This window comes from Amphiprion ocellaris, chromosome 19 (genome assembly GCF_022539595.1).
Source record: "Amphiprion ocellaris isolate individual 3 ecotype Okinawa chromosome 19, ASM2253959v1, whole genome shotgun sequence".
Taxonomy (NCBI): Eukaryota; Metazoa; Chordata; class Actinopteri; family Pomacentridae; genus Amphiprion; species Amphiprion ocellaris.
In genome coordinates this window covers 7,932,481-8,070,304 of record NC_072784.1, presented here as the reverse complement: position 1 = coordinate 8,070,304, position 137,824 = coordinate 7,932,481, and the positions used below count along the sequence as shown (strand labels likewise).

The 137,824-nt window shown below is 41.2% G+C and overlaps 3 protein-coding genes and 1 long non-coding RNA gene across 5 annotated transcripts; 3 read left to right on the top strand and 1 right to left on the bottom strand.

The window, feature by feature from the left end:
- Nucleotides 1-1,623: 1,623 nt before the first annotated feature.
- Nucleotides 1,624-21,876, bottom strand: fscn1a (fascin actin-bundling protein 1a). The gene is made up of 5 exons (XM_023294530.3): nt 20,860-21,876; nt 6,336-6,492; nt 5,134-5,255; nt 2,711-2,878; nt 1,624-1,976 (listed from the first exon to the last, which is right to left on the bottom strand). The coding sequence occupies exons 1-5, from the start codon at nt 21,698-21,700 to the stop codon at nt 1,768-1,770; spliced, it is 1,497 nt and encodes a 498-aa protein (XP_023150298.1). The 5' UTR covers nt 21,701-21,876; the 3' UTR covers nt 1,624-1,767.
- A 29,912-nt stretch (nt 21,877-51,788) lies between these two features.
- actb2 (actin, beta 2) lies at nt 51,789-56,055 on the top strand. Its single transcript, XM_023294531.2, has 6 exons — nt 51,789-51,823; nt 53,284-53,413; nt 53,741-53,980; nt 54,418-54,856; nt 54,967-55,148; nt 55,255-56,055. The coding sequence occupies exons 2-6, from the start codon at nt 53,291-53,293 to the stop codon at nt 55,396-55,398; spliced, it is 1,128 nt and encodes a 375-aa protein (XP_023150299.1). The 5' UTR covers nt 51,789-51,823; nt 53,284-53,290; the 3' UTR covers nt 55,399-56,055.
- Nucleotides 56,056-63,054: 6,999 nt separating this feature from the next.
- tnrc18 (trinucleotide repeat containing 18) lies at nt 63,055-124,051 on the top strand. Of its 2 annotated transcripts, none has more exons than XM_023294533.3 (30): nt 63,055-63,231; nt 64,846-65,189; nt 83,428-83,568; nt 88,409-88,513; nt 88,920-90,752; nt 95,486-95,573; nt 95,732-95,961; nt 97,491-97,637; nt 98,029-98,213; nt 99,393-99,807; nt 100,121-101,116; nt 101,201-101,346; nt 101,454-101,587; nt 101,737-101,850; nt 101,961-102,144; nt 102,235-102,550; nt 104,343-104,555; nt 106,983-107,159; nt 107,622-108,085; nt 108,550-108,684; nt 109,845-109,986; nt 110,076-110,193; nt 111,554-111,629; nt 113,514-113,622; nt 113,865-113,981; nt 114,629-114,781; nt 116,336-118,086; nt 118,202-118,438; nt 119,370-119,444; nt 120,155-124,051. In XM_023294533.3, the coding sequence occupies exons 2-30, from the start codon at nt 64,982-64,984 to the stop codon at nt 120,359-120,361; spliced, it is 9,216 nt and encodes a 3,071-aa protein (XP_023150301.2). In that variant the 5' UTR covers nt 63,055-63,231; nt 64,846-64,981; the 3' UTR covers nt 120,362-124,051. The 2 variants fall into 2 exon arrangements, with proteins under 2 accessions (XP_023150301.2, XP_023150302.2); XM_023294534.3 differs by lacking the exon at nt 63,055-63,231 and adding an exon at nt 63,280-63,576.
- Nucleotides 124,052-125,742: 1,691 nt separating this feature from the next.
- LOC129347543 (uncharacterized) lies at nt 125,743-129,253 on the top strand. Its single transcript, XR_008599685.1, has 3 exons — nt 125,743-126,044; nt 126,607-126,765; nt 127,697-129,253. It is a non-coding gene; the product is annotated as an uncharacterized LOC129347543 (long non-coding RNA).
- The last annotated feature ends 8,571 nt before the right edge of the window (nt 129,254-137,824 follow it).

Genomic DNA, 137,824 nt, shown 5'->3' with positions numbered 1-137,824 from the left:
AAAAAGTCGGACAGTTGGTGAGGAGCTCGGTACAATCATTGATCATGTTATAGAACAACGGTGATTGGTTTACTACAGGAGAGGAATGCTTAATGATGGGGTGGAAGGGCCCAATAACTCGGGAACAAGAACATCTTTTGCTGTTGTAAAAATCAGTATATGGAGACCATCTCTGCTTGAGTTATGGAGAAAAAGCTGGCTGCTGAAAGGTAGAGTCAAAGAACCGCTGGGTGCAACATGCTACATGACTGCATTACAGAATATCTTAATTAAATAAATGACGATTTAGCTCAGATTTCTCTTCAACATACCTCTTCACAGGCAAATCCGGAACAGAAAAATCCAACAAAAACAAATAAAAATTGGTCATATATCACCGTAAATGCCGTCAGTAGACTGCTCAGGGTTTAGATTGAAATGGAAACCAAAGCAGGAGCAGGTTTAGCTAGTCGGGGGTCACTAGGCTCAAACCATGTCCAGACGGTGTGTGAGATGCTTGATAGGACAGTACCGTCTGTTAACATGCTGTGAGTCTGTTAGTAGCACCAGGTTCCAGTTGTGTCCGTTGGGTTTGAGATGAACGTTTCTTGAATCCAGTATCAAAGGTTTGGTCGGAGTAAAGGCTGAGGTGTACGTTTGGTGGAGGGAATCGAAAAGCAGCTTCCAAAAGCATCTATAAATCATTTATCTCCAGTTACTATGACGACCTACTGTACACTTAACCATGATAATGTCTGTGCCTTGGACATAGAAAAAGAAATGAATCTAACTGTGCGTCAGCGAGTGGGGTCTTTTTTTTTTTCCTTCCGATAAGACATGTGAGTACAGTAAACATACAGTATGTGGCTGCACACTTTTTTTGTGTTCTCCTGACGATAGCTTCATCTTGTGGAGGGTAAACGGACAAGGGTTTTAACTTCCTACATCCTGGCCGACATAGGGACTCCACAGAAAACTGGTTTGAATATTTCAACACATGACATAAAAAGGGGTTGAACCCATCACTTACAGGATCTACATGATCTTTCTCATCATCAGATCCACTCCAGTTATCTCACAGTCATCACAGGCAACAAGATCTGCTCATGAACACTAACACTCAGCCTGGTCTGACAGAAGCACGCCATCACTACCTACAAGATCCACAAATTACACACATGTTGGATGTTTTACAGCCAGCTAGCATGAAGCTGCTGAGTAGAATTCATCCAGTCTGTTGTAATAGATCAGACAGAGCATGAAAGGCTTCTACCAGACCAGCTCAGACACCATCAATACTGCCATCGTATGCTGCTCACACAGACGGTCGAGACAAAGAAAGACGAGACGAAGGGGTTAACTCAGAGAGGAGGGGCTCTGTTCTGGGGTAGCCCGATCGTAAGGCGAGGATGGAGTGAGTGGCGAGTCAAGCAGCGAAACCGGATCGGAGCGGAAAAAAGTGCACGGCCCCGTCGTCGTAACTATGGCAGCAAATAAAGGTCAGCATTGCAGAGCAGAGCTGGAAAAAAGGGAGGAAGGGAGGATAGAAGGAAGGAAAGGGAAGCTTCCTTCGTCTTCTATCCTTCCTGTTCTCTCTGTGCAGTTTATCCACATATAAAGATAAGTAGAGCATATAATAATATAGGGAGGGGATGGGGGGTGGGGTTGTGGACAGGTAGATGTATGGATGGGTAGTGCTGTCGTGCTGCATCGCCGCACTTCATTTCATTCTCCAGCATCGCAGCAGTGGGCGGCCGCATCCCCCGCTGGCGTCGCCGCATTCCCCCCTCAGTACTCCCAGAGCGTGGCGGTCTCCAGGTCGTCGGCGTTGGCCTTCAGCACGCCGGCGTGGTCGCCGCGGAGGTATTTGTTGTCGGCGGCGTGGCGGACGGCTAGCTTGTTGTAGTCGCAGAACTCGAAGAGGAAGTCGACGGGCGTGTCGCTGCTGCTCACCACCGACTGCTCGTTGCCCACCATCCAGTATTTACCAGTAGAGTCTGCAGGAGGGGAGCAGGAGGGAGACATTACAGGACACTTAGAGCCACAACCAACAGGCTCAAAAACAGCTTTTACCCCCAAGCCGTCAAACGTCTGCTCCCCTCCCCCCTGAATGTCACATGTCAATATCACATGTCAACAAAATAATATGTTTAAGTGCAATAAACTGTTTCTACACTGTACATTTTCCTGTGATATTTCAATTGTATATATTTTGTGTGTGTTAATATTATCTTACATAGTTTATTTTTAATGCTGCTATACAGAGTGCTAAACTGATTTTCATTGTTTTTTTTAACAGTGACAAAAAAGACTTATTCTGTTCTATTCTATGAGGAGAGGAAGATAGATAGATGATAGATGGATAGATACTGTATTAATGATAGAGGCGGAGCAAAGGGGACTTCGGCAATTTACAATTCCATTTCATTTAGCAGACGCTTTTATCCAAAGCGACGTACATCTGAGCGTAGATACAACACAAGCAGTAGTCGATGTGTTTATGAGTGTGTAGAGGTGGTATCATGAGTCACAAAAGACTGAACAAAAGATTCCACTCAAATTTTCTGAATCTAATCCCTCTTTTTGGCACAAATGCCTCCCGAGTAATTCCATAACAAAAAAATCACTTAAAGAATTAATCCTCCACATGTTCTGACACAATCTTGTGCAACACTGCTGCAAATGGTTTACAATAAACTGCAGCCGTTTGAGACGCTGCACCTACACTGACCTTGCAGGCTGTACGCTCCATCTCTGAACTCCAGAGTGAAGTAGTCGTAGGAGGAGCGGTTGGAGTCCAGCGTCCCCGTCACCTTCCTGCAGCCGATGAAGCCGTGTTCCCCACGTAGCACGATGATCGGACGGTTGATCAGTTTCATGATGAACTCCTCAGACTCACCTGCAGACAAAGGAAGCATGAGTGTATAAATGACCTTTAATCACACGATTACTTGGTTCTGTGGGAACTCAGTGTCTCAACTCTTAGTGCGGAATCTTAACAGGCCTCATTAAGAAGCCGTCTGTCATGCAGTTTGTCAAAAATATGTGCAAATGGAAGCGATGTTGCTGCCAATGGCTTCCACAGCACAAAACAAAAAGCTTCAGCACTGATCTTCTAATGCCGGAGCCCAACACCCCGTCTATAACTGGAGCTGTTTCAGATCTGCTTGCTGACTTAGTGTTTCTGTGTTGCAGCAGTAAAAGTAGCTTCTCTTCAAAAGTCTGTAAAGCGCCTTCATATTGTGTTTCCCTAGTATCTGCATGCTACAAATGAAAAGACTGAATAAGAGGATGTTATTAAACAAACAGTTTTGGGAAGTCTTCCTGCTGAAATGCAAATAATACTGACAACACTTTGATATCTGTCCATTAAATGAGGCTACAGTCAGTTAGCTTAGCACAAAGACCCGACACATGGAAACAGTGAGTCGGTAAAGTTAATCAAAAAGTGGTGAGACCACATTATGGTCACGCATCTTCAACATATATGAGCATAACTGTCATCGGTCAGGACACTGCTACACCTCTGATCATGTGATTTCTCAGTGAAGTAGAGAAACAGCAACAACATCTGAGACTCTGTGTGACAATAATCTACAAAATGAATTAATGAAGATGCCGCTGTTGCTCTGTGCATAAAAATCGCAGCTCTTTCTCTTTGGAGACACTCGTGGATCCTGCCACTATCCAATGCTGCAGGTTTGTAATAACCTACGAAGAAACAGTCTTGAACAGCTGGAAGCTAAACTTTTATTCTGTGTCACAGCTCCCCTGTCTGATGTGAAGACATGTAGGTTTACACAGTGTGACCTGCCATCAGGTCCTGGCTCAGACCGATCCACTCTTCATGCTCTCTCAGAGATACATTTTTATTTGTAAGAATTTAATGACGCCACTCTCTCTCTTTGGAGAGGCTCACATGGTCCTACTGCTGCCTTAAACAAACTCAGCCAGTAGTTCTAAACAGCTGGAAGAAACAAACTTCAGCTCCTCGTAAACACTTGTAGGAAAAGCATTCAGAATGCATTCATGACTGCAGTTGAGTATCATTTTTCTTTTTCTTTTAATATCCGTTTTCATCGCAGTATGGTTTTGTTGCCTAATAGATTTGAAATAGTAGCGCCAAGTGCTTGAAAAAAGTATGCTGTGATTTTGACACCAATTGTGTTTAACGCGTCTCAGTGATGTTTTCGAACAAATATTGTTGCTAAAATGCGGATAAATCCTTTCTTAAAACACTTCTTACAACTCTGTACCGCTGTGTTGAAAGTGATATGGAAATGTTACCTCCTCTTACAGATGAGCGACCAGGGTGGCTGCTCACACATGCAGAAGACCCATTTAGTTGTCTGCAGACTACCAGAACAGAGTGCAGTCTGAAAGGGGTGGAAAATTGCTCCTGGTGTTCCTGCAACACTTGGAAAGCCTCTTGGAAGTCCTGTTATGTACATACATTGTCCAGGTTCAGAGACTGCAGGCTCTTCCCCTGTGAAAACTATTGTTTCTCCTCTCTATGGTAGCTGAAGACCTACTTTTCATTGATGATTCTCGGGGGTCACTAACTAGCCCGAGAGGAAATAGCCCTGAACATGCTGACCATGCTTGGCTCAACACACAGCTGTGAGGCAGCTTCTCAACTATGAATATAATCAAAACTAAATATCGTTCCAGATTCACCAATGAGCTCCAAATGTGTTTGAGAACGACCCTGACACCATTCAGGCCACGATTGTCTAGTCTAGCATCAATGACAAACATCACTTCCATGTCATGGCACAAACCAAATAACTAAAAAGTGACCTATGACTCAGCAATGTTCCATGTCCTGGTCTGAAAGGGGCTTTAGTGTCACAGTGCTCCACAGTAACTCAGGAGTTTTTACATCATTTGTTTATTCAACAGGATTAACTAAGCAGCAATTTGTCAAACAAATCAACCAAAACCACTGCAACAAAGCTTAAACCCTCAAGCATCTTTCAGCTGCATTAAGAAACAAAACCTCAGAAGTGCTGAGACCTTAAAGCCCAGAAACAACTGCAGCATCCAGCCAGGATTTAATTACTTTTACTGTGCTGAATCTCCATCACAGCTGAAAAGCCAGTCAGTTAGATACATGTCCATCTGCGGGGCTGGATCAACAAAAATCCCACTGACCTGCAGAGTCGATGGTGGCTGCTAGCTGGCCGTTTTTCTTGGCGGCAACATATTTCCCGTTAGCAGCCCGGAGAGTCAGCCTCTTCCCACGCCACTCGATGTCAAAGTAGCAATTAGCTGACCTGTGGAGAGAGAACAGGAGGGTGAGAGAGTGAAAGTACGAGAGATAAGACGGATAATTAAATTTACATGGCAGTTAAATATCTAGGAGCACACAAGCGTGAGTGTCAGGTGTAAACACGTGTTCATGTTTAGCTCCTCTGCTCTCAGACATCACCCAGGTGTTTTACTACAGGTTAAGTAACTGTTGGGTAACTGGAGAGGTAGAGTCTTGGCAGGAGGATAAACTGGGTTAAGTCAAAACAAGTGGTTTGTGAGTATTTTCAAAGTTGGATTTAATTCTGGGATCAGTTTTATCTTTAATTAAAGCTGCTCTGAATCAGTCTCCAACATGTTTCCCTGAAGCCACAGCTGGAGAAGATTTTTGTGGTCTAGTTTCGTAAGGAGTAAACTGACTCAAATCTCAAGAATGTGATGGAGAAATCTGATGACCTCGCTGCAGAATGCTGAGCAGCATGAACCCCCACAGCGTCGTGGACTATCTCTCCTGTCCGAGCTTAAAAATGGAGGGTTGTCTGGCCGGGAGTTAACTCAGAACACATGCGGCTTTGACCAATCTGTCACTGGATTAGATTGTTGTTGTGCATCGTATCACTCCTGTGAACACACATCTGCAGCTTTACACCTCTGCATTAAAAAAGGGTCATTTTAAACACAAAATAATGGATGTAAATACTCTGTCTAGTACTCAAGGATGACAAGGAAAGTGTAAGCTTCTACTCCTGAATCTGTCTAAGGGCCTCTCAGAGAAATGGTCCAGGAGCACAGGGTCAAATGTGGAAGGTTAGGGGTTAACAGCTTAAACAGAACTACTGCACATAAAAGAAAATCACTCTCTACAGGTTGGGAAAAAATGCACTTCATGACACGAGGTCACTCACTCTTCACCCCACACACACACACAGACACACTCAAATTACCAGACAAGACTAAACACTAAGAACTGAGACGAACCAGCTTCAAGTTCTCCGTGATCCACACACACACCTCCCCTGATAGATGAGAGAATGGACAGACTGGAGCAGGTGAGGCTGTGGCGGATGTTAAACTTAAAGATGGTTATCAGACGTGATGGTTCTTACTTGGTGGAGGCGGTGCACTGCAGGCCGCCGTTAGCAGTGAGGGTCCAGTATTTCCCAGCAGCCGTCCGAAACGCGCACTTCCTGTTTTCGCGGCAAATCTCCACCTGGAACACCTCCTGGTCGCCTTCCTCGTCCTGATTGGCTGACAGGTCCATGCCTGGACGGAGCGAGAGAGTTGAAGGGGCGGGGTTTAGCGTGAATTCAGGCTAGTGGGTCAGTCTGGCGGCCAGCAGCCACAGAGGATGACCATCAATGCAGACACACACACAGAGCGAGGTATAAACGTCCCACACACATCCTTTGGTCAGGATCAGACGTACGAAATGAGCAACATCAGATGGTACAGATTAGTGGAGGGTTTCACACAGCTGCACACACACCCACACACATCTGTCGTGGTCCAGACCCACCCCTCAGTGCTGCGGTGGATTAGTCGTGAAGATAAATGGTCACAAAGCACATCAAAGGCCACAAAGGCTGAAATACGTAACCAACCAATGTGATAAATTGAATCATAATCTGCAAACATGGAATGCTCATTGGTCAGTATTGTTTCCATAAGGTGAATTCCAATGATTAATTCGTTATTTTGGCAGCAGGACAAACAGAGGACCTGTAAACACCCTGACACTTCCAGAATTTTCCCTGGTTCAAATTAATGGAGACCGTTGGGTCTAATTATTTAACTTTTAGTCTCAAAACTAACTGGGTCAATATATAATTGAGGGACTTTGGAAGTCCATGGGATATATCTTGCATACATTTTTATTTAAAGTAAAAAAACTATTTTTTTTAGTTTTTTTATCTTCATTATCATGATCATGTCTCTACAAATCCCATAATTATTTATTACAGAAACAATCACTTATTAATAAAAAATTACTGGATATCACTGAAATGTCAACTAAATAACGGTCCCAATTTAATAACAACCACGCTCTAAGTAGCTAAACAATAAGAAAATGAACTTATTCAAAAATTGTTTTGTGTTCTTTTTATTAAGTTGAGATAATCATGACAGATATTTCTTTTTTGGCAAAATATCAAATTTTATATGGAAAATAACAAATTGTATCTGTGTCCCAGAAATCACTTTCAACTAAGTTCCCCATTACAAAAACACCTCTCAAGGAAGTGTGTTAATTCCAGATCACATGACCTGCTCCACATGATGTCATTTCCTCCTGAAGAAAAGACTGGCAAGACTCCAAGGCTTTCTGAGTTATTTAATATAAAGTAGTGTGTGAGTCAAGTGTGGATTTATGGCGTGTCAACAGGTTTACTACAATATCTTTATAAATAACTTTCAATTTTACTCAATTGTAAATCTAATATTTAGAAGAATCTTTCTGTAAAAATGTCGTGGTGTTTGGTTATAGGCGGCCATTTTGATTTTAGGCCTGAAAATAACAAAAATGTCAACTATGATACAAAAAGTCCCGCAATTTTACATTGACCCAATTAATGCCATGTCAAGGAAGTTATTGCATTTTATTCAAACATCTGGCCAACAAATTAAGAGTAAACTAGCAGCTCAACAACCAACATGCAGGATAATCTAAAAACAGTAGGAGTATTATTACATAAACATGTTTATGTAATGATACTCAACAGTTCTTTAAGTCCTTTAAATCCATGTGTGTCCATTCACTCCATCGTTTGATAAACATCAAACCTCATTAAAAATAACACCAGCCTCACTCTGGGCCTTTAGAGGAACAAAGACGTAAACAAATATGAGTCCACTGTAGGATGAACACACAAAAACGTTCACTTCATGCAGCACAATGCCTGCTATTGTGTGTGATGAAGTTATGGCGTGGATCGACCTATAGCCAGAGGGCTTGGAGACAGAGACAGAGCTGGACTGTCTGGTGGAGCGCTGTGTAAATGTGTGCAGAACGAGAAAGGGAACCACACAGAGACGGAAAGAAAGACGTGTTTGAGAAAACAAACCAGTACACTCATGTTTTCTCTATCCGTCTTTACACTTTACATGGGTGACACCCTCCCCTCCGTTGCATTTTTTCCCCATTGTTTTTCTCTGCAGTCTCACAGCAGGGGTTGACCGATATGTTTTTTTAGGTCCGATACTGATTATTAGCAATCAAGGAGACTGAAAAGTAATATCTGGACTTGATACACATTTGCAGTTAAAATGAAAACATAGTATTGAATCTTATAAGTCAAAACTTTGTTCAAATTTTTTATTTGTTTTAGATACTGCTGGCAGCTGCATCAGAACCAAAGCAGCCAGTTTCAAAATCGATTTGTTTCACCACGAATCACACTTAAAATGAAAAAGGGTACAGATAATCGCAAAAATGCAGACGATTTGATAATCGGCCAGGCTGAAAATCGACTAATCCTAAGTAAGTCAGTCAATCAGTCAATAAGAAAGTCACTAAGTTAGCAAGCCAGTAAGTAAGTTAGTAAGTCAGTAAATAAATAAGTCAGTAAGTAAGTCAGTAAATAAGTCAGTAAGACAGTAAATAAGTCAGTCAGTAAGTCTGCAATTAAGTCAGTAAGTAAGTCAGTGAGTCAGTAAGTAAATCAGTAAGTCAGTAACCAAGTCAGTAAATAAGTCAGACAGTAATTAAATCAGTAAGTCAGTGAGTCAGTAAGTAAATCAGTAAGTCAGTAAATAAGTCAGTAAGTAAGTAAATAAGTCCGTAATTAAGTCAGGAAGTAAATCAGTCAGTAAGTCAGTCAGTCAGTCAGTCAGTATGTGTGTATCTATAATATCAGCTTATTTTATTCACATCTAGGCATCTGCTCTGAAAAAATCCAGTATCAGAAAACTTTTAATTAAAAGACACTTTGATTCTAGTGAGTTACCACAGAGCTGGTATAAAATAAGGTAATAGTTGTCACTGTTCACATTTACTGCAAGTAAAAAAAAAAAAAACACACACACATTCATCCTCTCCTCTACAATGCTTGCAAAAGTCGGCCTGGAATGGGATTGAGTTTCCACAGAAATACGTGTGGATGAACGTCACACACACAGACACACACACGATTGGAAGGAAAATATAACTGACTATAATGGGAACCACATGGTGAAGAGGAGGGGGGTACAAAGAAGATGAAATGTAAGTTCAGCTGCAACAGAGGAGGACAAGGCAAGCTGCTTGCCTTCAGGATCATCAGTCACATCATAGGGTTCTCCTGTAATCCTCACTGCTTCCTGTTCAGTCAACGCAAACAAAATACAGTAGCACAGAGGAGCGTATTTATTACTGCAGCTGTGTGAAGCAGAACAAACCATCTGCTGGACGCTTCCACTCATAAGGAAACCTACAATGGGATAACTGACTCACCTACAGCACATAAAATACTGCAGAAAGTGTGATGAAGTGTGATCTATTTTTAATAGACTAAAAGATCTGATAATCAACAGTGCAAAGTTATATTTGTAAGAATTCTGCTGCTGAAAGGTGCTTTGTTCAACCCTAGAATGAGGCTCCTCATGATGTTTGCAGAGAAGAAACAATTCTCCAAAATGTGGAACTGTTTACATTTGAATCCGTTACCTTTTTAGATACTATCAATGATTAAAATTAAAGCAATAACAATAGTTCTACTGAAAAAACATTGCATTGTTAGATGCTGAATATGAGAAAGCTACGTCAAGTTAAGTCTAAAAATATCCAGGAAGCTCGATAACATTTAGTTTATGGTCTTCATTTATCTGCGTGAAGAAACAGACTTGGTTTCATCTCAAATGTTTACACTACCGTTCAAAAGTTTGAGGTCACCCAGGCCAATTCATGTTTTCCATGAAAACTCACACTTTTATCCATGTGCTAACATAACTGCACAAGGGTTTTCTAATCATCAATTAGCCTTTCAATGCCATTAGCTAACACAATGTAGCATTAGAACACAGGAGTGATGGTTGCTGGAAATGTTCCTCTGTACCCCTATGGAGATACTCCAGCTAGAATAGTCATTTCCCACATTAACAATTTCTAGACTGTGTTTCTGATTAATTTAATGTTATCTTCATTGGGAAAAAAAAGCCTTTCTCTCAAAAATAAGGACATTTCTAAGTGACCCCAAACTTTAAAACGGTAGTGTAGGTACATTTTTTTAAAGAGTCACACTGAAAAACGCAACCTTTGTTAGTTTCTCCCACAGGAAACAGGAAAAAACCCCAATATGAATTTCACTAAATGAAAACAAAGCAGGAAACTGACAAAAGGGACATTTTGTTCGCTGCCACTTTCTGGCATTTGAATAAATGCTTCAACACGAACCATTTCATTTGAATTAATGTCAGCAAAGCTTTTTAGATGCTGCCCCAAAAACAGTTTCACTCAGTCAACATGCATGTTTTCAAGGAAACAACATGTTTGGGCAGTCAGTCTGTTGTAGGAGGACTGCTTCCTACAGTTAGTGCCTCATCTTTACACACACACACACACACACACACACACACACACACACACACACACACACATCAAACTGGTCAGAAAAATATCACTAGGTGAACACAGAGCATGAAAATATAAGACTGGCTGAGAGAAAAGAATCACCCCGAGGCCTGTGGAGCCTCAGCCATGAGGCAGAAAGAGGCTGAGGCTTTTCTCTGCCTCATGGGTGTGTGTGAGTTCATTATATGACCAGATACATCTATAGAGGCATCAAACTCATTGTAGTTCAGGGGCCACATTTGATTTCAAGTGGGCCGGACCAGTAAAATCGTAACATAAAAACCAAAAAATAACCACAACTCAAAATGTTTCCCTTTGTTTCACTGCAAAAAAGTGTGTTCTGACAACATACACATTTAATGAACTATCTTTTTACACTACATTATGGACAACCTAAGCAAAAGAAATTAAATTTCAACGGTATTAAGCCTCAGTTTATCATTTATGCATCATAACTCACAGACCAGTGTGTCTACAAAGGCACAAAACATTTAGTCACAGGTATCTGGAACTGAACAATATAGTATTTTACAACTTGTCAAGATCTAGAAATTATTTTAAATTCCAATTTATTTCCACATTCCACAAATTACAATTTATCTAGAAGAAAATTTTCAACTATATATTGCATATGTAATTTTAACCCTTCATGCACGGCTTAAACTACGGTTTGCCGGTATTCAAACATCAATTAAAACCACATTATTCACAATAAATACTCCAAACCAACAGTGGAAGTTCTCCCAAGTCTTTACTGTATTTACCCTGAAATATTGCAACATAAATCCAAAAAGACAGATGGAGGTAGAAATGTTACTGTCACTCATGCAATATCTGTTAAAACTTCTTATTCTATGAGAAACATAGGCAAAAATATAGAGACTAAGAATATTTTCGCTTTTGTCATGTTTTTTTCAGAGTGAAATTGTGGGAACTATTAAGGACGAAGGTTAAGTTATCCCCCTGCCTTGTAAATGTACAAAATTTATACAGAAAAATGTAGAAAAGCTGTGGCAAAGCATCAACAATAGGTTTTCAGCCAAACTCAAGCTGCTGACTCACATTACATTGCAAAAGTAACAGGAAGTATCCATTTTCACCTCTGTAATTTTTACACTTTGCAAAGTCATCCCAAGGGCCGGTTTTGGCCCTCGGGCCTCATATTTGACACCCCTGATCTACACTGTTCAGCTTGTGAAGCTCATAAGGCTCATATGAAAGGAGGCAAGAGGGTCTGCAATCACGCTCACACAACAACCACAACAAAAAGAAGCCAGCACACACGCAGAATCCTCCCAAACCACAGCAAACACACAGTCATGCCCTTGAAAACGAGCCCTCTGTCTTTCTGTCCACTCCACCCACCCACCGCTATCGGCCTGATGGCAGCAGGCATCTCAGTGGCTGTGAGCCGGCATTGAGGCCTGCTGTGAACGCACGCGATTGTTTCGAGAGCGATTCCGTGTGCGTGCGTTTGCGTGTATCCTATTGTTCGGCGGGTCCGACTGAGGAGGCAACCAGCTGGGGCACAAACAGGGAGCCACATCACCGGCTTTTGTTCTGAGCCAAACAGAAACGCACAGTAAAACGGGGCCGACACACTGAGCACAGCACTGACGGAAACACAGCTGCTCTTGATGCACTTGCTGTAAAAATGCAACGACAAGAAAAAGAGGTCAAACATGCGGGATACAGTACTAGACCAGGGGATGTCCCAAATCTTTTGCTAAATCGATTTAAACTCCAATGAGCGCAGCTGAAGTACTGTGAGCTAATATAATGACACGACATAATGTGAAGGAAGAGACACTGGAGACCAGCTCAAGTCTAACCTATAATAAAATAGACAACATTAAAGGAGGAGAGGTTCCTGAGGGGATGCAGCTCATCTGGCATGCTCCCAACACAAACACACACAATCTGAAAACCTACAAACAAACACAAGGTCTTACAAACACACTGATGCATCAACATGAACGCTCAGTCAGGATCATCAAGGATGCATGAACGTATTGCGCCTTTCCTCTCTTGCTATTGGCCGATCGTGTTGATTCGCTGCAGATGGCGGGAGAGAATCATCACCCTTCACCCTACAGGTATTTTCACACCAGTCAAGGTCGGGGTTGTGTGCCTCATGTCTCATTTCCTGCTCACAGAGGGGTGAAGGATACAGAAAGGGTGTCAAGGTTGACTCATGGCCACACGCAACACAGAGCCACAGTTCGTCTCCAACCTTTACCGCACACTAGACCTCTGATTTAAAATTATTTTCAGTATTTTGTTCGCACACGAGTTTGTGAAAATTGCTACTGCTAGTACAATTCAACAAGCCTTAGCCCAGCAACCAATCCAGTCTCCAATCCACATTTAAATGCAACTAAACTGCATTCTTAATTACATTTTGAGGTAAATATACTTACTGCCAAACCACATTTATTCCACAAAAGTGCTTATTTCATTGCTCCACTTTCGCTCCTTTTCATCCAACCCATCATATACTAGATGGGGTTGGACTCATCATCTTAGCAACCCAGAAAATGGAGGCAAAGCTTCAAAAATGTAGGGTAAAGGTCGGATTTTAACCCAAACCATGCCATTTGCCTAAAGCTAACCAAACAGTGACAGAAAAGTATATACTATGGATCTCACATGACCATAAGTCTCTTGAGTTAAATTCCTGTTGCCAACTTATGCCTTCATTCTCTTCTCCTACTTATGTGGACTTCACAGCTGAGAAAAAAAGTTTGTTGTAAAGCAAAACTATATTCCTCTCAAAACCTAATTGGGAAAGCAGTTTAATTATGTAGAAATTGAATATTTTTGGAGACGCGGTTGCCGTAACTTTCCACATCTGCACCGTAGATATGAAGCTTCAGCCAGAAAGTTAGCTCAGCTTACCATCTAGTCTGGCTCAGTGCAAAAGGTAGCAACATTTGTGTGCCAGCATGTTAAAGCTCTCTAGTTCACATGTTGTTTAAGCTAACTATAGTCATGTTTCAAACTAAATTTTGAAATGTCACAAAAAAAATTACAACTGGAAGGACACAACACTGCTTAGTTTTTTTGTTTCCAATCAACGAAACAAGTCCTTTCGGTTATAAATTTTTTTGTGACATTTCAAAATTTACTTTGAAGCATGATTATAGTTAGCTTAGCTTAAATAGCATGTGAATTAGGGAACTTGAACATGCTAGAACACAAATTTTATTACTTTTCGCACAGAGCCAGCTAGACGGTAAGTTAACATTCTGGCTGAAGCTTAAACTGGTGTTGGTCCTGATTCCTGCTGTCCAGAGACAAAGACAACAAAAAGCCGATCACTTATATGTTTACTACGTCAGAACTTAGTCAAAAAAGGCCTTTCCAACTCCCATTATGCTCATTAACTCTTTGCCGAAAAATAAAACCACCTCAAATGAGCATAAAATGTTTTGCGCTACTGCTGCCGTTTCCATTCACTTTTTCTAATGCAATACTTCAAAATGTGCATCAAAATGCTTCATGGAAACAACTTATGTCTGTTAAAAGCCTTCATTATACTCTCTTGCGGACACACGTGGAGAGCTGCCGACTGCATGGACACATAATTGTTACTATTATACGACTTCTCCAGTCTGCTTGGAAGATTGTCCTTGGAGCGTAGTCGCCATGAAGACACATATTTTGGGTTGCCTATAGATATGTGAGGAGAGGTCCATATTAGCTTTCATGGACTTGGGAAGATGACAAAGTTTACCCCATGTGGATGCTAGCGGTTGCTCATCGCCACGGAATGTGAATGTTAAGTGAAAACGTTTTTCTTCCAAAAATCTGAGTGTGTTCAGAGTGGCTTCGGATTTTTAAATCTTTTCATGTGGTTTTAGTCATGTTTGTTTTTTTTATAGAGCTTGCAGGGGGTTCATACATTCATACCAGGTCTTGTAAGTGGAATTTTCAGTGAACAGATTGTAGCTTAGTCACAGGATGTAGCCACAAACATGACATCAGAAGAACTTAATGACTATTAGCTTGACTGCCAGGCATGAATTCAGTCGAGTCCCATTAGGGATCACAGCTCCAAATATACAATTGGAGCCAAAAACTAATGACCTCCCTTCTTACAAAGCATGGTCAGCCCTCAGTGATCACACCAGCAGCCAACAGGATACGATGTCCTCTCAATTCATTAAGCTGACAAACCGATGCTCAGTCTTCACTCCCAGTTGTGCTTCAGTTCAATGGTAGAAAAGGCCACTTAACCTTTTGAAGCGCAGTGTAAGTCAGGAGATGCCCATTTTCCATGAGACTGGACCCATTTGGGTCACTTTTGACCCATGTAGCGCATCAAAGGGTTAACAGCCAGTGGCTAACTGACTGATAATTGCATCTTGGTCCATGTTAGGGTCGTTAAACAGTCTCTCAGGGAAGTTGTGAGTGTATGTTATGAGCCGGAAACAGCACAGGGTCTGTTTAATGGCAACTATGAGTGGCTTGAGCTCAAACTGGCCGACAGCAGAAGCAAAAGCACTGATGTAATGTGCACCTAATATCTGTCAGAATGTAGTTTAGACTCGTTTCTTCTTTTCGTACATGGCGATGATAAACCTGCATCTTTTAGTAAGTCTAAATGTGATGGATGTAAGTTTTGACATTAATTCAGAAAATGACAAATGTACAAGAGAATCCCATTCCATGCGAAGTAATGTGAACTAGTTAGCTTCATTAGAAGTCTTCTCTCCAGTTATAATACAATAAGAGACACTGAATAGTTCCTCAAAATGAATTCTTGTGATTTCTTTGCAACGTTTTGGATTCACACGAATAATCGTATAACAACCAGCAATAAGCTCAGACTGTTTGGCTCGATGCTTTTAATATTTTCCAATCTTTAATCTCATTTAGGTCAGATGAACTGTAATCTGACTAACCAGATAAAAGCCAATAAACTCAGTCAGAATTCTCCCCCTTTTATCTCTCTTTGTGTTACAGTTTTGCTCACCATCTGAAACAACAACAAGCTCCGGAGTGCATCCTACCGCACCAAAAATGGCATTTTTGAATCATGCTTTCAGGTAGCTTTGCATCTTTTTGCAATGGATTATCTATTTTTGTGACAGTGCTCATCTCCCTGCATGCAAACGTTACATCACAACAGCTCAACCAGTCAGCATTTTGAGGGAACACCAAAGCCGAATCCTTTACTTAACCCCAACCACGATTGGTTTAAAGAAATATAAATGAGCTAGATTGCCCTTTCCCCATATAGCGATGTGCTAAGTCTATGACGCTGTAAATATTGAACTGAATCTTAACTTTTATTATCCATCAGAATAATCCAAGTTAAATACTTTCCCCAGATTGTTCATCTCTACACTAAACCAAAGTCTATACATTAGTTAAAATTGTCATTAGCTGCCACTTGCATGGAAATTCTGAAGTTTAATTGAAATAAGAATCCAAAAATGTTGAAAAAAAGTGTTATAACTGAAAGTCTAAACATTTTATTTTACTTTAAGGAAATACTCTATGTAAATATAAATGGGAACATCTTGAGTCAACAACCACGGCTCCAACTAATGAAGGGATGTCTGAGCTAGATTTACTGCATCCAAGTGTGTGAACTCGATAAACAGTTGAATGTGAGTCAAAAAACAATCATCTGTTTTGACTGGACTAAAGCAGCTTTTGGATGGAGCCACTTGAAGCTTTACTCGAGTCAAACAAGCTTCAGCTGCTAATGGAAGCCAGCCCACTTGAACCGCCATCTTGGCTCAGGCCTGCCAGACAAATAGCTGCTGCAGAGCAGGACTTGAGCAGCTGTCAGTTTGAAAAACATCTGGAGCCAGTTTAATTCCACTCAGCATTTAATCCACGTAACAATCATCCAGTTGTTGGTGGAACACGGTCCTCCCCTAAAGATTCAGGTCTTCTCCTCATTATGAGCAAACTGTGGCAGACGGAGCAGGGAGGATATGGGTTCAACTCCCCATGAGCAAGGTTCGGATTACTAGCTGACCTCACACCTAATGCAGCATTTCAAATTACCCAGTGATAGAGCACTGATCGGATACTGGTGCTTTCTCTTCTCCAAAATTAAAATCTATGTAACTGCCTTATTTTTTATTACGTGGGACTAGAAAATGAGTCGTCAGCCTGCCAAGACAGAATCATTCCCACCTTTGTCAACATTTCTGCTCAAAGTGTTGGTGCTACTCTACTGATCAGCTGGTGAAGGTAGGGTTGTGGAGTCCAGGTCAACCATCCAGCCATCCAGGATTCATTAATAATTCTTGATGGGAGGGAAAAACTATCTGCCAACACCCCTATGTTTTCACAGCTTTGATGGGTCCAACTTATTAACTGAACATGTGCTCGGAGTCAACTCCAAACTAACCGACAGTGTCAGAGATGTCGTTGCTGGATTATGTTCAAACGGATGCACAAAAAGTGGAAACAGCAGCTCAACAACCAACATGGCAGATCATCTACAGCAGCTATTTTGGCTGAATTATTCTGCAGCAGTTCTTGTGCTGGAATGACCAGCTGATGTAGTTCTATTTTCAGATGTCAAATGAATTTTATCAGCTGGTCTGCTCCAAGATTGTTCTTATCATTTCAGTTCAAAACACCCAGGTTTAAAACACTGATTCAATATGGTGCAAATGTTAACTTTACATGTTGAGTTAGAATGAATTTAGGCCGTCTCCTCCCCCTCTCCACACAATGATTTAAATTCATTAAGACCAAACATAACCCTGTGAGAAAGCTGTGTAGCAAAAATGGATTTAAACAAGGCATTATCTTAAAATTCTTAAATAATGTGACATTTCTGAGGAAGAAAAGGTGCCAAATACATTTGTTTGCTTGTTTATGACAAATATGAATTGTAAAAAATGTTGGTTTGGTCATAGTAAAGCTCCAAGCAGTGCCTTAAATGCTTATCAGATGGGTGCATTTTGCATGTGGAGGCAACACACCAAATGAGCACTGATAATTCAACTAGAGCTGCAAGTACAACTGAACAATTAGGACATGATTTTTCTTTTTATAAATGTCAAATGTGTCGCAACATTCCATTTTATATTAAGAACTGTGGTGCAGATCATATTCTCATGGCAGGGAATATCACTGTTTGGTACAGGTCGCATCTTTTATTTAGTAGAAAAAACCTTTAAAAATTTACTGTTCTCACTAAACTTGTCACTGATATTGCACTATCTGTCAAAATAAATGCACTATGACGGTGCATATTGTTGAGAACTAGCTACAAATGATGATTTTTACTCCGCCAAGAAACGCGGTGGAGGTATGTAACCATCAGTGTACATTTGTCCTTCCATCTGTCTGTCTGTTAGCAACATTACTCAAAAACAGACCAACGGATTTGGATGAAATTTTCAGGGAAGGTCAGAAATAACACAATAATGAAATGATTAGATTTTGGCAGTGATGTGGCTTATAGTCTGGATCCAAGGATTTGTTCAAGATTCCTGTATCATTGCGAGATAGCGGCACGGCGTCACTGTAACTATGACAACAAGTGAATGCTATGGCAGCATGATTGCAATCCTCCTACAAATCCACCACTGTCGACTTATTGGGACTTATCCATCTGAATTATATGACGACTGAGCAGCCTTGGAGGAGGACTGCGCTCTCGCTTTTCTTGTTTATTATTTTGACTAAATGCTGTTTAACTTAGCAGAGCTGGGCAACTATAACCAACAATTAAATGGCATTATTACTTAAATATCAATTATGTCAGTAACGATAAAATTTCAGTGTGACTGTTTGATACTGTTGTTTGCTATCCTCTCATGCCAGCAACTGCTTTAATTCAACTTCTACTTTTAAACCCAGCCTCCATTTTGTGCCCAAGACTAGACTGCCGATGAAGACAAAAAGTGGATAAATATTCCCGTGACGAGTAAACAAAAGCGGTGAGACAGAACAAACATGTCCAGGGTGTGACAATGAAATGATAGACACATCATTCTTTCTGAAAAGAAGAAGCAAAATCACTAAAGCACAAATTACTCTCACCGCCGTGCTCCTCTGACCAAACATAGACTTAGAGAGCATCATTTATACATTCCTGTCATTCAGTATGGTCAGCGCTGCAGTCGCTCTGCTTTCAGGTGCTTTTTTTTGTCTCTATGCAAACACCATCCATGGGTTTATTCTCCTGATCCAAAGTGATATTTAGAGAATGATTCACAGCCTCACTCTGACCTCCAATTTCTGCTAGGTTCCAATATATTTTTAGTACAATTGAAGGATTTTTTTTCAACAAAAATCAATGTTGTCAACTGTTCAGAATGAGGGATGCCACTGATAATGACTGCAGACGATCAGCAGTCGAGCCTGAAGGCTGGAGGATGGCTGGGAGGAGTGGGGGAGGGGGTGAGGAGGCAGGGGAGATGTGGTGAAGTGGTAGAGGAATTAAAGAGCAGAGATGTGGAATTAAAAAAAGAGAGGAACAATGAGAAGTGGAAAAAGAAAGGAGGGGGTTGAGGAAGGAAGGAAGGAAGAAAGAGGTGGAGGGACAAGCCTGCATGCTTCCCAAGAGAAACAGCTGAAAACCAGACACTCATGGACACACTCGGCTTATCTGAGCAGAAAAAACAAAGCTCAAGTGAGGACAGTGACACTGCAAGCAGATATATAGCTGAAAATTACCAACACAGCAGTGAGGGTTCAGCCAGATGCATGATTTCTGTGTAGTTATATGAAGAACCATGAGCTGCTTTCAAACATACAAAGGCTCTAATTTCAGCTTCTCTCTCCCTCTTCATTAGACAGCTGAAGCCGTTCTGGTCAACAGATGGTGGCATGTTTTTGCCTTTTATAATGCTTCAGTTCTGACTAACGTGAGCATGAGATTATCTCGTAGGTGAAGTGAAACACTGCAGCACAGATCGAGGAGCATAAACTCTGCATTGCTGGACAAATCAAGGCCTGTCAATCTTCAAGGCCAAATATTTGCTCACTAAACATATGGAATGATTGATTTCAGCTTAGGACTCTGGCATCATTTTCCATCTTGTCTCCTCTCCGACTGTGGAGCTGCTCTGCTTTGTACCAGCTCAGCCTTCCAGTTTAAGGCTGTTTTACATTTGAATGATGCCACACGTGCCCATGCTGCTGTATGTGAGCCGGGCCGAGGCCTCCATGCACTCTGTTCTACTGTTTTCACATCAGCTGTCTGGAAAATTCATTGGAAACCCAGCTACTGTGGACATTTTATCAGCTCTGACTGAAGAAGCGTACAATCATGAAGGGTTTGGGAACAAAAGAAGTCAAAGTTGCTGTGTAGAAACCTGTGATGTGAGCTGCAGAGTTCAGGCCTTTAGTGTTTGGGGTGAGGAGCTGGACTGTGGCCAAACAGGCTGTTGTTAACCCTCGTGTCGTACTGCGGGTCAAAACTGTCGCATTTTAAAGTGTGAAAATGTGGGGGAAAAAAATATATTTTCACAGTGAAACTTCTGATGTCCACATTTTCAACATTTTTTGGTGGAAAAAAACAAATGTTAAAAATGTTTCTTTAAGAACATTCACATAAAAATCAACCAAAATCCAGCGAATTTTGATTTTTATGTTAATGTTCTTAAAGAAAATATTAGAAGTTTTACTGACATATATGTAATCACTTTAGATATTTTTAGGATATTTTTGGAAGATTTTTACTCATTTTTTGAAAATATTTACAAGAATTTTCTTGCCAAATTTGGATTTTTTTTTAAAAGGGAAAACTTTAAAGAATTATTGGAATTTTCTTGCTGAAGGTTTTGCAAATTTTCAGAAATTTGGGGAATTTTTTTTTGCTGAATTTTTGGATTTTTTTTCAGACAAGGAAACAAGATTTTTTGGTGCCAGTAAATGATGACACAGGAGGGTTAAACATGTAAATACACACAGGCCCTGCTGTGTTTGCCTATATGTAGACAATGTAACATCACTTAGGAGGTGCGTGTGCGTGCGTGCGTGCGCGCTGCAGTCACACATTCCATCACTTGAACCCTTCCTCCCCCACACCAGGTAACACTCACACACCCTCCATCCCCCCAGGGCGCCCGGACCGGACCGGACCGGACCCCCACACCCACCTTGCCGGGTGGAGACGTTCCTCTCGTTGGCCGCGGTGAGCACGACCTGCGGGTGGCTCTGCTCCAGCACGAACAGCTCGTCTTTGCCCACGCGCGCGCTCTTGCCGGACTTCATGGTACCGGAGGGCCCGGAGGGCGCCAGGTACCGGCCGCTGCAGTCCCTGAAGGCCACCTTACCGGAGCGGAACTCCAGCGTGTAGCCCGTGCTCTTGTCCGTGGTGGCGACCAGCGCGCCGTCGTTCCTCAAGAAGCGGTTGTCGGACGTCTGCAGGTGGTAGCGCTGCTCGCGGAACACCAGCGTGATCATGGAGTCCACACCCCACGGGACGTCCCGGTCGATGGCAATCTCGTCCACCTTGGAGCTCAGGTGCGCGTACCTCTTACGCGTCAGGCTGAAGATGTTCACCTGCGGGTGCATGGCGATGTGCACGCTCCACTTCTCCGCCACAGAGGCGGTCTGAGCGAAGCAGATGATCCGGTCCTCGGTGCCGCCCAGGTAGCGGCCGTGCGGTTCGGACTGCAGAGACCAGCGGCCGTCATCATGCGCGGTGATGATGAACCGGCACTCCGGCCCCGGGGTCTCGCTGTCTCCGGTGACGTTCCCGTCCTTGTCGGCGGCGATGTACCGGCCCAGATGTGACTTGAGCAGGAACACGTTCCCGCTGGACTCGTCCCCGCTCTGCTCCAGAGTCCAGATCTGCTTCTTCTTCATGCTCGTGGCGGAGGCGTTGATCTTGAAGCCGAAGGTCTCCGCCGTGAGGTATTTGTTCCCGCAGTTGATGAGACCGAACTGGATCTGCAGCATGTCGCTGGTTCCGTTAGTCGCGCCGTTGGTCGTCATGGTGTCTTCGGTCCGGGCCGGTTCTGCTGAGAGGGGTAGGGGGGGCGGTTCTGCTACTGAGCTCGCGGCTGAAAGGGTGGGATGCTCTGCTGCCTCGCGTGCTTCTCTTTGTTTGGGAGTGTGTGTGAGCGCGCGCCGCCGGTCCTCGATGCTGTGCTTGTCTCAGCAGCGCGACCCCGCTACACAGCTGCAGCTATATAACCATCAGTGACGTTTCAGCGCAGGCCACGCCCCCCCAAAAACATGACAACCGAGCACCGAGATGTCTGATCTGATCCTGTCCTCTTTCTGCTCCTCACTTCATTATCTTCTCTTCTTCTGTTCTCTTCTTCTCTTTTTCTCTCTACTTCCTTCTTTTTTCCTATTTTCCTCTTCTTTTTCTCCTGTCTCTTCTTTTCACCTCTTTTTCTCATCCCTTTTTTAATCTTGACTTCTTTTCTTCTCTTGTCTACTTCTGTCATCTTCTCTCTACTTCTTTCTCTTCTTTTTCTTCTCTCTCTTCTCTACAACTCCTCTTTTTCTCATCCCTTTTTAAATCTTCACCTCTTTTCTTTTTTCTCTTGTCTACTTCTCATTTTCTCTCTTCGTCTTTCTCTCCTCTTTTCCTCTTCTTTTTCTCCTGTCTTCTCTTCATTTCGTCTCTTTTTCTCATCTCTCTTTTTTACTCTTCGAAATATAGTTTCCTTGACTGAAAAAACGTAAAAATTCAGCAAAAAAAATTCCCTAAATTTCTGAAAATTTGCAAAACCTTCAGGAAGGAAATTCCAATAATTCCTTACAAGTTTCCCTGAAAATCTTTATTTGAAAAAATCCCCCAAATTTGGCAAGAAAATTCTTGTAAATATTTTTTTTTAAAAATTAGTAAAAATCTTCCAAAAAAAATCCTTAAAATATCTAAAGTGATTACATATATATCAGTAAAACTTCTAATATTTTCTTTAAGAACATTCACATAAAAATCAACCAAAATCCAGCGAGTTTCGCTGGATTTTGGTTGATTTTTTTGTGAATGTTCTTAAAGAAACATTTTTTTTTTACATTTCCTTTTTTCCACCAAAAAATGTTCAAAAACTTCCCAAAAATGTTGAAAATGTGGACATCGGACATCGGACAGTTTCACTGTGAAAATATTTTTTTCCTCCACATTTTCAAACTTTAAAACGGGTCAATTTTACATGCAGGACAACATGAGGGTTAAATCAAATGTCTGTGAAGGTTCTCAGTCATCCAAATCATGGTAATCGTAGGAGCTTCAGTCATTAATGGGAAAATGCACACCGGGAGTGGACAAAACGATCACCCTGATTCAAAGCCTATACATGGGGAATTTGTTTTCCAGCAGACGATAAAATCATGTCATTTTCTCTCTCTCTCGGACAAACTGATCAGATGGACTCAGCATTCAAATCATGAGGACTGGGTGTGTGTGTCCACTTACAAAGCTCTATTCATGGCCTGAGCGTGCACATCAGAGGGCAGGAAAGGCCCGGCTCCAAAAACAAAGAGGCCAAACAGATCTCACTGGCAGCATCTCAGTGCATGAGTGTGCAGTCAAACACGCATATCTACAAAGTGTAAGGGTCACATCAGCAGCAGCTGTGGGCTTGTTTTTATCAAAACACGCACACAAAGGTCAAATCAGAAGTAGTGTATACCTCAGTGAGGTTTTAAAGTTTCTGTGTTCTTGGCACAGAGAGATGAGAGTGATAGTGGTTGAGTTTTCCACCTCTTCCAGAATCGGAAGACCAATCATCTGGCATACCGGGCACATTCCTGGTGGGCCGGTGTCTAGTGGGGGCTGGTCGAATCAACTAGCCATGAAAACAGATGACACCGGAGCGTCAGGCCCATACGCGGCCGTTGCCGTGGACAACAGGAGCCGCGAGGGCTAGGCCGCGATGAGTAGGAGGGCTGCCACGGTGAGCACGGAAGCCTAGGGCATGAGCCTGGGTGGAGATGCCGTGGGTGCAGATCTTCAGATTCAGTCAGCTGGTAATGTTGCCAGGGCTGATTTTTTGCTCCAGTCCACCCCCTGGATAGCAACACAGCGTCACTGTAACTATGACAAGTGAACGCTACGTCAGCTGCCTGCTGCAATCCTACTACAAATCCACCGCTGCAGAATTATCGGGACTTATCCGTTGGAAATCATACAATGAACAATTGATTAAATTGTAAGGATGTTTCCAAGTCCCATCAATTCTCACCGCCTGCTACATACTTAGGTCACATGATTCGGTATCTGTACATAACGTACAAATGCATAACACACGCCTGTGCTCAGTGCAAGGCCATTTTGTTTGTGGGTACATCTATATTAAATGGCCACATTCTATGTTGCCTTGATTTCTGATCATCAATAACTAATAAAAAATGTTGCATTTGTAAAAAAAAAAAAAAAAAAAATGCTGCATTTCTGACAATGACATATGGGGGAATGAGCAGCCTTGGCGGAGTACTGTGCTCTCTGAGTGCTTTTCTTGTTGTTATTTAGCATCATTTTAGCTGTCACAGTGGACCAAGAATAATAGAAAAGATTGAAAACAGACATAAATAACCACTCTCATTAGACACTGTGATCTAGATCCAGAGTGTCGGTTATACATGTTCAAACAAAGCAATAAAGATCATCCAGTTCACGCAACTCACTAAATCTTCCTTTTTCCCTTGAATGTTTGTGAATCTACTGACCTCAGTTGGCCATAAGAAGAGCACAGTTTTGTTTTTCATTAAGAATATCCACAAATCATCATAACTGTTCCAGCCAGTGATGGGATAATATGAAGCTCCAGTGCATGCTATTCACCTCTCTGCATGCGGCTGGGTTTGAAAAAGTAACCTAATTTGACCCTAAAATGTAATTTAATCACTCATAATCTCCTCCTGTCTCTCTCCCATTGCTGCAGTCTGGATAAATCCAATCGTCAGACAGAACATCTTCAAACAAATCAAATCTCAGCTCCAGAATCCCACTTTAATAAAATAACCAGGCTTGATGTATGTTTGCTTGACCGTATTGCACATGGTGTTTATTTCTAACAACTTCAGTTACAAACTCAATTTAAACCCAGTATGAAAAGATCTCTGAGTTATCTTTGTCTTTGTGGTTTAAACTGAACACCAAGCGTTCAGTGTTCTGGTCACCTAATTTCAATCAGGGGATCCTTCAGAGAAATATCACCCATTTCAGTACACACACACATCATTTGCATATGTGATATTTTGGTCGTTTGGTTGCTGATTTTTTTTAGAAATAGATGTTTTGTTGCACTGTTGGCAGAGCCAGTGCAGTGCTGCCTTCAGGTACTGTCAGAAATATCCAAACCAAACTGATATTTATGGAATCTATGGAACAAAATCTTGTAGAATGGGAACTGTATTAACATAGTGATATATACATATCAAAAAATACTCAAGTACAGTTTGATATTAGTTGCCACAACCAGTGGTTTACCCTGAATTTGCTAAAACTAAACATGAAAGTTCAATTTTCTTACAGATGCCTGAAAGTAGCATGTAAAAATATGAATCGAATATTGTATTTTAATTCTTATTCTGAGAACTGAACTGGCTCTGAAACTGTCATTTTCCTGTTTAAAGTAACTATTTCAGTTTTAATATGATGCATCAAAAAGACAATTTAACAATCAATGAAATTTTTTAGAATAAATTCCACAGTTAACCTCCCATATCACAACATTTACTTTTCACACTGTGGTTTTAGTTTGGATTAAACAGAGACAAGTGAGCTGCTTCTGCCTGTTTTCACTGTTAACTCTAAGCTGAGTGAACTATTCCTTTAAAGGTCACATTCTGAGCATCCATCTTAAAGATAGTCACCAAAAGCCTCTATAGAATTACCACTAACCATCGTCAAGTGGAAAGAATCAACTGTTTGGGACTGATTGCCACAGTAGCGTCAATAAGCTTTCTCTCCAAAGTGCAAGATCCCCCACAACATCCTGTGGCAGCAGCAGCTCAAATTTACCGAGAGAATAATATGCATAATTGATTCAGGTTTGTTGTGGGACAAACAGACTCACTCATGGCCCTCTGTGAGTTTCTCTGCTGGTCAGGAAATCCAACCATCATTACCAAAATCCTAATCAGAGTTAACCTATAAATCCTTGCTCTGAAAGGGTTATTTAAAATGCTCGACTGTCATTGTTTTTAATACTTTGATAAACTGTTTCTATGAGCCTGAGCAGAAACCACAGAGGTGTTTAGTACATGTACAATAACTAGAATTCGATCAAGCAGCTGCAGCTGATCTAGAATTATGCTGCCAGAGTCCTAAGCAACACCGGGAAACGTATCTAAAGGTTAATATAGTAGTTTAGCGTGTTTGCTGCTCATTTAATCAGTTTAGCACCGTTAAAGGTTAATAGACAACCCTTGGATGGTTATTACACAACAGTCATCATTGTGTTCTAAGTACTTTCAGTTCAATTTGATAATTCAGTGTTAAAAGATTTATTTGCTCATGTTGTGAACACCAAAAAGGAGACTTTCCACTGCAGAAACTGAGGATATACTCAGGATATACACAGGACAGAAACTGCCCTGTTATCGGCCCTTTCAGTCATCCTGGAGCAAACTGACAAGAAGTCGTTATTGGACATAACTCCAGTTCTGACAATTAACAATGGAGGTTTGTTATGTTAGCCTATAGGGTGAATTTCACATTACTGATGCCGATGAAAGGACAAGACTCCACGAGGGCGTCGAGACAGCTGAAAAAGACTCTCATTGTCCTCTCTAAATGTAGCCAATCAGCATCGAGACCCGTACAGCACTTTTTCAGGTCTGTATTTATTGTTTCTCTCCCTAAAACAGCCCTGAAAGTTCTGCAGGGGTGGACCTTGTGGCCAGGACATGCACAAATGTTCAGGCCACCCTTAAACAACCTGCAAGTTCCTGTAGTGCAAAATGACCTATGGAAATACAGCTGTACTATTAGGGATTGTGCAATAACTGTTGAATTTTTGTGTATATTTTAAATTATGTGAGATTTATTACCTTTTTTTAAAAATTTCTTTTTTAAAATTTTCACTATTTCTCTTAACCCTCCTGTTGCCCTCATTTACCAAAAAATATTGTTTCCTTGTCTGAAAAAAATCCCAAAATTCAGAAAAAAATTCTGAAAATTTGCAAAACCTTCAGGAAGAAAATTCCAATAATTCCTTAAAAGTTTCCCTTAAAAGTTTTATTTTAAAAAAAATCCTTCTAATATTTTCTTTAAGAACATTCACATGAAAATCAACCAAAATCCAGCAGAATTTGCTGTATTTTGGTTGATTTTTTTCTGAATGTTCTTAAAGAAACATTTTTAACATTTCTTTTTTTCCACCAAAAAATGTTCAAAGATTTCCCAAAAATGTTGAAAACGTGGACATCAGAAGTTTCACTGTGAAAATATTTTTTTTTCCACATTTTCAAGCTTTAAAACGGGTCAATTTTGACCCGCAGGACGACACGAGGGTTAAGATTGCACTTAATTTCATTGCACAAGTTGCAACGACAATAGAGATATTTAATTGTTTTTCACTGGTTTAAGGCTTTTTGACAACATCTCTGAACTGTTACCCTGAACAGTTGCTTGTCTAGTTCAATATAACAGCCTGAACCAGCGAAAGACTAAACAATAATGCATTCATGTATTAATATAAGTGTGTGGAGAGGTGATGTGACCCATTTTACGGTGTGTATGAATGTGTGTGTGAGTCCAGGCTTCGATTGTAGACATAGCACGTGTGATTAGATTGATGAGATTTGTAGTGATTTAGGATTACACCGCACCTCATCCAAACACACACATGGCCACAACAGGCCTCTGCAGAGACCTCACCACGGGAGACACACACAGCTGGAGGAGGGGAGACAGGGAGGGAAGCTATCTTTGTTCAGAAGCTGAGCCCTGAGCAGGGGTTGCCATGGAGACCGGCCTCAAATCTATTCGTTGATGAAGGGCAGACAGCCGGCTGAAGCGAGACTCACGGACACAAAGGAGAAGACACTAAATGACCAATCAGGACGCTTCTACAGCACACACCTCTGAGCTTGGAGCCAACCAGAATGTCTTTTTAACAGCTGCATTACAACAATAGCCAATCAGGAGCCAGCTCTCTACATGTCTCGGAACAATACAGCCAACCAAGGACCTGTATGGGAGAAATGGGTTTTTTGGTTGCAGCTGTGCAGATTTTGTCATTGGTTTCAGAAAAGACAATGACGTGGAAAGCTGTGAAAGGACGGATGTGAACAGAAAGAGTGAATGGTGTGAATATGAGATAGGAAGTGTTGGGGGAAATCCGTCTGTCCCTTGACCTATATTCACTCTGTCATTTCTCTTATGACCCCAGCTTGAAGATACTATTGAATGATGTATGTGCACATGAGTGTGTCTACAGTGTCTTTGTTTAAATGTATTTCATACTGGGTCAGCTGGGATTGTATTAGATTTAACCCTCCTGTTGTCCTCATTTACGGGCACCAAAAAATATTGTTGCCTTGTCTGAAAAAAATCCAAAAATTCAGCAAAAAATTTCCCAAATTTCTGAAAATTTGCAAAACCTTCAGGAAGAAAATTCCAATAATTCCTTAAAAGTTTCCCTTAAAAGATTTATAAAAAAAAAATAATAATAATTGGCAAGAAAATTCTTATGAATATTTTCAAAAAATGAGTAAAAATCTTCCCAAAAAATCCAAAAAATATCTAAAGTGATTCCGTATATATCAGTAAAACTTCTAATATTTTCTTTAAGAACATTCACAGAAAAATCAACCAAAATTCACATTTTTTGGTGGAAAAAAATGTTAAAAACATTTCTTAAGAACATTCGCAAAAAAAATCAACCAAAATCCAGCAAATTTCGCTGGATTTTGGTTGATTTTTCTGTGAATGTTCTTAAGAAACATTTTTAACATTTCTTTTTTCCACCAAAAAATGTTCAAAGATTTCCCAAAAATGTTGAAAATGTGGACATCAGAAGTTTCACTGTGAAAATATTTTTTTTTCTCCACATTTTCAAATTTCAAAATGGGTCAATTTTGACCCGCAGGACAACACGAGGGTTAAGCAGGCATGTACAAAGAGAGCCCACTAGAGATTTGGCTCTGTGTCACCTCTAATGCATTAACCTACATTTTATTGTGGCCATCGACCTGCTACATGGATGCAGTCCAGTGTGCTGCAGGTGGGGTTAGAGTGTGTTTCTGTGGAGGCGTCTCTGTATGTGAGTGAAGATTTCATGGCACAATGTGACCCACTTTGCTGCTGCAGCCTCACAGTACATCATGTGACACCGTGTGAACTATCTCAGCGTTTTAAGCCTGAAATTCTAATTATTCAGTGAGTCTTCACTCCTCAGTCCCTCATGTGTTTTACTGTGGCGGGAGGGAAGAGATGATCAGACAGTTTTTGTATTTATTCCCCACCACAGCCAGTCATCTCATTGATGATTCCTCCTTAGATTTCCCACTATTACAAATGATGAGCTTGGCAGGAAATATGTGCGATCCAACCTGAGTTCTTTAAAGCTGACAGTATATTGAAAAAAAAAATCTTGGGTAGCTGCTTACATTTTCTAAAGTGGGTTCCTGAAAGATTTGTCATTTTGGACAGGTCTGTTGAGATTAGCTATAGCATGTTAGAGTCACTGGGTCAATATATAATTGAGGGACTTTTGAAGTACATGGGATATATCTTGCATACATTTTTATTAAAAGTGAAAATCTAATGTTTTTTATGTTCATTATGATCATGTCTTTACAAATTCCATAATTATTTATTATGGTAACAATCACTTATTAATAAAAAATGACTGGATATCACTAAAATGTCAACTAAATAACCGTCCAAATGTAATAACAACCACCTTCTAATTAGCTAAACAATAATAAAATGAGCTCATTCAAAAAATGTTTTGATTGTGTTGGTTTTATTAGGTTGAGATAATCATGACAGATATTTCTTTTTTGGCAATATATCAAATTTTATACGGAAAGTAACAAATGAGAAATCACTTTCAACTAAGTTCCCCATTACAAAAACACCTCTCAAGGAAGGGTGTTGATTCCAGATCACATGACCTGCTCCACATGATGTCATTTCCTCCTGAAGAGAAGACTGGCAAGACTCCAAGGCTTTTATTATTATTCTATTAGCTAGATTAGCATGCATATCAAAGAAAGCAACTAGGCAGTTTAAAAATTAAAGAATCAGATTGAAGGTGAAAAATTAGAAATTAAAAATCAAAAAATTTGAGAATTAAACAATTAAAGGTGGCATCACACCAAAGAACCAGGCATCTAAAATTAATAATAAAACAAGAGAGAACATATAACATAAAGGGAACATTATACAGAATAGAGCAATAAAACTAGTTAAACCTAAAAGTAAACTTCACACAAAAGCAAGGTTATAAAAGTGGGTTTTCAGAAGTGTTTTAAAAGAAGTTATTGACTGGCAAAATCTGTGAAGTTCTGTATTATGTTGATGTGACTGCAGCTTCAAGGTGCTTACTTCCCCCTTTTTATGTTTTCCAGTATATAAACACACCATATGGACAAGTTAACAACATTTTCATAGCAGATGATCCTTGAAAAAGGGAGCATGATGAATCGGACATTTGTGATCTTGAGTGAAATATGTTGCAATCTATTGGATTAACCGCCATAAGGTCATTTGTTACAGCAACTAAGTGTGCCAGACAGAAAACATTACGTAAAGATCGTTCTGGAGATGCTGCGGAACACATACTGAAAGTTTGAGCGCTGATGTGTCTCGAAATCACTGAGGAATTTGTGTGTGTTTGCTTGTGAGTGTGTGCGCGCACAGCTGCTGCCTTAGCAAGGGCCTCCTCTCCACCAACAAAGAGCTGGAGGCTGGAGCCACTGGGGAACACCACACACACTCCCCTCCTCGCCTTCACTTCCATTCTCAGTCAGGTCAAAGGTCAGCATGTGTGTGTGTGTGTGTGTGTGTGTGTGTGTGTGTGTGTGTGTGTGTGTGTGTGTGTGTGTGTGTGTGCGTGTGTGTGCGTGTGTGCGTGTGCTCGTGTGTGTGTGTGTGTGTGTGTGTGTACTCATGTGTGTGTGCTTTGGGGTGCCTCCAGCTCCTGCAGCCTCTTATTGTCATGGCGACAGCAAAATAGTCGGGCCAAGATCAGCAAAGCAACTTCATAGCTTCTCCCTCTGTTTAACACATTATGAAGTGTGTGTGTGTGTAGCTGTGTGTGTGTGTGTGTGTGTGTGTGTCGTGTGTGTGTCGTGCCTGTAGTCGACAGAAAGATATAGGTCAGTCAAGAAAAACAGAGCAATGAGGCATGAGTGGGGCACCGCGGGGTGTGTTTGTGTGTCTGTATGTTGATGTCATGTATATATCTGTGTGTGTGTGTTGTTGCATGCCAGTGTGTCTAACACCGTGACGGTCAGCTTTAGCCGTCACATCATCTGATTTTCAGCTCCCCCATCCCCCCACAGCAGACACCCTGCCTTTGTGGAAGATGAAACGAGCTGATGATTTTCTCCTCAAGGTCACAAGGAGCCGTCGCATCGGCTGTCTGTGCCCGAATTGATTCTGAGGACTAATGCTGCTGCATTCGGCTCTGACTGCAGGGAAACTTGATCAGCGCCCCACTAAAAATACCTCTTCCTGTGTCTGAATGAGAGCCTGTGACTTCACATCCCGTCCTCATGAATGAACAGTGCTACTGTGGTCAGTATCATTCCTTCCTGGCTAATTTCCTTCCTTTTCCGAACACCTTGTGTACATTCTTTGATCTCTGAGGCAGTAAACAGGACAGTAACCTATTGCTTTAACCCTCCTGTTGTCTTCACTTACGGGCACCAAAAAATATTGTTTCCTTCTCTCAAAAAAATCCAAAAATTCAGCAAAAAAATTCCCCAAATTTCTGAAAATTTTCAGGAAGGAAATTCCAACAATTCTTTAAAAGTTTCCCTTAAAAGTATTTTTTTTTTTTTTTAAATCCCCCAAATTTGGCAAGAAAATTTGGCAAAATTCGCTGGATTTTGGTAGATTTTTATGTGAATGTTCTTAAGAAACATTTTTAACATTTCTTTTTTCCACCAAAAAATGTTGAAAGATTTCCCAAAAATATTGAAAATGTGGACATCAGAAGTTTCACTGTGAAAATATTTCTTTTGCCCACATTTTCAAACTTTAAAACGGCTCAATTTTGACCCGGAGGACGACACAAGGGTTAACCTCTCTCCATTCTAAAAGTGTAATGGAACAACTATCATGTGAAGATCTTTAGGGAAAGGACTTGTTACATCTTATAATATATATAATCTAATAACATATCATCAACCTATGAAATTAATGTTCAAACTTATTGGTAAGGAGTTAGCTAATTAGACAGACACATGGTTGCCTGAAGGTGAAAGTCACCCCTAAAGCATTACATTCCCACCATGTTTAACCATAGTGATGCTGTTCCTGGTGATGAGTGTTTGTCTTTTCTTTCTTCTGGTGAAGAACACATTCCTATGTCCAAACAACTCCTTTGTCCTCTCGTTCAATCACAGAACTGATGAAAAAAGCTTTCTTTTTTTGTCCAGGTGAGCTATGTGTGTTGGATACGTGTTCATCCATGGAGACCAGTTTTGTTCAGTGTCTGCTGGAGGGACTGTCTTCAGACGTTGGTACCAAGACTGTTTAGATCAGTACAGTCTTGGTCATAAGTCTTGGATCTTTCTAAGCCTTGCACGTTACCATTCCTGCCAGTACAGGGGTCACTTTGAAACGTCTATCATAACCACTGAGGTTTGTTTTTAAGCCTTTTGTTGGCTTTATTTGATGGATTAGTCAAGAGGCAGACAGGAAAGTAGGGAGAAGAATGGGGGGAAGACCTGCAGCAAAGGGCCGAGAGCTGGAATCGAACCTTGGCCGCTACGTCAACCAGTTGAGCTACCTGGGTGCCCAACCATTGAGACTTTTACCAGTGTGGAATTCCATGTACTTTTTGAATATGTTCTCCACTGTGGCTACTTCCATTGGCACTTGAAAACACTTGGATATAACTTTATAGCCATATCCAATAGAATATATAGTTATATAACCTTTTCTCTCTAATAGTACATCACTAAGCTCTTTGGTTTCAGTCAGGACTTCCAGCTAACTATTAATCGACTATCGAACTACTGCTCTATCTCCCATGGCTATTTGGAATGGAAAAGAAGCTGCATTTGTCACTTTTTTATGTCATTTTCAGCCAGAAGAAACCTATTTTTCAAATAAATATTCACTGTAGATCAAAACTTGGCATGGGGATGAATATTTTAGGGCTCACATGTCATTTTTTTTATTAATTAATTAATAATTAAATAATTAATAATTAATTTATTGAAATATTTTGATGTCTGTCATTTTACTTATTTGAACTTGAATGTGAATTTCACCCTAGAACTAAAATTGCGGTCTTAATTTAGGTGATACATACATTTTATTGACTTACCTGCCACCAGTAGGCTGCTTTTCTCACTTATGGAGTCTAAAAGGAGCTCTGTAGCACCACCAACTGGCAGCAGCAGCACACTACAGTCACACCGACTTCGATGGTCACATTTCCACAGATCTGACAGTAACGTGTGTGCATTCAATGGACGGATGGACACACACACACACACACACACACACACACACACACACACACACACACACACACACACACACACAGCTCACATTTGGTCAGACTTGCAGGTGTTGCCAGCTCTTGCCACCACTTCCCTGCTGTATCCCCTGTGTCCCCCTCTTCTTTTCTTTTTTCTTTTGTCACTCTACCTCTCTCCCCCAGCCTCTCTCTCTCTCTCCCCCCTCTCTCCCCCCTCTCTCTCCGACCTTCTCACCTAAGCCTTCCATCTCCCTTTCTTTCTCTTTATGAACCATGAGGAGTTGCTATGAGGAGATGCTAATCATATCCCCTTTTGCAACAAAGGGCTAGAAGCCTCTTTAGAGGGCCTCTTTGAGCACACACACCAGTCACACACACACAAACACACCCCAATCACACACACAAACACAGACACACACACACCAGCTGTTCTCGGTTGGCCTCTTATTACACTGACCCCCTGAAAGCTATTTTGGAGCTTCTTTGCACACAGATGCATTTACTTCACCAACTCATATACAAAACAAATGCACTTTTTTTCCAATAAGCATGAACACAACACCGCCTTGAAGTGTCTCAAGTTAGGTCAGCTCAAAATATTTATAGTTACAGAGTTATGGATGATAATATAATGTAATTTATCTGTCAGACTTTACAGTAAATGTGTATTTTTTTTATCGGTTTCACTGTCTTGGTGTGAATCATTAATGACTGAAGTGATAATAAAAGACAGCATGTGTGTGACGGACACACACCATCTGCTGACACACACATGCACCATGCTAGCACACAGTCACACACACAGGGGGATCATTAACATCTGGTACAGATGGTCCTCTTAAACCCATTGATCAGCCAGCCTTGTTGACCAAACCAGAGGGTCCACTGGTTCCAGACCAGTAAAAACTCAGACACAGCACACCATAGAGAGTGGAATACAACTTCATTAAAGCTTGGGGAGCATTAAACTCTCTGTCAAAAATATGGGTATCTCCATTTAAAAGAACAACCAAAATGAGAGTATTCAAGGCATCAGTGAAATGCATCTTACTCTATGGATCTGACTCCTGATCACTATCGAAGACTCTCTCAAAAAGAATTGATGAGACTTAGACCAGAATGCTAGGGATGGTACAAAACATCTCCTGGAAATCACATCTCACCAACTAGTTGCTATATGGTCCACATCCACGCTTGCCAACCATCATTAGGCAACGTAGACTAGCCCTGGATGGACATGTGGTGAGACACAAAGAAGCAGCTGGTCGAGGACTGTTATGGAAACCTGATGCTGTCAGAAGGGTTGGCAGGCCTAGCACAACATTAAAGAAGGTGCTAGAAGAAGACACTGGTCTGGAAGGCAAAGAGCTTTTGACTGCAATGCTGGACAGAGGGAGCTGGATGAAGAACTTTATTCATGTCACCGATTCCATCGGATGCACTTGAGTGACTGACTGACTTATAGCAGACTGCACTCAGGACTGAAATGCCAGTAATGCCAGCGTTGGAAAGGCCCGAGCAAATTAACCTAGACCCTGCTATATTTTTCAAACTGCAATAACAGTCACAACTTAATCCACATGTCAGTAATCCTCACTTCTGCCCCACATGTGTGTGTAGATTCTCACTTATCCAGGTCATGGTAATGCTGAATGCTTTAATAGAAGACAACCTCGCAACCAAGAGGCATTCTCACTCCTAAATGACTGGTGTGGACTTCCAGGTATTTATCCTCACCCCCAAATCACATGGTTCCCAACCCAAGACTGACAGGCTCCATGCTGTAAATGACTGTAAAATGGAGTGCACCTAATTTGTGCATATATGGGGACACCGTGAGCACATTCTGGGTTATTTTTGAAACATTTTAAAGCTAGCACACCAGGATTTTCCATCTGGTCACTAAAGAGTTGAATTTCTCTCCATTTTATGAGTCATTTAACCCTCCTGTTGTCTTCACTTACAAGCACCAAAAAATATTCTTTCTTTATCTGAAAAAAATCCAAAAATTCAGCAAAAAAATTCCCAAATTTCTGAAAATTTGCAAAACCATCAGGAAGAAAATTCCAATAATTCCTTAAAGGTTTCTCTTAAAAGTTTTATTTTTTTATTTAAAAAAAAATAATAATAATTTGGCAAGAAAATTCTTGTAAATATTTTCAAAAAAATTAGTGAAAACCTTCCAAAAAATCCTAAAAGTAACTACAGTGATTACATATATATATCAGCAAAACTTCTAATATTTTCTTTAAGAGCATTCACAAAAAATCAACCATAATCCAGCGAATTTTGCTGGATTTTGGTTGATTTTTATGTGAATGTTCTTAAACTTTTTTTGACATTTTTTTTCCACCAAAAAATGTTCAAAAATTTCTCAAAAATGTTGAAAATGTGGACATCAAAAGTTTCACTGTGAAAATCTATTTTTTCTCCACATTTTCAAATTTTAAAATGGGTCAATTTTGACTCGCAGGACAACACAAGGGTTAACCAAATGAAGTACAAGCTATCATATTGTTTCCGATGATGAGACTCAGTCCCCTTTTTACAGTAAGAAACCTTCATGTTTATCCTTGATTATTCAGGACAGTAGAAGCTACAGTCAGAATTAAAGTCTACATACTGTTCCCCGTTTACACAGAAAGAGACAGTGAAGGGGATTACAGTGCCTATAGGGAAATTCCCTTATACAAGTTTTACTTTACATAATGCATGCAACCAACACAATTCCCCCATCAAACTGCCCCTTCACTCCCTGCATTACTTCTGAAATGATACAACAAGAGTGTTTAACAAGACCTCCTACTGAATGACTTTATTTTTTTGACTGAATGGTCCTTACATGTATCTCGGCTAGAACAATCGACTGGCTTGCACATGGTGATCTATTGTGAAATTAGGTCAGGATAAGGAAAATGAATTACGGCCAGAACCCACACACATTCAACATGTTCCATTTCCTCTCTCAACTACAATGTGGTCTCTTCACACAGACACACACACACAGACACACACACAAATGAAGCACAGTTGCAAGCAAATTCCTTTACATAAAAAAAATGGCATTGTGAGTAACCCAGTTATCTGTTACCAAAGAAACAGGAGGAAAACAAGACAGAAACGGGACTGCTGCTTACTGTGTCATACACTTTCTGTTCACACACACACACACACACACACACACACACACACACACACACACACACACACACACACACACACACACACACACACACACACACACACACACACACACACACAGTCTCTCAGGGTGCTTCCTATCCCTTATGTAACAGCTTGGTAGTACATTCCAGGTCACCAGCTTACAATCAGATGAGCCAAGAAAGGTGCAACTCCCCCTCTCTCAATCCTCCATCCCTCTTTCACTTCCTCCTCTTTCTACTGTCCCGTTGTGACACAAAGGGCAACAGCGAGATGAACTGAAACAACAGACTCGCAAGAGATTTTTGCAGAGGTGAAAGAAATGTGGATGAAAGGGAACAGAGAAAGAGAGAGGAAGCTAACGTGTGATTGAGGGATTTACAGGTTTGTCACCAGAGCTTCCTTTAAAGGCAATCCAGTTCAGGTGATTACCTGCAGCCTCCGACCAATGACTGCGCAGGGAGTAACCTAGCTATAAAAACCTAATCTCTCTGTTCTGTGTCTGCTGAGGCCATATCTGGACACAAAGCACACACCCAGTTACCCACACAGAATATTTTCATATCAGCAGTGTAGCAAAAGAAAAAAAAACAGCTTAAATGTATTTTTCACAAGACGCTTTAACGGTTGCTTACATTGGAATTCTTCCCTGCACATCAGCACTCGTAGCTAATGCCGTGTATCCTGGCTGTGCAGGATCCAGCTACACAATTATGTACATATGTCTGTGTGTGTTCATGGTTATGCAACAGCGCAAGGAAAACTCTGTGCCTCTTGACCTACATTTCAGGGTTTGACAAAATGTAGGTCCCCTCTACTCAGGGAATACCAAGTGTTCAGCTGTACACACACAGATGTAGTTATGCAGGCATGTACAATACACACTCGTGCACATAGCTTCTCGTCCTTCGCTCCTTTTCCCTCCTGATTCTCCTCCTCTTCCATTAAACATACTATGAGACAGTTCTTGAAGCGTTTACCACTTTAACCCCTTGACACAAAGTGAATGAAGACACAAAAAAGCAAGTAGGCCACAGCTTTGTGTAAGTCTCTTGCTCAATGCAATGATCCAGAAGGTGAAGAGAAGGTCTGAACAGAGACATGGAGGAAGGGAAAAAGGGAGGAGTGTTTTTTGTAATTTGGAAATCCTGCCAAACAGGCTTGTTTAACCTCCACACACAGGCAGTGCAGTTAATCATGCTGCCTGAGCGACATACGACAGTCTTGGATCCAAAGAGAAAATAAGAGAGTGAAATAAGGGATAGAAAGTTGGTAAAATGACAGAAAAGAGTAGAAATCTAGCTTTGTCTGGATGCTCCGACCTTACATCTTCTGTTTCCTCTGTGATGTGTGTGTGTATGGGGTTGGTAATGCAGGAGGGGTGAGGGCACTAAGGGTTGTGGGTGAGGGAAAGACAAGGTGGGAAGAAGAGGTGGGGATGGGAAAGAGGAATGTCTGAATCAGAGCAGGATCGTGAATGTATCAGACTGTTTAAACCAGGGGTGTCAAACTCATTTTAGTTCAGGGCCCAGTTTGATCTCACAGGGGCCGGACCAGTTTTCGCTATATGATCAAGACGACAAAAGTCAGATAAAAAAAAAAGACAAAAAAACAACAAAAACAAGACAAAATATTTTAAAAATGAGACAAAATTACAAAAGAACAATGAACAATCTAGTATTTTACTTTATGATCAAAACAACTTGTCATGGTCTAGAAATTATTTGAAATTTATAGTTTTACTAATTTACAATCTGCAGTTAATGTCTTCTCTGGAATTTTTACACTTTGAGGGCCGGATTGGACCCTCCAGAGAGCCGCTTCTGGCCCACACGCCACATGTTTGACACCACTGGTTTATACCTTACTACGCTCTTCTTTCTCATTCTCAGCACCAAACAATTTCTAAAATGTTCTCCTTCACTCTTCCACACTGTCACCTTTCCTCCACTTTCTGTGTCAGCTTCTCTTAGACTCTTAGCCTGGGGGTGGCAGTGGAGTGGTGGGAATGATCTGTGGAGCTGAGACGGTGGCGCTAGAGCTCGGAGGTCATGCACAGAGAAACAAACTGCCAGGAGATGAAACAAGCTTAAATTAGAATCTGTTTATTAACTTCCTGCCGCACAGTGATGCGCAGCACATTCCTCAGATGATAAGGGACATCACTTCCGAGAAGAAACACACTGACTTCATTCAGACTTTGTTTGTACTTCGTGCCTCAAAATAATTTTGAATGTAACACACATAGCACACTGTTATTCTAATATTTATTTTGTGAATTTATAGGGACGGCAGGGTGCATCCGCCGCTCAGCTCCAGAATGAAATGTTTGGAATATTTGATGGATTACTTCGGGGTGTCAAACTCATTTTAGTTCATGGGCCACATTCAGCCCAATTTGATCTCACCAGACCAGTAAAATCACAGCATAATAACTTGCAATACTTTATGATGCTGAGGGTCACTGGGGCTGGAGCCTATACATGTATATGCTATGTGTATTATTATGTAGCAGCCTTAATGTCCAAAAAAAATCATATCTTGAATCTTGAATATGCCCAAAAACACATATTCAAGATTAGATTTTTTTGCAATATAAATGACTTGTCAGCTAGCCTCAGCTATATGTAGTGCTGTGTTTAGTGGTAACTGGCTAATGACACCATGCTAACACACTTACTTATGATGTAAACATTACACCTCCTTACTATCAGTATTGTCTTTGTGAGCATGTTAGCATGTTGATAACACCCCATAGATTAAAGTATTAGGTGTATCCTCAAAGCGCCACTGTGGCTGTAGAGTCTTGTTAAAATACAAAAAAAGAGGATCTCAAGTCTAAACTTACTGCTTTTGTGCAATTTCCTGCCCATATTTATTCAATTTTATTGGTTTTCATTTGATTTCTTTACCTTCTCACTGTACTGTATGTACCTTGCCTCTTTTGCATACGTTGTAATTCTTAATATAGTTTTGTTTATTTGTACTTTCAATTTTCTTATGTATTGTTGTTAACTTAGCTTGTTTCAATGCACCGTCCAGTGGCAGCTACTTATATTTTCGTCATCCCCCCATGTATGATGACAACAAAGCTATTCTATTCTATTCTATTCTATTCTATTCTATTCTATTCTATTCTATTCTATTCTATTCTATTCTAAACCCTTGACAGCTTAAACCGAGACAATGACTACAGGGGTTACAGAATTGCAAATCCAGTAAAATGGCATCAGACAGGGCTGTCCAGCTTTACAGACTAGATATGAAAATTCTAAACTCAGGAAAATTCAGATAAACTCCCTTATGTTTTAGTCCAGTTTGGAAAAACACAATGCTGATGTCAGCTGAACAGCATCAGCACAGTTGCCTAATGATGACTAACATGCATGTGTAGGGCAAAAGATACAAGATAGCTCATACAGCCTTCATTTGACTCCCACTACTGCATCGGTGCCAGCAGCTGAATTTGGCTGGTGGTGGCGTCTGAGTGTACCTGTCAAATGTTTACCTTATATGGTGCCCTGTAGTGAAAAAATGAGGAAGTCCCTTTCTGTCTGCAGCACAAAAAAAAAAAAAAAAAAAAAGTGACAACCTTGTAGTTTAAGTGGAGGCTCGGTAGCTGCAGGAGGCACTACAGAGCAGCAGTAGCTGCAGCTCACACAGCAGCTACAGCTCTAGGAAGTGGTGTGAGTGCTGACTTTCATTTCTGCATAAACACAGTTACACACAATTAACTGATCGGCCATGATATTTAAACCACTGACATGTGAAAATAATGACACTGATCATGTCTTTATGATGTAATGTTTTGCTGGGGAACCTGGCATTCATGTAGCTGAAGCATACATGAGGCATTCATCTGAACATATGCATTGGAAAAGGCCCAATCCATGCAGGCCCCACCCCACAGCCTGCAGAACCTAAAGGCTTTGGTGCCAATATCCTTGTGCCAAACACCACAGGACACTGTCAGAGGTCCTGTGTCCATGACCTGATGGGTCAGAGCTGTTTTGGCAGCACCAGAGAGGCCTACACAGCATTAGGCAGGTGTTTTCTTTTTTATATGGTGGCTGATTGGTGTATAAATTGTAGTTCCAGTCTTCATCGACACTGGGCTATGATTCAGTAGAGAAGAAGCAGAGGCTTTTATTATGATGTTTTCTTAATGATTCAAAGACACACCTCTGATTTGATTCTGATGTATAATCGAGTTTGAACTCCTCCACCTTTGTATTTTGGTGACCGACAAACGCTCACGGGCTTACATTTACAAGCTTGTTCTTTTTGACAGAGAAGGAAATCAGAACGTCCTCCGCTGCAGTTTCCAGTCACTGAAACATAACTGAAAGAGAAGTGAAATCTCTCGAGCTGTGAATTCCCCTGTAATAGCAAAATCATACACACACACAGACACACAAACAGAGCTTCAACGGAATGGACAAAAAGGCACAAAGTCACATTGTTCATCACAGACACATGATAAATGATCAGTGTTGCCAAACAAATAAAAACACACACCTAATAAGACACACACACACACACACACACACACACACACACACACACACACACACACACACACAATTTCATAGTCCTTAGGGGGTGAAGCTGATTTCCTTAAGATGGTATCCCATGTGACCGATGTTGCATTCCTCAGATTGTTGTCATGTGACAAACTTAAAGATCTCCTTTTATGGATCGCAGTGTTAACAAGAGGGTGTGGCCTCACTAATACACAGATCTACAAACACACACACACACACACACACACATGCACACACACACACACGCACACACACACACACACATGCACACACACACACGCACACACACACACACAAATAAAGCATCCACATAACAGCAACACCTCACACACTCCTGCCATGTCAAACACAAACAACCCCACAGAAAGATTGGCTGAAAGAGTTATAAAATAAGACTGTCATCCTATGCCATTGCCACTTTGCAGGTACAAGAAGCAGCCTCACAATATCGTATCTGCTATAACTGGAAAAAAAAACAACAACTTCTAAATAAAGAGAGGAACTGAAATATGAATAAATGTTCTATTACAACACCAAGAGATACAAGTTTTTCTTACCTTTCGTTACTTTCTCTCAGCCAATCAGGCGGTGCTTCAGTTGTTAGTGCAGTTTATTAGTTTATGACCATAGACAGGCTTCAGTGTGCTTTCATTACGTAAAAGACAAGCCAGAACAAGACCTAGTATTTTTCTGCTGGTGGCAGTGATGTAGACAGTAGTAGAAGATTTATCTGAATACAATTTAACATACCACAGCTCATTAAAACCCCAGTATTTTTTAAAAAATTGATTGTAAACTCCCAAAACGTCATTAAATTGCAGGACTTGACCTTTGCATCCCATATAGTTTCTATAGTCCTAGGAGGCCATTCCAGATTTTTAATTTGCTTTCATTATGATGCATCAAGAGAAAGAGTAGATCACCACACTTTTCTGTCTTTATCGATGCTCATATCCTACAATCTTGCTGCCAGCCTCTACATTCACCTCTCCTTTTGGATTTGTTGGATCTGATAGCTCTCTGCCCGTGTGTCACACTCACACATTACATCACTCCGTTCTCATATAACAATTTGCTGCACAACACCACCATGTACCGCTGCTGCAAAGCTGCCAGTGGACTTTGCTCGACTCTCAGCTGTAAACTAAAGCTACTACGCTGCACTAAGCTGTGGGATCGCTGCAACGACTGATTAGGAGGCTTCTAGTCACGCATTTCAAACCATACCGTCAGGAACAGCAGGTACGACCAATTCCTGACACATGTCTGAATGTGCTAATCAGAAAAGGATGCCAAGTCAGCAGGGAGAGAAAAGGAGGAAAAACTGAGGAGAAAAGAGAGGATGACTAATGGAAATCATAAAGGCAGAAGGAAGAGAAGGAGAGGAGATAACTGTGTCATAAATGAAGAGCTGCTATGTTGTAAACGGGAATAAAACGATGGAGAAGGATCGAAGGAAAGGTGTGGCAGTTTCTTATAAATCCTCTATGGGCTGCACATTTCTGCTGCCGGTGTCTGACAGCCGGCTCTCCACTTCCTCCTTCCCCTACTTCCTGCCTCTGCTGCTGGCCTATGCCCTTATATGGCAGCCGATGACAGCCAATCAGAGCGTGGCAGGCAGCTCATTCAAACAGAGCATGGGAGAGGAGAAGGGTGGGAACTGCAAACAGAAATGAACAGCATCGCCCTATACAAAACAATAGAGCCCCACTAGCACGGCCATACATATACACACAGACCTGCCTGCTGGCTCAAAACAAACACAAAAAAGAGAGGTGTTACAATGCAACAAAACAAAGCAATGCATGCAAACTTTACTCAGTATTTCAGGGGCACTGGGCGCACGCTGCAGTGCTGCACGGAAGTTGTTTTTTTGGTTGCAAATGGAGAAGGTGTTGTTGGTTACTATGCAGAGGAGTGGAGAGGGTAAAATTCCTCTTTTAGTGCTCATTTTTTAATGCTGCAATTAGTGGTTGACTCCTGATGGACACACAAGAAGTATATGACAGAGAATTACACAGCGAAATGAAGAGATATGAGAAGAATGAAGAAATACTGAAATAAAAAAAAGACAAGAGACAGGCTCTAATGTTACATAAGAAACGTGCAAACAGAGAACTGCGGACCAAAGAGCATGGGTGTGTGTAGGTGGCTGACCTCTCTCACTGGCTGAGGGGGCAGCAAAAATGCAATAAGGAAGATCAGGAAGTAAAGGCCAGTCAGAGGCTCATAATTCCCGAATGAGCCAATCGGAGGGCTCGTAGCTTTCGAATGAGCCAATCTGAGAAGAAGAGCCCTCCCACCAGACAGAGACAGATGGCAGAGGACAGATAAGCCTCCCTGGGTCCACCACTATGCAGGGGGTGAATAAGGAGTGTGTGTGTGTGTGTGAGTGGAAGATAGAATTAGATACAGGGATAGATAAGTCTGTCAGTCTTCTTTGCTTGAGCAGTAGAGGTGAAGATTTATTTGATATGTTACTCCTGTTTTGCACAAATGATGCACAAAAACATTATTTCTGCAATGTTCTCTTTCATATTTAAGACGGTGTGATTAATTTATGTCTTAAGTCTAAAAAAAGATCACAGAAATGACATCAGCATGTAGGGCTCGGTCTGGGCGCTGACATTTCTCCATTAAAGGTTGAAGTGATGCTGTCAGCTTTTTTTTCATCAGACCCTGGTTTGCACAACACCTGAATAAAATCTCACACCCTTAAAAGGCACCTCAGCCGTGACTTTGGGCCAATAAGAGGGCAGAATGACAGGAAGAAGTGTGGTGGGTGCAAAGGAAACGGAAATTTTAAAAAGAGGGGACAAAGAGCGTGTTGAGGAGGAATAGAAAAAAAAGATTCAAAGACAAAGCACAGCTGAAAGCGCTGCATGCGGTTATTACATTAGTTCAGCCATTATAGAGAGGCTTCCTCTGTCTCACAAATAAGTCTGAAAACTGGGTTAGACACCTCAAGCTCTTCCCTTGATCAGATTGAGTCATTCTAAGTATAAGCTTTTTCAAAGAGCAGGGAGATACTTCTATGAAGCTTCATATTAGATTATTAGCTTAAGACATTGTGCATCAGTCTGCAGCCAGTATCGACAAATCACATTTGTTGTCGAGTTTCTTGCCAGTAGCTCAAGCAAGATGAACAAAGCTGTGACAAAGGTTTGAAAGAGGAAGTGCCTCACCAATGAGTCAACTAATGTGTTGAGATCTTCACAACAATACGTACTTTATAATGTGAACGACCTCCATATGCCTGTAGCGGAGCCTAACTTGTCTGGAGACGAAACACAAAAGAGAATCACAAGGAGTTTCATACAATGATCATACATAAGGTTTGATAAATATCATAAGATACTATTTAGGATGTCATAGTGGGGTGTGGTCAAGAAACTGCATGTGAGAGTGTGTGTATTTAAGAAGTGGGGGGGATGGAGTTAAGAATCCATTTGGGACGCAAAATGGAAGCTAATCCAATAGTAGCACGAACTGGCCAGCTGGCAGGCACAAAAAACACACACACACACACACACACACACACACACACAGCTGGTAACTGGCCCATGCCTTGAAGTCAGACCGTCACCACGGTGACCCACGGATCAATGACGCTGCAGACGACCAACCTATTGGCTGTATCACGGTGGGAGGAGGGTGGGTGCAGAGGAAGGGGGACTACGGCAGGAAGGGGGTGAGGGGAGAGCAGTGAATAGGGCTTCCCTCTCTGAAACTATGACCAGTCACAGATGGCAAACAATTGGTTTGCTAGTCTCTTTTCAATAGGCTGCAAAGGCCAGAGAGAAAGAAAGGGTGTGAGAAGAGAGGATGGAAATGCCTGCTAAGCAAGATGGAGAATGGATTAAAGAAGAAAGATGATAAAGATAACTACAAGCTGTTTAGATAGACAACACTCTCACGTGTTCATTATATGTATGATACTCACCGTGGCCCCTGTATGCAAGGGGACATGCGATGTAAATTTTGTTATCTCTCTGCAAGTCTGCAAGTGTCTGCAACTGTGCAGCAAGGGCAACAGTGTGCATGCTGGATATGGAACAATCTTGCAAGTGACTCCCACAGGCTAGAAAAGTCATATAAAGCCTTGATTATACTCCCTTGCGGCCGCAAAAACAGACAGCTGTGGACATCTGCGGACACCCACGGACACATAGTTGTTGTTATTATAGTATTTTCTAATCTGTGGGAGCCTGTTCAGAGGTCTCTGTCCCTTACATGCGCAGTAGTTCATATCTACATATTCTGCGCATAAACACTACTGCCGAGCATGTGTACTGTTGCCCCTGTAGTGTAGTCACTGTGTGGACACAAATTCTGGACTGCACCCAGACTGTGCAGAGGAGCTTGTGCAGACTCTTGCTGACTTACTGAGATGATAAAGTTTACATCACACGGACACCAGCAAAATCTTGTATATTTGAAGATGCAGAAAGTGTAACACTGGCCTAATAACAACAACTTTGCATCTGTGGGTGATGGCAGCTGTCCACGTGCACATCTGCAAGGCAGTATAATCAGGGCTATAGACTACAGCCAACTACCAGTTAGCTTAGTTTAGGAAAAAGATTGTATAATGGGGGACAGGTAGCCTATCTCTGCAGATATACCAAAATCCACCTACCAACAACATTTAGCACATTATATATTGTCTATTTAACCCTCATCAGTACTCATGGCAAAACCTACTAATCCCTACACTTGGGGTCCAGCTGGACCCCAGTAGCATTTCATGGACAGGTACATTTCTGTACCTGTCCATATCCTCTCAATATATATTTTCCTAAAACGTGTGTCATCTATAGATACAAATATGAAAGAAACAATGAAATTACTATAAATGATTACAAATGTGTGTTGCTTAAAATATTAGTGTAAGAACCCCTGAACTGAAATGAAACGCAATGCAACTTAAGCAGTCATCACAAGAACAACATAACACAAACATACATAAATAAAAGACGCACAGTCCGGTTGGGTCCACATGGACCACAAACGATTTTTTTTATATATACACCACAAACCTGGTTGGAATGAAATAAGCTTTGGTTTATGTGACGACAACTATGCGGGTGACAACTACCTAAAGGGACTGAAAAATCCAACTTGTAAATAAAAAAATATGACAAGTTATATACCCTTGGGGTCCACGTGGACCCTAGGTGTACCGATGAGGGTTAATTTGACAAAAAACGAAGTGGAACTATTAATCAGTTCTGAGAGGAGGCCAAGCATACAGCCAAGCCTCCAGGAAGTTAGCAGTATTCACCCAGGAAGAAGTTTGGAACAAATCCACATTGACATTTTCAGAATTTTATTGTTTCAATGGATTGACCTAACAGTATATAACAATAATTTTGTTACCTTTGTAAAGAGCTTGTTTCCAGCTATTTCTGATCTTTGTGCTGAATGACTGCTGGCTGTAGTGTGATATCTTTATTTAATTTGATAGGTGTGAGATTGGTATCAGTCTTCAGTCTCTGTATCAGCGCCAGAAATTTAAAGGTGATTTTGTATATTTTCTCAAAAATCAAACTGTTTAGACTTCTTTACAGTTAAACTACAGGAGAAAATCTCGACATTGCTGCATTGACCTTTAGCTTGATATTCAGCTTGATGTCGACCTGTGATACACACTATTACATAACACACATACCCAACCATGCAGTGATGCAAGAATGAAATTCCTGTAGGCGACTAAAATGATGCATTTTCAAGATGACATTAACTATTTCTCATCATTGTCTCCTCCATTTCCATCTTTGCTTCACTCAGATCTCTGGCTCACCCTCATCGCTGGACGTCCCTCTTCTGACATCCACATTTGCTTTCAGCGTCAATCAAGGCTAATTGCAACTAATGTTTTTTGTATTGAGCTGCAATCTAGTAGCAGTCAGACTCAGATGTTTAACAGTGTTTGTGTGTGTGTGTGTGTGTGTGTGTGTGTGTGTGTGTGTGTGTGTGTGTGTGTGTGTGTGTGTGTGTGTGTGTGTGTGTGTGATAATAGAGATGATATTTATGTCCACTCACTATAGCCAACTTCACCCATTAGCAGCAGACCTTTCATAGTTCCTCTACCCTCCCCCGCAAACATACACTCATATACACACCAAAATGCCCCTGTTTTAACCTCACTAATACGAATACAAATTATGCAATTTTCCTAATAATAAGAATGACCGAAAAAGGAAGAAGCGGAGACACCATAAATGTAGACAGAGAAGAGAGAAGGGGGGTAGTGGGAGTGAATTAGCTGATGATGGCCTTCTTAGGTTGAGAGCAAAGACAAACTTGTGGTGTCTTTACACATTAGCGGAACAGGAAGCCATGGGGGAATGTGTTTAGTAATTCAGGGAGTGGCAGCGCTGTAGAACAGAGGGTTTCTTCTGTGTTTCTGCTCCTGGCTGGTTGGTTACCTTATTTGAAGAAAAAAACCTGAGCTGGTGACGTCACACGAGGGTGTCACAGCGGCTTCAATTCACTGGTAAACACTGACACTAAACAGACACACATGTACGCTCAAAGACACACATACAGAAGGGCCTTGTAAGCCTGTGTATGTTTGTGCCATTAAAATGGAAGCAAAGAGTCGCACACTCACTTGAGACACTCATGTATTCACTCGCTCAGATCAAATATCTATGTAAAGCTTACCAATGAGGTCTGAATTGCTCATACACGGTACTGCACTGTCATCAAAGATAGCATTGGTTATGATTAGCTGTTGTCACTTAAAGTTCTTTGACCGTTGAGTCAAACACACACACACACACACATAAACACACGTGCTAAAGTCGCCATTGGGTTACTGACTGACTTGTCACATGGCCATGGTGTTTCCTGACTTCAGCAGTCCAAAGGCAAAATAGTGAGCAAGATCAAAGGTTGTTTTACTTAAATAATATAAATCAAGGCTGCTGCAGGTGTTAAACACACAATAACCAAACAGTAAACAATTGTACTATATATACACAACTGGACAGCAGCCATCTGGTGCTTCTAAGAAAAGTGTCATTTGTGGTCATTCATGAGCAATTATTTAAAGGAATCGGTCACTTTTTTGGGAAATAAACTTATTCATACCAAGAGTTCGACGAAAAGATCAACACCACTTACCGACCCGTCACGACGTACAAGTCACTCACATTTAGTATAATTTGCCTTTCTATGTAGTCCTCAGTTGATTAAGAAATGATTTTTAAACAGCTGGTAATATAATTACAATTTCAATCACCGAAGATAAATACACGTAAGACTCTTAATTCTAAAGCATCCCTGTTCTGCTCAGGACATCCACCTAGTTAAGGCATCATATTGTGTCCTTCCAGCATTTTGTTTCTTTTGGGTGTATTATCTGGGTAAGTCTTGCATTGTTCAGCAGTTTATACAAATCATTCTGACAGTCTTTAAGAATCTGTCCACCATATCCACCATAAAACCCAAATCATATATACTTAAACTACTAAAAACATGTATACATTCCTTAATTACACAGAAAAAACAGACGCATTTTGGGAGGTTTATGCTGTTAAAATGCATCTGTATGGGAACAACAACAGAAAGGCTCTGCAAAATGTTTCTGCCAGACTCCAGTTCTATGAGTGCATGTGTATCCCTTTAAATAGCTTCACCATTGGCTGTGTGGAGTGACCAGACTTTAGTCCGTGATGGTCGTGGCCACCCCAGGGCAGCCCCTCGGTACCGCCCCTGATTCCAGGTGGAACCCCTTGGCCTCTTGCATGCCACAGAGTAAAAAGAAAAGTGGTAGCAACAAGCATTGAAAGGTATACAGCTAAACAACTCATGTGGATGAAAACCTTTGCACCAAATAACTGTGGCCACATGTGAGCTTCCAACAGTAGCTACTTGATCAACCTGCTGAATATCCATTTTTCAGGAACAGACAAGGAGTTTTTACCACAATTTTTACAGCTGCCTTCCTGACTCTTCCTGACTCCAAATGGCAGGCCTAAGTCTGTAGCTTCCACTTGTTTCTCTCATTAAAGAGTCACTTGGTGAGACAAATGGTCTATTTTGATGACCACTAATCACAGTAATGGTAATTATATACAACGCCTCAAGGGACGGAGTAAACTCCTGTCTGGATGACAAATTCTCAAAAAATTCATTAGGTGAGTTTATAGCAGTTCGGGTCTTGGCCACAGGTTTAGAGAACCAGCATTTAGCTGACACTCGGTGTATAAGTAACTACAACACAGACACACACATACACTGTTATGATACATGAGAGGAGGAGTCTTTCCAGGACAGTATTCCAAGCACTTGGCAAGTAGAAATTCCCACTGAAGAGTGTTGACAACATACCACTTAACCTGAGACCTCTCACTTACAACTAGAAAACTGTACACACACATACATAAATACATGCACACTCAAAGACCTGCTTACCTAACTCATTCACCAAAGCACTACAGACACAAACCTGTATTCTAGTGTCTTCTTTATTCAGGAATAAATGAAGAATTCATCATGCCTTTAAATGTTTTTCAAATGAATCAACTTAGGCTTGGCCAGAACAATGAACAAGCACATATGTATATAAAAATAAACAGACACAGAAAATCTAGAGGCACTCCCTTCAGGCCGGATTTAGTATTTCCCAACCAATCCTTGTTTATGGCATCAAATATGTTAACAGCACAACTTAACACAAATAAGATAAATAGAAATGAACATGTTTGTAGGCTGACTGAACCAGGGAGGGATAAACTAAGTTCGATATTTGATCCTTAATGATGACATTTAAGGCTGTAGATCAGTAAATGGACCCAGCAGACCTTTGATCACCAAAAACACTCATCCTTCCATTCGTAAAGCCTCTAACAGCATGAGTGTGTACAACAAGTCTCTCAAAAGAGTCAAAACACTGACTCAACGCAAGTGAATTGTCAGGTCCTGCTCTGATTGTTACCTTTTGCTGAAAGTTTTCACCACTAAATTACCTTTTTAGTCCTGGAGCTGGGCTAGATTTAAAATTACCTCTAAGAATGAAAAAATGTCCTGATTAACAGATCACAATCTGCAGGTTTAGTGAGAAGCTACATAGTGGTATTTCACACGGCAGAATCGGTAAGCTGTGGTTAATTCAAGGAGAGTCATATGAGCCATGCAGAGATTAAAGTATTGTCCATTTAAAGTCGAGTTAACACAATGAATGAGGACAAAGAAGAGAAGACAAGAGCAAAAAAAAAAAACATACAGAGGAGTTGATGCAACTGAGAAAGAGGAAGGGGAAGTGGTACAGGAGGAAGAGAAGAGTTGCTGTGTGTCTCAGTGACCACAGTTACAGCTTTAAAGGGCACTGAGGCCCCTCAGCCATTTTTCTAACATCAAATGAATAAATGTGCCAGATGTTACAGCCTGAGGACAAGACAGATGAGAGAACCATAGGGCGCAGCAGCGAAGGAGTAGAGTTAAAGAAAAATGACAATGTCCTGGTGGAGTTGACTCTGGAAATGAAAGTTTGCTGGCCTGCAGGCCTCAGGTTATCCCTGGTTTATAAATCTGAGATAGCATCACAAGGCCCTGATTAATCAGGATGTGGATTAGACAGAGCCTGGTGAGGCCACATATTTTTAAAGTGCACCCTCATGGTAATATGAAGGGAAAGGAAGTGGAAATAGGAGTGGTGTGAATGTGTTTAATTAGAGATGAAAAAACAGATAGGTAAACCAAAGGAGTTTGATTAAGCAAAAGGCCAGGGTGTACTAACAGACTGCTTGCTCTTTTGGCTTTCCTGATCAAAATGACATTCAGTAGAGGTTTAACCTAAATGACTGAAAGTGCACTCCAAGCACCATAATAATGTAAGAAGGCCCCATTCTTCCCCAAAAGGACACACCTTTGTGATACTATGAGAAGCAGAGAGAAAGATGTAGCTAGCAAGCAGTGGCAGGATATTAAGGAGGAGCGCAAGATTATGTAGCCACAAAGCACATGTACTTTATCAATAAATTAACTTCATAACCAAGAGCTGGGAGAATAGGGTAGGGGTGGCCTACATACTGTAAGTGGTCATTCCCTAGCCTGTGGCAGTGCAGCTCCACTACCCTGTATGTGGTATGTGAGTCATGTGTTTGACCTGGTGATGCAGTGGCTGTGACTCCCACTGAGCCTACCGCTGGTTTTCAAAGTGGACAGCAACATCAGCATCACATCCACTCTCTATTTACTCTAATATCAAATTATGTCACGTTATTCTAGAGAGAATAACTGGGAGGGAGAACAGCTTTTGGATAAAAGTCTTGGGCCTTTGCAGCCTTCGCAGGGAGGAGTCTTGGGTGTTAGGTTCTCTCAATTGTCAGAAATGTATGTGTAACTTGTATGAGCAGGTGCAGGAAAGACACATTTCACACTTACTGAAGTGTATACATCACTTAACCTGTATATAAAACAGTATAACAAGAGATTAGACTTACTAGGCCTCGCAACATCAATCCCTTCCCTTTTATTTTCTCCAATCCTTTCCTACTATCGCCTCCCTCTCTCTCCTTCTCTCTTAAATCGCGAGCGCTCAGTGCACCATAGTGTGCACGCGACGTGCCCCAGTGCATGACGCTGGACCAATCAGAAGCCGCCATTCCGAAAGTTTACCTTTTATGGCTAGAGCCGGGCAACTGACCCAGTATAAAACACATGCGCCCCGAGCCAACGGATTCACTCTGAGCGTCGTCATACTCAGCTTGTGCGGGATATCATTTGCCTGAAACCGGTTCCCTTAAAGCGAAAAGCCCCCCCACCCAAAGGTAAGGAGAAAGAAACCATAATTTACATATTACCAAATTTAGATTTGTTTGTCAAGTAAATGATGGATTGAATGTTTTTTTTTTTTAACGCAATTGTCTGAAATATCTTAATTTGTATGTAATAGTTGGTAGGAACCACGAGGTTCTTTGTCCTGTCATACTCAACTATAACAGCAATTAAACTCATGTTTTTGAATTATGTTATTAAATAGGCACCTGTATCTGTATTTTTGCTTGTTTTTTTTAAAAAAAATGTGTCGTGGTTTTGGTTTCAAGTGAATTTGGTGATACTGCGATTCACAGGTGCTTTGGGGTCTAACCGGCATATGCTTAATCTACCGTCGTAAGATGATTGTCCGACCTGAGCTGGTTTTGTCCCTGTGTAGCCGTGCAGAATCTCAGTGCTGGCTTGTGTCTCGTCCACAGCGGGGTAGTTTGAAAGAGGCTTTTGAGTTGAGGTTGTCTGGATCCCGGCTGCTCCCTTTGTGCGCCCGATGCGGCGGGGTGTGACCTACTTTAGCACATTAGCTTAGCCACATTATGCTAACACGCCCTTCAAATTTGCACCAGTGGCAGTTTTAAATCAAGACTGCTCGACGTGGACACCGGTGTGCACTTTAATGTGTTAAATATCTTTTTCTTAACAGTAGTGACTTATAAGATTTACTCTAAATAAGAGGGAGGAGAATATGAGGCCTACAAAAAGCATAAACTGATAAAGGACTTAAAGGGAGGAGGGGAACTGTCTTCTCTTTAATCGTGTCTTCCTAACTTGAACATGAAGAAAGGAGGAAATTGCAAAGATAATCTGCTCTTGGAAAAGGCGTGGCTTTCAGGAAATCGATCAAGGACTTGTGACCCATTCATGAGTCAGCGTGAGTGCATTGTGCAACTGTCTTTTTTTTTTTTTTTTTTAAATACACCTTCCCAGACTCATTCATATTCGTATAGTTAAATTAGACGTTGAATCGCTATAAAGATGTCGTGTCGTATGGCCCGCGTGCAATGAATGGCTCGGCCGCCGTAATGACGCAGTGATATTGAAGATTTTTTTTCTAACGGGTGTTGGTACCGGTACGATGGGGCAACAATGGGAGGGGGCAGCGGGGGCAGTTAAACTGTAGTGAACCGAAGGGAGGGAGTGGTCTGGTGGCTCTGGGTCTGATAATGTCGAATGTTCCTTTTTTCTCGCGGTGCTCCCGCCGCTCGCCGGTAGCCGCAAAGCTGCTCCGAACCATGTCCTTATATGGTAATAACCGAATGCAGCGCCACTTCCTTTTGTCTGACTTGGTCGGAATGCGGGACGCGAGCCCCACCCAGCGGCAGCTCTGACAATTGCTGCTAGTGAACAGACAGTGGCGCTCTGGCTGCTAAAGTGGATGTGAGACTCGAGTGGTTTTTTTTTTTGTTTGTTTGTTTGGTTTTTTTAACGCATTTTCCGACCCTGTCTCTTTCAACAGTTCAGCCATGGAAGATGAAATCGCCGCACTGGTTGTTGACAACGGATCCGGTATGTGCAAAGCCGGATTCGCCGGAGATGACGCCCCACGTGCTGTCTTCCCCTCCATCGTCGGTCGCCCCAGACATCAGGTTAGCATCCACACACCTCTATTCTAGTAGAAGCATTTAATACATGACTAGGAATGGTAGTAAAAAGTAAAATTATTATAATTTATTTTCCTTTAGAGTAAAATTTAAAGCTTCATTTAACTCTAATCTTGTATTTCTACTGTACAGCAGTTTAGGCTGTTGCAGTAAATGTGCTATTTTGACTTTCATCCCTCACACTGTGTAATCTAGAGTACATGTATTGGCAGTGCTGGCCTAAAACTTTATTAGAAAACCCTGCATAGTTCTGTTTTCTTGCAAAAGTCTGCTTGCTAGTGTTTTGTTAACCTTGTCTGATCTCTTGTTCAGGGCGTGATGGTGGGTATGGGCCAAAAGGACAGCTACGTTGGTGATGAAGCCCAGAGCAAGAGGGGTATCCTGACCCTGAAGTACCCCATTGAGCACGGTATTGTGACCAACTGGGATGACATGGAGAAGATCTGGCATCACACCTTCTACAATGAGCTGAGAGTTGCCCCTGAGGAGCACCCCGTCCTGCTCACAGAGGCCCCTCTGAACCCCAAAGCCAACAGGGAGAAGATGACCCAGGTACACCCCATGTCAAATGCACACACGTGTAGTTCAGCAATGCAGTTTAGCCAGGCAGATAACAGGAACTGTTGCATCATCTCTCTGGGTTCCTTCTCCATTCCATTCTCATTTGCTCCTTCCTCCTCCTCCTCTCCTCCAGGACTTCTCTACTATAAGATGATCTATCATCAACAGGTCTCTCTTGACTGTGTGCCTTTATCTGCACTTGTGTCCATAATGTTTAGCAGCCATTAGATCAGCACTTAATAGACATCTGACTTGCACAAGTGTGAAGGAATGTTTTACTTTCTGCACATTTTTTTCTACTAACTTCAGTCTGAGTCTCACTGTAATGCATGTAGTGGTTGCAGTGGCCACAAAAGCTAAAGACTTTGTTGTGATTTTTAAAATACTAAAATGTTTTTTTTTTTTTTTTTTTTTTTTTAATTAAACAGATCATGTTCGAGACCTTCAACACCCCCGCCATGTACGTTGCCATCCAGGCTGTGCTGTCCCTGTATGCCTCTGGTCGTACCACAGGTATCGTCATGGACTCCGGTGATGGTGTGACCCACACAGTGCCCATCTACGAGGGCTACGCTCTGCCCCACGCCATCCTGCGTCTGGATCTGGCCGGCCGCGACCTCACAGACTACCTCATGAAGATCCTGACAGAGCGTGGCTATTCCTTCACCACCACAGCTGAGAGGGAAATCGTGCGTGACATCAAGGAGAAGCTCTGCTATGTTGCCCTGGACTTCGAGCAGGAGATGGGCACTGCTGCCTCCTCCTCTTCCCTGGAGAAGAGCTACGAGCTGCCCGACGGACAGGTTATCACCATCGGCAATGAGAGGTTCCGTTGCCCAGAGGCCCTCTTCCAGCCTTCCTTCCTTGGTAGGTTTCCTCAACTTTAAGCCCAACATGCATTACACACTATATACAAGACACCTCATGGTTATCTTGTGCTACATTTGCTGATGAGTCTTTTCTGTGTCTGCTCACAGGTATGGAGTCCTGCGGAATCCACGAGACTACCTACAACAGCATCATGAAGTGTGATGTCGACATCCGTAAGGACCTGTACGCCAACACCGTGCTGTCTGGAGGTACCACCATGTACCCCGGCATTGCTGACAGGATGCAGAAGGAGATCACAGCCCTGGCCCCATCCACCATGAAGATCAAAGTGAGTTGACTTGCCACAGAGTAGTTTTGTTGCTGCTTGCATTATTTCAATTAGGTAGATTTGAACAACAGGCTTTGGTATCCTAACAATTCTTGTCTTCCTGCAGATCATCGCCCCACCAGAGCGTAAATACTCTGTCTGGATCGGAGGCTCCATCCTGGCCTCTCTGTCCACCTTCCAGCAGATGTGGATCAGCAAGCAGGAGTACGATGAGTCCGGCCCCTCCATCGTCCACCGCAAATGCTTCTAAACAGACTGTTCCTCCTCCCCCTCCCCAACCAAACGCCCAACAACTTCCGCTCTGTGCAAAACAACCACACACCACATTTCTCATACACACTCAGGCGCAGAGCCTAGATGACCAACTCATTGGCATGGCTTCAGTTATTTTTGGCGCTTGACTCAGGATTTTAAAACTGGAACAATGAAGGAGACAGTAATGTTTTGGCTAGGTTAAATAAACGCCCCAGGGTTCTGCAGTTGCATCTGGGGACTTAAAAAATGTACATTTTGTTTTTTTCTTTGAGTCATTCCAAATGTTTGTTAACAGCATTGTTCGACACATGATTCCAGATGTTAACTGCATTGTTCAGACACGTATTTGCCTCTGTGAAGGCTGCCCAGTGGTTGGCGCATACTTAAACATGGTTGTAGTATCGCTTGTATGTAAATTATGTCTGGGTTTTTTGTACTTTCAGCCTTAAAAAATATCTTGGTCCTGTTAATTTTTTTTTTTGTTATGCAAAACCCAATCGTGACCTCTTCTTCCCCCATTGGAGGTTTCATCCCTGGGGTGGTGGGGCAAGGGGTCTCGGAATGAAGGAGTGACATGGGGTGCCAGACCGGTGGGGCCAACCTGTACACTGACTAAACAATCCCAATAAAGTGCACATGTGTTCCGACGTGATGTTTGACTCTTGTCTTCGTTCTTGAAATTTCAGTTTTTGAGGTTTCCTTTAGTATTTCAGCTGTAAGAATATCAGAAGAAAATGCTGCTTGTAGTGACATCTGGATCATTGCCAGATTTGTGCTTTCTGAAGTTTAAACTCTGCTAAATGTATTAGACTACACTTTATTGGCGTCAATAGACAGGCTACCGTTTAGAAAACCAATCTAAATCTTACATCTTTAATAAAAATGTAGTTGGAATACTGAAATACTCTAAAGATCCTGTGACAACTAATATGTACATTAAAAGATTTTCACTTAAGATTTTAAAATTCTCCAGTGACATTTTCCCTTCTGTAAGCTGTATTTCCTTAAGTTCTGAAACAACCAAAGGAAATGGTTTCCTGTTGGAGTTCAGAAGTACAAATCCCCAATTGAAGATGTGCTTCCAAATGTGAGATAATCCAAACATGCTTTATAACCAGCAATGCATCTGTCAGGAACTGCTTCTGTGTTGCATTAGCAGCTGTTCATTTTTTTCAAAATAGCACTATAATACTACAAGCTTGTATTAAATGTGCAACAAGAAGCAAAAGTTTAAAGATGGACAAATGACTGAGCAATATGTTGTCAGTTTGTCCAGCAGTGTGATCATACCACATAAGGGAGTGTTAGTATTTGTTTTATTTTACAGTGTGTCATGTCTTCCTAGCTTTTCCATGAAAACATTCTTGGATCACCATGACTAATTACAGCTACAGAGAATGAATGCAACTTTTTACATCACTTTATTACAAGTATTAAAATAATGCTTTTAAAGGAATGATTTTTAAAATATAACGCACTGCACTTATATGTAGCCTGTCACTCAATGTAGCCTAAATACAAGCTTTAAAAGCACAGTTTGTGCTGCTTGTCCAAAGACTTCTGCTGCATTTCTACTGACATAGAAGAACTATCACTACGTCTATGTTTGAACGCATCTCTATGTTTCTTTTCTGTTTTATGCTCAAATGTTTATGGTATTTTTAAAAATCTATTTACAATCAGTTTTGTCTCTTTGTGGTCATTTAGTCCCTCTGCAGTTGTTCTTTCTTGTCATTTTGTGTCTGTTTGGTCACTTTATATCTCTAGTTATAGTTTTCTCTTTGCAGTTTTCTTTGCAGTCTTGCTGTTTGTTTTGTGTTTCTGTACTCATTTTATGTCTGTATAGTCATTTCATGTCTCTTTGTAATAGTTTTGTGTCTAATCATTTTGTCTCTATCACTGTTTTGTTTCTATTTGTAATTACTTCGGGTCTCTTTGCAGTCATTTTAAGTCTCTGTATGTCTCTGGGGTCATTTTCATTTTTACTGTCATTTTATACCTATAGTTACTTTGTGTCTCATTGGAGTAGTTTTCTGTCTCTTTTGTAGTAATTTCAAGTCTCTTTGCGGTCATTTTGTGTCTCTTTGCTGTCAAATTATGTCTCATTGCAGTTATTTCATGTATTTTTCTTTCATTTCCTGTTGTTCCTCTTGCACTCCCCTGTCTCAGCTGACTGGGTGTAGAAACAGGACCTTAAAGATCAGGAAAGTACCCAATGAGGTCAGTCAGTCAGGAGGACAGATCCTACGTAAACCACTAAATGCCACATAAAAACATTCCTTTTACACCTGTGAGGCATCTCACCACACCATTTGTAATCACACTCTCCTTATTGCATCATGAGATCACTGATTGTTTATTACACATATATGGCTGCAGGGACTTCGACTTTCCGTAAATGGTCTTTGGCTTAAAGTTTATGGTGAAATTACTCCATAGAAATTCTCCCATTCTAAAAAGAGTTTACAGCTTTACAGTTGCGCAGTCTGGACAGCAGATGGCAGTGAAGCCTCATTTATTTACATATCATAAATAAGGCGTGAATGTCTTGCCTTCCTTTCCCTGCTTTTTAATACACACACATATTAAAGCTTATGTAGAAAACTAGACATCAACCAGTGCTTTTTATACGATATGCAATGTGTGTGTGTGTGTGTGTGTGTGTGTGTGTGTGTATGTGTGTGTGTGTGTGTGTGTGTGTGTGAAGTTACATTTGATTAAATGGGCATTGTTGGGCTGGTGTAATGGACAAACAGTGAATTATGACCCAGAAAAGATCCTCTGCTGATGCGCACCCATTTCCTGTGCTCTTCTAAAAGCAGATCTCCACGTTTGTACATTACAGAGATGAAAGAGGATAAGATATATGTGGATGGTGAATGGTGCAGCCCCACCCTCATACTCTACGCATTATATCCTGTTTCTGTGTGTGACACCACACATCCAGCACCATCCAAAGTCATGCCGCCTCCATTAATCAGGCTGTCCCAGTTTCACGCAGTATTCTGGGCCGCATGGAGGTGACACGGTGTCCTGTGCACACCCATACACAAGGGTGTGCTCGCATTGACACACAGCATTCATATACGCGTGCATCAAGTTAGGCTGCATTCACACACAGCCTGAAGATCAAATGTGTATGGCATTGGAAATTTATTCCATCTCACTGCAGTCGCCACCTCCACCCCACCGCACCCTCTGTGATTCTGCTGAGACTGCTTCCCTCTGATATCCTTTTACTGCCATGCCAGCAAAACACTCACTGCCAGAGAAGCAGCGTTGGGTGTGTGTGTGTGTGTGTGTGTGTGTGTGTGTGTGTGTGAGGGAGTGCAACCATGCACCTTTATATTGCACTTGTCTCGGCTATTGTGCACATGGAGGTGTGTGTGAGAGAGAGATGTGGAGTACCGCAGGTGTTTGTGAATGAGGCGCTCCAGCGACTCGGTTCAAAAGTGTTTGTTGCAGCACAATGTCTTACCTTTGAGAAACAGCGCACAGGGGGATCAATTTGTCAGAAAATGAGGCTTACTGTGTTCCTCCATTCACTTACAGCTGTACAGCTTTAGAGCGGCTCCATTGGTCACGTCACTGATCCACCCCAGCATGCATTTCTTTTGTCAACCCAACAGATGGGGCCACTGCACTACACGAGTCTGTTTGGCATATTAACTGGGTGAAAGGCAAATAGAAGACTAGCACTGCTGACAGAAGGAGGCCAGCACAGAATAATAGATCATATTGAAATACGGTAGAGCCTCATTTTGCAGGCTTCAGTAACTTTCATGCTACAGGGGGTGACATTTTCACTGAGGGTAACGTGTCTCATCTGCATTGATATTACTCTGCTTGATTTCCTAACAGCAGATGTAAAGTGTTGTTTCTGTCAGCAGACTTTTTACAACTAATCTGCACCCACAAATGACACCCGAAGCGTATCGAACCTTCGACGGTGCTGAATAAGAAGGATTAGTAAGGGCATGTACAACAGCGAGACACAGACTTCTCAAGGATTCAGTGGCCCTGACACATCACCATGCATGTACTTATACTCAGGAGAATATGTGTCAGTGCTTCCTTATGGTTGTGGCTAGGCGAGATGGTTCTTTCTCAAGAAAAACCTCAGAGCTCTAACCACACGAGTCAGGAACAGGCATGAAAAATAGACACTGTGCATTTTAAGCTTGCACCAGCACTCTGCGTGCACAGCCGACACACCCACCTACCCTCAATCCCTCATGTTGGTTTGAAGCAGTGTTATTTAGCGTTTCCTTACAGATGGTTTGAATTGTTTTGCTTTATTTTTTGGTACTCTATCTGTAATGTGTGTGTGTGTGTGTGTGTGATGGATCAATACTGCTGTAGCAATAGTAACTCCATAATGCATGAGAGCGCTCATATAACCACATGCCTGTAGCCAGCTGTTTGTCCTCCAGCAGAAACCAACCCTAAACCCCCCACCCTATCCCCTAACAAGTGGCCCGTCATAAAACCCTGCAAGGCACCGTCTGATGATTGACAGCTACCCCACGGGGGTTTGGTGCGTGTGCGGTGATGTCAGTCATTTCAGACGCAGTTGGCGTGTTTATTGTATGTTTGCTTTTCGTATGCAGGCTCGCTCGGTTTATCACCCAACATGACACTGCTATTTCTTCACAGACATATTTGTGCATTTATCTTGGTGCAGTGCAGTAGCTTCAGTAACAATATAGTACTTGTGTAGACATGGCATGATGAATGATTTAGCCCCGGGGGCTTGCAGGCGCTCTCTACTGTGAGGGTGTGAAAGAGGGAGCACTTTGGGAGGGAGGGGTCACATGAAATATGCCTTTTTTAATTATTATTGTTATTCATTGCTGATTCTCATTTATTGTACAGAACACATTTCATTGGGAAGATCAGTTCTTGTGTGTTTGTTTTGCACCAAATGAATGAAAGCTGGATGCATCTTTGTGTATTCATGTGTTTATTTTCCTTTGTTTGCATCTCTTCTCCAGAGAGGAGTGAATCCCCGGCTGAATTAATGACTGCTGTCTGTGCTCTCTGTCCCTCGTGGGTTACTGGCAGAAAATCAGATAGTCTGTCTGTCAAATCAAATCTGATCTTTGAACTGATAGGACAGAATTAACCCACATCCCAGAGATGATGTTGGGACTGCCACACGGCTAGATCTAGTCTGAACCGGAGTCAAAGATAACAAATAATCTCTTGTTAGAGGAATGCATGACAGGAGCTGTGGAATCATTTTCACTCTGCGGCTATAAATCACTGTTTCCAGTACTTTTCCACCGCAGCCCCACATTTGAAAAAACAAGCATAAAGTTGGACCGTCTTCAAAGAACCCAGTTGGTGTACAGGCTATAAAAAAATTTGCACAATCTACCAAATGGTCCCATCTGCTCCTGCACCACTGTGAGAAGCCTTATGTGGAAATAAACAAGACAGTAGATGCTGCCTGTCATTGAGAATCTGGATTCCAGACTACGATTCAGATTCTTATGCTATAGCGCACATGCGTAAAAATGCCAGGGAACCATGACGAAGCTTTTTCACCAAATTGTGACTAATGCCCACCGCCGTACCCACCTCAGAGGGGAGATAAACGCCCACGAAAGCCGCGGAATTTGACAAGAAAAACAAGGAGACGACGAAACCTGCCTCCTGCTGCAAAGAGAGCAACAACGGGGCCCTAATTTGAAGGCATTGTCTGAATTCCCAGTCGGAGCGATTTGGAGAACAAAGGCCCGGCTTTGGGCCCCCTTCGGACGGTCCGGGACATCGCTCTGATGCCCGCCTGGTGGTTCCCTCCACCGGGTTCCCGTCGAGGGGGCGGGGGGGCAGGCGCTGGGAGCAGCAGCAGGACGAGGGCTCTTCTTTTACCGCAGATCGGTGCCTTGTGGTCCAATTAAGCAATAATAATAATAAAAACAAATATGAATAAAACTAAAACACTGAGATGCGACCACCGGGAAAACACCGGACGAACCCACAGCGAGCGGGCACGTTCGGTCCTCCTTCTTCCCCGCAGCGGCTCGGTCTCCGTTAAAGCTTCACCGGAGGGTCGCCTTGAAACCGGCCCCGCCGCAGGAGGAGGGGCCGAAGGATCGGTGGGGGTGTGTGCCAGGGGCAGCTTGAAACCGCCTCTGATTTTTTGTAATCAACATTTTTTTTATTTTTATTTTTTTTTGCAACTAAATGTAACGCGGAATTCAAAGGGAACTTATGGAGTGATGCGCACAAGGAAGGAGGTCCAGTGAGAGGTTTTGGAACTCAGCTCCTCCTCCCCTTAAAAACCTCCCCCTCTTCTGAATTTTAACGTAATAGTACTTAACGACGCCTTTTTCTCTCCTCTTCTAATGCAAATCTGAGTCAGACCCTGGCTAGATTATGCACAAGGAGGCACCCAGAGCTGCTTCACCTACAGCCTCGGTTTGGATCATTTGCATACCGAAAACCTGACCTTATTCCCGCCTCAGATCAGTTTAGGGGGTCCTACATGCAACCATCATGAACACACAGACTAGTATGATGAAGGTGGATGTGCGATAGGATATAATAATTAGTTAGAATTCATAACCAGCATATCCTAGTTTGTTGTAAACAGGTTTCTTGAAATGTTTCTTGCAGGCTTCTCTCTAAATTGCATTTTATAGAATAGTGAGCATTGAAATAGTGCCAAATAAAATAGGATTGTTGTTGTATTTCTAACCATATAATCCATTTCAAGCCTGCACACACACACACACACACAGACACACTATGTGCACTTTAACACCCATCTCACTACTCATTTTGCACTAATTCAGTTCATATATTTGTATATTTTGAGTATTTTACCTATATATAGTGTGATTTTTTTTCTATTTTTTTCTATCTACAGATGGGAATTATGTGAAAACATAATGACAATAAAGATGTTTATGTTACTAACCTGCCTGTTTTGTCTTTTTCATTTTTGTTGTTGTATGTAAGCTGCTGAATTTGGATTGATAAAGTCTATCTATCTATCTATCTATCTGTCGATCTGATTCTTAATTCTTGACATAAGCACAATAATCGGCCCATTATGGTTTGGATTTGTCAAAGTGAAACTGGGGTTAGATATACGCTCATTCAATTAGAATAAATTAAAGGCCCTTGAGAAATAATGAGATTGTTATCTGGAATTCAGAATTTTATTTTTTTTTTTTTTGTCCCTTGCGGGGGGAAGTGGAGGTGTGTAATTGAAAGTCATTAACTGCTTCCTAGTGAGGAAAAAGTATTTTTTTAAAAATTGTGCAATAATGTTTTAGGGGCTACAACGCCCCCATACTTTCCCAACCTCCAGTGTTTTCTTCAGCGTCTGCTATAATCAGCGTGGAAACTGGTGGGTGGGGGGCACCTCCACGCACACACAGGGAAAAAAAAACAGAGAAACCCATTGCTTGTTTTGATCACTCAGTCTTGAAGGGAGAGGGGACCTTGAAACTGCTCAACCTCCTTGCTCCATAATTGGTTTTATAGTGCTGGCGAGAGGCCAGGCTGCGTTTTTTTTAAATACACTGGGGGCTTTGATTGACAGCCACGGTATCCAATCAGACAGCAGCTGTGTATGAAGTCCCGGGTTGGGTGGTAGTGAAGGAGATGGGCGGGGCTTTGCAAAACAATGCTGTGTTTCATTGCTGAGGAAGACGCGTCAGGGGCTTTCTCTCCCCCCAGTTATCCCCCAGTTTACCTTCGGACAAGCCTGTAATGGACTAGACTGTTCCAGCGCTCCCCGCAACCCTGGACTGGATTTTAAAACATTTTTTAAGCTTGTTCTTCCCCAACCTCCCCCTTTCCCTCCACTGAAGTAAGCGCTCGGCATGTTTGTTTTTCTCGTTTGCCTTTTTCTTTTTCCAGCTAAAAGCGCGAGGTTAAAAAAGCTAATTTCATATGGAAATACGAGCGAAAAGGGCGCGGAGGTTATTGCGTGTGCGACATGTTGGATATTTCTGAGGGGGCATTTCTCGGCGTTTAAAAGAAGCACTTTCGACACGTTTCCTGCGAGAAAGTTTTTGCGTGTCGATAGTGGAACCGTGAAAAGTTTGAAACGTGGCTGAAAAATGCGGAGCTGCGCCGCCGTGCCGCATGGAGCTCAGACGGTGTAAAACTTCCCCTCCGGAGGCTGTTTGAACGGCGCTTAGAGGCAACAAATGTACGTGGTGTGTTTCTCTAAAAAGGAAAATGTGTTTATTGTGAATTGTGGACGAGCCCTTCTCCAGAAACCCGCCTGCTAATGCGTGGATATCACGAGTCATGGCTGTAATGTGTTAGCTAGCAGCTTTTGAAGGTTAACTCGCCTTGTTGTTGTTGTTGTTTTATTTAAATATTCATAACTTGTATGTCTGTTCTACGACATTTTGTAGTTATTAGATAACATTTCCTAATCTCCCCCGTTAAGCCCTTGTCGTTGCCCTCCTTAAAGTAACTTTTTTTTGCTGCTTTTGCGTGGTTTTTAATATAAAACACATATATATTGCTTTTAATCAGCTGAACAGTTAAATTGTGACACATTAATTGCGCGTCACTTATTTTTGCTTGGCTGGATACTGACTATATATCGGTAGGTTAATGTTACAGCCTTAAACACGTTGTTAAATAACAGTATTAGATTAAAACTTCAAGTGTAGGTGCTATAAAAGCGTCGAAAATGTGCATAGTTAAGGTTAGTTTAAAACTGGAGTGTTTACGGGTCGGGTTCTGATTTCTCTCCTTTGGGCAGCACCCATTGCGAAGTAGCCTAAGCCGGACTAAATTCGCATCTGCGGGCAACAAAACACCGTTAACCCCGCTGATTAATGATGCAGGCTTTTTGCAGCCTTATTTATTTTTAACCCGTTTGAAATTTATATTTGATGCGCCTCCAGTATTTATGGTGTATTGGTTTACAGGGCGACTCGGCCCCGTATCCTTGCATCGTCGCTTTATGGCCCCAGAAAACAGCTGGGTAATCGGAAAAGGGAAGGATATGTTACTAAAAGTTGACGTTTTGCGTTTCCATCGCAGGACGGGGGAGATGTTTTCACGATCGTGGCAGAACCGGCCGCTCCTCTCCTTGGTTGTTTCCCAGGAAAGCGGAGCCCCGGAGCGGCTTGTCTGATCGGTGTGCGGTAGGGGGTGGAGTGTCGCTCAAACATGAGACCATAATACAATAAATATAAGTTAAAGTCCACGTTAATATCGCCCTTTAGGACACAATTGGGGCAACTCATCGGCGTATGGTCTCACTGGATACCAGCTAATATCCAGGGTTTAGTTTTTGGAGTGGTTTTCCAAACTGCGTCATTGCGCGTATGGGCCGCCTGTTCGCTGGAAAGAGAAGAAATCCTTAAACTACCAGTTTCCAACAGTTTGCTTCCCCCCACTGCAGACTGCCTTTAGATTGTGTATCAAGCGATATTTTTTTTCTTGTTCTATTTTATAGGTCGGCAGGATGGCTGAAAAGGAGCCCGAATCGCCTGGAAAACTAAAAACATTATTATAGCCAGAATTGGCTTTTTCGGAATAGGGGGCCTATCCGAACGGACAATTTCCCTTCACAACTTTCCTCATTGTGGATAATGGATGGCAGAGATTTTGGTCCTCCCCGATCCGTCCACCTACCACCTCCGTTGTTGGCGGGGCTCGCTGTGGAATCTCACCGACTCGGAGCAGCAGCAGCGGCCGGCAGGATCCCTCCCTCGCCCGGTCACTTGGGCGCGAGTCATCCGCCGCCTCTCCACTCCGGAAAATTCTTGCCATCGGCCATTAACCTACATCCACACCACAGTGAGTAGCCTATACGACGTTTGACTGCTACATTTTTTTTGTCATGTGAGTGCCCTAAAACGCACAATGTTGTAAAAATGAACTTGAAATAACGCTGCGCTAAAATGCGTAAAAATTGGTGGCAGCTTGTGCGGTCATCACTAGGATGTCAGTGCGGTCTTATGTGGGAAATTAACTCAGTTGTAAATTTTATAAGGAGGTGTGGCTGTTTCATCGCTGTGACAAGTTTCAGTTGTGCGACCAGATCGTGTTAAGAATTCTTAGCTTTTGTAATGGGCAACGCATTTAGTGGAAAAATGACTTCAAACACAGCGTCGGAATGAAGGCACAAGGCGCCGTTGGGGGCTGGAGGTGTAGGTGTTGCTGCGGCAGTATTGCAGGTCAGGGTGCACTGATCTCTGATTGCATGTGGACCATTACACTGTCACTGCTGTGAGAGCAGATGCAGGCTTGTGTTTTGTGTGTGTGTTTTGGCAGAGTGGGGGGTGGTAAAGTTGTGACCTTAGAAGGATGACAGACCACTGCTCACACTGTTGGGAGAAATTGTTGGGAGTGTTTTGCGTGTATAAAGAGCAACCGTTGCTCCCTATTTGGAGTCAGAGCCACTCTGCCGGAACGTTTGGCAAATGCTTCGTGCTCCTTGTTCGTGCATTTGTACCAGTTCAGCTCAATACACCCCCTTCTGCTGCTTCAAGTACACTAGGGAATATCTTAGTGTAAGGAGAGGGGGAGTGTGTGTGTATGTGCGCAGGTTGGGTGGTTTTGATGATGTGTTTGGTCATTGTGAAAGAATCATCACGGCAACGGTGTGGTGTTAGTTATATATTACTCCTCTGTATTCAGTGGTTTGTCTACAGTATGTGTTGTTCCCTGCTGAGCTGGTGATTTTACTTTTACTGCATCTGAAGCCTTGAAATAACATCGTCCAAAAAGGATTACGTTGCACGTTGACATACAGTTTTGTGGTCAGTAACAAGGAGAGTGTGTTCTGTGTGCATGTGTGTGGGGAAAAATATGCCTGCTGTGTCTTTTGGAAAATGGAAAGTCTGACAAATGCTCTCATCGACTTACATCCACCCCTCTGAAGTCATGTTGCAGCAGACAGTGACACAATTACAGTTTCCCTGGTTTCCTTTCCGAGGTAAGCGCTGCTCCAACCTTACAAGTGAGCGTTGTTTCGGTGCGGTGCTTTGGAGCGCGAGGGGTCGAGTAAAAGTGAAGCAGTGCTCGCAGGACGGCGTTAATTCGACACGCCAGCAGAGCCCACACACTAAACTCACACACGAACATGAAAAGGTGTCAGAGATGAAATCAACTCGCAGCGGGGGGTGTTAGGATGATGGATGGGTGCATTGTGGCACCTAAATGTACCAGGGCGCAGCTTATTGCAGCAAGTTGAGGAGATTATTCAGAAAAATAGAACATTTTCATGTGGATATAATGGATGTGTGTGTTTTTCTTGTAAATAAACACCATTTCTGGGTAAGATGTCTTTGCAGCGACGGTGCGTTTCACTAGGATGATGTGACGTTCCTGCTTTTTCCCCTCCCGTGGCTTTGAAATGAGCTGAAAACTGCTTGCTGTGTGTGCAGACATGCTCGTGTGGAACAAACTTGATGTGTAACTGGGGGGGGGGGTTGTGAAGTGGAATTGACCCAACCACTGTTCCAGCCCTGATTGGCAGTTTAAACAGTCCTTTAAAACGGGATACATTTTATTCTGCCCACACACTGACCTTCTCACACTCTGACTCTCATCTCCCCTATGCACACTCACAGCCTCCGCCCACTAAAACACACCACTGTATGATACAGATCATTTAGCTTTATGGCGCTCCTCGATATCAAATCCCCACACATTACATTCACCAAACCGATCTTGGTCTCTTGCTTGTAATACCGCCGTACAAACCTGTTACATAATAATTACCCAGTAATTGCAAATGTTCATAATGTTCCAGTTTAACTGCAAAAAAGCAGCATGAATCTCAAGGACTCGCTGTGCAATCAGAGGAGCCGAGGTTGTTTTGCTTCTGTTTTTGTTTACATGTGTCTCATGGAATTCAAGACATTTTTTTTGCAGTTGTTTTTGGCTGAGCTCTAAGATAGCAGGGGCGACTGTTTATAGCTGCCAATTTAACCTTATTTCCCAGGAGTTTTCCTTATTTGATTTTTTTTTTAGTGCAGTTTTAATAGGATTTTCATCTGACTTAATGAAGTGGAGTGTCTCCCTTATTTTCACAGTTCTGAGTTGGCAAACGTGCGAGGCAGCAGCATAACACTTGTTTTAAATGCATTGTGAAGCTGCGAATAGTTTACTGACATTTGTGCTGCTGGTAGACTCTCGCAGCCAAAAGGGCAACTATAAAAACATAATTTTCCATCAGCAAAATCATGCTTTCTGCCCAGCAGTGCCTATTCCTCCCAATTCACAGGGGTTATATCTAAACAGGATCGGGTCTTAGTCACTGTTTATAGATGTAAAATGGCTGTAAATGGCCCTCTGTCTACTGGAGGTCTGCTGGTGTCTCCATCACCAGATTGAGGCCATCTGTCTCCTCCCTCCCTCTTCGCATCTGAGAGCAGCGGAGGTAGGACCTTCTGAAATGTAACTGCACCGAGGAGACGGGGCCAGGAGATGCTTTCATTTCCCCAAACTGTGAAAGGTTGCAGTGGCAACGTGTATCTAGAATTCCAAAATATGCACTTTGTTGTTGAGGTAAAATGTTGAAGCTTTTGGGTTTGTTGCCAAATGCTGTGTTTCACTGCGTTTCCCAGAGATCACTTGAGAGTGACATCTAGGTAAAGGGTTGAAAAGGGAATACTGGCATCGGACTAAAACGAACACAGACAGGCAGATAACAACTATGTGGCTAAAATTTCAGTTTTGTTTAAAAATGTTACATTAAAATAAATATAGCATGCTTTATATGTAAATTGAAGCAGGTTTTTTATTGTTTTAAGTCACCGATAGAACGGTGTTTGATAGAACGTTGGATGGTTTTACTTAAATTTAAACTACTATGAAAGCATATAATGAAAAGTTTTGCTGCATGAACAAATGAAACTAAGTGTGCTCTTTGCCTGGAGCATAAACAGCTTATCATACTTCTTGATAGTGGAGCCTCTTTGCCCCCTGTTGCTCCTCCCGTGGCTTCTGTGCAGGCCTTCTGAGGAGCGCCAGTCTGCAGCTGCCCGGGCCTCTTGTCGCCTTTGTTTGTGCCCACAGACCACAGACCTTCCTTGGTGAAGGCTGCAGCCATCAGGGACAATTGGTTGCAATTTAAAACAGCCACAACTCTGTGTCCACTTCACCACCTTCACTTAAGCAGCACTTCTGATGTTCTAGACTTGACGTCAGGGTCCACATATAGGCTGTGTTTGGTGATACTCCATCCAGATACTTCGCACTGGTCGCCCTCCATGCACCTTATCTGTGTGTGTTAATGGTAAAATATTAGCTGTGTACCTTAATACAGTAAATGGACAAAGTGGTTAAATTCAAAATAGCCATTTTTCCCTTGACTTTTATTAAAAATAGGCCATTAAAATGGTCAGTAGTCATCAGTGTTGACTATAATGAAACACTTTATGGGTCAATATATAATTGAGGGACTTTTGAAGTCCATGGGATATATCTTGCATAGATTTTATTAAAAGTAGAAAAAATAATGTTTTTTTATCTTCATTGATGATCATGTCTTTACAAATTCCATATTTGTTAATTATGGAAACAATCACTTATTAATAAAAATGACCGGATATCACAAAAATGTTAAATAACCGTCCCAATTCAATAACAACCACCTTCTAATTAGCTAAACAATAATAAAATGAGCTTATTCATAAAATAGTTTTGATTGTGCTCTTTTTAATAATTTGAGATAATCATGACAGATACGTCTTTTTTGGCAATATATCAAATTTTATATGGAAAATAACAAATTGTATCTGTGTCTGAGAAATCACTTTTAACTAAGTTCCCCATTACAAAAACACCTCTCAAGGAAATGTGTTAATTCCAGATCACATGACCTGCTCCACATGATGTCATTTCCTCCTGAAGAAAAGACTGGCCAGACTCCAAGGCTTTCTGAGTTATTTAATATAAAGTAGTGTGTGAGTCAAGTGCAGATTCATGGCATGTCAGCAAACAGCAAAAATGTCAAATATGACACCTGCAACTATGTTACAAAAAGTCGCACAATTAAGATATTGACCCTTACCATGATATATTTCAGCTATATCACCCAGCCCTAATTTTTGGGTCATCAAGAGTACACATGTCAATTCAACTACAAGGGGGAGACTTAATGTTCTCTGCAATTAGGTGGAAAAACATATATGCAGATTTTGATGTCAACATCAACAATCTGCCAAAGATCATTTGGAAATCAAAGAAAACAATGTAGCAGCAGCTGTGTGATTGTAGGTTGAATTGCAGTCATGGGATGTTGTTGGTAATCCTTTTACTTTATACTGCCAGGCCTCAAACATTTCAGAGTATAGTCTAGAACGAATGCGTGTTTCTTAATTCTCAAGGTGACATCTCTTAACTTCAAGACTGAAGGACTAACGCGCCCAGACTGGCAACTTCTTTAGCTCCTCAGTTTCATTCATACACATATTTTTATTGTTCACTGGGAATGAGACCCACAGGTAAATGAAGGTGTTTTAGAGTCCAGAAAAGGAAGGTCAGTTGATGAGATTAAAAATGCTCATAGCAAATGGAAGATTACACCTAAATGGGCACAATCTCTTGGACTGATAACAGTTCTTTATAAGAGCTTAGGCTGCTGTTTGTACGTATGTGAGTGTATCAGTGTAGAGGTGAGAATTGAGACCCTGTGAATAGGAACAGGAGCATGTGACTGCAGTTAGGGCTAGGATTTTCCCCTGGGACTCTGCAGAGAGAATGGAAGAGATTTATCCTGACCACAACACATTTATGCACAGTTAGATAAATGTGATAGCCCTTAAGTTGTTCTCTTTTTTCAGTCTCGCACACTCACAGGGTACCCGGGTATAAGTATAATGATTCATGAAGCTTGCAGGGGCAGGCCACGGATGTCTTGACTAATACCAATTTGTCTTCCACACTACTTGGTTAGTGTATCTGCGTTTAAATTATTGTGGTCAGTGTGTGTTTCTATAGATTTAAAACACAAACCCCTAAGTGTGAACTTGTACAGCATGTATAGCTATCAGTTGTAGATTATCAGACTTAGGACATTTTAGTTTGTTCTCGCTTTTTGTGTGTTTATAGCTCACACACACCCCCTCTCAGATTAATTGAATCTTTCAGTGGAGAAAAAAGAGAAAACGAAAGAAAACCAAGTACAAGGCACTGCTGCCCTACTACAATAAACCTGTCAGAGGCAGACAAACGGCGCACACACACACACACACACACACACACAAACAGATGTCAAACATGACAGTGATCGGCCGATGTGTGTGTGAGAACGAGCGTGTCGTGGCATGCTGAAATACCTAAAGCATTAGCTAAGTCATTCACTCTGGCCGAACCCTCCCTTTAACGCAAACAACAGCCTCCAGCACACAAAGGTCACACTCTGCACTGTCTCTCTCTGTTTGGGTGCATGTTGAGTCTCTGCACGTCCCATTACGTAAGCTTCATAATATTCTTCCCAGGACATTTTGATGAAATTCAAAATGTGCAGTGACATGCAATAGACAGAGCGGGTGAGAAGCATGTGAGAAAAGTCGGTTTGAGCTGTTACGTAAGTTTGTGTTATGCGCTTTAGCCGGTCGAGCCACAAAGATGACGGTTTGACATCTGCCGTTTAACTTTAAACCATCCTAGGTCTGACTCGAACGCCCTTAATTTGTCCAATTCAGTTGTATTTGTAAGTTTTTCTTCACTGATCATATCTTTTTGAAAAAGATCAGATCATTTTCTGTCAGCCACTATGGCAGTGGTTGTAGTTCTGACAAATGTTAAACCAACAGTCAGCTTGTTTTTTGTCTCATGTATCTGTGTCTGGCATACCATGCAACTCTGCTTGGCTTTTCTGTATGTTTGCCTGTGCGCTTGGTGATTTTTGTGCATGTACGGGCGCCTGTTAGGAGCGTGTTCCCATTTGCTGGTATTGAAGAGTGTGTCAGAATAACACCTGCCATCTTCACAGGAGATTTGTGAGTGCAACAGCATGGCACAGCAAGGCTCAAACACACATGAGGTGTGTTTCCATCCAACTGTCAGAGCAACTTCTGAACAAAGGTTCAGCAAGCACACATGTAACACCAACTTGGGTTCTTTTCTGGGTTTTGACTGAGGTGAAAGAAAATGGCCTTTGTGTGGCTGAACTGTTACACCTGGGTTTTTTATGAGATGGCTGGGCTCCATTTACCTGCTTCAGTATGGTGCATGTTGGCTCACTGTCAGACTGTTGTGGCTTACTGAGCATTTAGTATTATCACTAACATGTATGCTTTCCTCATATCTCACTATCACTGCTGTGAAAACGCCCTCAATTTGGTAATTTTTAAAAACACAATATGTGTTGGAACTATCTTTTGCTAATGTCTACAGCCATGTAGTCCACAATGTATTTTCTGGTTTGACTTGTGTTCCCAGTGTTTATTACAACATTTCTTGTGAACCAGTGAAACAATGTGGAGGCTGGGAAAATGTTGAATCAGAGTAAACTGAAGGCAGCAGGGTTTACTTATCTAAAAAAAGACATCTCAGGCCCATACATTACTGTATTGATGTTCAATTTGTATGTCAAAAGCTAGTTTAGACCACACATTTGCAAACTACTTCACAACTTTCTTACCCAGAACCACTAAAACTGCCATATACCATTATTAACTGTCCAAAATATCTAACGTATAATACAAAATACCAGTATGGGCATTTTTTAAAAACTGCATTAGGGCTGCACGACATTCGGAAAAGCTGTCACTGCAATATTCAGATTTTCTTTGATATAGGCTACATGTCTTAAATAACAATATTTGAATGATCGTGGTGCTTTTGAAGGGCAGTGCATTTGCATTGAAAATGAAAAATTATTTTTAAGAAATGCCAGTTGTTGGGAACTTCCCTCATATGGTGTAACACTGGAAATGACATCCAAAATAGCTTTGATTTGAATGACATTCAAATCTGGCCTTTCACTCATCATACAGAGCTTTGTGGTGCTCATTTAAATGGTGCACCAAATTAGTCAAGTTGTAGGTGCAACAGCTGCAAAATGTAAAATATTTGTCTCTCAGTGTCACATGAGGAAAAAAAGTTGTGCTAAATTCTTGCTAATGCACAAATCTTAACTTCATAATGAGACTTAAAATTAGGTTCGTCACTTGAATTCAGTGCATCTTCTAGAGGCAGAGTCTTAAAATTTTACCCCGATCTCCTCACTTGCTGCCTTGTGACAGACACTGCAATTTATAGATGTTCCCTAATCTCACATACAGGCAATGGTAGATGTTTACCTCTAGTCTCCACTGAGTTACTGCATGGCACCTGGGACTGTATATGAGCAAAAATCAGATTGAGAGAGTGAAATAAGGTGTTCTAATGTCAAATTTACCCAAGCTGACGCTAACTGATTTTATCTACATGTGTTGTTTATGATGAGTACTCTATCAATTGTGCCGTCCTTTAAGTGGTGTTGCATGTTTTTGGTAACCAAATCTTTCTTTTTAATGTTTTTCTTCGGTTTTACTGTGTAGATGTATGGCCTGTATGTTAGCAAACCTTGCATATTTTATTTATATATATATATATATATATATATATATATATATATATATATATATATATATATATATATATATATATATATATATATATATATATATACATATATTCATTTTTGAAAACCTCAATCTATCCACAAACTCTTAAATTATAGTCTGTCAGGTAAACTTCTCTTATCGTGTATCGGGCAGCAAAAAAAGTTGTAGGATATGTTTGAGTAAAACTGCCATACCTCATTGCATCTCATGCGATGGGGCTATTATACATACATGCATAGCAATGTTGGTGCTACATCAATATGCCACTCAGCCCAAAACTGAGCTTGTTTGGCTAAAGTTGGTATCTTTCTTTTTTTAATTCCAAGCAAATATCAAAGAACCTGAGTTGGTTCACGCACTAAATACATCATTGTAGTCATGATGTGCATTTGTTGTAGTAACTGGTTGGATTTGCTTTATTATTTATATTTTTTTTTAGCTTAAATCCATTTTGCAAATAGTTATTTCATTAGATAGATATTTCTGGTTTTATCATTTTGTATAATTGTACAATTTTTCCCATTTTTCCCCCAATTTTCTCAAACATTTACAAGCCGTTGATCTTTTGTAGTGGGGGCTACTTCCTGCCAGTTCCTCCTGAAAGCTTTTTACATTGCTATTAGTGCAATTTATTCCAAGTATCTCTCTCTTCCTGTCCTGTTTGTAGCAGTGTCTTAAGAGAAAACACAGAAGCATCATAAAACTTATCTTGTTAACTTTATTTGTTGTAGCACAGCAGTTGTATTCTGACATCTCCCTGAAAATATATGCTCCTTTTTATGTACCTTTCATCTTGGGTGTTGCTGGGAGACTATCTCAGTTTTTCCAAGAGAAAAATAAAAAAAACACAAAAAACAAAACAGGAAACAGTTGTGCTTTTTTTGTGAGTTTATTGCAAATGTTTTTCTTTTGTTATCTACAAACGGAACTGCACAGAAAGAGACCCATCAGATATTCACATTTTGCAGCGCAGTTCGCAAAGCTGAAAGTTGACATGCCTTAATTTAACTTGTCATAGAAGCATTTTTAAGTGAAGCTGAGAAATGGTTTGACACAGACCACAAAAGTGTTTGCTCTAAATCACTCACAAAAATGAAAACCCAGACTTTTACATTTTGAAATCATTAAAACCATGCTCCTAACCTGAGTAAATGCACTCATACACAAAGATATGTGTTTTCAGACACACATTAAAATCCTGCACTTCCCTTTTTGTGCATGTGTCTGAGTGCTTGTCTTCTGGCTTTACCGTCAGGATTAATTGTTACCAGTGTGCCAGTTAGCTGTGGTAGAGATGGAGCGCTCAACACAGCTTTACTATTAGAATGTTTTCCTTGCAGGGAATAAAAACCAGAGATCAATTGAGATTCCCAACCCCCCCAGCTAACTGTGCTCTGAGTAGCACTGATGGATAGCAGATGGGTTCACAGAGTGTGTGTGTGTTTGTGTGTGTGCGGGTGCATGTGTGTCAGATTTGCAATAGTATCTCTATCAGAATTGATCTCCAACAGGCCTTGTCTTCTCTGATATTGAGATACATTTTCTTATGAGGATCTGAAAATGGAGACTCAGAACGTGTTGAGAGTCAGAGAGCGTGTTTCTTGGCAACTCGCTTATCCCAATATGGCAAACTAACTGTCTTGTGAACCGGGAGCCAAGCGCAGTGTGTGCATACGTGTGTGTGCATACGTGTGTGTGTGTGTGTGTGTGTGTGTGTGTGTGTGTGTGTGTGGCGAGGGGGGTGGGATGGAGTTGTGAAGGGAGAGAGAGGAAGGAAGGAAAGGGCTGAAAAATACAGAGAGAGCGAGGGAGGTAATGAAAGAGTAATTTCAAAACATTTAAAGAAACATTTCCCTCTCAGCTACCATTTGGATGTTGTTTCTGGAACAAGAAGTGCAATTGTTTTGCATCGTTCTACCCTCCCTCTTTTTCTTCCTTTAGACTGTTCAGGAATAGAAAAGGGAATTTGGGATTGTATTTTTTTTCCTGGTCACTAGCACAAAGCCAAACTGTAGACCATGTGTGCGTACATGTGTGCATGTGTGTGCACGTGTACATACACTCTGCACACATGGAATAAAAGGCCTGTAGGCGGCTGTGAAGCTGAAATTGATTTATGCTCTAGCAAGGCATCTGTGCCTCCTGACATTTCTGTGTGTGTGTGCAGTTAGAGAAACCTTGGTGTTTGGCCTGAAGAAAGGGAAGCTGCTGACATCCTAACAGGACTCGATCACCCTTGACAGGTGGTGGTTGTATATATTTTCTGTGTGTGTGTGTGTTTGTTTGTTAACGGGGTACTTCTATGGTATGTTCCTCTCACACACCAGTTAATAGTTAGCAAAAGAATAATATGTTCGAACAGTTTCTCTGGCACTTAGCCCAAAACACTTGGACTCAGGTGGAGCATTGAAAGGTGGCAGTGAAACCATAAGGTAGTGCACAGCAGGTGGCACAGACATTTGCAGGAACGCATGGGAGCCAACGTTTTCACTGCAAGCAGCAAAGCGCGCCAAAACAACAACAAATAGTTACTGGGTGTAGCTCCGGTTCTATGAGCATGTAGCAAATAGAACAGCAAAGGTTTGTTATGTTACTATAAAGTTGTGAACAAAAGTTTACATACACTTATAAACACCATGTATATCATTGCAGTCTTGACTTTCCAGTGATTCCTACAAGTCTTATTTTTTTATGATGGAATGATTGAACAATCATGCATGCTGGTTCTTTCATACCAGCATGCATGACTGTCCATTTGTACAGGTCTTCTGACAATATGAGAAAGTCTGTTGGGTCAAAACTATCCGTACACAATTTGGTTAAATGTCTTTTGGCCACTTTCACTGCAATTAAGTGCTTTTGATATCCAAGCTTCTGGTAAGCTTCAGGTTGCATCTTTGACCGCTCCTATTGACAGAATTGGTGCAGTTTAACAGTCTACACATTCTCGATGGGGTTTAACTCAGGACTTTGGGAAGACCAGTCTTAAACCGTAACTCTAGGTTAATTTATCAGTCAGTCAGAGTTTATTTATATAGCCCTTTACAACAGCCCAAAGGGTGAGCAAAGTGCTTCACAGTGAAAGACAAGAGATTAACTTAAAAACAACACAGTAACTTAAAACGGACAGAGAAGTAAAATATACAGTAAATCAATAAAAAATAAACAGCAATAAAATCATGCGTTTGGCCTCCGACCATTACATGAACACAGCTGTCTGCAGTAATAAAATTTAAAAATGCGCTCCACCTGTGAAAAATTCAGCTCATCAAAAACAACACGTAGATGAAATCACTCTATTATGCTCCGGACAAATCTGACTTTACAACACCTTATTTAAATCCTTTTCAGAGTAATTTTTGCTCACACACCTGTCAGAGTGCACCACAGCCACCTAGCAGCATCTCCCACAGAACGCACTGTGAAGCGTTCAGGGAACACCAGTATATTCTACTGTCTATTGATAAGTTTTCTGCCTGTGCCAAGATGGGAAGTGTGACCAAGTGAGAAAGCTGGTTGTGCCAGTGCTACCAGTGATGAAGTTAGTCTGGGCTCAGAGTATTCAGCAGCTGTAGTCTATCGTAATCACTCACAATTTAATGAGCATTATAATCACCAAAACTGATCATTCACGTTGTTGTATGTATATTTTCGACCCAGCAGATATTTGTCCTATTTCCAGGAGACAAAATAAATCTGTTAAATAACAAAAATGTGCAATTTTTTCTGTGACAAATAATAGAAAATTAGTTGTAGGAGTTATTGTAAACTTTTAAGACTGCCATGATGTACAAGGTCTTTACAAATGTACGTAAACTTTGTTCTTTATGTGGTAAATTTTAAATCTTTGATGGTGATGTACCAGTGGAGAAGACTGCTATTCAATGAGACCGCTGAGAGAGGAGAGACAGAGCTTGTTTTTTTCCTCTCCAAGTTGAACCCAGTCAGCATTTGGACTCGCATCGTGGTTTTTCAAAAGTACCTACTCTGGAGAAAGGACTTTTTCTCCACTGAAATAGGTTCTACAGGGTGGTCCCTGCAGTTTGAACATGCTCAAAGGTTTGCTCTTAAAGGCTGCTTATTGACTGTATTTAAAGATGTGTGAGCATTTATTGGTGATGGTGTCGCCCATATCTGAACAGAGGTTCTGAAGTTTAGTGTGGTAGCTCCAGCTGTTGCCATCTAGGGAGTACTTAAGTCCTTCTAACTCCCAGCTAGTCCAAAATTGTGCAAAGAATTTGTGTGTGAGTGGAGCTAAGGCAGGCCATGCAAATATCGCTTGTCCTTGGATTGTCCTGTAATGATACACAACTATTACACAAAGCAGCCTTAACTTTACAATTTAATATACTTTAAACAGGTAAGCTCTTAAACAGTTTGTACATTCTCTATCTGTAAGAGAATGATTTTGATGTTTCCAGCACAGCACATAGTTCTTAAATATGGTGATTCTATTTGCTGTGGCATTTTAAAGAAATTAATCTTCTTTACACCCTGTAATTACCTCACTATATAGTCTCTCTAGCAGAGGTTCTCACTCTGGAATCAAGTTGCCCTAAATGCAGTGGGATTCACAGGAAACAATGCTTGCATGTGATCCATCGTTATTGTCTGAAATGCTATTGGACAGATAACAATGTCACTGTTTGGTTCCATTACACGGTATCAGAGGTAATGCTAATTCTGCTGGTGCACATCATCAGTCACAGGAAATTCTGCATATTTGTTATTGAAGTTTGCACTGACTCTCCTCAAACAAGTGTCTGCAAATGTAGAGTGAAAACTACTTGGTCCATTTCACTGCTGTTGACGACATGGTGATACAAGACTTGTTGGCTAAACATGTAAACAATGTTATTTTGTAAACACCAGTTGCTTGTCTATAGTATGTCCGACAAAGTTGACAAAACACTACTCTGAGAGCATTCACTTTACCTGAAAGTCACTCAATCTGGACAGGTTTTGTTGGACGGCGATATTGAGGCAGAATATAGTAGATAAAAGCAGAGAATGGAGTGTTGTGTCAAATTGCTTTGAACTAGAATGAGGAAAATACATAGTTGTTGCCAATATCGCAAAACATCTTTTATGTAAGTTGAGTTTTGTGTTAATGACCATTTATTACAAACTGGAATGTGTATAAAAATAAAATTTGACTGTGATAAACATCGAATCTGGAGCAGGTAATTGATCTGAGTCACTATGTTAACTGGAACTGAAATTAAGTTTGTTGTTTTCAGCTGTTTGTACGAATCTTTCTTCTGAGATTATAAAATACCTGCAGCATCAGACAGCAGTTGGATTCATATTAGTGTCTCTGGAGTCTCATTTTATCAGTTCCAGTTAAATCTTTTGTTCCATAGCGGCCATCCTCAGGTTGAGTCCTGAGCTCCATCACAACTGTCGGAATATTTTCATTTTACTGTTGGTGAAAGTCTGATCTCTTTACTTGTTATTTTTTTTTATCATGAGCATTATTTCACAGTCTCCCAGCAGGATATTTGCAGTAATGGCATTATTGAGTGCATGAATGATTCCCATAACCACATGAATCTTAACTTGACAAATGATACCCACAGATAATCGAGTAAAAATAAATTTTAGGTTTATTTTAGGGTTGCTGTCGGTAAACTCATAATCACAAATGGACAGAATTTTCAGTGTTTAAGGAAACTAGGCTGTTAGTTATTTGCACACTCTGCTGTTTTTTTAGATTTAGTGTTTTGCTTAGTAGCGCATTATTATACATTGTACATCAGTTGTGTACTGTCTAAACTCACATTTCTGACCATTGTCGAGTCAAGTCGGTGCTTCTCTCTGTCATTGTGTTGGGTGTGTCTGAATGAAGCCGTGAGTAACATTTTAGTAAAAGTAACCTATCCTTGAATGACTTAATACCGTCAATTAAACAGACTAATGAAGCAGCAGTGTTGCATATCTCATTTCCAAAAATGGGCTTGTTTTTGGACTGTATTGACAACAAATTCAGTATACAGCATCGTTGGATGGAGCTACACAATTTAACTATGAATCGGCAAGATCTGTAAAGACAACATGACTGCCATTGATCACAGTTTTCTCAGAAATGGACCGTAACTCCTTGACCATTTGAACGAAACTGAGACTTTTGGAGACAGTCTCACAGGCACCGACATTTTGAGTCGGCCATACTGTCAGTACAATTGTCCCCTGATTCTCACAATTATCATGTGACCAGAAGACAAGACAGCCTTGTTGTCAGTGCTAGCAAAAATGTTGTAAAATCAAGGAAATCACTTTGCACTATTGCTGTGCTTCTTTTCCATTGTACATTAATGGAAAATGACTTTTCAGACGTGTTAGTATGCATGGGAATATTTCTGAGATGCAGCTAGAACACTCATGTGGGCAGAGATTGCTTTCCTTTTTAAATGCTGTTTTGAAACAAATACATATTAGTGTGGATGTAGAATAAAAAATGAAAAATAATAAAATAATAATCAAATATAGCACTTGGCCTGGATGAGTTCCAACTGAAAAAGGGAAAAATTGTCTTTTTCATTATAACACTCTCAATTGCATCCCTCTTTTTTTGCCTTAGAAAACCATTTTAGGTCATTAACTCCGAAGTATTTAATGTTGCCAATTCTAAAAGGCAGCACTGAAGAAGATTAATCAATGAGCTAACAAGTACATTCAGAAACATCTTTTTTTAATGAGTGACAGTGGTCTCATTCCTTCCTTCTTTATACAGAAATAATTTAGTTTAAGGAACTTAGCTTGGCTTTGTTAAGCTTGAAACCTGATTTTGCTGCTTGCAGCTTGAATTTTGAGCAATCAAGCTGCTTCCTCCTACTGAGTGCAAACCTGCAAATTGGTTCTTGCTATATTTATTATTGCCATGTCTCTATTGGGGGCACTACATGACTTCACAGTAAGTTACGTGATGAGGTAAAACTTCATCACTGTGCTGCTCTTCGGTGTGTTTTCCAGCAGAGTTAATGCATGTGGGTGGGTGTGGTGTACTCTCGTATTCATAAATGCAGGTTTGTGTGTGTGTTTTTGTATTTTTAGAACTGTGTGCACGTGTCTGCCATCACACAGCAATGCAGTTCAATCACTAAACACACACACATCACCCTCAGGACACACATGCAGCACAAACACACACCCACACACATGCATACAAACATGAAGAGACTTTAATAAACCTGTGTCTAATAGGACTGTGTGTGGAAGGTTCCACCTACACAGTAGAGCAGAGAGAAAAGGCACAGTGCATTACTACTGTGTGTGTAGATGTGTACACACTTCTGATTAATTGGAAAGCTACGTTTGGTATTGATTTAAAATGGTGTGTGTGTGTAGGCGCTAACGGGCTGCAGTTTTAATATACTGATTTAGATGCAGGGGAAACTCCACAAGCACAGCATGTCTCTTAGATTCCCACAGGACTGATAGAGAAACACACATGTACACAGACACACACACAATCATTCCCTTCCCTGTGTACCCATATACAGACAGCACTCTTTCTGCTACACACATGTTTAATTTTATCAGAGTAATGGCTATGCAGTGCGTTCAGTAATGGGCCAGGAGGGGGGCTGTGGACCTCAGCTAGACATGAAACCTTTTCTAGCTCTTAGGAGGTTAGTGATTGTAAGAGGCAGTGATGGTTCAAAGGTTCAAAGTCTGCTAATGGACAGATTACACACATAAAGAGGGTGGAGTCTAATAAAAACTACTCTGATAAAAATTTCTCTAACAAAAGCAATCAAGCAATCGATAACCATATGTTGATGTGAAATGTTTTATGAGGAGCCACTCTGTCAATGTTACCATGATGGTTGTGAGGTGTTTGACTTAAACATACTTTAAATTAAACTTTTGAACTTTTACAGGTTATCCAGCAGGTACTTTTGCCACAAAAGCTAACAATCCTCTCGTGTTCCTCCTCTTTGCTTCTATAATCAGTCTATTGGACCGTACAGTAATAATCTGAACAATATTCTTCAACCATCTTGATAAGTGATTAATTGTTCGTGGTTTTGAAGCACAGATTGGGAATAAATGGTGCATTGTTTGGATCGTGCCCTCAGATTTATTCTGTCTTTATATACTGAATAGCATTTGGATTGCTGTGCACACAAAACATACATCAGTGATTTATGTGTGAGAGTAATTTGCAATTTGCCAATTACTTTAGAAGGTCGTGAAAGTCTGTAAAAGTGGGCACCACATGTAATGTCAAAATACAATGACGAGAAGTGCAAATTTGAACTGTCTTAAGCAGGCGTGTAAAACTCATCTTAGTTCAGGGGCCACATTCAGCCCAATTTGATCTCAAGTGGGCCAAACCAGTAAAATCATAACATAATCTGTAAAAAAAAATAACCACAACTCCAAATTTTTCCCTGTGTTTTAGTGATAAAAAGTTCACATTTAAGGAATTATCTTACAGAATATTACAAAACTGAGACACAAGATGACAAAAGCAAGAAACAAAATGACAAAAAACAATGGACGAATGACAAAAACAAGACAAAAATTACATGAATGACACAAATGAGACAAAAAACGACAAAAATGAGAAATAAAACAATAACATAAGACGAACATCAAAAGTCACACCATAAAAGACAAAAAACAAGAAAAACAGGACAAAATATTACAAAAATGAGACAAAATGACAAAAAATGAGACAAATGACACAAAACAAAAAAACAAAAAATTTGACAAAAATTACAAAGCAACAAAAAATGGACAAACAACACGAGCGAGACAAAAAAACGATGCATAAAAGATGAATAAAGCAAAACACAAAATGACAAAAATAAGAAAAAAAACCACAAGCGAGACAAAAAGGAAACAGAAAACGACAAAAAAATGAGACAAATGTCAAAAGTCAGACAAAAAAGGCAAAAAGCAACCAGAACAACACAGTATATTACAAAAATTAGACACAAAATGACAAAAGAACAATGAACAATCTAATATTTTACTTTATGATCAAAACAACTTGTCATAGTGTAGAAATTATTTTAAATTTATAGTTTTACTTAATTTACAAATTGCAGTTAATGTCTTTTCACACTTGACAAAGTCGTCCTGTCGGACGGATTGGATCCTCTGGCGGGCCATGTTTGGCCCGCTGGCCGCATGTTTGACACCCCTGTTCTAAAACAATAGTTGATGGCAATATCAATCATTAAGTGAAATATCGAAAACTCATATCAAATATAGTGGATATTTTTCCATTTACTAATAATGCTATTTTCAGCCATGGTCAAAAGACTATTGCTGCAAAGTAATGTTTAATTATTCGGACAGTTCCCTCCTAGACTGAAAACTATGGGACCTTTGGCCAGAAGCTATTAAATGCCACAGAAGTCTTAGTCATGGTGCCCGTTCCTAACCCCTACAAGGCTCTCTGCTTGCCAACATGGTCCTGCACATTGTTTAAGCCACCTCTTCTGTTACTACCATCTCAATACACAGCAAGAGGCTCCACCTGGTGGAACAACCAGGCACTACAGCTAATCTACAATACATTTACTGACATGCCAGGCTTTGTTTTTGGTTAAATATTAACGGCAATTAATCAATAAACTTAGAATCATTAACATCCCTAGCAGTGACTCATCTGATGATTTGCGTTTCTGATAAGTGCGTGATGACTCAGAGTAATCCCCCTGTCAAATTTAAAGTGCAGGAGGGCTTTGATGTGGACTATTGTATGCCATTACCCTTTCACCAAGTCTCCATATCTGTAGAACTCCCTGAGGAACTTGCTGATAGTTCGTACTAAAATTGGTGGCGTGTAAATGTGGTTGTCCTGCCCCCCCGCAAAATGTACACAAACCAAATATGGATGCTGCAGGGAATGCAGTTGCTAGGAAGTTTATCTGTCAGTACCAGCATCTGGCTGCTCGCTTACTCATTTACTGCACATTTGTACACTTGTTCTTATGTTCAGTCATACTTTTACACCAGATATACAGACGTTCATAGCTGTCCTGACTTTCAATAGTTTGTAAGATTGGTAATGTCACAGGAAGGGTTAAATTTCTGAGAGTTTGCGCCTTAGGATGTTGATTGGGACTGGACCTCATTGTACCAATTTGATTAGATATGACAGAGGCAGTTCCATGCCCCATTGAATCATTTATTCCCATCAGAGAAAGTCTCCTCATGGTTCCATCCCTGTTGTGACAATTGTGGTTTTCAGTCAGGGGCTACATTAACTGTCCTTTCCTTTTGAGTCTGTCTGTGGTCTGTATCTTTGAAATGAAGTGCAATGCTGTTTGGTAACAATGTGGTTACAGCGGGCTGCTTCAGCACAAGATACATCAGCACATATTGATTGAGCTCCCACACCCAAAAAAAAAATGCACCACGTACGCTATAAAAATCACTCTATGTTGTCTTGTGGTTACTGTGTTGTTGCGGTTTCGAGGCTGACTGACATACTTTGTTGTTTTTCCTAGGCGATGCCTTCCCAGCAGGCTCCAGTCCCTTCCTGTCAGGTTACCCCGCCTCCTCCCCCCTGACCTCCGACCCGGCGTACAGATCGGCCAATCCCAGCGGTCTGCAGATGGCTCAGCTCTGGGCATCGCACGCTCACGAAGGTAAACCACCTCAGCTAGCATATGTGTTTTGTCTCTCTCTCCTCTTTTGTCTTCGTTTCATTTCATTATTCAGGATCACAAGTGGTATCATCTTTTCATGGTATTTCTCACCGTCCTCTCATGTGAAATGCCCAGGAGGCTTGTTCCTCTTCTGTTCCTCATTGGTTACAACTCTGGGATCCTGTTCCATTTCTGTCTCATGTAGCTGTTAGCTCTGCTCCTGAATGCGTATCACCTCTTCTGTCCTTGACCAGCCCCTTACTTTTTCCTGTCATCTTTTCCTGTAATCTGTCTTTTGTTGCTTGTTTTTTTTTTTTTTTTTTTTTTTAAGTTTTCTTACCAATATGCACTTCGTCTCTGTCCGCCTCTCTTTAGCTCTCTTGCCCCACATTTCTTCCACATCTCTCTCTTGTTCAGACAGTTTCAGACACACAGCGTTTCGTCTGTCTTTCATGTCTCTTTGCTTTTCTTGAAGCCTATTGAGTAAGTGATTGATTGCGGGTTCCCTCCTCATTCCCTTGTGTCCTTTGTGACTCTCTATCAAATCTCATTGGACTAGAAGGTCAGATAGGAGGAAACGGATCCCACAGTGCTTTTCGACAAGGTAAAGGGAGAAGGACAAATGCATTCCATTTAGGAATCACTTTAAAACTGATTACATCTCCTGTGTGACACACATCCTTTTCAGCGTCTTCCAAACACAGTAAATTAGATTGTGTGTGTGATTAGGTTTTGTTTTTTTTTTTTTTTTTTTTAGATTTTGCCTTGAGCTGAGTTTTTTCAATTCAAGGATTGTTCAAGGGGGCAGCGCTGACATGTTATTGAAGCTTTGATTTTAGGTCAAAGTTTGATCAGCAGATTTCAAGAGTCTCTGCTGGTTCCCTGACACCTGCTCAGAGCCGAGAACAATAAAAAAAACACCATAAATCAGTTCCTGTATGGATTAAATACAACTGATGTTTATGTTGGTAAGATTCAGTGGTGTCAGTAGGCATTTCTTTTGTTTTTGACATCAGATAAAACCTAACTAGCTGTAAGTTAAACTAATGTACTGTGACAAACAATAATATTTAGGGGTTGACCGATATGGTTCTTTATTCTGGGGGCAATTATTAGTAAACAAGGAGATTGATGACTGACATTTTTCATCAATATATGTTTGCAGTAAAAGCAAAAATCCTAAATTAAAATAACATTTGTTTTACATGTGTTTAATTTAAAGAAAAGTTTTGATCTTCATTGTTGATAGGTTATAATCAGTGATGTGTAACCAGAGCAACCGGCTACGTTGGAACCAAAGTGTTTATAAAATAGTTTATTTTATTGGGCATGAGTTAAAAATCAAACAAACCAATAATTGAAAAAAATGCTGAACATCGAAGCTGATAATTGGTCGACCCCTAATCATAGTTATGCTTATTTTAGTTAATATGAAGATCACACTTAACACAATTACTCAAATACTTTTTGGACATACATAAAAATAAAAACCTGACTGAGGCCTTAAGTCATAAACCCACAGATGGATGCTTCCTATGATTGGCTCCTCATATGTCAAACATTTTAACCTGCAATTCTTTTCATACTGATCAGGTTTACTGTTGCAACAACACATCAACAGGCTGGTAAAATGACCTGTCTCACAAGCTTAATGTTAGACTATTAACAATCCGATGCTTGGTGAATGTTGGGGCTTTTAGAGAAGGGTAAAAGCGCGCTGCTGTAAAGGAAAGGGGTGCACTTGACTTAAATTTTATTTTTATTTATATTAAGCAAGACAAGAGCATCCCAGCACAATAGATGTTTTGTCATAATTAGCTTTTTTTTTTTTTTTTTTTAAGGAGTAGGGGTGGGAATCTTAGGGCACCTCACGATTCAACGATTCCGATTCAGTGGCTACGATTTGATTCTAGAACGATTATATATGCATCTTTAATTTCTGTATATTGATGCACTTTTTCACAACACACATTTCTTTCTGTAATTTGCTACACCTTTTCCGATGAGGGTGGCAGCTTTCTAACTGCTTCCTGGATTGTTCTCTGGTTGGTAGCACCACTAGTAGCCGCAGCAACAACAGCCTGCCGTCTCCCCGACTCCTCCGTCGGGTGGAATCGAGTTACATGGCTTCTCATGTTTGTTGTGTTGCCAAAGTATTTTATTTTAGCACGACGCAGCCTTAAATATAACGTGGCTCGTGTCCAGTTCGCTTTCGCCGTCGACGTTGTAGAAGCCGAAGTGTTTCCACACGTCTGTTTTTAAATTAGAAGAAGCTGTTTGAATCTCATGGTGAGGGGGTGGCGGTCAGCCAGGTTTGTTTTTCTCTGTGCACGTGTCAGCGTGTCCGCTCCAGGTGCGCATCCCAAACTGTCCTGGAGATGACGAGAGCCAGGCTTCTTAGTTCCGTATTATTTAGAACCTTGTGTATTACTTTAATTAACAGATTTAAATAATCGAAATTTGGATGTTTGTGAATTGATTCAGGTTCGTCCACGTCCGAATCGGAAATTTCCTCCACTCCTTGCTGGAAGTCCAAATTGGAATTGAACTCTACTGAACTGTTCTACAAGTCTGAAGTACATAAATGTCTTGTTCTACAGGAACCACCTGTACAGGTGTGGCAGACTCCACCAGTAACCGTGAAAACTATCATGTAGAGTTGTAATAACATACTATAAACACCCTGAGTGACTGTCACTGGAAAAATGCCAACCACATATTGTATTAAAAACAGGGTTTGGTTTTATGAAGGTTGTAACTTGAAAACAAGAAGGAGAGATAAAGGATGGATGGACTTTGACAGTTTAGCTGTAGGTGAAGCTGCAGCTAGAAGACATGAATCTCCCTACTCCGTTGGCTAAGAAAGCAGTAGACTGGACTTGTTCGGGTACGAATAAAATCCATTATGGCCTTAGAGAGATACTTGGTGGTTGGCTTTAATACCAGCTAAAATTACTAAAGACGTTTCCTGGCAAGACTTTGGATATGCCTGCACAGGGACCCCTTATCAAAGCTGTTAGAGATTCAGGTGAGCTGTTAGCTGCGGTTAAAAGCGGCTTTGCAAGAATCTGTATGCCTTTACTCTCGTCCTGTCATTCCTCTCATATTTCGCTCTCCTCTCGCTGCTGACATCCCCACCACCCGCCTCACTTGGCTTCTCCATTTCTGCCACTCAGAACAGAGATGAGACTGATTTAAACTTGGGCTCGGCTGCCTGGTTCTTTGTGCTGGAATGGCAGCGGCATCTTGAACACTTCTTGGAGGGGCTGGAGAGTGGGAAAGGGGAACATCACGCCCTTGTGAGGCCTAACGTGGGGATACCAGCCAGTGTCAGGGTTGGAGCCTGCTCGATGCTAGCAGAGAATTCCTGCTACAAGCTTTTGTCTATATTAAGATCTGTTTTTTAAGAGCAAGAGCAGCAGCTGGCTGTCAGGCAGACTCTTGCCCAACACCCAAGGCTGACCCATGGATAAAACCATTCATTGCAGGTGACATGGGGTCAGCTGTAACTATTGTATCACAAAAATTGGGTCAGTGTACGAAGCTTACAGTGTGCTTAAATCTCATGTTGTTTGGAGTGTTAATTGATCCTTGAATTAAGAAGCAATGCGGAAAAAAAATCAAGAACACGTTTACATACACTTGAAAAGACCATGGCGGTCTTGAGTTTCCAATGATGGGATTATTGAAATCAATGCATATTAGAAAAGGGCATTTAACCAAATATTAGCAATTCTCTGTGCATGTTTTTGATCCAGCAGACTTTATCATATTTCCAGAAGACCTATAATCAATCTGTGAAAGAACCAAACTACATGATTGTTTTTTTTTGGTGACAAAAGCACATGGGTTTCAAAGATTCCATCACAGAAAAATCAGAGCTACATGACTGGAAGCTCAAGACTTCCATACATGGTCTTTACAGCTGTATGTCAGTTATAAAGTTTAGTTCTAGCGTCTCAGTGTTTTCACCATGGACTCTGGGATCACTACTTTCATGCATTCGGACTAGAAGATAAGTCATCGATTTAGAATAACATTGTCGGAGTAGTAGAAAATGAAAACAACAGGCAGTTGCAGCCATAGTCTACCTCCACTGATGTGAATGGAGTTGTATAAACATCTAAAACACCTCTCAGTACAACACAATGCAGTTTTCAGCACCACAAACTGTTGCTTCCCAAATAGCAAAGTTAAACCAACCTCTTTAACAGTTTGAACAAAGACTGAAAAATGAATCTTTCATTAAATGACTGTACCTTACTGTGCTAAGCGCTGTGAGATGACATATGTTCTGAATCTGCACTATATAAATAAAATAAAATTTAATTAGAATGACTGTGTGTCACTCCTAGCATATAATAGGCTGTTTATGAGCCAGGAAGAGAGCACACTTGTAGTTTGTTCATGCAACCCGACTTTGCGTTTCTGTCATTTATTTTCATGGCAGTTTGCATTCAGTCCATTTACATAATGACATTGCAACTTAATTTTCGATGAATCTGATGATCGTGTAATATATTTTTTTTTGGCCTCTAAAATGGGAAAGATCAAACCAACTGTCCAAAATCCAGACATTCAGTGAAAGCAAATTCTCACATTCAGGAAGTGAAGAAAATGTTTAATATTTTTGCCTAAAATTTTTCTGAAACTGTGAATTTATTATCAAAATTTTTGCAGATTTTGCAGAGTCATTGCACCATCATATCTAAGTGCTAACTAAGAAGGCAGCAATGATATTTACATGAGGGACTAGCATAACTTTAGCGTCTGTGATTTGCTTGTTTGTTTGTTTTTAATGACATTTCTATTAACTGCATTTTTTTTTGTGTGCTGTCAGGTTATCCTCCTCTCCCGAGCAGTCTGTACTCCAGCCCTTACCTTTCCTTGGGGCACCTGGAGCCTCCCTCGCTTCCCCAGCACCCTCTCTACGACTGTCATAAAGGTCAGTGGCTGTCACCGACAACACTCATGGAAACAAATGGCTGGATTTAGTTTGATGCATCACTAGCATTAGGTTTTGTGATAGGCCTCTCAATTGTAGCGCGAAGACTTGCAGTTAGTTGTGGAACTCGGCCAAACCTGCAAGAAGAAGTGCAACGTTCAGGCCAACATTTCAGTCTTGATTCTTTTTTTTAAATATTATTTCTGTAATATATAGTACTTCATCTCTTCTGGGATGTGGCTGTTGCAGATCTGCAGTAGGTCTGTGTCGCTGTTGACATATAAATATTTATCATGCTCACCTCTGCCTGTTTTCTGCGGTGTGCTGTTATGCTCTGGATCTTCATCTGTTTCAACAGGCTGTGCTCATGCAGTGGGTTGTTTGTGTTGTGTCTTGTTTGTCTCAGAGGGATATTACCTGCCATCCTCCTTGAGCCAGTCGACTCTCCATCCTGCATCGGCTTCCCTGACCGTCCCGTCCAGCTCCACGCCCCCTCAGAGGACGTCCCGGGACGGGGGGAGGGACAGGTCTTATCGAGGGGAGCGGGACAGAGAGAGGGACGGGGAGAGAGAGCGGTCCAGAGAGGAGCAGCGTCCGCACAGTGTCGTGGACTTGACGCAGGACGGGAGGGGCGAGGACGACCGTAGGCCGGGCAGAGATCGGGAACGAGAGAAAGAAAAGGACCGGGACACAAACAGAGACAGAGATGGTTGGTCCTTCCATCCTCACCAGCAAAAGTCACACTCCCAGCCTTCCACAGTGGAGCACAGATCCAGACTATCATCTCCACAGTCCTCCTTCCCTCCTGGTGGGGGCGGAGGTGCAGGGAGGTTTCACGGACCAGAAACAGACAGAGGGGGTCAGGATGAGGAGGGCAGCTCTCGTCCTCACCACAACCACAGCTCTAACACTAACTCCAACAACTCAAACGCTCACTCGGACAGACAAAGGAGGAACGATTCTGTGGCCACATCAGCTGGGACCCTCCACATCTCCTACGTCCTCCCTCCTGCTCTCCAGCCCTCCGCTGCCGGGCCACCCTTCCTTTCCACACCCAGAGAGACTATCAGAGAACAGCGAGTCAGTGCACCTACATATGTGCCTTCTGTGGAGATTTACGACGAACGGGCAGGGCCTATCCAGATCGCATCACAGGCCCGCGATAACAAACACAGTGACAAACACAGAGACAAAGAACGAGAGCGTGAAAGAGACAGAGAGCATGAACGGGAGAAGGACAGAGACAGGGAGAGGGAGAGCTACAGGTTTCATGAGAAAAGCCTCATGGAGCATCCTCGACTCTCCCAGTCAAGCGATTTAAGCAATCAGAGAGAAGAAGGGTCAGTCATTTGTTCTAACGGTTCATTTGGTAAAAGAGGCCAGGAAACACCCTTCTCTTCCAATCAATCGAGGTTCAGCCCAGAAACTAGGGATGTTTCTAAACACTCAATCCGATTGGGCATAGAGCGGACGGGGGCAGAGCCCAAGTGGAATACCATCAGCCCATTGGCCAACTATGCCACAAGTCACATGGCTGCTCTCGCAGCCCAACACGGACACACAATTTCCTCTCCCCACGGCCCGCCGACACACACCCAAATACCCCATTCCCCTCACACATCCCATCGACCCAACAGCAACTCACAATCCTCCCACAGCCATTCCCCCCAGACACACTCCTCTCATGGCCGTACAAGCGAGGAAGGAGGTCAGAGACGCTACCTTGACCCATCAGCCCTCTACCGACCCGGGGGCTCACTGGTGGGAGGGTCCGGCGCTGGAGAGCGCAGTGGAGGAGTAGGTTTGGATTCCACAGAGGTTTCAGCCATGCAGAGCCTCATTAAATACAGCGGAAACTTTGCTGCTGAAGGTCCTGGTTCGTCTAGGCACATTGCAGACAGCCGGGGGTCCTTTGGTGGTCTGGCAAACATTGGGATGGAAGCCGAGAGGGAGAGGGAAAAGGAAAGGGAGCGGGAAAGAGAGAGGGAGAGAGACAGGGAAAGGGCCGCAGCTGCATCAGGTGGTTCGGGGGCTTTGAGGGTTCCTCCTCAGCTGAAGAGGGAACAGGAACGGCCAGACAGCGCTCGCTCATTCGGCCGGGAGGCCGAGGGAGAGGTACGACACCCTCCGGTTGGTATTGCTGTAGCTGTGGCCCGACAGAGAGACAGTGGGACCACCAGTAAACAGATCAGTGGAACCTCAGACACACAGAGACCCCTGCTGCAACCAGCTATTAAAGGTAATGATCCAGTCAGTGCATCACCGGTTCTCTGCTTCCCCTTTAGACTCTTCATCCTCATTGCTGTTGCTCCTAACTAATCTAGTTTTCTGGCATGATAGAGGTACTTAAACTGAGGTAGTCAACTTAAGCTGAGTCATTTCTATTATGATCGTGTAAGCAAACATTTTGTGTGTTGTAATTTTTACTGGATATAGGTTTAAAATACAAAAATTAACTGAACGGACCAGACAATTTACTACGCAGTATATTGTATAGTTTCCATATAGTTTCTGTCAAAGTAAAGAGATAGTTTGGTTTCTTTGAAATAGGGTTATATGAGGTACTTTTCCATGGTTGGGGTATTACCTGCAATAGATGGTGGTAGGTATGCCCCATATTTGAAGAAGTGTAAAGGGGGACCAATATGTAAGGTAAGCAATGAACTGCTGTGGGTGGGGTCCGCAGCAGAATGTACACTACCAGTCAACAGTTTGAACACAGTGTCTCATTCAGTGGCTTTTATTTGATAATTTTCTACATTGTAGATTAATACTGAAGACATCAAAACTACAAAAGAATACACATAGAATCATGTTGTAAACAAAAAAGTGTTAATCTTCAGTATTAATCTACAATGTAGAAAATAATACAAATAAATAAAAAGCATTGTATGAGAAGGTGTGTCCAAACTTTTGACTGGTAGTGTGTTAGTCATGTAAAAAAAAAAGATTGCATGTTAAAATCAGTACTAGTTTATCATATTTATTATATATAGTATGTTATTACCGCTTTACCTTGGCGTGACACATCTCTTTCTGACAAGGAACTACAACGTTTGTACTGTTCTTCTCAAAGCCACCAGACGTCATTGACAAAAACAGTAATTTTACCTCTGAGATATGGAAGTTGCTGGTCTGCAGCTGTGTAGTCTGAGTCACCAGATGTGGGCTGGAGATATAAGCCTGCCGTTTCTGCCACACATTTCGTGTGACTTTTCGCCTCCTCTCCACTACCTGCATGTTGTTGTTTTCAAAATTCCCTAATCTACGGAAAACAACAGTCTCTGAGCAGGAACTTACATGTCTTCTTGCAGTTAATTATTCGATTTAAAGCAAGTGCTTGATATCCTGCAAAAGTTCCACCAAAACAACTCCCTGATGCTATTTTGCATTGAAGTGCTGGTTTGACTCTTCCAGTTGGGGACATACTGACCATTATCTACTGTAGGTAAAGCACTAACTATTGATAAGTGCCTCAAACAAAACCACTTTACTATCTATTCCTTTAAATCACATATACCAAACACATTTGAAACATTGTTCATATGTATTATCTCCTGCTTCTGCTTTCAACTTCATACTGTGGCGCCTGTCAGAATTGTCCAGCAGGGAACATAGATCCCCTCAGTAACATGAACTAACTGATTCCTCATTTTGGTTTCCATGAATAATAGAGAATTCATTTCTTTCACATCCGTCATAGTTCCCCCTGCCCCTGTTTGACTTTGAGGCGTTTATGCATGTGATGTGATTTGAATGGTAGAAACAACTTTTTCCACAAATGGCTAATTACGTTGTAGGGTGTGTTTAGTTGAAAGGAGACTTTGCTTGCTCGGTGCTGCATAGCAGCTCCTGCCATCGTGCACACTATTCTTGTACGTCAAGGTCATTCAGTTACAGTGCTGAGGCTGCATTTCTCGGTCGCGCTCCTTGTTTCTGTTTCTTTCTCAGCTCCATGTGTCACTGAGCTCTTTATGTCCTCTCACAGTTCAGCCTCTCTGTTTCTTGCTCTTTTCATTGAGTTGAATGTCTCCCTGCTTCCCCACCCTTCCCTCCTCTCTGAGAAGGGCTTTGTAGCACACTCCCTCCTTGTCCTACCTCAGGCCCCCTGCTCTTTCTCCACTCTTTTCTTCAGCCCCGCCCCCCTCCCCACCTCCACCCTCTCTGCATTAAACATGTCATTACAGAGTGCAGCTAAAAGCTACAAACAAGCCTTGAATTACAATAAGACCATGGTTGCGTTGCTAAGCAATGGATCAGTCTTGAGAGTGACTGTGTGTGTATGTATATGAGGAATTGTGTGTGTGTTTATGAGCTACTGTAGATGTTGGTGCGTTCGCATGTGCATGTGCATGCACGTGCAGCCCTGTTGGGGAGTGTTAATTCACTTCTTTGCTCGAGCAGAGTGATTCATCTAATGGCGTTAGTCGCTCACAGTAAGGAGGGCCTTAAATAAACCGCAGAAGATTTACACAGCTAGATGGATGAATGAAGGGTCGATGGATGTGCAGATGAAGGGAAGCAGGAAAAGAGGGAGAGTCTAACGTTAGGAGAGATGGACATAGATCGATAGGTTTACAGATGGGGAAAGAGAGGTATGTCAGGTAGTGAAGAAGTGAAAAGAGTGTAAGAGGGAAGACTAGTGATGAAGAGGAGGAGGAATGTAATGCTAATCGCAGGCTTTCTGATGCAGAGAGGATAGCATGTGGGACAGGCTCCTTGTAACCTTGGTAACAGTCTGGAAACCTCTCCTGCGGAGCATGTCAAGGATTGTTAAAGTCTCTTGTCCCTTTACAGGCTACACACACACACACACACACACACACACACACAGACACAGACACACACACACACACACACACACACACACACACACACACTGCTAGAGCAGAACTGAAGGGTTCGGCACAGTTTTATAAACCCTTTGCTACTTGGGGACCTTCAGTCAGCATTGATGAGACGGAGGAGGGTTAACAGGAGAGAGTACGAGGAGGAGATCCTCATGTTTATTCTGGATTGCCCGGTTGAGTGCTGCTGCCCTTCAATCTTTTTTTTCTTTCTTTTTTGCTCTCCATCTCTGTCTTTTGCCATTGGCCCTCATACTATGCAGGACGAGTTTTGCAGTGTGTGTGTATACAGTAAAGCAGCAGTAGTGGCATGTTCCCACATATCCTGTGGCACTAGACTAATAATTGATAGGAGCTGACAGTTGGAGTGAGAGCTGTCACTATATTTCTGTGTGTGTGTTTGTACTGTAGTGTGTGTGCACATGCTTTATGTGTTGAGGCGATGCACTGAGAGTTGGATGGATATATAAATATGTCATTTTCTTGTCAATGTGTGGTTTTTAAAATTCAAGATCGTCAAGATTCAGGAGTTTTTATTTGGCACTTGCTCATACGGTATGTGTAGTGAAATACAAAGTGGGCTGTCCAATAAGACGTCATAAAAAGAATAAAACTTTGAAAAACAGTAGAAAATTGGAAAAAGTAAAAATGTCAGAAATAATTAGGTGGAGATCTTAAGCTAAAGTTAAAGTGCAGTGTACATGTGCAAGAACTTTCCATATGTTCTCCATACATCTGTCAACATAATAATTTTAGCTTCTTTTTTTACATGCAGTGTAGTGTTTTATAGCTCAGGGGTGTCAAACTCATCTTAGTTCAGGGGCCACATTCAGCCCAATTTGATCTCAAGTGGGTCGAACCAGTAAAATCACAACATAATAACCTATGAATAACCACAACTCCAAAATTTTCCTTTGTTTTTGTGCAAAAATTTTCACATTTAAATAATTATCTTTTTTACAAAACATTATGAACACCCTGAAATTTTTTAAGGAAAATAAATTCAATTTCAGCAACATTATGCCTCAGTTTCATTTACACATTACAACTTAGAGATCACAGTTTATCTACAAAGGCATAAAACATTTAGTTACAGATATCTGGAAGTGAACAGTAAAGTATTTTACTTTAGGTTCAAAACTAAGTCAGATCAAAAAAACCAAAACAAAAACAAGACAAAATATTAGAGAAACAGAACTCCAAAAATGAGACAAACGACACAAACAAAACAAAAGGGAGACCAGAAATTAGACAAAAGTTAGAAGGTGACAAAAAAATTGACAAATGACACAAACGAGACAAAAAATGACAGAAGCGAGAAACAAAACAACAACAAATTAGACAAACAACACAAGGGAGACAAAAAAACACAAAACGAAAAAAGTGCTACACAAAACAACGAATAAAGCGAAACACAAAGTGACAAAAATAAGACAAAAAACACAAACGAGACAAAAAGGAAACATAAAATGACAAAAACATGAGACAAACGACAAAGTCAGACAACAAATGACAAAAACCAACAAAAACAAGACAAAATATTACAAAAATGAGATGCAAAATGACAAAAGAAAAATGAACAATCTAATATTTTACTTTAGGATCAAAACGACTTGTCAGGAAATTATTTTAAATTTATAGTTTTACAAATTTACAATTTCCAGTTCATGTCTTCTCTGTAATTTTTACACTTAAAGTCATTCCAAAGGTTGGATTAGACCTTCTGGAGGGCCCGTTTTGGCCCATGGGCCGCATATTTGACACCCCTGATGTAGCTGGTGCCACTTAGTCTCACCCCTTCTCTCCTCTGCTGTCACTCATTTCTCTCTTTAACTTGTCTCCATTAGACCTGCAACGGTTAATATATTTATTGATTAGTTGTCAACTATTAAAATGAAATGCCAAATACTTTGAGAAAACATTCCAGCTTCTTAACTTATGTTGTTATATTTTCTGGTTTCTTTCCTCCTCTATGATGGTAAACTGAATCTCTCTGAATTGTGGACAAAACATTTAATTTAATTTTACATTAAAATTTATTTGGGATTAGGATTTAAACGCTCCAGTAGTCTCATCGATGCAGCCCCTAAACATCTTTATCTAATCTGTTTTCGAACTCTTCTAGACGAGGAGCGAGGGGAGGATCGTGCTCACCACCGTGATGACAGACTGCTGGCTGGCCGGCTGGAACGCGAGCAGGAAAAAGTGCTCAGGTGGAATGCGGTTACTGCAGTAATAGTTCCCCTTGCATCATATTATCTTTGACTCATTGTGCAAACGATCTAATGCTGGTGCTTACCGAAAGCAAAAAACACGCCAGGTACATATCTTTTTGTCTGCTTCTAAACAAAAATGTCTCATTTCCTTCCAGAGAATCCAAGGAGCTGGCAGAATTTACTCAGATGCACCCTACCCCTCTGTCTAGCGGTCTGACACCCAGTATGATGACGCCCAGCCTCATGACCCCCAACCTTATGGTCACAGGAGGGGCTGCTCTGGCAGGGGCGGGGCGATGGCCTCCTGACCCCTCAACTCTGACCTCTCACCCATGGATGCCCCGGCATGGAGCCCCTCCGGTCTGGCTCTCCAGCTCACCTTACAGTGCGTAAATGTACAATTGATTGAAGAGATTTGATTACTGTTACAAGCGCATGTTTAGATGCTCCCAAAACTGTGCTTAACATTTAGATGGGTACCTTTGAATTATGACAATATCAATAGATGTTAAGAATTTTACAGCCTATCTGACAAGAAAAGGAGTCAGATGTGCAGCTGAAATGATGAATCCATTCGCTGAACAACAAGAATTAATAAGGGCTTTTCATTTGTGTGTATTGGGTTGCTTTTATGTATATTGTATGATAGTAATCTGATACTCTTTGGGTTTTGGACTGTTTGAGAAATAGAAGATGTAATGGGCAATTTTTTGATATTTTCGACTAAACCATTACTGATTTAAAGATTGTTAATAGAAATAGTCAGTTTATTAATTCATATTTTTATAATAAAAATGTTACTACTTACAGTATGTCAACCTACCGTAATTGTATGCAAAGACACTGTTGCCAAAAATCCTTTGCACAAGCTGCAGAAGCCACCATGCAAGGAATTAGTGGTACAGTAGTTTCAAATGATAGAGGTATCTGTATCTTAAAGTTTGCCAGCAGAATCTAAATCAACATAATCACACAAAACTCTACAATATAACACCAAGTAGCCATTAATACTACTTTACCAGACACCACAGCATATCCACATGGGGGATGTATGGTTTCTGGCATCGGGACATCAGCAGTTGATGCTTTGGGTTGTGTGAGTTGTGCAGTTGGGCCTCTGTGCACTTGTTCCAGTGCATCCAGGGATATGCTTGATTGGATTGGGATCTGGGTAGTTTGGAGGCCAGGGCCGACGCTTTGGGCTATTTTGACATGTTCCTCGAGCTGTTTCTGAACAGTTCCAGCCTTAGAGAAGTGCACGTTGTCCTGCTGGATTTGGGGATTGCTGTTGCCTTGGGGGTGCGGTTGGTCTGCAGAAATGTTGTACATGTCAAAGTAACACCCACGTGAATGCCAGGACCCAGGGGTTCCCAGCAGAACATTGCCTTGTAACGAGATGATCGATGTCATTCACTTGACTTGTCAGCGGTTTGGTGATATGTGTGGCATTTTCTGATTGGTGCGTTTGAGAAAGGAGGTGCTGTGTGCCTTTTGAGAGCTTTGTCCAGCAGCAGCCTCCAGGGGTCAAGTGCCACAGACATTCCTGAACATAGCAGGACATTTCAGGCCTGTTTCTCCAATGCTTGCTCTCCAGAAATAACAGCACCAAGACACACACACTTGCATACTTACGCAATCTTACACGACATCTAAAAACATGAGATGTGGAGACACATGCTTCTGAAGAGCTCCCTAAGGTCCATCTGTGTCTAGACACTAAGGGTAAGAAAACATGCTCCTCTAAAAAGCAGCTACAAATCAGTGTATGTGTGCTCCTAAATGTTACTCTATTGTGATTTTATTCTGGTTCTGGTTGGGTAAATCTTAGATATTGTCCAACTACAAAAATGTTGATGATTCTGTTCACATTTTTTTTCATCCAACATTTTGTCATTTTTTTCTCTTCCTTTTCAGGCCTTGGTCCTTCCTCACTTCATCAGACCCTCCCTCCAGGTTACCCACCCTCTCTGCCGGGTTCCATTCCCCCTCCCTACCAGTTTGCCAGGGACCCACAGTCTGGACAGCTTATAGTCATCCCTACTGAACACTTGCCTCACTATGGTATGAAAGCGTGTGCATCTTATTTTATGTGTCTTATATTACTAAAAGTTTTCTTTAAATTAGTTTTTCTCTGCAGATGCACTGCACATTAAAATCAATATTTATTGTAGAATCATTTATTTATATACAGAGTACTCAAGTCATCTGGTGAAAACTCCTGTATTTTTTATTTTGCAATATATATCACAGAAAAACAAAGCATTGCAATGTCAGTTTTTTTTCCCATTTCAAAAAGCCCTTAATTTTGAGAAAAGAAGTGGTAATAGTTTTGTCACTGTCTTATTTTTTCATATTCAATATGACAACCCGTATGCCAAGAAATGCTGCATAAGTCACATCCAGTTTAAATGGATTTGCAACTTTTCTGTCTTTGTCCAACGCCTCTCTGCAGGAGGTGATGCACTGGAGCGTGGAGCGCCGGTGTGGTCAGGTGTGTACGGTGCAGGCAGTTCTCTGCAGCATGCAGCCCAGCTGCAGCTCCTATCTCAACAGCAAATGCTTCGGCAGCAGGAGCTGCTTATGATCCAGCAGCACACCGTGCAGGTCCTGGAGCTGCAGAGGAATGCACAACTAGTTGTAAGTGGACTTTGTGCTGTTAGACACCTACCTGTCAAAAACAAACCCCACATTCAAAGACATCTACACACATAGACTACCAGTCAAAGGTTTCTACAGACCTTCTCATTCAGTGGTTTTTATTTAATTACTTTATACATTGTGGATTAATACTGACGACATCAAAACTATAAAAGAATGCACATGGAATTATGTTGTAATCAAAAAAGTTTTAATCATCAGTATTGATCTACAATGTAGAAAATAACACAAATAAATAAAAAGCATTGAATGAGAAGGTGTGTCCAAACCTTTGACTGGTAGTGTATGTATCACATGCATCAACCTGCTTATCCACACAAAAACATAAAACATGGTTGTGTTAAAAACATTAAATATGAAACACAGAGTAATAACTGCGTTAAGCTTGTTTTATACTTGCCACATCCGCGTGGTCCGTGCGGCTCCTTGCGGACGAATTCTGTCATTTTAGCAGCCTCGCCCCCTCACATGGAACTTCTCAAACAGAAAACGTCCATGTCATGCACCTCCAAATTTTTCTAACTGCGCGGACAGAGACGCGCGGAAGAACAGGAGCTCCTAGCAGCAGAAGTTCAGAAATACAGGCATTTATACGATTCATCACACAGAGATCACCGTGGTAACGGTGTTATGAACAACTCATGGCGTGAAATGAAAACTAACTGCTGAAATGTGACTATTCAGTAAAATGCCATGTTGTACGTGGTGTAAACCACAGACTGTATAATACAGTCTATAGTGTAAACAATGGCAAACTTCTACTCTAGTTTAGTACTTCAGTAGACTAGGTAGACGTGTGTTTGCCATAGACTGCCCCTGCAGTTTGGGAGCAGACACCACATGGAGTATAAAGTCACAAACGTTCTCGAGAGCAGATTTCCAAGCGTCTCATTTCCACATGGCTTGTTCGTGCGGAAAGCATAACCTGGCCTTTTGACTGACACTAACACTTTTTGGACTTTCCTATCTTGTTTGTGGTTCCACAAAAATAGTTGTGTAACACAGTAAGTAAACAGCCACATCGTGTAGCTGCATACAAAGTCACTAAATTAAGTTTAAACAATGCACAAACTAATATTTACACCCTGCAGTAAAGTCAGTCACATCACACACACAGCACGTACATCTGTTAGAACCACCTCTTGTTCTGTGTTCCAGGAGCGTTTAAAGGTCAGCGAGCATCGGCCAGAGATGGAAGACAAAGCAGACAAGCGGAACCCTGACCCAAAACCCCGACCATCCTCAATATCTTCCCCGTCTCCCTCACAGATCTTGCATCCCCGCAAACTCCCCCCGCCCTCTCGATCACCAACCCCGTCTACGTCCTCCCTCACCTCGCTGCCTCCACTCTCCTCTCCAGTGACCACCCTCAAGTCGGAGGAAGGTGGGCAGAGATTGCTGTCTCACCTGCCGAAGCCCCTGCCTCACCCGCCTCCCCCCTCCTCCGCCTCTCCACCCCTGTCCTCACCACGGCGGCCGAAACAGGAGGTGGCTGAGGAGGGAGAGGTGGGACAGAGGGTGCAGAGAGACAGGCAGAAGCCGGCCTCTGCACCCTTTCAAGGCCTCTACTCTGGTGAGTCTGGAAAAACCTAACTGAACATTCACTTATTTGCTTTAAATCATGTTAACTGAGCCTGTAAAGTGGAGAGAAAAGTGCAAATTTAGTTTGCTTCAGACCAGGGGTGTTAAACTCATCTTAGTTCAGGGGCCACATACATCCCAGTTTGATCTGAAGTGGGCCGGACCAGTAAAATCACAGCAGGCTGGCATGAAGGCTGGCTAGATAACACGTTGTTTCCATGCTAGTGTGAACATGTAAAGAATGTTATGAGCATTGATGAATCTGTTACTCTAATCTTCATAATATTGCTTTCTCCTTCTGACAGATCTGCCTCCAGGTTATCCTTACCAGTCCATCACTGCCCCTTTTGGCTCATCATTCCCCCCTTACCACATCCCAGCACCCACAGGGGAAAACACAGAGACTGTCCGAACCCATCGTTCCTGCTCTCCTGCCTCAGCTGCCCCTTTGCCCCCTGCCCACCTTCATTCAAGGGCTCTGGACACAGATGTCAAACCCCAGAAAGTAGAGCCTGCAAAGACGGAATCTTTTCTCAAACAGGAGCCTGATGTGGAGCAGCGTCAGCTTGACATGACGCCAGAACTGCTCGGTCCTCTTCGGCAGAGCTGCAGCCCTGTCCGAGCCACCGAAGACAGAGAAGAAGACAGGGAAGCCCTGAAGCCCCAGCCTCAACCACTACCTCTACATGTCCCCAGTCCTCCACCACAACGAAGGGAAGGACTGGAAGTCAGAGAGGAAGAAAAAGCAGAAGGTCAAATCAAAATGGAAGTGTCATCTTACTCATGTCAGGCATCGTACCCCCTTCTTCCTCCGTGTGCAGAAGCTGAGCCCAAACCAGAGGTCGTCAAGGATCCAGACCAGACACGATACCCATCATGCATCACTGCAGATTTAGACAGCCAGGAACTCTCTCCAGTGTGTGCGTCACTAGAGGACACTACCAGCGCTGTGTGTGAATTAGAACAGCCGGACGCTCCAATCAAGTCCCATGCTCCCAGTCAGAAAGAAAGTGTCACTGAACCTCTTATCTATCCTCCTTCTGCCCCCAACTCTCCACTCCCACTCGTCATCGGTCCAGAGGATCCCATGGCAGGTATGCTTGCCCTGCTGACAGCCAGTGAAATTTCCCAGGGTCGCTCCAGCACCCCGCCTGCCCCGATACTTATACCGCAGATAGACAACCCTGCTGTGGGTGCACACTGCAGCAGCGCAGGGCCTTTAGAGATGGCAGCACTGGAAGGGATGGCTCTACTCAGCCAAATGGCCCAACAAGAGATGGAGAACATCTGCCAGGAGCAAGGTAAGCAGTTACCAATACTCTAATCAATTCTGGTATTTTGCTTTTTATATTCCTCCGCTTCAGTATCCTCTGCATCCCATCCAGATCTGACATTAGAGGGTCTAGACTGCCTTCTTGAAGCGAGCAGACAAATTCTGTTAGAGGCCATAGAGAAGCAGTCCCACATTGATCTGCCGAGAACGCTGGACCCCAACAAGAAGTACAGCTGGAGGCAGAGGAAAGAGGAGCCAGTAAGGGGAAGAAAAGCGTCACCACCGCATTCAAAAGCGTCCGTTTGTGAAATGTTGTTCCAGAAGCCTCACTTGTTCTCTCTCCTCCTCTCGTCTGCTCTCCACAGCTCTACAGTAAAATGTCTGTGGACATGCTGGATGCGGTAGAAGTGGGATACCGTGTTCGCCTGGCCGAGCTGCAGAAGACATTTAAGGAGAAGCAGAGAGAGCTGAGCAAGCTGCAGAGGCGCAGAGACAAGCGGTTAGTGTTAACGCAGCTCGGACATTTGGCGAATGAACTATGAGAAGATGAATTAATCACACAGCTACTTATGTTACACACACAAAAAAAGTGCTTCCACACTGGCACTGAGACAAACACACACCTGTGTCTTTTTTTTGTGCTGTCAGTGAGCGGCAGCAGCAGGAGGATGAGAGGCGGAGTCTGACCCGACGGGGCAGAGGACGACCCAGGAAGAGGAAGCTCTTGGCCACACCTCTCAAACCAGACAGCAGGCCTGGAAAGTGAGTAGGCCCCTAAATGTAATAGTTCAGTTTGGCCCGTTTTTACCCTCTGTGTGTGTGGTTTTTTTCTGAATCCTTGTTCACCCAGTGTAATTATTTCCATCTCTCAGACCGGGTAGGACGGTGCAATACTCTGAGGACTCTGAAACTGGGGAAGGACAGAAGAAGAAGTTCCGGTTGTCCAGAGAGGAGGAGGAGACGGAGACGGGGAGCGGAGGAGTGAAAGTGAAGAAAAAGAAAAAGAAGAAGAAAAGCTGGAGTGACCAGGAGCCATCCACCAGTCATGCTCTGGAGGTAGGTGGCATTTGGAGGTGTGAGTGTGGATTTTAGCAGCAGCGATTGTTCCGATTGGTTAACGACGTGTTTTTTTGGTGGCGGTCTCAGGTGCTGAAGGCGAAACGTGGCCACATGTGCGAGCAGGAGCAGCTGGCGTCAGACCTCGACAGAGCCCTTTCGCTCTCTCAGCTCGGCTCTCTCTGCGCGTCTCGCAAACTTGCTTCCAACGCAAAATTAGAGAAGTTGAAGGGAAAGTCTGCTGAGAATCAAATGAAGGAGCGAGGCATCCACTCCTCGGGCAAAGGAGGGAAACACAAGATAGCCGCCAAGGCTTCTGCATCAGAGGCAGCCCGGAAGGTGAAAGGTCAGAAGAAGACTGCCTTGTTCTCTCGAATGAGATCAGAGCTCAGCAGCTGTTCCAACAGTGAGTACCTGGCGATAAAAGGTTTTTTATGTCTGATGTGAGGGCATATTTTCCTCTACAATCAACACAGCCTGAGATACAGACCAAAGAATGGCCCACATGCCAACATCATATAATTTTATGTCATTTTACTTGCATTGATTGATGCCTTTAGCACACAGAAGATTGTCATGCAGACAGAAATAAGGCCACTTTTCACTACAGGAGTTTGTGAGATGTATAGAGCAGCAATACAACTGCCCCTATAGAACCTCTTTTAGGGTGCTTTTCAGAGGAGAGAAAAGTATTCCAGCAGAACAGAAAGACTGGAAAGGCCGATTACAGGGCAGTTTATGATTTGTGTTTTATCACAGTAAAGTACATCTAGTTACAACAGTGTGCATCAGGACATAGCTGGTGTGCTGGACTGCTGTGCATAGGAGACAGTAGATGCTTGTGTTGAGGCTCATGTTATTAGATGATCCTCACTGCTAATGAAGATCATGAGAAGAGGTTGTTGTTTATTTTAATCCACATATATAGTCCTCCTGTTCCAAGAACAAATGGTTATAGAGTAATTGTAGATTAAGATATTTCCTATTCTCTGCTTGTTGGTTGGAGTTTCTACAACTACAGCATGGTCAGATTAACAGTCAGACTAGTCCTCTGTTACAGTGAACAACAGGAATACAATATCGCGTGAATTTCAAGCGATTCTAAACTGAGTCACCTTCCAGTAATTGCCTCTAAGTTGAACAGCAGGGTGCAGCTTTCATGTTGAAGAAACAGGCCTCACAGCAGAAACTCTGAAAACCCTTTTATTACTGAGGTTAGAATGTTTCATTTTTTAAAAGCTTCATATGTGAAGCCCTGTTCACAGACTCCTCAGCGTGGAGCACACCAGTGTTGCACAAATTTATGAGAGATGTTCTGCCATTCTTCAGAGACTATTTTCTTCAGCTGCTCTTTACTGGAGGGGGTGTGTTGCTTAACCTTCGTCTTTAAAATACCACAAAGGTGTTGTGTTGCATTTCAGTCAGGCGACAGGTCATAGTTTTCATTTTGTTCTTCTTTTGAACCTCTGGTATGTTTTTGGCAGTGCGCTTTGAATTTTTATTAAGCTGAAATGTTCTTCCTCTGCCAATCTTCTGTAGACTGAGAGTCATCTTGCTAGCTAGTATTTGCCACTGACTTTCACAGTCTATAAATGTCATCTCCCAACACCTTTTGCACCTACCTCCATCCTTCACTGTCAGGACTGTGCATTTACTGTGGCAGTCCTGACTAGGTTCATGCCAAACATTCTGGACCCCATGTGGGCTGAACCAATGTATCTTGGTCTTGTCTGACTAAAGTATTCATTAGGTGTCTTTTCATGTTCTTTAGCAAAGATTGTTCTTGTGGTGTTCACAAAACATCTTGTTACCTGCAGCTAGGCTCATTGGAAATCACAAGTGTACTAAATGTACTTTTATTGCCTTGAGTTTCTACTTGGGGGCCTGAATTGTCAGTGTGGTTTTGCTAAAGAATCTGTTATTGATTGTTCATAAGAGGAAATACAATGTAAAAATCATGCAATTATTAAGAGGTGATGCAATTTTGAGTCAGTTGTCATTTAAGTGATATTTCTGTTAGTTGAGCTTTTCTATGCCAGTAGTTTTAAAAACAGTAGTAATCGAGGTTTAGTTAGATTTTTTTGGAGATACCTGCGAGGCTGTGATGTTAAGGTCAAGCAGAAACCCTCTTTGTGTGTGACTCTTTGCTTTCATCCTTGTGACCTCATGGATCATTAACTGCACTTTCTCCACACCAGACTCAGATTCAGAGGAGCACAATTCTGCTCAAGGGGGCTGGCCCCCTCTCTCAGGGATGCGTTCCCACGGCGACGTGACCAGGAAGAGGCGGTCTGCGTCATCGCCGACCTCCCTGCTGTCCACACAGAAGTCTCAAAAGAAGAAACACAAGCACTTATCCCTGCTGCTAGAGGAAGCGGGCCTCAGTTCCTCTGACGACTCCTTCGACCAAGGTTACTGAACAAATCTTACAGCGCCTTGCCGCTTGCTGTTAAGTCAGACAACACTGAGTCTCGAGACTCCTCACACATTGTCTTTGTTTGTTTTTCGCTAAGGCAGCCGTTTTCAGACTTTGCATTAGCTTGACGATCTCTACCTCTCATGCTGCTGATTTCTCTGCAAAGTTGCTGTTTTTTTTAAACAGAGTTTTCTATGGTGGTTTTATTGCCTGCATTGCAAAATGTTTTTTGTAGTATTTGTACACTGAAAATTGTGTGAATTTGTGAGATTTTTTTCCATAAAGTTGTATTGCAGTTTGGTACCTATAAGCTTTATTAAAGGTGTTGATTTGATTGGTACAGAATGCAAAGCACTGTGGTCCTTGTGTCTGCTTCATCTGTCTGTCTGTCTCTGTCAGTCTGTCCAGCTGCCACTGCACCTCACACATCCTTTAAAGTGCTCTGTTCCTCAAATATCCCTTCGGTTCTCCTGGCAAAGGTTGTAAAACACTGTTAAACTTTCAGATTCACATTAGGAGAGATAGCAGAGGGTTTGTTTAGAGCACACTGGACAGATCTGTTTTTGTCTTTGCAGAACAAGTGGTCACAGATTGATATGTGATGATGCTAGTTGGCTCTTGCTAGTTTCTTTTTAGGAAGGGTGAGCTTAATTTCTCTCAGATGATGTGTCTATTGATTGTGTGGCCTGGTGTTTGATGTTGGTGGGGGAAGTAAGTGATGAGATGTTGGGGATATTTGGACAATAGAGCTCCTCCTGTGTGTCTACTAAACCTTCAAATAACCCTTTTCCCTTTACGTTGCTCTCTCAGACACCTTGCTCTGTCCTCACCCCCTCCTCCCCTTTCACCTGTGACCCCTCCTCCCCCCCTCCTGTCTTATCCATGATGCTATGTATGTCTCTCAGCCTGTTCCATGTGCTTATGCTGCTGCTACTGCAACATTACAGAAGCTTGGCAAGGACTAGCGCAGCCTTGAGCCTACACTACCTCGCTATGGCTATTCTACGCCGTGGCTAAGGCTTTGCTTAAGCTAGACTGTGCTAAAGCCAGGCTACGCTACGGCTAGGCCGCCGCGCTGCCCCACCCTGCCTGAGGCCACACCCCTGTCACCTGCTCTGTAAGTAGGAAGTGCCCCTCCCTCTATTCTTTATTGACCACTAACACGGACTATGCAGAAATTAAACCACATACACGAAGCATTAACTGTTACCTTGATTGTTTTTCTTTTTGTTTCACATTCTCACAAATTGAAGATTTTTAGCGATGTAGCCATGGTTACACCCACTTACCCCACCTTTGTGTCATCTGATGTAAAAGTTTAAAGAAAGACTTTTGGTGCTTGGCGGGATCAGAGCATGTAACCATGGTCATTCAAACCACTTTTGAGCTTTATACCAAGGGGCTTCACAGGGCTGTCCTCTCAGTGCCTGCTTGTTGTAATGTCTGTCTGCTATTGTTAACACACAGTGGATTCACAGTACAACATGTGCACCGGATTTCTGTCCTAAAATCTGTTTAAATAGGCATCATCAATCGAACCAAGCATCACTGTTCTGGTTAAAGAGTCTTGTCAGCAGATAATCTTGTCATCTTGCTGCAGCATTGGCTTCATTACAGGTTCTGGTCAAAACAACCTTGAAACTTTCAACCAGAGAAGCCAGTCAGCCTAGACTCAAAAGTCTTATTTATTCATTATACATTCAAAAGTATAAAATAATGAAACTGGATTGTAGTTACAGGATCTTGTACTGTGCATCCACCCTAAATGTTAACAGTCTAACCCCTGAGGAGGCATTCCTCCTGTTCATCTGCTGCCAAGGACCTGTCTACTAACTGCTAGCGACACACAGCTAACCGGCAGTATGCTGCAGTGTATTTGTGAGTGTGTGTGTGTCTGTGTGCGCCTCGGCCTTTTTGGGTGCTCTGCTGCTTTTTTAGAGGAAGACCAGCAGTTTTTTTTTGTTCTTTTTCTTTACTTCTGTCAGTCTCTGAAGGTTTATTTGTCAATAATGAATGGTATCTGAGTCAGAGTTTCAGCTCTCAGTCACAGCAGATTGTGTGTATGTGTGTGTGTGTGTGTGTGTGTGTCATCAGTGGAGCTTGCATGCATGTATATAGTAGAATTTATAGTAGAGTCTTGCTTATATATCTTTAGATATGAAAGGAGGCTACAGTGTTTTGGACAGCGTATGCCGGCAGACTACATGTTAAGAAGTGTGATTGTGTGTGCCTGTGTAGACAAGTGGTTACTTTAAAATCCAGGCTGCTGTAATAGTAGTATAATTTCTTTGGTTAATTCATCTTCTCTAAGGTACACTCTATCTACAGTTGGTAGAGACAGTAGGGAGTGATTTGACCTCTGGCCCAGACCCATGGTGCAACAACATGTGTCTCTGAGCTGACAGTCTTTTCTCTGCTGCAGAAACCTCTGAGGATGAGGAGGAGGAGGAAGAGCAGGAGTCGGATTCGGACGATGTTGGCTGCGAGGAGAGCGGACTAGGTCTGCTGGCCCGGTTTGCGGCGAGTGCGCTCCCCGTTAGCTCCGCCCCTTTGAACCTCCTCCACGATGGCAAACACTGCAGCAGGCAAAGCACTCTGGGTAAAGCAGAAGAGACACAAATCAGATGTGTGTGATTGAGTGTGATTTTTCTGCAAAAAAAAAAAAATGGAATATGGATGGAAAAGAAGAAGAAGCAAAAACAGCTATGTGTTTTCTGATATCCGTATTAGCCGTGTTCACTGCACAAACTCTGTTTTTCCAATTTGACATGCTCCCCTGAATGCATTCCGCACTATAATTGCAATCTTTGTGGTTGAGTAGGTTCACTGCCAGAGCATTTGTTTAGCATTTTCTTATCGATTCCTGGTTACATTTTAATTCATTTCTAATTGTCACATCAGGGTGCACGTAATGAGTCCATCCTGAATTATGTATTAGTTTCAAATTGATCAATAGCCCTATTCGCTTAAATATTGATTTCAGAGAATCCAATACCTTGGTTTATTACTTGCTTGATGTTGTGTGTGTGTGTGTGTGTGACACTTTTCTCTCCTCTGTCAGGTTCGTCAGAGTGTGAGTGGTCAGACTCCGGCTCAGACTTGAGGCTAAGGAAGTTTCCCTCTCTGCTGCATGGAAAACGCTCCATCCCAGAGCTCCCCCTTTTGCCCCCGGCAACCCGCCGCATCGACCAGAGTAGCCCCACTAAGCGAGATGAAGCGCTGCAGGTCAAACGGAAGCCTCTGCCTAAACCACGCCCCTCGCCTCGGTCGCCACGGAGATTCAGCTACGACCTCTCTGCCAGCTCCAGCTTCGGAGGTTTCAGCGAGGATGAGGGTTGGAACCGCAGACGCAGCGAGAGGATTTTCCTCCACGATGCCACCACTTCAGCCAATCAGATGCCGGTGTCAGCCTCTGCCTCCACCAGTCAGAGCTCTTCCACTGGCTCAGCCCCCCCTCTCACTCCGAAGCCCGCCTCGAGACCCAAACCCACTCCACCCAGCCGAGAAGGGAAAGATGTGGTCAAAGTATGTCAATTATTCATCGGTTGGTTCTTCCCTTGAAAAGCAAAACAAATGCACTCTTTCTTCCCTCCTCTTTTTCCCACAAATCCTGTCTTTTCTGTTAGCATTTTACTTTCTCTCTTTCTCCTTCAGACTCTGGTTCCTTCACATCCTTTTGTCTCTGTTGACTTGTTTGCGAGTGTGTGTTAAAATGTGTGTTAGCGTGTGTGTTAGAGTGCCAGCAGGGTTTTCCAGTACTTCAGTCTCTGCAGCACTCCCCTGCTGTCTGTGTTGTGTTGCTGACAAGAAAGGACAACTGCAGGCAGCTTGGCAGCACCCAACCTTAGACTGTGTGTGTGTGTGTTTGTGTGTGCGTGTTTGTGTGTGCATGCATGCATGAAGATGCAAATCTGTCCAGCAGAGCCTTAGTGCAGTCATTCATTCATATGCATGTTCTAACTCTGTGTGTTGTGACTTTTGAAAAACAGAAAAAGAAGCTAAAGGACTCTCCTCTGCCTGTGAGCCCGTCCACTCTATGCAGTCCAATCACAGACAGCCCTCCAGCTCTGAGCCTCAGCCCAGTGCGCAAGAGCCAACCAAAAGCCAAGGCCAAAGCCAGAGAGGTTAGTTCCATGATTAATCAGCTGCAAAGTCATTATGGATGTGAACTTTATTATCCTGACAAAGACAAAACCTGAACTGTTAATTGGGTCGATACATAATTGAGGGACTTTTGAAGTCCATGGGATATATCTTGCATACATTTTTATTAAAAGTTAAAAAAAACTAATGTTTTTATGTTCAATATGATCGTGTCTTTACAAATTCCATAATTATTTATTATAGAAACAATCTCATTAATAAAAAGTGCTGGATATCACTAAAATGTCAACTAAATAACCGTCTGAATTTAACAACAATCACCTTCTAATTAGCTAAACAATAACAAAATGAGCTTATTCAAAAATTATTTTGATTGTGTTCTTTTTATTAAATTGAGATAATCATGACAGATATTTCTTTTTTTGTGTCTTTTTTGTGACTTTTTATGCCAACAGGTTTACTACAGTATCTTTAGAAATAACTTTCAATTTCAGTTTTGCTCACTTGTATATATAATATTTAGAAGAATGTTTCTGTAAAAATGCCATGTGGTGTTTGGTTATAGGTGGCCATGTTGATTTTAGGCCTCAAAATAGCAAAAATGTCAACTATGATACCTGTTAACTGTTAAAAAAATCCCACAGTTGTATATTGATCCAGTTATTAGACCTAAATGTGTGCACCCTGTGCTTTCTATCTTGCTGTGCTGCACAAACACATGTACACAAAGTAAGAAGTCTCAACAAATGAACTGTTAGCTTCTGTTGTATTTAACACAGTGTTGTTTTGTTACTGAGAAAAAAAAAGTAAACCTCTTGCATTGTGCGATTTCTGCCAAAGTGTTGTATTCCTCACCATCTGCCGCCAGCCAAAACTCGTGCTTGTTTTGGAAACACTAAATGCAGTCAAAGTGTGCGCAGGGTTCTTTGTGGTGGTGAAACGGCAGAGAAGATGGTGTATTCAACAGCATAAGTGCTGTAATATGCTACTGTTTGACTTTGAAAAGCTCATTTGTGGTGTCAGTCTGGTAGTTTGGTGGGCTGCCACAAATGAGCCTTAGGTAGCCTGAGTTAGTTTCACTTTACAGTCAGATGCTTGGCAGAAATATTTAATTTACTGAGCAGTTTAGAAAATATAATTTCGGTTTGCAGAATGTGAAGATGTGTTTGTGTTCCTGCAGCATTCCAGGGGCGCGGTGAGTCGGCTGATGGAGAGCATGGCGGCAGATGAAGACTTTGAGCCCAACCAAGACAGCAGCTTCAGCGAAGACGAACTTCTCCCAGCGCGAAGCAACAGCGCATCAGAGAGGTCCTCCACGCCTGGTCAGTACACTCACACAGCAACCGCCACGTTTCACTCGCAGTAAACAATGACACAAATAACTACTGATGGCTTGTGTTTCTGTGTTCAGCTCCAGTGCAGTGTGTTCTGGATAAGGACTCTCTGGTGGACGGACTCAGAGTTTTGATCCCGATGGACGACCAACTACTGTACGCAGGACACGTGAACACTGTACACTCCCCGGACATGTGAGTCGACACAAGAAACAAGCACTGACTGACGTGCAACCTTTAACCCTTTCAGCCCTAAGCATTTTCTGGTCATTTTTTTGTTCCTGTCATATTTTTTTTTTTTTGCACTTTAAGCTCATTTTTCAGTGCAAATTTAAAGTCTTGGACTGCTATGGAAACAGCACAACCATGGCTAGAAGTGGAGAGAACTCATGCAGTATGACAAAAACAGAAAACAGAAAAATAATTTGTTTTACAAAAATTTAAGAAAACCTGGTATCAATATGTCATTCATTTAATTTAAAATCTTTTGCCTGTTGTGTTGCCTGACATAACCAAAAGTGGTAGTTGTTTTTACACTTTGGCATTTGTGCTTATTAAACAAAGGAGAGTTATAATATTTACTGGTAAGCTTCAAAGTTGCTGTTGTGCAGCTTTTACTTTCTTTGGTTGTAGCCAAATATAATCTAGCCATTCCCTGTGTTTCACTCTTCATGTTGATTGCAGCTTTACATTTAATGAAGACACTTTAGACTGTATTTTGCAGAAATTAAAATGATCTATTTTAAGAATTGAAATAGGATAAATAATTTTTTAACTATTACTTTACATACTTTTCCTGTTGTATAAAATTACAGACAATAGCTGCAAAAACAAATATAGTTTTTTATGGATATTTACCTTTATTTTAAAATACATTATCTTTTTTCATCCTTAATATGCATAACTTTCAGCTGTTGGTTTACAGATTTTCCCTGTTAAATTACAGATAATATTGATTAAAATTCACAGAGAAAAAGCATTAATTTACATTTTAACACTACGAAAACCAGCTGCACAGACCTGGTAACCCTTTGATGCACAGTGTGGGTCAGGAAATACTCATTTTCCATTGGATTTGGGTCACTTTTGACCCATGTTGCACATCAAAGGGTTAAACTGTCAGTGTGATTGTTTTATCTGCTGCAACATTTAACTGTACTGGAGACTTTATTCAACAAACACTAGAATACAAATCAGCTCATCTGCCTAAGCGTGGCCTTTTTCTTTGAAACACACAGAATCTTGTACTTGGATAAACATAAAAACATAAAGTACACCATTTAGGTTCTTTATTTGATGATTCACAGTTTCTTCCTCAATGGACAAGAAACAAATTAAAGCTCTGGCAGTTGGAATGAGCTGCTCCATGGTGCTTGTTTTAAAAGACGACACATTCTGTTGGACATCAAAGCAGTCAGTATCGAGATAAGGACTCCGCTCTGTCGTCGTCAGCTGCTGTAGCTCCAGAGACTGTGTTGTTTATAGCGATGGCTCTTGCACAGTGACCCCAAATGTTTGACCCCATGGCCCTTTCTCCCACAATTCCTCCCTGTAGATACAGCGTGGTGGTGGAGGGGGAGAGAGGGAACCGACCGCACATCTACTGCTTGGAACAACTGCTTCAGGAGGCGGTGAGTAAACGGGATCTCATTAATAAATTAAAGAATCTTCGTATCTCTATATGCTTTTGTGTGGGCGTGTGTTCTTTGCGTATCTCGACAGCCGCTCATCCGATCTGCTTTAAACATGGAGGAATTGTTGAAGTAGTCGGAATAAGCGGTTCTTCAGAAACATAAAAAAGCGCACATCAATCAGTGACTACAGTGTTCTGTTTGTATCAGTAATACTTCTTCATTTCTGCACTGTTGTTATGTAACATTACACCAGGCTTAATCTCATGTTGTTATTCAGCTGTTTTATATATTCTCTTTACTTTATCAGCCATGTGTGAGTTAAAAAAACAGCATTACAAAAAAACAAAAGTTGATATGTTGTTTTCCATTTCATGCACTGATTTGTCAGTGACTATCTTAACTGCTTTTTACTGCATTGATGAAGTGAATCCATGTCTAACCTTTGTAAAGTTTTTGGTTAAGTGCCTCATGAAAAATACTGATTCTCCAGTACAGGAGAAGTTTTGACAGCGATTACATTAATCTGTGCTTGCTATTGAATTTGAGGTTTGGTATTTTTGTGATCAGGCATCTGTTAAATTTGCTATTAACATTTTAATGCAGCAGTGATGTGGAAATCAGATGGGTCAATATAGAATTGCGGGACTTTTTGTATAATAGTTGACATTTTTGCTGTTTTCAGACCTAAAATCAACATGGCCGCCTATAACCAAACACCACATGGCATTTTTACACAAAGATTCTTCTAAATATTATATATACAGCTGAGTAAAATTGAAATTGAAAGTTATTTATAGAGATATTGTAGTAAACCTGTTGATATGCGATAAATCCACACTTGACTCACACACTATTTTATATTAAATAACTCAGAAAGCCTTGGAGTCTTGCCAGTCTTTTCTTCAGGAGGAAATGACATCATGTGGAGCAGGTCATGTGATCTGGAATTAACACACTTCCTTGAGAGGTGTTTTTGTAATGAGTAACTTATTTGAAAGTGACACAGATACAATTTGTTATTTCCCATATAAAATTTGATATATTGGCAAAATAGAAATATCTGTCATGATTATCTCAACTTATTAATAAGAAGACAATCAAAACAACTTCTGAATAATCTCATTTTATTATTGTTTAGCTAATTAGAAGGTGTTTGTTATTAAATTCAGACTGTTATTTAGTTGACATTTTAGTGATATCCAGTCATTTTTATTAATAAGTGATCTTTTCAATAAAAAATTACTATGGAATTTGTAAGACATGATCATAATGAACATAAAAACATTAGTTTTTTTTTTTACTTTTTAATAAAAATGTATGCAAGATATATCCCATGGACTTCAAAAGTCCCTCAATTATATATTGACCCAGATAATGGTGATGATAAAATTGTTGAATAAATTATTAGATATGAATAATGCAAACTTTTATTATATCATTCCAATAACAGAAAGTAACTTAAATTAGCTGTTATATTAATTGAAAGAAACTATTGTTAGATTTATCAAAAAATATTCATGAGATGCAGGACTAGACTACAATATATTCAGAGCCATGTAGAGAGCGACGGTGTGGCTTACATCTAATTAGGCATCAGATAATTAGAGTTTTAGCGTTAGCAGATGTGAGGTAGTTTGGATGAGCAGTTGGTCGATGATTTTAAGACCGAGCACACACCTTTCCAAAGGCCGCTGCATTAGTATTTCTTACATATGGACCCTCTAAATTTACAATACATGCCACTTCCTTCTCTATACCTGAAACGTGAGATGTGAGCCGCACTAATGAGTTAGAGAAGTGAAAGAGTTGTGTTCTTGTGCTAAGTGGAATAAACTGTGGCGTTATCTTCACATCTGAGAGTTCTTCATTTCATATGCGCAGATCATTGATGTGAAGCCTCCATCCGTGCGCTATCTCCCAGAGGGCACCCGCATCGCTGCCTACTGGAGCCAGCAGTACCGCTGTCTGTACCCCGGCACTGTTGTCAACGGTACCACTCACACACGTCATTCATATAATGGGATTCATGAACAAATAACATGAACTGTTTAATTGTAGCTGGCTTGATGAAGAAAGGTAAAAAGCAGATGGTAATGGAAACTTAAAGTCTGGGTTCTTGTTTCACACCTTTAGTTACATTAGTAGTGAACAATGGGAAACAATGTTGCAGTTCACATAAAAAAAACAAGCGTTATATTAGTTGTTTTTAATCTGTTGTGTTTTTCCAAATAGGAAGTTCAGATATTGATGAGAATGATGATCTCATCACTGTGGAGTTTGACGATGGCGACACAGGCCGTATCCCTCTTTCCCACATCAGACTGCTGCCGCCAGACTACAAGATCCACTGTGAGCACACACACACACTGACACACACAGTTTTTAGACAGTTAAATAACATTAAATAACAAACAAGAAGAATGAACACGCCAAACAAAAGCCCACATGCACACACTTTTTCTCATTGCACTTTCACATTCAGTTATAGTAGTAATTTCATCCATTTTCTCAGTATGCTAACACACAACTATTCATTGTTTTTTACGCTGTAGAGTGTGTGTCGTGTCTAACACGTGTCTCCCTGAACTAACCACTGGTTTAGACTTCATGGTTGTTCATGTCAAGTACAGTGAAGACGATGGGGCTTCCAAAGAGGATTAACAACATGAAGCACTTTGCTTCATAAAAAATGTAAAGACGCTGCGTTACATTAGTCTTTTTCTCTGTGGGCGCTTCTGTTTCTGCACACCAGAGGCTGGTATAAACATATTCATTTTGGCAAATAAGATGTTTGCAACGTGTTTATGCTTCATGAGGTAAAAAAAACCCAAAATAAACGACACACTCACATTATTGTGTCCTAAATAGAAACACCTTGGCTCAGCTGAGAGGTTAGAACATGGCAAGTAGCGCATAACTTTTGTTCTCAAGTGTACGAAACATGTAGTTTTAGTCTTTTGAGTCACACAAACAACGTGAAGTCTTCCTCTGTCCAGGCGCTGAGCCGTCCCCTGCATTGCTCGTGGCCAGCTGTTCCAGGAGGAGGGTCCGCAAATGCAGCAAAGAGGGCAAAGAGGCAGGAACAAAGCCAGAGGAGACCACTCCGAAGATCAAAGGAAAACCTGGTCGCAAACCAAAGCGCAAACCAGGTGAGCTAAGCAAGCTGCTCCTTGAAAGACAATTTGGTTAATAAAAGCAGAACATCATAGAGTTACATGCAAACTTATTCAACCCCCCTGACATTTTTTACATTCTGGCAAAATGAGCAACATTACAACTGCAGGCGATTTCTAAATCATGAAAGAAGTGGACAGTTAGTTTATTGAAATACAATACCAAAGCAAAAATCAAGATTTAATTCATAATCCATCCAAAATTTCAACTTTTTTATTCAACCCCCTATAAATACAGATAATTGCACTATAACTCAAATGCCGTCCACCTGTATGTATACATTTTGAGGTGAATTCAATGGTGACACATGCTAAACATTGAGTAATACGCGTTTCTATAAAATGGGTTCACTTTGTTTCAATATTCCCCATAAGCCTCTTGCAAGCAACATGGTTCAGACCAGAGAGATGTCCCTGAAGTTGAGAGAGGAGATAGTTTCTTTGCACAAGAAAGGAAGACATCCAAGCTCTTGAATGTTCCCAGAGACACTGTTGGAAGCATCATTCAGCATCACATTTTGCCAGAATGTCAAAAGTGTCGGGAGGGGTTGAATAATTTTGCTTGCAACTGTTCTTTACAAAAGTCATTTTTGAGTCCCCTCTACCCCTAGCCATGGTTGTACTTTTTCCATAAATGATGTTACGTTGCACCAAAAAAATTGCCCACAGTGAGTAAAAATATGACGTCCAGAAACAGATACAGTTGGCTCATGGTGAGTGTAACGTCATTGCTCTTTCTCATCGCACATCATACTCAGATTACTTGTTTTATCACTGAAATAGTTGATCGAATTAAGTACAGTGTCACAGAAGTATCCGACAAGGAAAGTTTGCCTTCTTGAGAACCCCTATGGGACCAGTAAAGGACTACTCACACTGGAGCCAAATGTGTCTGCATATCATCATCAACAGTAAAGATAAGATTGTACATTATTTGGCTCAGTGCTCACTATGAAAGTGCACTGTGTTGCTCACTTATCCATTTAAAAAAAAGGAAAACATTGCTTTATTAGTTGTTTGTTATCAGGAATAATAATAGAAATGAGTCCGATGTGGTTTGTTGCTGTCTTTGTTTTAACATATTTATCACAAAGACCAGTAAAGAGCTAAAACCCAAAATATTCTCATTTTTTAACAAGTCGTTTTTTTTAGAACAGAAAATCGCTCAAGGTCCAGACATATCTTTCTTCCCATATCTCAGATTTGACCATGTCTGTCATCTCTGATATCACTTTAATGAATTTGCGCTGCAGCTGCTTTTTTGTCCTGTTGAGCTCAGAGACTATAACACGAGCTGTAATATAAGGCACAGTGCTTGTCTGCTTTGCTGACACTGGCTGTGTTGTGGCTGGGTAAGCACTTCTTGAATGTAATGTTTTCATTCTGAAAATGTTTCCTTGCTGATTTCTCTGCCCTGCTCAGCATGTGAGGCTAAAACCATGAAGCCACACAATGAAAATGTCAGCACATCCAGCTTCAGCAAGTTATTACATTTATTTATGTTTTGCTGTTTTTTCTTTTTACCACCAGACACTTCCTTAAACCCAGATGGCCGGGAGAAAACCGATCCTCCACCTTCCTCCACCCAGCCCACAGAGCGACCCCAGGCTCAAGCCAAGCCTGCCCAAGACAGGTCTTCCTCTGTCCAGAAACCGGCTCAGGAGAAGCCCCGGCCTGCATCCCGTCCAACAATGGGAACCCAGACTAAATCAAGCAACAAAAGCTCCACTACGTCCCCAACGAGTAGTCCTACGCTTCCCAACCCGGTGCCCAGGAAGAGCAGCTCAGCGCAGCCTCCTGCTCCTAAAGCATCCCGCCCTCTCCCTCCCTCCCTCTACCCCTCCACCTATGGAAAGGTCCTGACTGTGGATCTCTACAGCGAGCCCAACCTCAGCTCATACAACAGCCAGCGCAGAGAAAAAGAGACTAACAGCACCGTAAGTCCCACCACCAACAGGCCCATGCCTCGGCCCAGCATGACGGCTTCATCTGCCACACCCAAGCCCAGTGCTTCGTCCACGCCCAAACCCACTCCTGCCTCCTCACCCAAATCCAAACCCTCTTCGGACCATCATAGCGGCTCCAGGCCCAGCCTCAGCTCTGGACTCCTACCGAGCCCCATCTCTAGACTACCAACAAGCAAATCGAACTCTTCTCTGACTCCTAGACCTTCATCGTCATCCTCATTGTCCCCATCCTCTGCCCCCCGACCCAAACTGAAGATGTCAACCAATCAATTGTCCTCCAGACCCAGCTCCATCTCCAGGCCCAAGTCCAGCCCTGGGCAAACTGATGTGAGACGAAAGAGTCTGTCTGCAGAGCCCCTTGTGAAGCTCGACCACGAAGGTGTCACCTCACCCAAGACCAAGAAGACCAAGGCTCTGATGTTACTACAGGGTCGGGGAGTCAGGCGAGACCACAACCCCATTACCACGGACACAGACGATCAGAAGCTGATGAAGACTAAATTGAAAGCTCCAGATAGAGAGACTGGTCTGCCAGAGAAGGACTCCAGTTACAAAGCACCGATACTGGCTAAAGAGAAGACAGACGGTCGTGGAAATGGTGGTAGAGGACAGGAAATGGACACAAGAGAGGAGAAGGGTAAAAAAGAGGAAAGAAAGGAGGCAGAGAAGAGAGAGGAAAGAAAAATGAAAGAGGAATCTCAGAGTAGCAGCAGCTCCGAGTCAGAGGAAGAAGGAGAGAAAGGGAAAATAAAGAAGAAGAAATGCACCTCAAGCTGCTCTTCCTCCTCTTCATCCTGTTCTGGTTCTTCCTCATCTTCCTCCTCATCATCATCTTCATCCTCCTCTTCATCCACTGATGACTCCTCCTGCAGCTCAGATGAAGAGAGGACTGTTACGCCTCCGCCAGGCCCGGTCCAAAAGCCTCCATCACAGACAAAACCAAAAGAGAATGCAAAAGAAGAAGAGGAGGTAAAGAAGGAGGTGGAGATAAAAGTGGAGGAAGAGGAAAAGCTGTACCCTGCCTCACAGTCTCCCTCCCCTTCGAACTCTCCCACTCCTGCTCCTCCTTCTCCCACTAAACCTCCAAAACCAGCCACCGGAAAGGGCTCCGGGCAGAGGGGGCGCCCTCCAAAACCAAAGCCCAGCGGAGGAGAGGGGAAGGCGGGTAGACCAAAGCGGAGAGAGGGGGTCCACCTTCCCACGACTAAGGAGCTGGCTAAACGTCAGAGACTTCCCAGTGTGGAGAACAGGCCCAAAATTTCTGCTTTCCTCCCAGCCAGACAGCTCTGGAAGTGGTTTGGGAAACCCACTCAGGTCAGGAGAAGAATCTTTCACAGATAGAAAAAAAAGATCAACCTCCTTGTATTCACCCAGATACAAGGAGGAAGTGTCATGCTGTCACTTTATTCTGTGGTTTTTCCTCCTCCAGAGACGCGGTATGAAGGGCAAGGCTAAGAAACTCTTCTATAAGGCTATCGTGCGTGGCCGAGAGATGATCCGGATCGGGGACTGTGCCGTGTTCCTGTCCGCTGGCCGACCCAACCTGCCCTTTATCGGCCGCATCCAGAGCATGTGGGAGTCCTGGGGCAGCAACATGGTGGTCAGGGTCAACTGGTTCTATCATCCTGAGGAGACGAACCCCGGCAAGAAACTCACCGACAAGAAGGTGGAAGTTTATACTGAGGGCACTCGTTGAAATACTTACTATACGGCTATAGAGTGTTATTGGAGGACATGAGACTTTTTCACTTTTGTAACATTTTGCATGTTGAAATTCAGGGTCAGTGAAGTTACCATATATGGTTCCTTGCCTGTTAGTGGTTTAAAAATAAAAAACATTCCAAGAAATGTATATATCATCATTTAGCACAACTACTCAACCGTAAAATGTGTGAATTTCTTCAACTAACCATGGTTAGTTCTGACATTTCGACCACACATATGGGTTTGGCTCCTGAATGAATGTAGAGAAATCACTGAGCTAAGTAGATCGGTTCTGAAGAACACAATAGCCTCTTTCAGACATGAGACATGGAACATTTCTGGGTTTAACAATCCATTGAAGTGACAGCATTCTCTCTTTCAGCCTCTCTCATACACGGGTCACGTATCTGTTAATGTTCTTCACGGCTGCGTTCACACATGCCACCCACATTGTTGGAGAGCGCCGCAGTGCAATATTGGTGCTGAATTTTGGAAAAATTTGTCCCTAAATCACTTCCCACAACTCAAAATATTGCTGCTTGTCAAAGTCTATCCTTTAATGTGACAGGTCAGTTCACATTTACGACATGTTGAGAGTTATATGGAAATGGATCCTAGGCCTGACATAGTAAGATTGCTGGTGATTGCTGGTGATTGCTGGTGATTGCTGGTGATGAGTGACTTGGGTGCGCATTCACACATGCAGCCGACCTGTTCAGTTGCCATCAGATTAATGGGGTCAATGTGGAGAGGGGTTTGTGTAACATATCATGATACTTAAATTGTACGCTTGATTCATACAGAGTCATCTAAATAAAGAAACATTTGTCATGTTTGATAAATGTTTGATTAGTTTCAAGCTTTTTCCTAAACTGAAAACATTTTCTTCTCAGAACTGGGATCAGATGTGTGGTCAGTCTTTACCAGCAGCTCTGCACTCTTCCATCCAGAGGAAAGACTTCATGGAGGTGAGAAGAAAATTAATTATATTTCACCTGTGGTTCTCATATAGTGACGCTAGAGCAATACACAGTAGACTCTATAGACAAAGGTGTTGTTGACATTGTCAGCTAAAGGTAGAGTCGGTGATTTTAATCCAGTACAGTTTTGGGCAAATTCAGTGAATATCTCCTCACAGTCAGTCAGCTCCCCTTTGTGTGGCCTAAAAAATTCGGCTGACTAAACCACAATAAAACACAAACACTAATAACCCTGTAACACTAATACAAACCCAAATAATGAATTTTAACCGACGTCTGATCGCTGCGCATAGTGTTGCTCTGCGGTGTTGTGTGGTGTGTGGGGAAGGTTTATAAAACCTTAAAATATATATAAATAATTACAGAAATATGGTCACTACTTCATGGATTTTCGTGTGTCATGGGGGAGTCTGACACGTAAACCCTGCGATAGACGAGGGACCGCTGTAGCTTCATATTTACCTCTGCGTTTGCTTTTAATCATTCATTCAGGTGCTCTAGTTTTGACTTATCTGCTATATTTAGTCTTTTCTGGTTCTGGTCTGGTTAGAACAACAGACGAATGCAGTAAACTCAAATTGGAAAAGCAGCAGCACTCTAGAGGTGTTTTATCACAAATGTGCAGTATATTGTAGTTTTCTAAGTGTGTGTGTGTGTGTGTGTGTTTGTGTGTGTGTGTGTGTGTGTGTGTGTTGCAGCGCGCCCTGTACCAGTCGTCCCACAGCGATGAGAACGACGTGCAGACGGTCAGTCACAAGTGCCTGGTGGTGAGCGTGGAGGAGTACGAGCAGATGACCCACACTCGCCGCTATGCTGACAGCGAAGACCTTTACTACCTGGCTGGCACCTACGAACCCACCACCGGCATGATCTTCAACACGGACGGAGTTCCAGTCATCTGCTGAGCGAACACAGAAACTCAGCGGGAGATGCTGAAACCAAATCACGTCACGACTTACTTTGGACCTCACCGGAAGTCAACCTGTGGTCTAATCACTGATTTTTATTCGTGATGGATCCTCTCTCAGCCGTGAATCAATGAACTGCTCTGACACCACGATAAACCAGACCGTCACAAACAGCTACTACTACAGAGACGGGAGACACTACGGACAGTATTACAAGGAAAATGTCTCCTGAAACATTTGCACACACTCATTAACACATTCTGTTTCGCTTGTTGTGTTCATGGGAAAAGTTTCGAAACATGCATGAGCACTTCGGTCTCCTTTTGTATGTAAATATACCCCGCATAGACGAACATATATGTACGCTCACACATGCACAAACACAAGTGTAAATACTCACCCCATGTAACACGCACCGTTATATAGAGGAAAATATGAGTGTTTTATTTTCATGTAATAGATTTATGTCAGAGTACTTTTTTCTATAGAGGTAAACAGTCAAGAAGCTTTAATGAACTGTGAATGATAACGATGGTGATACAGGAAGAGCGGCCTGTGTCGGTCCGTCCACCCTTCCCTTCCCCCCGCCAGCGGCAGAGCGGGCAGACGGACGCACACACGCCGCCGAGTGTGTGACATTGTGATTATGATGTTGCCGTGGTGATGTTACAGTCATGTAAACGTAATCTACAGAACAGCAGGAGTGACAGACCGACAGAAAGCGAGCACAGGAAAGAGAGAGGTAGACTCCTTCCGTTGCTGTCCAATAGAGAGAGAGAGCACTTAAAAAAACACTTAAAAGTCTATCCTCCTTACTTTAACCCCTTCAGTTCCCCCTTGACAATCCTAGCGCGGGCAGGAAAAATTGTCCGTGTGCAACTAAAACTTCTCACTCCCTTAGAGACTCAGGCTAAAAAGAGAAGAAGGAAACTTGTACTATTAAAAGAACTTATTTTCATCTTTGAGTTCCTTGTTTTAAAGGAAAAATCCACCCCATGAACACTATGAAAGAAAATGATGGATTTTCTTTGCCCGTTTTGAACCAAGACTGAGAAATGGACCCCACAGGAGGAAGAGAGATTCTCCACAGCCACCAGATGTGATCCATTTTGGGGTTTTAAAAGCATTCTGGGAAATGTAGGACATTTTTTTTTGGCCAACAAAAGTATCCAGTTTGATCACAAAGTACATCCCTGAATGCAACATAGAATACAAGCTGATGTGTTGACAGTGTAGGAGTCCCAGTGGGTGGATTTTTTCTTTTTTTTTTTTAAAGTGTTTTCAGGGTTGTAAACACTGCAGTCAGTCCAAGATGCATCAAGGTCATGGCACTGATATTCGCCACGAAGCTGCCAGCGCTGATTAGATCAACATAATTCAATTTTAACACTCGACGTCCACGGTTCGGCCCGATCTGCTCATTTCGTCTGCAGCGTTTGCAACCTCTAAATGTCCTGCGTTAGATGTACTTTACTTTTCTTTTGCTTCTGCTGTTTTATGGATGTTCATCTTGACCCTCTCGAATCACATTTGCCCTCCAAGCAATCACCTTTTTGACATGAGTGCACTTTGAATGAGCTCCAGCGCAGAGGAGACCGTCAGTGGGAGTCGTAGAAGTCTTCCGAGAGTATTTACCGACTCCCCCTCTGCACGCCGGCGATACCCCCTTCACCTTTTAGACACAGATTAAGACACAGAACCACGTCCCTCGCAACACGTTCTTCTATTTTTTTTGGTTCTTTCAGCTGCTTTTGAGTTGTTTCTACGTGCCTATTTTAATGGTTTTTAAGGTGAGACTGTTGAATGTCGTGCTCAGGATTGTGAGCGTTTCGGGCGGCCTTACTCTCCCAGGCCTTATGATGATGACGATGACGCGCCAAATCTTTAAGTGTCGCCCTCTTACTCCCTCCATTATCCTTGGCGTCTGTATGTGCAGAGAAATAATCTGATGTTTTCTGGGAAATGTCTTCGTGATTGGTAGTTTAAACAACCTGTTGTTCCTGAGCTCGTAGCCTGCTCAGTTACATTATTGTGTATCAGTATATATTATACTCTGTGTGTGTACTTATGTATGTATGTATGTATGTATACATATATATATATATATACACACACACATAGTATATGGTATACAGTATATATGTGTTTATTAACCGCATTGCCCTTTTTGCTTTTCTCTGCTTCGCTGCAGAGATTGAAGATTGTCTTGTTGATATTCAATAGGTTTAATATTTTCTACTCTCTTGAGATCTTTTGGTTTTGTCTACATTTGTCTGATTTTATTATAGGCTATATCATGTTTTCTTGTTTTTTTTTTTTACTCACTGAGATGGCTGCATGGTGTCTGGAGGACAAATGTAAGACGTTACTGTGGCATTTTCTTCACCATTACAATAGCATTTCAGTATTTATGTAATTCAGACATGATAGCCACCTAGTAACGGAACGTTCAATATTTGCTGCTAGTCCATTAGTCTTTAAAGTTGTTTAACCAGGTACAGAGTGACTCCAGTTTTATCTGCTATAACCCCACCTGCTCCCCAAGATGCTGCTCTTACGTCGGCTGATACCTAAAGTTCAAATGTTTTGAGCGACAGGCGTCCAAAGTGGATGTCCGGTTGGTATCTGAGCCGCGGGAGCATCGCGGATACACAGGCCCCATACCGGTGTTTGCAGAGTGAACAAGTTAAAGTGCCCGTTTATGAATGTTTGTTTACCCCTGGAGCTCCTAAAGCACTTTTTTTTCTGTGTGTGTGTGTGTGTGAGAGCAGTAGAGATGAGGAGACTGATAACATGTCACACTTTTATCTCCTGTTATTACCACATGTACACACACACACACACAACTGCACACATATAGACACCCTTGTAACCCTTTAAGGTGTGTGTTACTGCCTTCCAATCTCTTCTTGCCCCCTGTTTCCATCCAAAGTCCAGCCTTAGGCCTTCGTACAGGGGCCAACACAAACACACACACTTACTCCCCACTTTGCTTTCATTTTCATTTGGTGTCATATATTTTAAGACTTTGTGTACGTCATGTTTATCACCGTTTGTGTGTTACTGTATCTCGTCTTTGACTTTTTTCGTCTTTTTGGCTGCCATTATTTTGCTCATTTCTGGGTTTTTTGTTTTGTTGTTTTGTTTTTTTTTTGCAAGTTAATGTAATTATTTCCCCTTGCTTCCCCTCTCTGAACAATTGTCTACGCCTCACAAGCAATACTGCTAACAGGCACTGGGAGCTAGCTGCTAGAGAGAGAGAGAGGAATGGGAGAGAGAGCAAAAGAGAGAATGGGAGAAAGAGAGAGAGAGAGGTGGACTGGAGGCTGGTTCTTCGTCTGCTGTTCCTTCAATATCATTATTGTCCTGTTACAGAAAAAAAAAGATTATTTTGAGAGTAAATAGAAAAATCATCTAAGTTTTGTAAATGATCCTTCACTGTCGAGGGGAGATAAAGCTATCAGAATATACTTTATACACATGTCTAATCTTGTAAAAATGCAAAAAGAGTACATTTTAGAGATAAATCTGAAACCAGATATATTCTGTCACCCTATACTATATGTGTAAGGAACTGTTTTTTTCTTTTTTTTTTTACAGACAGCAAGCACGTTTATCAGTGTTTCTTTGAAATTGTTTTAGTAACTCAATATTTTATAGTTAATCAATAAACTGATGAAACTGTAACTTTGTTGTCTTCAGAGTCTTTGGCATAAAAACAACCTTTATTGTTCTGTTGTCTCATATCAGTACTTTTGATTGAACACAGACACTTTTTAATCCTCTGAACCTCAAGCCCAGGTCACATTTTCCCCACTGTGGGCTTTTTTTTTTTTAAAGTAATCATGTCCTGCACCTCTGTGGAAACGACACAACCATGGCTAGAAGGAGAGACAACTCAGAAATGTCTTCTATGCAGTTATATATGGAATCACAGGAGTGCCATAATAAAGATTAATCTCTTTAAAAAAAAGTAAATATAAAGAGGAAAAATGAAAAATTACAGTTAAAACATATGGAAATACAAAGGTGAATTTTATCTTTGCTTTTCCCTTTTCCTTTTGTTTTTTCCTTTTTTTTTTTTTTTCCAGGTACTGATTACTCACCCTGGACAGAGAGCCCCACCCAAAGCCATTTGATTGACAGCTCAGTCCATCAAGTAAAAGCGAAGGCAAAATGGAACTAGAAAAGCACTCAGAGAGCGCAGTACTCTGCCAAGGCCGTTCATTCCCCCGTATGTCATTGTCAGAAATGCAGCATATTTTTGTAGAAATGCTGCGTTTATTTATTAGTTATTGATGATCAAAAATCACGGCAACATAGACTATGGCCATTTAATATAGATGTACCCACAAAATTACCTCGCACTGAGCACAGGCATGTGTCATGCATGTGTACGTTATGTACAGATACCGAATCGCGTGACCTAAATATGTCGCGGGCCATGGGAATTGATGGGACTTGGAAACACCCCCACAATTTAATCAATTGTTCCTTGTATCATTTACAGTGGATAAGTCCTGATAAGTCCTCAGTGGTTGATTTGTAGTAGGATCGCAGTCATGTGATGTAGTGTTCACTTATCATAGTTACAGTGACGCTGTGCCGCTATCTCACAATGATACAGAAATCTTTAACAAATCCCGGGATCAAGACTAGAAGCTGCATCACTGCCAAAATCTGTGTCGTTGCTGACCTTCCTTAAAATTTTCATCCAAATCTGTTAGTCTGTTTTTGAGTAATGTGCACAGACAGACAGACAGACGGACAAACGTATGCCGATTGCCACATAACTCTGCCACGTTCATTGGCAGAGTAAAAAAATTGTAAGAATGCGTTTCAAATTTGAAGCACTGGTGAAACAAACAGCACGAATCCCTTCCAATCATATTCAAGGATGTGTAACGAAATGGAAATGTTTTTTTCCACATTATGGACGACATACTGAACTATGACGTTTTAGTGATATTTTGGACGACATCCTAAATTATGACGTTTTTGTCACATTTTGGACGATGCACTGAACTATGACGTTTTTTCCATATTTTGGATGACATACTAACCTATGACGTTTCTGTCAAATTTTGGACGACCTACTAAATTATGACGTTTTTGTGACATTTTGGATAACATACTAAACTATGTCATTTTTGTCACATTTTGGACGACATACTAACCTATGACCACTGTCCCCTCTAAGCTGCGCAATTGCGCACTGCTGACACGGTCTCTGCACACAGAAAATCTGCGCTGTGCACAAAAAAAAAAAATCCAACCTAAATTGTAAATAAAATAAACACGTAACCATTCATTCTGTGCTCTTTTTCAGTGTGAGTCAGTGAGTGACCAGTGACTGGCTGCTGCAGCCAATGATGCGATTCACATACGTATTTACCATAGACTGTATATAATGGTATTTACGCAGCTAATCAACGTCATTGACAGGCGTCCTTATGTGCAGCCATCGTTGTTGTCATAGATATGAATGAGTAGATAGGACACGCCCCTTTGAGCTGCGGCTACAGCGAGGCTAAGCTAGTGGGGGCGAAGTTTCAGTGCATTCCGTTGATGTAGACGGCGTGAAAACGGAAACAACAAGTATGCCGGCTAACTGTGCTGCATACAGTTACACACTACGTCGTACGATTGAGACAAGGAAACTTGGAATGACTTTTCATAGGTAAGAATAGTTTTTGGCTCTTTTTTCATTATGAAATCTTGTTGAGAGCTTCCAGTCTATGAGAGCTAACTAGTTAGCCACTAGCAAAACGCTAAGTCGAGCTAGCAGCTTGACAACCAAATACCAGACGATTAATAGTAGCTGTAGCATAGTTGTACAAGCAGTAGTAGTAATACTAAAAGTACAAGCAGTAGTAGTAGTATAAATAGCCGTTAGAGTCATAGAAGTAGTATCAGCTACTACTAGTAGTAGTCACATTGCTATTACTACCACCAATACTACCAATAGTAGTTATAAAGCCTAACTCATGTATATCCAGATTACCATCTATGTTCTTCCTCCAAACCCATTTTATGATTGGGATTACAGGCAATTCTTTAGGACTGCTCTCAAATAATTGAAATGTTACTAAACAAGGTTATACTTATCAAATTAAATAGCTCTGGTCTCCAGTATATTGGCGAATTTGGTTATTTGTACTTAATTTATTAGCATGATTTCTTTTTAATATGTTGTGTACAGACTTAATTACTTCTCTGTCTACTTTTCTTACTCCATGTAGGTTTCCCAGAGACTATGGGTTGAAGAGGAATTGGAAGTTTGTCGGCTTAGACCTGGTGTCATTCCATCAGTGTTAAACTTCCCGGCTCATCTTGGAAGAGTATGTGCCAGAAAGACCACGACCAGGCAGCCTTGAGATCTTAGGCAGCGTCTCCCTGAGGTGGGTGTCAACGGTGTTCACAGTCAGGTCTGTGGTAATCCCGTCAAAAAACAAAACAGAAAAAAATCTAGATTATAAATCAACATGTAACCAAAGCACTCTGTGTATAACGCCATAGTATAGGATGTAGTTCAGAAAATGTCAAATTATAGTATACTTTACTCAAGAATAACATAGTATGGCCTGTAGTTCATAGTACAGCATGTTGGCAAAAAAAACCCCATAGATTATTATGTGGTTCAAAAAGCGCAAAATGATAGGATGTTGCCTAAAATTGTCATGTATGATATGTGGTTCAAAAAATGTCATAGTGCAATATATTGTCAAAATATTATGTAATTCAAGAAAACATCAGAGTATAATATGTCGTCTAAAAAATGCCATAGAATAATATTTCATTGCACAAGTAAAAGTATAGTAATTTTTAAAACTGTTCAAATTCTTACAATATGTTGCTAAAAAAACAACAAAAAAAACTAAAACAAAAAAGGTCAGTAATATGTCAATTAAAAAAGCCTATAGTATAGCGTGTCGCCCAACAAACATCATAGTATAGCATGTCGCTCTAAAAACGTCACAGTATAGCCTTTAGTCCACAGCTGTCAGTAGGTGAGGAGCAACACAAAAACAGTCCAAACACTGGTTTCCAGAGGGTTAGACGTTTATTTATTTGAAAGAGGAAGTTTAAAACAACACATGTGAGGGGGTTTAAAAACAAATGGGTGTTAGTAAAATAAAAATAAATAAACAGAGCTAAAAGTGAACTTCATGTTGACATTGATGGGCATTCCAACCAGGAACAAACTAAAAGATAATCAATACGAAAAAAACTCTTCCTGTTCACCTCTTAAAATCCAAAAACACACCGCAGTAGCACCCTAAACTAAAACTACCAATGGGTTTCCTGTTTTCCTTTCTGAACAATTCAAAGGTCCCTCTCTGTCTCCCCACACATCCACCAACCACTGGAACACATCTCCAAAGTTCTGCCGGGCCACCTCAGCTTCCCCTCAGAACAAGTGCTGCCACCTGCCAGATGAAGGAGCCTTTTGAGAGGCAGCTGGCATCGTGATTGGACTGTACTTTGGTCTGTTCCAATCCAGCTTCAGCTCCAGAGACGGCAGGCGGGACGAGTCAACGGAGGCCGGATGGACGAAGGCATGCAGCTGAGTACAATCCAGAAAACAACAGAGGAGGAGTGCAGGGCCAGAACAACCAGAGTAGCATCGTATGTCTCTTAGAAAACATCATAGTAGAGCCTTTGAGATGAAAAAACGCCATCATATACATCGTATATTGTACAAATAACAAGTCAAAGGAAAGAGACATACATTGTAGAATTGTAGTAATTGTGGGCTGACTGATTTACTGATTATCAGTATTTTATTTTTTACTGATTTACGGTAATAAATACATTTAAAAATGGTGCTACTTTGGCTCTGAACCTTAATCTACCTGTGGTCGCTCTGTCTTCTGGAGTGATTTGATTGGTTATACGTCACGAATAAAACTCCTTTAACTTAACATCTGTAAACAAAACAAAAACGTATCAACAAAGTTTTCTGTTAGTTTATGTTCTTCTAAGTTTAACTCCAAGATTTTAAATACTTTCATTTACTGCAAATGAATATCTACTCCAAATGTCTCACTAATAATCATTATCAGCCTTAAAAACCCACAAAACACCCCTCTATACTCGACCACACTTAGTACAGTCCGGTTCCCCCTTCTATAAATCTGCTTGGAATCTTCCACTTCCTGTTTGTCAAAGTGGCCTTCTACCTGGACAGGTTTTGTTGGAGCTCATGCAACAAACATTTTGGGTAACTGCACTTTAATATGGATGGATGACACTGAATTAGAGTCTGTTTTAATGAGACTGAGTTAAGATGTGTAGCTCTGTCATTAAATAGGAAATTATTTCTCAGAATTCACAGAGAAAAGTCTGAAATGTTTGCTAGGTTAGCGTCCCACATGTTCTTTGGCTCAGCTAAAGCTAACTCTCTCCAACTTCTGGATCTCTTGAGTTGCTTGTTGTTAAAATATCTTGCTAGAGGTGCTGAAGCTCAGAAAGTCTGAGATGTTTGTTCAAAATAAGCTCATTCTCAAGTCTTATCTGAACTGTCCTCTTTTGTTTGAACTTTCCCTAAACTTAGGAGTTAATGACAGAGCAGCACATCCAGACTCCGTCTCATTTATGTAGAGATTAAACTTCAGTGTCATTCATTGATGTTGAAGTGCAGTTTTTCAAATGTTTGTTGCACATGCTCCCGACCAAACCAGTCCAGGTGGAAGACGATGTGAAGAGAAAGCTCCAGAGGATGAATATCACACATTTACGTTGGAAATAAATGTCCTTTAATTAGACATTGTCATGCAAATGATGTTCAAATCTTTGAGTGTTTTGTTGATGTTGGTTTCTAAATGTTTTTTGACACTCGGCCCCAAAGATTAAAACCTTTTACGGCTCACAAGCTGCAACAATTCACACATTATCAACTATCTTCCTGACTAAACTAAGATAAAAAGTGAAAAACTGCCTGATTCCTGCATCATGAATGTAAATCTATTTGGTTTTTATGACAGTAAACTGAATATATTTGGGCTTGACATTTGATAAACCAAAACAAGAAATGAATTAGTGGAGAAAACAATCAACAGATTAATGGACAAAGAAAATGTGTTTTCGAACATATATGGCTGAATTTCTACAACATTGCAAGATACATACAATTTGAATTCAGTTTTATTTATATAACGCCAATTACAGGTCAAATTGTCTCAAGATGCTTTATTTTTATATTTTTTGTCATATTTAAAATATGACAAAGTAAGAAATTTAAACCTCTTGACTAATCCAATTTATTATTTAGTTTTTAAGAGACTAATTGACAATTCAAACTTTCTCCACTAAAACTAATAAACATGAGGTCAAATAGAAGGAACAGTTTTAAATACTGCAGTTCCACGACGACAAGAATAAAGTTTGTCAACAAAAACAAAATCTGCTGGTGGATTCCATTAAAGTCCTAATAACTGATAATAAAGTGTGATACTAAAGGTTTGTGGTGCTAAACATGTCAAAGTAAAGATATCAAGTTGAACATCTGGATGGAGGTTGATAAAAGTTGACCTCCCTTCGTTTCTCTGGAGCGACTCCATGGATTTTATGGATGGTGGTTAAAGACCTGCTCTTCTAGTCATCTTCCTTCTAGTCACTGTAAAAAGTCAGTCCATCCTGGCTGACTTCAACATCTCTTCATGACAACTTGTTCTGTCTCTGACCTGGTGGAAACTCCAGAAACTCGGGAAAACCTGTCGAGACTCGAAGAACTCGTGGAGACTCGAAGAACTCGTCGGGCGGGGGAAGGTGTGGTGGGTGGTGAGGGGAGGTGGGGGAGTAGAGGGGGGAGGCCGCCACCCACCTCCCCGCCTACTCTCCGCCCTGACTCCACCCAGACTCCGCCTTGGCTCCACCCATGTGGTCACTTGGAAACTACGATGTCAAAGGGACGACGAATTTATTTCTTTTTATCTGATCTGTAGCTCAGTGAGTTAAGGATTTGCCTATGGAGCTGCAGGTCGCTGGTTCAAGACCAGACCCTTCTTAAGTTTTATCAAAATCCTGACAAAGACAAAGAAAGAAAACTGCCGGTGGTGGGTCTTGAACCTGCGACCTTCCAGTTGGTAGTCTATCCTCTTATCCTCCTGAGCTACTTGCTCAGATACTAATTCTTCTTTTTTTTGCGCATTTATCATCTATTTTTTGTCGTTTTTGAGTTTTTTTTTTCCTTGAGTCTCGACTCGACCGTTTTTCTCAGGAGGTTGGACTTCAGCCTTTGTTCTGGAGGGTTGAACCCTCAGTTCCAAGACTTTCCAAAGCCTCCACACCTCCCGAGTCCTCAGGACCTGAGCTTTCACACAGTCTGAGGGCTGAAATTTTCTAAGTCCCACAGTAGTTCTCTGTTAGTTTGAACCTTCAGACAGTCTGAGGGCTGAAATTTTCTAAGTCCCACAGTAGTTCTCTGTTAGATTTAACTTTCAGACAGTCCAAGGACTGATATCCTCTAAGTTCCTGAGTAGTTCTCTCTTAGTTTGAACATTCAGACAGTCTGAGGGCTGAAGTTTTAACAGTTTCTCAGTACTTCTCTGTTAGTTTGAACCTTTAGACAGTCTGAGGGCTGAAGTTTTAAAACTTTCTCAGTACTTCTCTGTTAGTTTGAACTTTCTGGTTAACAGAAGCCTTAAAACTTGTGACCATGAGTCTTGATTTCACATTTAGACCATCCATCTGAGTTCTTCTCAGACCTTCACCTGTGGGTTTTTTAGAAATCCTCAACAAACTTTGATTCTCTTCACTGAACAGTAAAGTTTGTGGAGATCAGAAGGTAACATTAGTTTGATAAATGCCTTCAACTACTAGTAGACTTTATCTGGGAAGCAGTTTTCTGAAATGAAACATAGAAAGAGCAAATGTTTGAAGAAACAACTTGATGTTTTCGTTTCAGACGAGAAAACGCTTTAATACTTTTATCTGTTTTTGCTCTTTTTCATCGTTTTATTGTCTCTTCTGTTTAATTTGATCTTCTAAAGTCTAACTGGTGTCTTTTCAAATGTATTGTCTTTAGTTTGATTCTTCTTAAACATTTAGATTTGCTCTTTTCTCACCTTTTATTCTTTTCTAATGTCTGATTTGATTTCCAAATGTTTTGTCTTTTTAATGTTTAATTGTTTTTTCAAATGTTTTATTGGCTTGTTAGAATTTTTTTTCTTGCCCAGTATTTAAGTTTTTCGATTAAATCTTTAAGGTTTTTCTTTTTAAATGTTTTACCACCTTTTAATGTTTAATTTTCTTTTTAAATGCTTCATTGTATTTTCTCTTTAATTCCTATTTAAAGTTTAATTGTCTTTAAGATTTAATTTTCTAATTAAAGATTTAATTTTTTAATTAAATGTTTTGTCTTTTTAAAGGTTTAATAATCTAATTAAATGTTTTGTATTTTTTCAAATGTGTAATTATCTAAAATATTTCATCTTTAATATTTAATATTTGTTTAAAAAAAATTGTTTAATTTCATAATTACGTGTTTTGTATCTTCCGTTTAATTGTCTAATTAAATATTTTGTCTAATATAATTTAATTGTATTTAATATTTAATTTTCTTTTTAAAAGTTTTATTGTATTAAATGCTTTTTTCCTTTGACTTAATTGTTTTTTTAGTGTAATTTATTTCTTTATTCTTTTTTTCTGTCAAGATTTTAACCCCAACCTTAAAAATGAAACAAACCCTTAAATCACAATGAAAATACTTTTGTTGTCACAATCATGAGTTAGTCAATTATTCAGTTTATCAATTCAACTTTATTTGTTTACCACCTTTCACACAGATGACAAAACTAAACATGCAAAGAGAAAAAAAACTATGCTAAAACTATGATTAAAACTCAAAAACATATTTTAAAAAAAGATTTAGCATGGTAATAAAATGTGTTGTGTCCAGGGGATGGAGGGAGTTTATTGAAGTCTTCTTGGGGTCACATGGGAAATCATTTAAAATATAAACTTGATATTCAGTCTAAGGAAACTGCAGAGCGTCAGAAGAACCAACAATATCTCCTGTTTTTCTCCTTTAATGAGTCGACCCTTCTTGTGCTTTCAGACAAAAGAACTACAGACTCTTCACAACCTGCTCAAACTCTTGGTACAGGACCTCACCACACGGGTCAAGAAGGTTTCTGTCTCATTTCTACTCTGAAGCTCAGCTTCTCCTGCTCAAACTGCTGACAAATGTTTCTGCTGCTCTAAAGTCTGGTCTCCAGAACTTCCTAAAAACTCTCAAAGTCTCTTCTGCTGCAGGTTGCTTTGTAGAACTGTTCCAGAAAACCTCACTAAACCACAGGAGGAGCCTCAAGATAGTCGTCCAAATGAAACCATACAAAAACCAAACTCGTACAACCCAAACGCTAAAGTCTCCTGCAGCCTACCAGAGAACCTCTGAGAACAGAGAATCAGGACAGGAACTCTTACCTTCTGGACAACCAACGTTGGTTCACAAACAAGAATACAGAATGTGTCTGACCAAAAACCTCTGAAGACTCACTACAGCCAAGATAAAGACACAACTCAGCTGCAGCAAATCCACTAATCACTGCACACATTAGCACCATGTGGTAACTGTGGCTAAAGAACCACATTTACCAAGACAACTATCCAGTACAAAGCCCTAAAACACACCAAGAAACACATTAAAGATGATTTTACTGCTGGAAGCTGCAAGCCAACGCCTAAAGAACAAACTGAAGCAACGGAGCCAAACCCGGTTCAGTGGTGGAGAGAAACAGAGGAAATGTTTGTCTGCAGCTAAATAAAGCAGGAAGACACTGAGCTGCTCAGGTGTTCCTGATAACACCAAGCAGCCACCTGGACAGCCAATAGGAACACAGCTTCCTGGAAGTCCAGAGGGCTGGGTTAGTGAAGGAAATTTAGTTTAAATTTGAAGCCGAAAGTTAACAAAGAAAGTTGAAAACCACCTTCTGATACCTGAAGTCTCTGAGTTTTCACACAAAGAACACCTGAACATGTGAAACTGGTTCCATAGTAGAACCCTCATTGTAAAAACGTCATAGTATGGTGTGTTGCTCAAAAAACATTAGGATCCGGCTGTCAGGGGACAAACATGTAAGAAACATGAGAACAGAGAGAACCCAACCAGTAGGTCACAGTTTATCATCCCCCAGTCATCTCCTGAAGTCCATATGGTGAGAGACATCAGTATCTGGTTGTTCATTTACCAGAGGATGCTTATAATCATGCTGATGTGGTCTGTACTCTACAGTATTTTAGTGACTCATTAAATGCCTAAGTTGTTTTTGCTTTTTAGTTTTTAATAAACATTTAACAGCCTATATGTAATCAATAAATGGCCTTTGTCTATATTAAGAAAAACTCACTCAGAACTCTGATATGTTAACAGTACTAAATAAATCAATAAATACATGCATACACACAAAAATAAGTTAATACATTAACTGTGTTAAGATAAGATTTAGAATAAAAAAAAAGTTGTTTATGTTTTTGCAGAATCCAGTATTGCTCACTGGTTGGTCATTACATTTTATTAGTTTGATTTCACTGTTTAAAATGATGCCACCTCTTTTCAGACAGAACCTGTGATAATAAAACAATACAAAATTTTTAGTTCCGTGTTAATAAAGCACTTAAAGCTTTAAGTATGGCTAAATGCTTTTTTCAAAATTAAATATATCACTCCTTAGGTGGTAGTGGCCCCAAGTTCAGTAAAGTTGGAAAGATATTCACAGATTCAGACTTCCAGCATCAATAACTCATTAGATATAGGTTGTCTAAACATAAACGGTGCCTCTTTCCCATTGTTGCAAGGCAGACAATGTGCTACAAGCCCAGTTTTATCAAAAGTAGCTGTCTTTCAAGCTACAGGAATAACATTGGTGTCTATGGAGTGAACAGGGTCCGTCTGCAATTTGCAAAACCGCTGCAACAGTAAAGAGAGACAAATATTCAATAACTTCACTCTTATACATTGTAGTGTCACTAAAATCACTGCAGCCTTCAACTGTCTCTTGTTGACAAAGTGTTTTAACAGTAATGTAAATGCTGTAATTTGATTTTCTTAATGAACGTCTTAATGTAACTTGAATGGATGTGATGTTGGTGTGACCACAGTTCACACGTCTGATGTTGCTCACAGTGGTCCAAGGGACGCTCAGGGAGTTTGTGTGTTTGCTCAGATGCATGAAAAATTAGAGGGAACATTGCCTATGACGTTTTTGTCATATTTTGGACGACATACTAACCTATGACGTTTTTGTCACATTTTGGATGACATACTAACCTATGATGTTTTTGTAAAAACGTGCCATATAATGAAATAATGTAAAGGAGGCCGTGAAAAACACTCCAGAAAGGTTTTCTTTGAAAAAAAAATCATCATGAATTTTGGCGCACAAAAAACGTCATAGTATACTATGTCGAAAAAAAAATGCCATTTTTCAACATGTTGTAAAAACGTGCCATATGATGTAATAGTGTAAAGGAGGCCGTGAAAAACATTCCAGAAAGGGTTTCTTTGAAAAAAAAAACATTTTGAATTTTGGCGCAAAAAAAAGCCTTATTATACTATGTCGAAGAAAAAAATGCCATTTTTCAACATGTTGTAAAAACGTGCCATATGATGAAATAATGTAAAGGAGGCCGTGAAAAACATTCCAGAAAGGTTTTCTTTGAAAAAAAAAACATTTTGAATTTTGGCGCAAAAAAAAGCCTTATTATACTATGTCGGGAAAAAAAAAATGCCATTTTTCAACATGTTGTAAAAACGTGCCATATGATGAAATAATGTAAAGGAGGCCATGAAAAACATTCCAGAAAGGTTTTCTCTGAAAAAAAAATCATTTTGAATTTTGGCGCAAAAAAACGCCATATTATACTATGTCGAAAAAAAAAATGCCATTTTTCAACATGTTGTAAAAACGTGCCATATGATGAAATAATGTAAAGGAGGCCGTGAAAAACACTCCAGAAAGGTTTTCTTTGAAAAAAAAATCATCATGAATTTTGGAGCAAAAAAACGCCATAGTATAATATGTCGAAAAAAAAAATGCCATTTTTCAACATGTTGTAAAAACGTGCCATATGATGAAATAATGTAAAGGAGGCCGTGAAAAACATTCCAGAAAGGTTTTCTTTGAAAAAAAAATCATCATGAATTTTGGTGCAAAAAAAAACCTTATTATACTATGTTGGAAAAAAAAAAATGCCATTTTTCAACATGTTGTAAAAACGTGCCATATGATGAAATAATGTAAAGGAGGCTGTGAAAAACATTCCAGAAAGGTTTTCTCTGAAAAAAAAATCATTTTGAATTTTGGCGCAAAAAAACGCCTTATTATACTATGTCGAAAAAAAAAATGCCATTTTTCAACATGTTGTAAAAACGTGCCATATGATGAAATAATGTAAAGGAGGCCGTGAAAAACACTCCAGAAAGGTTTTCTTTGAAAAAAAAATCATCATGAATTTTGGCGCAAAAAAACGCCATAGTATACTATGTAGAAAAAAAAATGCCATTTTTCAACATGTTGTAAAAACGTGCCATATGATGAAATAATGTAAAGGAGGCCGTGAAAAACATTCCAGAAAGGTTTTCTTTGGAAAAAAAATCATTTTGAATTTTGGCGCAAAAAAACGCCTTATTATACTATGTCGGGAAAAAAAAATGCCATTTTTCAACATGTTGTAAAAACGTGCCATATGATGAAATAATGTAAAGGAGGCCGTGAAAAACACTCCAGAAAGGTTTTCTTTGAAAAAAAAAATCATCATGAATTTTGGCGCAAAAAAATGCCATAGTATACTATGTAGAAAAAAAAATGCCATTTTTCAACATGTTGTAAAAACGTGCCATATGATGAAATAATGTAAATGAGGCCGTGAAAAACATCCCAGAAAGGTTTTCTTTGAAAAAAAAATCATTTTGAATTTTGGCGCAAAAAAACGCCTTATTATACTATGTCGAAAAAAAAAAATGCCATTTTTCAACATGTTGTAAAAACGTGCCATATGATGAAATAATGTAAAGGAGGCTGTGAAAAACATTCCAGAAAGGTTTTCTTTGGAAAAAAAAAATCATCATGAATTTTGGCGCAAAAAAAAACGCCATAGTATATAGTACTATGCTGTTTTTGTCACATTTTGGAACACATACTAAACTGACGTTTTTGTCACATTTTGGACGACATACTAACCTATGACATTTCAGTGACATTTTGGACGACATACTAAACTGATGTTTTTTTCCATATTTTGGATGACATACTAAACTATGACTTGTTTTGGTCAAATTTTGGACGACATACTGAAAAAATGATGCTTTTGTCATATTTTGGATGGCATACTAAACTTGGATGTTGAGTAAAGGGCCAGGAGCGGGAATCGAACCTGTGTCTCTGACACAGGTCCTGTTGATGAGTCACCCTCTCAACCAGTTGAGCTACACAGGCACCTTTTTTGCAGTTGTTGGACGACATACTAAACTGTGACATTTTTGTCATATTTTAGACGACATACTAAACTATGCCTTTTTTTGGGTCAAATTTTGGACGACCTACTAACCTATGACGTTTTTGTCATATTTTGGACGACAAAATATGACGCCATATGATGAAATAATGTAAAGGAGGCCGTGAAAAACACTCCAGAAAGGTTTTCTTTGAAAAAAAAAATCATCATGAATTTTGGCGCAAAAAAAACGCCTTACTATACTATGTCGAAAAAAAAATGCCATTTTTCAACATGTTGTAAAAACGTGCCATATGATGAAATAATGTAAAGGAGGCTGTGAAAAACATTCCAGAAAGGTTTTCTTTGAAAAAAAAATCATTTTGAATTTTGGCGCAAAAAAACGCCTTCTTATACTATGTCGGAAAAAAAAATGCCATTTTTCAACATGTTGTAAAAACGTGCCATATGATGAAATAATGTAAAGGAGGCGGTGAAAAACACTCCAGAAAGGTTTTCTTTGAAAAAAAAGAATCATTTTGAATTTTGGCGCAAAAAAACGCCTTATTATACTATGTCGAAAAGAAAAATGCCATTTTTCAACATGTTGTAAAAACGTGCCATATGATGAAATAATGTAAAGGAGGCTGTGAAAAACATTCCAGAAAGGTTTTCTTTGAAAAAAAAATCATCATGAATTTTGGCGCAAAAAAACGCCATGGTATACTATGTCGAAAAAAAAATGCCATTTTTCAACATGTTGTAAAAACGTGCCATATGATGAAATAATGTAAAGGAGGCCGTGAAAAACACTCCAGAAAGGTTTTCTTTGAAAAAAAAAAATCATTTTGAATTTTGGCGCAAAAAACGCCATAGTATACTATGTCGAAAAAAAATGCCATTTTTCAACATGTAAAAACGTGCCATATGATGAAATAATGTAAAGTAGGCTGTGAAAAACACTATGGTAAGGTTTTCTTTGAAAAAAAAATCATCATGAATTTTGGCGCAAAAAAACGCCAT

What these genes read in the sequence shown, in the direction of transcription:
- fscn1a (XM_023294530.3), bottom strand. Translation starts at nt 21,700, where the DNA reads ATGACGACCAACGGCGCGACTAACGGAACCAGCGACATGCTGCAGATC. An exon ending in AGCCACCATCGACTCTGCAG is followed by an intron (nt 2,879 to 5,133) that starts GTCAGTGGGATT and finishes CTTTGTCTGCAG; the next exon opens with GTGAGTCTGAGGAGTTCATC. An exon ending in TGGAGCGTACAGCCTGCAAG is followed by an intron (nt 1,977 to 2,710) that starts GTCAGTGTAGGT and finishes CCCCTCCTGCAG; the next exon opens with ACTCTACTGGTAAATACTGG.
- tnrc18 (XM_023294533.3), top strand. Translation starts at nt 64,982, where the DNA reads ATGGATGGCAGAGATTTTGGTCCTCCCCGATCCGTCCACCTACCACCT. An exon ending in GGCATCGCACGCTCACGAAG is followed by an intron (nt 83,569 to 88,408) that starts GTAAACCACCTC and finishes GTGTGCTGTCAG; the next exon opens with GTTATCCTCCTCTCCCGAGC. An exon ending in GAGCAGGAAAAAGTGCTCAG is followed by an intron (nt 95,574 to 95,731) that starts GTGGAATGCGGT and finishes ATTTCCTTCCAG; the next exon opens with AGAATCCAAGGAGCTGGCAG.
- actb2 (XM_023294531.2), top strand. Translation starts at nt 53,291, where the DNA reads ATGGAAGATGAAATCGCCGCACTGGTTGTTGACAACGGATCCGGTATG. An exon ending in TCGGTCGCCCCAGACATCAG is followed by an intron (nt 53,414 to 53,740) that starts GTTAGCATCCAC and finishes TCTCTTGTTCAG; the next exon opens with GGCGTGATGGTGGGTATGGG. An exon ending in CATCCACCATGAAGATCAAA is followed by an intron (nt 55,149 to 55,254) that starts GTGAGTTGACTT and finishes GTCTTCCTGCAG; the next exon opens with ATCATCGCCCCACCAGAGCG.